Consider the following 137,126-nt stretch of genomic DNA (forward strand, 5'->3'; position numbering starts at 1 on the left):
GCCACTTAAAAGGCGGCTCCCCACGCGTCCCCGACACGGAGCTATCCCGCGCCAAAGCAGCTGCCGCCGCCCACGGCCCCCACCCACGTCACCCACGGCCCAGCGGCCGCACGGGAGGCCATGTGCTCATCGTCACCCCACAGACCTGGCACGTCCCTCCCGTGGGGCCTCCTGGGGCCACACTCCCACGAACCATGTGTGTGCGTGCGCTGGTTCTTCACGCCACACCACGGCAGCCAGTGGGGGAGGGGGAGGGGGCCTCAGTGACCCCGTGGCCGAGGCGGCGCCTCCAGGAGGCAATCCAAGCTGGCGGGGAACGGGGTCGCTCAGGGACTGGTCGCTGAGTGCCGGGCCCCACCGAGAAGCCGCACAAGCCGCTCGGGAGGGTCCCGCATGGGTTCGGGGGCGGCCCGCGGACCTTCGCCACAGGGATGCTGGCCGTGTCCTCGCCGGGGCACAGCGCGCACCGCCCAGCGTGGTGCGCAGGGACCTCGGCGACCAGCAGCAGCAGCGCCCCGGCCCTCTGAGAACACACAGGTCGTTTTCCAGGTCCAGGAAGGACGTGCCCCGTCCTGTAAACACACACGGCTGCACGGGGGCCCTGGCATCGGGACCCCCGAGATGCGCAGGCATGGGACACTCTGCAGCTTGACAAGAGGCAGCCTGCAATTGGCTCCGCAACCAAGAGTTTCTTAAAAAGACAAAAATAATGCCCTCTCCTCCCGCCTTCACTAAAGGACGTCTCATGGCCCAGTCAGGAAGGACGTAGCTCCAGAGTGAAAGCCCACCCTGCGAGTTGAACGGACTTGACTTCCTCAGGTTCTGGGCCCATGTCCTCACGCCTGGGACCCACACGGAGCCCGCGGTGCCAGGCCTGCACTGTGGGCCCGCAGCCCCCGCTGCCCGAGGGGCACACGGTCAAGCATGACCTGCGAGGCCACGGGCTCCTACCGTGCCATCCTCAGTCACCTCGCGTACACGGCTTCTGAGAGGAGAGGGACAGCAGCCGCAGGAGGGCAGGTCGCGTGCCACAGCCGCTGCTCAGGGACAAAGCGCTTCCCAGGTGTCCCGGGCGCCCCGCACCGGCGCCTGCGCGAAGCGCCCTTCGGAAGGGCCAGGTCACGGGAGAGGGAAACAAGCTCAGAGCAGCGGCGCTCGGGCTGGACGGCAGAAGCACATGGCGCATCAGGAAACGGCCAGTCGCCCTTTCTTTCCAGAAGCACCTGTTTAACAAGTGCGTGTTGACTAAACCTTAGCAAGTATCAAAACAGAACATCAAAAACTAAAGCATCGCTGCCTTAATCTCTTTTCTGGAACAAAGCAGGGCACAAATAAATAAATAAATATGTCAATAAATAAGACGAAAGGCACAAACACGTGACATGGGCAGGCAGTGGAACGAACACCCCCCGCCCCCCCAGGAAGCCAAAGCTGAATGCCCAGCGTCATCGGCGCGGCCTCCCAGCCCGGCCCGCCTGTCCCCGGCCGCAGAGGGCCCGTGCACAGGACGGTGTTCAGTGGCTAGCAGATGCCCGGAGTGGAGACTGTCAGGACACGCCTGGGACCAGGCTGGCTGGAGGGACACTCAGGCCCCTATCCCATCGGTCCCCGGCCCCTCCCTGGGGAAGGCCCTGGGCCCAGCCACAGCTCCGTCCATGTGGGACTCGGGGGCCGGGGCATGAGCGTGCTCTCATGACGCGCTCTGAGGGAAGGGGCTCCTGCTCCTGCTCTTGGCCTGTCCTTGCCCGCAAGGAGACGGACGCTTTGGTCAAGTGCCTCTCAAAACACTGCCTCCAGGCAGCTGCGTTTGTTTGCGTTCGGCAGCTGCGAGGTCCCCCATAGGCTGGGCCTCCGCGTTGCAGGGATCCTGCAGGAAGCGCTCAGAGCTGGACGAGCACAGGGAGTCCCTGTCGCCTGCCAAGGGTGGGCTGAGCCCCAGCCCCCGTGCCACCTGGGGGTTGCACCGCACGGTGGGCCCCTGGGTTGGCGGCATTCCTGGGGGCTGCTTTTCAGAGGCCCAAGGACAAAGCCACCTTCCCCCAGGGCGGGGAGGGGGAGGCACATCCTCGTCCTCCACAGGCCGTGGCGAAAGCGCCCCGCAGACAGGCATGGTGCGCACATCACCCTGCACTGGGGAGGACCAGGCCGACGGGGAGCAGGAAGGGGACCCAGAACTGGAAAAGCTCCACAGGTGAACAGCGCCCGCCCCCGGAAGGAAACGAGCCTTCCTCACCCAGTGCCGCCGACGTGAAGCCTGCCCAGGGGCCCTGTCCACCCCTGGACACTCCAACTTCCCTACGACCCTTGCCAACACCCTCCCTGCGCCGCCCGCCCCTCCCCCACCCAGCCGCAGCCTGGTTTCCGCGCTGGTCCCCCAGGAACACACCTAAGCCCCGGCCCTGGCTGAAGCCCCTGCAGCCACCTGCCCGGCCACAGGGAACAGCCTCCATCAGCACACACCACCCGCAGGCCCGCCCCTCTCAGGGGACCACCCTGACTTCAGCAGGTCCAGACCAGCGCTCAGCCACCCAGGCTCCCCGTCCCTCAGGGGCGACACAGAGCCGGACCTCGGGCCCCAGCCGGTTACAGTGCCAGGCCTGCGGTGCCTGCATCCCCTCTGAAGCAAGGAGGGCTCCCCTCCGGCGCCACGCAGGGCAGCCTGGCTCTCCCGCTCGGAGCCCAGCCGCCGCACGGGCGGCAGGCATAGAGCCCTACCCTTGGGCCTCGGAAGAGCAGGACCAGACGCTGCCTGTCTGGTGGGTAAAACACATAACGATGTTAGTAATTAAATAAACCCACGTCATCAGTGCAATTGTTACAGACTGTGTTTCCCTTCCTACAGAAAATCAACCACAGACTTGACATCCGCCCATCTCTAAACCCTTCTAAAGGCCAGAGTCACCACGGAGCCACAGCATGGCTCCGAGGCCCCAAGTGACCAGCCGTGGCTTCCCTGGGAACAGCCGCACCTGGCGGGGCAGCCACCCACCTGGCCGTGTGGCCCAGGTGCGAGGCAGCCCTGCCGCAGCCCCAGGTGTCTGAGGGCAGCCGCCCGGCTCGGCCCCGGCCCCCGGCCCCCGGCCCCCGGCTGGCAGGCGGGGGAGACCGGTGCTCACTGCCATCCTCGTTCTCAGGCTCCAGGAGCAACTGCACAGCATCAGGCCCAGAAAAGATGCGAGCAACCACGACCACGAGGGTTTGCCCGCTGGGCACGGGCAAGTGACAGCTGGGCGCGTGGTGCCCCTGCGTGTGCAGGGACGGGCCTCCTCTGCTGAGCGGGCAGTGGACGCTGCTGGGCGGCCCTCGGCCCAGGTGCAGGCGAGGTGGCCGGGCCTCCCATGGCCACTCGGCGTCTGCGAGCTCCCCACAGCGAGGCGGCGGAGAGCGCGGGACCGGCCGGCACGACGCCGCGCACCGTCTGGTAGCGGAGCAGCCGCAGCCCTGGGCGCCTGGAGAGGCGCCTTCCGACCGCGAACACACACAGGTGCTGATGTCGCAATAACATGGCCAACCCGTGTGGCCAGGGACCCACCCCTGACCAGAGACCGCAGGACCGTCCACCCCCGGGGGAGGGCGCTGGCCTGGCGAGGAGGCAGAGCGCACGTGACAGAAGTCACGCGTCCACCCCCAGCGCACAGGAAAAACCAGCAAGTTTGTGAAATGTATTTCTATACTCCTCACTTTTTTACCCAAAACTTCCTTTTCACTTGGTATTCGAAGGATGAATCAAACAATCAGATTGAGAAGTAAAAACACAAACAGACGCACAGCTCTGGCAAGTGCTGGAGGCTCCGCCCACACCTGCACGCCGGCCGAGCCACTCACTCACAGGCGACCGTGAAACCCAGGACAGACACTGAGGAATGACAAGCCGGGTCCCACGTGCACCCCCGGGGGGGGCTCCTGAGGGGTGGCAACGCAGAGCCCCGGCCGCCAACCCCGCTGGAGCCCGGCGAGGCCCGTGGGCGCCGGGAGGGGCTGGCGGGCAGGACGCGGGCTGACGGCGCCACGACGGGCCACCCGGCCGCTACTCATGCAACAGGAACTTCTTGACAGGGTCCGGCAGCGGCAGCGCTGGGATCAGGTGCAGTCGGTGTTTGCCGAGAGCTCTCCTCACAGCCACGCGGCAAAGGTTCAGCAGAGCCCTGGGGACACCTGGGCGCGTGGGAGGAAAGGGGGAGACGGAGGCAGGGGTTAGTTCCTTTCCTCACGCTGAAGACCCAAGGCCACTGTGACCGACGGGCACCACAGCGCGGGGGCGCGCGGCCAGCTCCCCAGCTTCAGCACTGGAGGGTCAGACCAGCCTCGCCACGTCCCTGCCTTGTGCAGCGGGTGTGGACACAGGTGGCCTAACCCTGGCGGGCCGGCCCCCGCCGCCCCCCGCCACCCACCACCCAGGCCTCCGAGACGCCCCAGGCAGCACGTGCTAATGGCAACAACAGATCCAGCAACTAAGTTCTGGGAGAAGGGCCATGTGCCGTCCAATCGGACGCCCTCAGGACACGGGGCACGGGCCAGGCAGAGGGCACAGGCCTGCGCAGGCTGCTCAGCGTAGATGCCTGCGTCACAGAGGGCGCCTCTGCCACAACCCGACCCCCCCAGCTACAGCCTCTAACCTCTCTGTTTAATCACTAGCAAAACCTTTATGTGCAAGCGAGCAAACTGTGGACTCACCCTAACAGAAATCAGGCTTGCCCCACAATCCCAGCCCAAAGAAAGGGACGGGAGGACCCTGGGAGATGGGCTTGCAATCCGTGTACAGCAAACAGTTAAAAACCAAACGGAAGTGAAAGAATTTGGGGCCACAAAGCAGGGAAAAGGGGCAAAGAGCCTCTAACTTCAACAATTTTGAGAACATGTACTTTTGCCCTGGCTCGTGCAGCTCAGTGGATTGAGCGCCAGCCTGCGAACCACCAAGTCGTAGGTTCGGTTCCGGGTTGGGGTACAAGCCTGGGTTGCGGGCCAGGTCCCCAGTAGGGGGCATGCAAGAGGCAACCACACATTGATGTTTCTTTCCCTCTCTTTCTCTCTCCCTCCCCCTCTCTAAAAATGAAATAAATAAGTAAAATCTTTTTTTAAGAAAAGCATGTGCACTTTTATAGATTTCCTGGTATCAACTGTTAGTATGTAAGGATTTTAGAAGACGAGGCCAGTCCAGAAGACCGTTCCGGAAAGCCCCTAGCCCTAACCCTAACCCTAACTGCAGGTTCTAACCAGGTGCCTGGCCCGAGGGCTCTTTAAATCGCTACAGCTTGGTTCTCCCAACCGCCCGGGCAGAGCGCAGGCCGGAGCCGGCCCGGCCCTTACTTCTCGCCTCTTTGAAGAGCTGCAGGGCCTCCAGGTCCACCTTCCTCCGGCCCCGGGCCTCGGGGCCCAGGGGCTCCCACTTCACCAGGTTCAGGTCGGCGCCGAAGTCTATGAGCAGACTGACGAAGGCCGCCTCGCAGCCGTGCCGCAGCACGGCGTCCATGACGCAGCCGGGTGAGCCCCGGGGGAAGCCCTGCGTGTTGACGGGCCCGTTGCAGTTGAAGTCGGGGTTGGCCCCCGCCTGCAGCAGCAGCCTGAAGCACTGCAGGTTGTGGTAGGCCGCGCTGATGTACAAGGGGCAGACCACCAGGGAGGTGAGGCGCCGGGAAAAGGGGGGCCGGATGTCCGGAATCACGTGGTGGTTGATGTCAACGTCTGCCCCGTACCTACAGGGGGACACGGGACAATCAGACCTCGGGGCGCCTACAGGTTCCCGCAGCACCCCGAGGAGACGGCCCGAGCTCCGTGAGCACTGGGCGCGCCGGGGCCCCCGTGCAGCGCGGCAGCCTCGCTCCGGCCAGCAAGCGAGCAGCAGTCAGGGACCTGCGACCCACGGGCAAGACCTTCCAGATCTTTAAAGATGCGACAATCCCACGGCCACTTAGACTATGAAAAGAAGGAAACTTCCAACTTTGTCTCATGAGATCGCCAAACCAGTAATCCCAAAACCTGATAAAGGCCACAGCGCAAAGAAAAACGACCAACTAATTTCACTTCTGAGTATCAACTTAGTCTTCACTAAGATGTTAGCAAAGAGAAAGCAAAGCCATTAGGAAAGTACGTGCCCTGGCCTCGAGGCGGCCGCTGCACGGACGGAGTTGTTCCAACCTCAGAAGCCCTGAGAACGTCACCCATCGCACGCGGGGAGCTGGGGACAAGCCGCCACCGTCTCTGCGGGCGGAGACAAAAGCATGTGACGGAACTCGGTACCGACGCCCCTTTAAAAGCACTCAGCAAAACAGCAGGTGACGGCATCTCCCAACATGATGAAAAACAGGTCCGTGCCTGGCAGTCTCGCCAGGGACCCACCGGCTGTCCCGCAGCCACCTGGGTGACACGCCCCCACCCTCGGCCGCCACTTTTAAAGGCGTTTTAAATAAAGGTGTTAGTGCAATGAGACGGGAGACAGCCATCGGCCAACAGCAAGAGCAAAAACCTCCCATTTCCGGAGGCCGTGACCGTGTCAGGAAATGCCTAAATAACGAAGGAAAACACAACCAAGAAGCCAAGCGCGGTTTGCCGAAGTCACAGCAAATCGGCGCCTCCCTCTCTATAAACGAAAGCGAGTGGCTCCCCGCAGCCACACCTGACACACCTTGAGCACCCCACTAACTGGCAATATAACGAAGTGCGATCGGCTCCGTGGGCGAGAGGGGAGGCCGCGAGTCTAACGTGGCTGCCGCAGAACTCTGACGAGGGACGGAGGACACACGGGGCGGCAAAGGGCCGCCCTGCGGAGCAGCTCCTCTCTGGAGAGGGGAAAGGAGAACCTCAGAGCGCAGCCCTGGCGGGCCCCGCGGCAACCGGGAAATCACTGCCACCACTGGCGGCCAGAGGGGCACCGAGACCACGGGCACCCGACTGTGGCTGCCAGCCCCCCCCCCCAGGCTCTGTCATCGCAACGTCCTCAGAATCGGGAAGCGGGGTCTGTAGGCAGCGACGAGGGGCAGGGGATGCAGCGCCGGCTCCCACGCCTCCCCCAAACGGCCGGCCCGCCGTCACGGCTCCCAGTCGCGCTGGGTCCCCGTGGTCCCGCGTGTCCCCATGGAGCTGGCAGTGCCCCTCTGGGCAGCACAGGCATGTGGGAGGCCGGCCCTCCAACCTGTGTGCGCACAGACCGCCAGTCCCCGCAGACGCCACCGTGTGGCACCGTCGGACACTACCGACGCCAACATCACCCCCTTGCGACGCGTCCTGGGACGGGGGAGACTTTCCAAATCACACCCCACTCCAAGCAGACACATACTCCATTTCCCGGGCTCAGCCAACTGAGGAAGGGAGACCTGGCCTTCAAGCACTGGTATTCTTTTCCCTCATTCTTAGGGGTCCGTCTTCCAAAATGTCTGTAATTTTGGGCAATACGACAGCCCCGCATCCACTCATAAAAATGCACTGGATGAGATCCAGTTCATTCTAATCCTTAAGAGTTTCCAAAACACCGCCCCCTGGCCCGCCTGCCTTTAATATCACTGGCAAGGAACCCCGGGGACAGCTCAGTAAACCAATGAGATTTTGCACATAGAGGAACACCACTCCTTACCTTTCTCTAAAAACCTCAGCAACACGTATCAAGAGAATTTATAAGAAACAAAATGGAGGTTTACTTGCAGATCCAATAGTTAAAAATGTAGAAGGAAAATAGAGAAGACCTCTGCTCGACGTGAGTGAGGCCTCCACACTGCGCGCGCGCCCGCAGCGCCGCAGCAGAATGACCACGGGGCCCTGCGAGGGCCGGCAGGCGGGGGCGGGGCGGGCCAGGCGGTCTCCCCGCACCGTCCACCCAGGAAGCGGCCACATCACCCCGCCCCCTCTCCCAGTCAGTCACCTGACCCTTCAGGAGAGCCGACACCTCCGCCAGCCCGCACAGTGCGTGCTCCTGGGCCCCCACAGTGTCCCCCGCTGCAGGGAGGGCACTCTTCTCCAGAACGGCGCCGCCGGCACCCCGGACAGGCCGGCCTGCCTCAGTGCAGAGCAGCTGTGCACCACCAACTGACTGAAATGCCCGAAGGGGTTTCTGGGACCAGTGAAATCTCAGTGACCCTACTCAGAGTCACTTCCAAGTTAACAATGACTTACCTTTCCCAGAGGGCAGAGATGTGGGGCTTAGGTTGTCAGGCCAGAAACCTTGATGTTGTCACCCTCTAACATGACAACCACATCGCCCCATTCACCCTCCCAGAAGCCAACTTCACAGCCCTGTAGTACACAAAACCTTCTGATGGGATAAATCTAGTCTCAGGACCTAATTTCAAAACCATGTTTTGTGCCAGGCAAGGGGGTGTCAGGTCCCTGCCCCTCAAAGCAGCCACGGCAGCCTGTCACCACGGGACCCCTGCCTAGACCCTCAACACCGAGGACCAGCCCCCTACACTGCACTCTGCCCCCCGCCCCCCACCCCGAAGGGCCACCTCCTGAGCCAGGGAGGGAGACAGGCACCTTGGGCAGACAGAGGCCACTGGAGATGTGGACAACAGAAATGTCACCTGGCTCCCGCAAGGGGGAAGGTCACCATAAGTCCAATTAAAGGAAGACCACAAACTACCCCAAACACTAGGGAGGGAAGCAAAGAAAGCACAGACCTGGGACAGACATAAAATAAGGGCAGAATTCAGAAGCAGGAGCAGAGCTACAGCGAAGTGAACTGTATGAAGAAAAACAAAGCGTCCCAGAAGCCAGGCAAGAGGGGTGGGCGCCGGAGACCTGCCTCGACCCCGGAGGATCCCAGCCTGCGGCCCTCAGCGCCAGGCAAGGAACCTCCCAGGAAACCGATCCAAAAAACCCATTTGTTTTGATAAGGAGCATGACCAATAAGCAAGGACTTCTATGAGCTAAATTAGTATCAAAATATAGAAAACAAAAACTGCTAGAAATACCAGGGGAAACACAAATCACAGCAGTGATTAGAGACTAACAGAGTCTCTGAATTTTGGGCAGATCCGATGGTTAAAAATGTAAAACAAGAATAACTTAATTGAGGCCACCACACTGTACCACGCAAACAAAACACCCATGGTCGCATCATCTGTGACAACTGTCCACAGCGACAGAAACCAGATGGGTTATACTGTCTGGACACAATACAATAAAATTAAATAAAACTTTCTCCTCCGTCCTAAAAGAACAAAGAGGAAATCAGCTTTACCTATTTAAAAATCAGGAAAAAACTTAGTGGCTATGGCCAAAGCTAAAGGCAAAGGTAAAGTAATAACCCTGAATATTTACATTGTTCATCAAGAAAAAATGAATAAGCACTCCACTCAAAAGTTCTAGCAAAAATAAAGTTAAGGAAAATATTTTTAAAATAGAGAAAAAATGACATTTAACCAGTAAAAAAAATTGAAAAATGAAAAAGCTAAGCAGCAGCTCTTTTAAAAGACTAACAAAGTACACAAATCCTCTGACCAGTCTAATGTGAGAGAGAAAAAGCAAATGCAGAAAACGAGGAGCAAGGCCCTGGCTGCAGGCCCCCACGACACGGCACACCCCCAGGGAGGCCACACCCCCAGGGAGGCCGCCCAGGACCACGGCCCCGCCCCTGCCATGGCCCCGCCCCGGACCCGCCCCCAGGGCCGCGGGCACCGACCTGATGAGGGCCTGCAGGATGTCGGCCCTGCCCACCCGAGAGGCGTGGTAGACCGGGGTGCTGCGGTGGTGCCGGCTGCCGTTGGGGTCGGCGCCGGCCTCCAGGAGGATCCGGGCGCTCTCCAGGTGCCCGTTCACCACGGCCACGTACAGGGCCGTCTGTCCCTTCACATCCACCAGGTCCACCTCGGCCCCCTTCCGGATCAGGAAGTCCACGCAGTGGCCGTGGCCCGCGGTGGCCGCGATGCGCAGCGGGGTGCAGGGCAGCCAGCCGCAGCACCAGACCGACTTCTCATTGATGCGGCTACGAGAGAGCACAGGGCGGCGGGCGGTGAGGGGCGGCGCGGGGCGGCGACCGGGCCCCTGCCTGCCCGGCGGGACCCGGAGACGAGCGGGGCCAGCTGGTCACCCGTGCTTCGGCCGCGCTCCCGTGGGCGCTCTGCTGCGTGCACGGGCTCACCCTGCCAGCCGGGGCAGGGCGGCAACGAAGAGCCCCTTCTACAGAGAAGAAACCCGCCCAGGCCAGTGTGACTCCTGGAGTGAGCGCTGGCCTGCGCCCCGCAGTTCGACTCCCAGTCAGGGCGCGGGCCTGGGTGGTGGGCCAGGCCCCCAGCTGGGGCGCGCCACACGCGCCTGATAGACAGGCTCTCATACCTCAGGGTCTCTCCCCAGAGCTGGGATGAGGGGCGAGGCTGCCTGGGTGGGCGGGGCAGCACAGAGTGGGGTCCAGCCCGCGGCCCCGGCCCCCGCCCCCAGCCCCCGCCCCCGGCCCCAGCCCCAATCCCCCGGCCCCAGCTCTCGCCCCCCCACCGCCCCTGTCGGCAGCTGCCGCCCATGCTCCAGGCCTCAGTACCCTCCCTGGGGCTGGGTGACCACCGTGGTCCCCTAGCCGGACACAACACAAATGACCGCCTGCGGGAGTCAGCAAGGCTGCACGGGGCCCACACTCCTGGCCAACGGCAGCAGAAGGACGCTGACCAAGCTCGGCCTTCATCAGAGGTGACAATCGGACCAGGACTCCCTGTCAAGACACGCCATGGCCGACAAGCCACCAGCCGCGGCTCGGCTCTCCCAGGGATCCCAAAGCAGCTCTCAGCCGAGCGTGGGTACCCAGGCCCCGGAAGCGGTGGCCCAGGAACATGCAGCGGGCCCGGGGTCCCCCTGCGGCCAGGAACCAGCCTCCACCGGCCAAGGAGGCCAAGGGACGCCCAAGGACTCGTCACCGAAGGAACACACAGCAACGCTATCGTCAAGAAACAGGAGACTGGCCCCAGCCAGCGTCATCGCGCAGAACAAAAAGCTGACAGTTCGACTCCCGGGCAGGGCACAGGCCCGGGTTGCACTTCAGTCCTCAGTCAAGACGCAGGCAAGAGGCAACTGATCGGTGTTCCTCTCCCTCTTCCTTCCTCCCTTCCCCTATAAAAATAAAATATTAAAAACTAAAAAAGAAAAATAAAAAAAGAAACAGGAGATTCACTCTGCCTAAGTATTAAAAGAAGAAATAAAGTATTTGGAAAAGCACTATAAAAATCCAGGGTCTAAGACCTAGCTGAACTGTTTTATTCTGCTGACTTTATTCTACTGCTACATCAGCAAATTCAATGTTCCCTTGGGGCTTGCATCAGTCACAGTAAGCGTTCGTGTGTAATCCACCTGCTGTCTCCATGTGACAATCCTTTGCAGACGTGCAGAGCTTCATTTTTAATCCTGATTCTGCTGTAAAGGAAGAGAGCTAAGACAGTACAAGGAGAAGGAGAAAGCAGCCCCCTTCCGCAGTGTCAGAAACACCTCTCGGGAGCGACCCCCCGGGGACAGGAGACGTCCACACACAGGCCTTCCTTCTCCCAACCTGCTGCCCGCCCAGCCCTGATGGGGACCAGGATGACGGGACAGAGGGCCCAGAGAAAAAGTGGGGTGCAGGCCTGGGGGCGGAGCTTCAAACTTAGCGGGGGGTCCAGTCTCCGGCACACGCACCGCCAGAAAGCCCCCTCAAGAGAAGACTCTGAGCTCTCCCAGCGCCCCAGGTGCGGAGAAGGGACCGCCAGGCGTCGCTGCTGGGAGGAAGGCCTGGAGCGGCTCTGGAAGGGCCGCGGGGCTGGGCAGGGCAACCGGCGGGGCACTGGCCACAAAGGGGGCGGGACACTGAGCCCCAGCACCCACACGCGGCACGACGGACAGCTGTCCCCAGGCCTTGGAGGCCGATAACTGGGGACCTGAGAAGCCAGACAAGAGTATACCAGGAATGATGTCACATGTAGTCCACCCAGCGGTCGGGACCCCAGGAACCACAAGGAGAAAGTAAACAGGGAAGCCAAATTCACCTACACAGCTTAGGGCATAGAGCCACAAGAGCCGTTCAAGGGGCAGGGCAGCCAGCTACTGAAGAAGGTGACAGGCCCACCTCAGCACCACCGTGGGCGCGGACACCCAGAGAGACCAGAAGCCGCCCGAAAAGATAAAGGTCCAGTGACAGGGCTGGACCTGAACTCGGGCCTCCCTGCCCACACCTCCGGCCGTGGCCTACACAACTGACCGCGCTCCCTCGGCTCCCTCGTGCCCTGTCCTCTAAACCGGAAAGCCTCCGGTCTCCACGGCAGGCTGGGCAGCAGCCCCCCACTCCAGGGCGGGGAGCAGCCCCGGGCGGCAGCGCTCACCTGCGGTAGCTCTCCTCCTGCAGCAGGCTCCGGAGGGTCTGCAGGTCCCCCACGTAGGCGGCGTCGTGGAGCCTGGTGTCCTCGCAGTGCTCCAGCGGGTGGTCGCAGAACTGCTCCCGCAGCCACTCCTTCAGGTTGGGACCTGCGCTGGAGAGAGGGGCTCCTGTCTGCTCCGGGCAGCCTCTCCCCCCACCCAGAAGGGGGCGCCAGCGGCAGTGACCCCTCCACTCAATGAGAAACTGCTCCCATGCTCCAGAAACTTCGAGAGCCCAGAAAAACACAGGCAGCTTCCCGTCTCAAAAGCAGCCCATTCCCAACACCAGACCCGACAATTTTAGAAACATTGGTGGGATGGGGCACCGTGAGCCAGACCCACTTATAGAGATCCTAAATAAAACGAGTTTTTAGGAGGAAAGATGGGGGCCCCGGACTGCCTGGACTCACAGGGGACCAAGCCCAGGGGGAAGCCCGCCCCTCTCAGGCACCCTTCCGCGTAGGAGCCACAAGCACAGCCAACAGCGGGGACCAGGCCCTTGGCCCCCCGGGGCCGGCAGCCCATTGGCGGAGGTGAGCCGCAGGCCGCTGCGCAGGCAGCAGGGGCTGGCCAACGCGCAGGCCGCCCTCAGACCTGGCGTCAAGGACCCCGCGGTCGCCACCCCGCCGTTTCACCCATGAAGAAGTTCGAGGAGGGGTGGGCAAGACTGAGAGCGTGGCGGCTGCAGACAGATAAGTGGGAGCCATGACATCTGCCAAGTTCTCCTCTGGGCCTCACGTCTCCCCGCCACCTGGACCAGCGTGGGGCAGCCTTCCTTCCCCGGCTCCCGCTCCAGACGCAAGGACAACTGCAAGCTTGCGTTTTGCTGATCAGCTTCTCCAATGACAACATATTACCCCCCGTGGCACTTAAGTATTAAGTGAAGATCCCTGTGGCCCTTCCACTCCAAGGCCTGCAACCCACAAAGCAGTGCCGGGCAGACACAGAGAGCCTGCAGGTGGGCGGCGCCCAACCTTCCTCCACGAGCTGCCTCTCCTGACTGAGAAGCAGGTCTCCGTCCTCTTTTCCGGCTGAACCTCTTGCTCCACCCCTCCCTCACGGGAGGCAACGTTTCCGGCCCCCAAGGTCCTGGCTGTCCCTGGCGTTAAAGCTAATGCCAGCCGAAGGCCAGGAAGCAAGGGGCTTCGTCTGACTTGTTCACTGGGGTGTCCCAGGTCCGGCCAATTCTGGGTTCTCAGTGAACGTCTTTTGGAGGGAGGGACGGAGGGTTGCAAAGTAGTACCTGGCCGGGTCTTCGAGTCAACATTGTACCTTAAATCAGGGCGCACTTAAGAGTAACAAGCTTCTTGGTTTATTAGTCAGGACCAATAAGCTCTTTGACGGGGCACCTCTCCAAAGACACCCAGGAGCCCTAAGGTCTGAGGCCCAAACAGCGGTTGATACACACGGCAAACTCAGACCACAAGGAAGGGGATCCCGCTGCAGGTTCAGAGGAAACGAGGCTCGGTCCCCGCATACCCACAGGTGCGCAGCAGGGACACTGCAGAGTAAGACCCTACGACTCCCAGCTACGTCGGGTGTTGGGCGTGAGCCCTTCCAGGCCCCTAAACAAAGCGCTAGGGCCGCCGCCGCCGCGGCGGGAGCCGGCCGGCCGTGCTGTGTCACTGACAGCGCTACCGCCGTCCGCGCGGGGCAGGTGGAGAAGGGGCCCTGCGCGCCCGCAGAGCCGGAAGGCAGCCCGTGTGCTCTGTTTACAGTCGGGTCCCAACAGGCCGGCAGTTGAAACGCAGGTTCCCTAGGAACGGAAGTCGGCGCGAGGGCTGTTACGCGGACCCGAGGAGCCGGGCCCCGGACGGGCCGCAGCGGGCCAGCCCTCGCCCCCCGCGCCCGAGCGGCGGCGCGCACGTTACCTGCGGGCCCCGGTCCGGCCCGCCCGTCGGGGCCGCCGCCCTCCGCCATGGGCACTTCGGCCTCCGCGCCCCAGCGACCGGAACCAGCGCGGCAGCGACCACTTCCGGCGCCGCGGCAGGTGGGTCGCGCCGGGGGAGCGACTTCCGGGGAGCGCGCCCCTCCCGCTCGGGCGTCTGCAGCGCCGCGCGGGGCTCCGGGGCCCCCGTCCCGCCTCGCTGCCTGACGGGAGCGCGAGCGAGCGCCGGGGCAGGAGCGCGATCGGTGCCGGGCGCCGAGCCTCAGCACTGAAGCGGCTGGGGCGGAGCCGCACTCGCCAGCCCTAGGAGCCCCGGTTGGCCAGACCCGCCCCCCCCGCCCCCCCCCCCGCCTCCGCCCCCGCCCCCGCGGAGAGGCCTTAGCCCCCTGCCTGGGGGCGTGGCCTCCTGCTGGGAGGGCGTGGGCGGGGCCGTGGGAGAGTCGGGGGCCGGGGATCAGCCGGGCCTCGGCCGAGGGCTGGGCCCTCCGGCAGTGCTGGTTCGGGGCGGCCTGCTCCGCGGCGGCGGCGCGGCTCCACGCATCCGCGCTCAGCCGTGGGCTCGGAGCAGCCCCAAGAGCGTGGACGCCAAGGGCTGTGTTGGCCGGGTACCGCCGAGCGGGCTTCTTCAATGGGGTACTCGATGGACGCTTCCCCCAGATTCCTTGCACGAACTGCTGTCAAACCACACGTACTGCGTTGGTGCTTAAGCAGGGGTTCCCTTGGCTCCTCCCACGCCTCCCACCTGCAAACCAGACCGAGTGCCCGGTTTCTGCAGGAGGAGGAGCCGAAGGCCCCGGTGGGCAGGGAGAGTGCACAGGGCAGGTGAAGGGCCGCCCTGGGTTTAAGGGGTGAAGTGGGAGAAGCAGCGGGGGGACTGACGAGTGTGAGGCCGGACCCCCAACAACTGTGCGTGTGACCCGCTGGTCCTTCCGCGGTGCACTAACAAGCCCAGGCTGGAGTAAAGGGAGCCACAGGGACGGGAACCGGCGTCCCTGTGCTGGGCGGGCCCCAGCAGGCCCTGCCAGGTGTGGGCTGGGGCTTCGTGCCTCGCTGTTTGGACGTGATAACAGCAGAGAGCACTCTTGGCTCTAGGCCCAGGGTGACGCCTGCGGTCCCGCCCTGCATGGAGCAGGGCAACCCAGCCCTCTGGCCCACACCAGAGCAGCAGAGCACGCGCAGAAACACCTGAGAGCTTTGAAAACAGGAGAGCCTGGCTCTGGCGGGGCGGCTCAGTTGGTTGGAGCATCGCCCCGTACTCCGAAAGACTGGGGGTTAGATTCCCTGTCAGGGCACACGCCTAGGTTGCAACTTCGATCCCTGGTCCAGGGTATGTGGCAGGCAACCAAGTGATGTTGCTGTCACAACAATGTCTCTCTCTCCCCCTCCCCTCCCATTGATAAAAGCGTATTCTCCAGCTCCCAAGTGTCCAACAGAGGATGAATAAACATGCAGTCCATGCACACAGGGAATATTACTCAGCCTTGAAAAGGAAAGCGCTTCTGACACCTGCTACAACATGGACAAACCTTAAGGACATTGTGCTGCGTGAAATAAGCCAGTCACAGAAGGGCAAATGCTACAGGGGTCCCTGACATAGTTCACAGAAGGGTGGGTGCCTGGGGCTGGGAGGGAATGAGGATTTTTTTTTAAGATTTTATTTTTTTATTTTTAGAGAGAGGGGAGGGAAGAAGAAAGAGAGGGAGAGAAATATGGATGTGCCTGACAAACGATCAGTGGGTTGCCTCTCACACGCCCCCAACTAGGGACCTGGCCCCACAACCCAGGCCTGTGCCCTGTCTGGGAATCGAACCGGCGACCTTTCGGTTCACCAGCCGGCACTCAGTTCCCTGAGCTGCACCGGCCAGGGCGAGGCATTGCTTCTTGAACCGGTTCAGGACGGGAAGATCATCAAGTTCCGGAGTTGAGTGGCACTACATTGTGAATGTACTTAACACTGCAGAATCGTGCCCTTTAAAAAGGGAAGACAGTATAGTTTATTACGTCTGTGTCACAACAATAGAAAAAGGGCGGCCAGGCCCCGCTGTACCCCTCCCCCAGCGGTCCTGGTGCTGGTGGCCTGGGGTGTGGCCTGGGCCTGGACGCGGAGGGTTTTGAGGCCCCTGGGTGACTGTCACATGCAGCCAGGCTGGGAACCCGCCATCCTGGCTGCAGCCGCGCAGCCCCTCCATCAGCGCCTTTGCTCAGGGGGCTCCGCGGCCTGACCCTGGGGCAACCCTCGGGATCCTGCCTCTTGGGGAAGGCCCCGAGGCCCCAGTGAGTCCATGACATCCCCTCCCCCTCTTCCTATGCGCGCACTGGGCTCAGGGCCGTGTCCTCAACACCAGCAGGTGCTGGAAGGGGCACTAACCCCACCCCATTTTCCAGGACCCTGAGGTCAGGGGGCTCCATGCCGTGCCCAGAACCCACAGTGGCCGAGATGGGACTCAAGCCCTGGGGGGGCCCAGCCCTGCGGCGTCTCTCCCTAAACCTTGCCTTCTACCCAGGGCTCTGCTTCCCCTGGGTCCTTTAAGCCCAAAACACCCACCACCAAAGGGCTGCCCAGGGAATGCTGCCGATCACGTGACCTGCGGCCCACAGGAATGAGCCCCAGCCATCACAGCCGTGGGCACAGCCTGGACAGACACAGGGCGAGGGCCACCTCGGGCAAAGTGGGGGCTGCCTCTGCCCCCCTCCACACCCCAGCAGCCTCCGCGCGTTTGCCCAGCCCCCTCCATCACGTCCTCCCACCCCGAAATCACTGCCCCCTCCCCAGGCACCCTGTTGCCATCTGACAGCGCCAGCCTCTTCCATAGCAGCCCACTCATCTGTGCCCCCAAAACAGAATGCCCAGCACCCCCTGACGACCCCGCCTTGGAGCCTAACCCAGGCGTTCTGGAGCACAGCTTGGTATAAAGTGTTCGTAATCCTTCATTAGAAATTCCTCTTCTGAGCGTTCACTTTAAGAAACCGTCTGCTGTATGAGAGATTTAGCTACAGTGATGCTCTTCAAACATAATTTTTATAGCAAAAATGTTCAGCAGCCACTTTCTAGCCCAGAAGGTCTGGGAAGGGGGTCTGGGAAGGGCCCCTCTGCAGGGCGGGAAGCAGGCGGGTGTCCGGCCCCTGGCGCCTGCGTCTCGGGCCGCTCCTCTTTGGGAGGCCTCTCCTTTTCCCCACCCCGCTCCTCTTCCACCCTTGGCCTCTGAGGAGGAAGAGGGGGTGAGGGGTGGGGGGAGCGGCAATTTCGGGTTCACCCCTGGCAGGCCGTGCGTCAGGGGCGGCCTGCGCTCCAGCTTGTGCCGTGGAAACGTTTCAAACAGCCCGGCCTCCCTCGGAGCCTCAGCAGGGAGCTGGTACCAGCAGGCGTGTCCGCTCAAGAAAGGGGCGGCCGCAGCCCAGGGTCCCGACCTTCTGGCTGAGGGACCTGGACAAGGAGCAAGCCCTCCAGGCCTCCATCCCCTGCCCATGAAGTGGGACCAGTAACAGCTGCCTCGCTGGGCTGTTGAGAAGACACAACAGCCCACGGAAGGAGCCAAGCGCTTCCCGACATGAGAACCTCAGGGCAAAATGGGCATCAGCGCCCTGTCCGCTCGGGGCCAAGACAGCGTCCCTCTGCTGAGTGGGGCCGCCAGAAGCTACCCACGGGCCGGACCACGCCTCCCACACCGCATCCCCGCCGCCCCGCTGAGAGAGAGGCAGCGATGGAAGCCAGAGCAGGCAGGAAGCCGGAGGGGAGCCTCCCGCACACCGGCCGCCCAGCCAGAGCCAGGCCGACGTGCGGCCCGAGTGGCCGACCTGCTGCGCCGCCGAGGATGGCCCTGGCACGCGGGCACCCCCTGAGTGTGTCCCGCGGGTATCGGGGCCACAAGGCCCGCGAGACCTGTGCAGGCACCTACTGTGCGCTGTGTCTGGGGAATGGGGCCGGGGGGCGGGTATTCGGACTCTGGGGAGGGAGACGCCTCAACCCGGGTCCCTGGTTGCCATCTGTACCTCACAGCGGAAGGCACAGACTCCTAGAGAAGGACTCCCACCTCAGGGGGACCAACTGCCACACTGCACCCTGGACCGAGGGGGCTCCAGGACGTGGGACTCCCGGGGTTAAACCCTGCGTGGGTGGGCACGCTGCCCCACCCCTGGGGTTGGCCCCACAGGCCTGCCTCGACCCCGCCCTTCACCACCAGGTGAAACTCTCCTGCCAGTTAACTGCCTCAGCCTCTGTCACTCAGGCTGACAACTCCTGCAGGGTCCTGGGCTGCCCTGTGTCCCTGAGCCAGGCGTCGGGTCCTTAAACCCGCAGCCCGGCCTCCCCCGCCCCCATCGCTCCCAGCGCCCCATTCGAGAGCCCGCGTCTGCACACGAGGGACCCGCTCAGACACCCCAGCCGCCCCCTCACCGGTGCCCCGCCTCCGCCCCCCGCCCCCCGCTGGGTGCCCAGGCCCCTCCAGCACCAGCCTCAGGCAGGTGGCCTGTCACCCTGACGTACTGCCAGGGGCTGTCCCGCCCTATCTGCCCCAGCAGACGCGCCCCTTCCTGGAAAGACGGATCTGGGCGCACAGATAGTTTGGTTCTATCCCCGGCACCGTCAGCACTTGTTTTGAACAAATGAGCCAAGTCACTCAGCGGCCCCACATGCAGGCGCTGGGACTGGTCCAGGGTGCAGGTGGCCAAGGGCCCTGTGAGGGGGCATGAGGGTCCCCAAACAGACACGTCTCCTTCCTACGCTCCGCAGGCGTATGCAGGGGGCCTGTCCCCGTCTCCCTCTGCCTCTCACCGTCTCCCTCCCTCCCTCCCGGGCACCCTGCCTCCTGCCTTCTGTCCTCCTCTCTCAGCTCGTCTCCGCGTCTCCTCTGCTCGTCCCTGTGCGCGGCCGCCCCCCTCAGCTCCCACCCCTGTGACCGGCCACAGGTGACTCCAGCCTGGCCCCCGGTGGCCATCAGCTCCTACAGCCACCTCCACCGTGAGTCTCTTGGTTCACGATCTGGAGACAGAGGGCTGGCCGGCCGGTCGCCCGCGCTCGGCCTCCTCCGGCTCCGGGGCTGCGTTCCGCCCGGGCTCCGGGGCTGCACGGGAGGCGTTCCGTCGTGTTCGGCCGCAGTGCCTCGCGGGCCCTGCGTTTTCCCAGGACCCTCGCCCAGCTCACAGATCAGCCTCGCTGAAGGCACAGGTGAGGATTAGCTTTCCTGAACCACCAAGTTTTTCAAAATCACGGTGTGTACCGGCAGCCCAGGCGAGGCTGCGGGCCGGGCTCCACAGCAATAAGGCAGCTGTCACAAGAAGGTGCGCCACATGGTTTTCTTTTGCTTCCTGGTGCATATAAAACTTACGTGTACACAATACCGTAGTCTGTTAAGTGTGCAAGGGCATTTCGTCTAAAACACAACGGACACACCTTCGTGAAGGAGGCATGAGTGCCCGGGAAGCCCGGCAGGGCTGAAATCCAGCCTGAAAACCCAGCAGGAGTTGGTGACGCCGTCTGGGGCCCAGAATCTGCAGGGCCGGCGCCGTCCCCTTGGGGCTGGCCGCTGCGTCCTCACAGCCTCGCCGAAAGCAGGCCTGCCCGGCTGCGAAGGACAAGGGCCTCAGTGAAAGCTGCCGGACGGCAGGCACCAGTCCCGCCGACACCACCGCCCCGCGGCTGCGCCCAGGCCGCGTGCGACCAAGTGAGCGGTGCCGTGACCTCGCCACGGGGCGGGGGGGCGGGGGAGTGAAGTCAAGCCACCCCGCCCCCCGCAGAGACGTCTGCAGAACCGGGCGGGCCAGGACGGGTGGTCGTCGGGCACGGCTGGGTCCAGGAGCCCCAGGGGCCCCTGGCCTCCTCCACCCCCAGGCTGGCCGTCCTCCGTGCGGCCGCCGCCATGACGGTGACCTCCGTGTGGCTCGCCGCGGGCCCCCGGCTCCCGGCTCAGCAGCTGCAGGGCCGGCCGCCTCTCTGCCCAACCACAGGTCGCCCCCAGGAAGTACTCCGACAGCCCAGCTGGGACCGTGCCCGCCTCAGGCGCCGGGACCGCCACCGGGGCCTGCGGGCGGGAGGGTCCCGGGAGAATGGGCAGAGGAGAACAGGGGGAAGGTGGGAGGAGGCATCGCAGCCACACGGCCCCACCGAGCCCTGCTGCCCAGGAGCACGTGGCTTTGGGCACAATTTTTTTTTCAGAAATTAATTTTGCTGGTTTGAAGACGAGCTGAATTTACTTTTTTATCTTCTGAAAGGTCATAAGCCAGAAAGCACCTGGCCTTCTGCCTTGGCTGGAGGCTGCAACGGTGGCCTTTACCCCGGGCGCACAGTGCCACCTCCCTGCGGTTCCCTGAAGCAGAGGTCGCCCTGGGGTCAGGCCCAGGCCCCGAGGAAAGGCTGCTCCTGCGTCCACAAGCTAACGGACGCCTGGGGTTACGCTTAGTAAAGATCATTGTTACCAGCAGTGAACAAAGCCAGCCTTCATTCCTTTATTTGGTGGCCCATTTGCTGGAGCACTTAAGAGGCGCCCAGGCCAACATACACATCGAGTGGTTTTAATTACATCCTGTGAATTTATTTTTCCAGGGAGAACTATGTCTTGGGGAAATGTCCATAAAAGCGAGGCTAGCAGCAGCGCGAGGCTGCGCTTCCTGGAGGAAGTCTGTTTCGTGTACTCCCAGCTCGAGCACACCTTTTACAAAGACAGGGGTCCCCCGCGGTGGCGATGACGCTGTGCTGGCCCCGGGGCAGGGCGGCAGGGCGGCAGGGCAGGCAGCCCCTCCCCACAACAGACAGGCCGCGTGAGGGCGGGGAGCCCCACAGGCCACCACCGGGCGACCTTCGGGGAGCGGGCAGGGGAGTCCCCGCTGCCGGCTGCGTCGCGGGTCCCTGGGAACAATTTTGCAGGGTCCGTTTTAGAAAGAAAGGGCCGCAGACAGGGCCGAGGTACCAGGAGCAATAAGCAGAGGTTGCTAAGCATGCAAGTAAATCGGGACACGGCTTGGCTGCCTCAACAACACTAAAAGCTTTAATTCATGAGCTAAGAACCAGGATAAAACTAAACACCAGATAATAAAGCGTATTAGTAGGGTTTGTATTATTGAAAGAAAACTAAAGATCTGGATAAATCTCAGACTTTGTGAACCGTCCGTAATGCATCATTTCCAAGCTAGACAAATCTTTAAAAATAAAGAATAAGAAATAATAGGATACAATGTTTTCTTTTTTCCAAAACAAGGCCCCAAAAAAGTGACTCCGAGAAAAACAAACAGTGGGGGGAACCAGGTCCCTCAGGAAGACAGTCTAATAAATCCTAAGGGAATAAACTCCCCAAGTCAAAACAAAGACTGAACGTTTACAAGACACAATTAAAATATAAGAACTCAGAGAGATTTAAAGGCAAAGAATGAAAACAGATCAAGGAGAAATCGACGAATCTTCACAGGGCGGAAGACTTGACCTCCCCCCACCCCCCGGCCCCCCACTAAGCGCCGCGTCCCACGGAGAAAGTGTCCAGGAGGACAGGGGCCCGCGAGGCCGAGGGCAGGCGCGTCCTGGGCATCCGTGCTGCCCAAGGATCGGGAAGTCCGACGGTGACCAAGTGAGGCGAGAACGGGGGCGGGGGGGGGCGCGGGGGGGGGCACTGGACCCCTGTGCACGGCCGGAACGGGAAACGGCCCGGCCGCCGTGGAAGGCGGCCCGGCGGCACATCCCAAAGAACAGAGAGTGGGCCGCACGCAGCGACCTGCACGCCACGTTCCCCGGGGCCCGCGGGGAGTGCAACCAGCCCGTGAGCAGCACGCATGGGCGGCTGAAGGGACCCACACACGTGGCCCACAGGCGCGGGGCAGCATGGCTCCGGCCCGAAAAGAATAGGTTCTGACCTCCGCCACACGGGCCGCACCTGCGGCGCCGGGCTGAACCAAGCCCGTCCCAGAGGGACGAACGCGGGGTGGGGGGTCCCCGTCGGGAGGGACCCCCCAGCAGCCAGGCTCCTTGAGACAGGGAGTGGAATGGCGGTGGCTGGAGCTGGCGGGGGGCGGGGGGGTGTTTTATGGGGACAGAGGTTCAGTTTGGGAAGAATGGAAACGCGCTAGGGATGGCGGCGACGTTTGCGCAGCAACATGAAGGCGCTCAGCGCCCCGTGAAGGTGGTTAAAATGGTAAACTTCCCATTGTGTATTTTACCACAATAAAAAAGGAGGGACGTGATGACATGTCAAAATGTTGTTCATTAAGCCCCCAAAAGTGGCAAATTGTAAAACAAAACACAACAGAAAACCATTGTATGGACCTTTCACGCAATGGACAACGTGCCGGCCCACAGTCAGAGGTGGCGGAAGCGGACACATGAAATGGGCCAAGGCAGCAGCCGTTCTGGGACGAGAAGATGCTGGCGACCGAAGCCAAGGAAGGGACTCCGTCTGCGCCCTGCAGGCCCCTGTTGGAGTCACGGCTAGAGAACAGGGCAGATACGTGGGCTTCTGTGTCTGCTGCGTGTGCATAGAAATAGACAAGCTTATGGAAAAAGTCTTTAAGATGAGAACACGGACACACACCCACGAGCGGCACGGGAATCAGGACTGACTCTTGGAAGAGGCCGTTGCAAGTCACGCTTACTCCCTTTTTGGTTCACTTCTCTAACTGGACAGAACTGTAAGCCAGAAGCTGCGATGATGGTCACCGAGCAGAGGCAGCAGTCGCCTGCGGACGGAGGAGAGGGACCCACCGGCCCCACCCCCACCGTTGGATCCGCTCCGCCAGGACCGGCCACAGGGCACCGGGTGGTCAGGGAGGGACAGCAGACACTCGCCTCCGCCCCGCTGGGGCTGGGGCGCCGCCCCCAAGGGCGGGGGAGAGGGGGCAGCCGGCTCAGGCCCCGGAGGGAGGCGGCCAGTCCTGCGGCCTGCGTGGCCCCGCCCCGCCCCTCCCTCCCCAAGGCTGCGGGCTCCGCCGGCGCAGACCCTCCCCGCCCAGCCCCTCAGCGCCTGGCGCTGCTAAGTGGAGGGGGACTGGCCATTTCTGAAGCCTCTCATGTGCCTGCTCCAGAAAACAGAGCCTCAAGGGGCTGCTCTGCGGGGAAGCGGGGCAGGTGTAGCCACTTGGAAAGCGATCAGAAGCCCCATCCCGGGCACCCGCCCCGCCCCGACCAGCACACCTGCCCCTGCAGGGGCCTGGGGGCTCCGGGGAACCTCCGCGCTGCTGCTGAGGAAGGAGGTGATCTTAGACGGGGGACGCACCCCCAGCAACAACCCTGACAGCACCTCCTCCCTGGGCCGGGGGAGGCGGGTTATGAATGTTCACAACGACACAATACATAACAGACTTTGAAAACATTAGCGATAGAAAGGTGTGCAGCCCACAATTCCCCAACGATGAAACATAAAGTGCTCTTTTCTGTCAATGGCACCTAGGCAGCCGAGTCTCCCAGGCTTCTGCTGAGCCCGGCTGACCACGTGCATCCGCAGCCAACCCCCATTCCCGCCTGCCCCCCATGTCGGGTGACCCGGTTAACCCTTCATTTGCTTTGACAGGTAAGAGCGGAGCGGGAGCCATGGGGACCTCACTTGCTTGGCAACGGCCGCGAGCGACCTCTTTGCTGGCTGAGGGGCGGTTGTGAATCCTGGGAGGAAGTCCTGCCGCTTTCTGCGCTATTCACGGCGGACCAGCTGCCGACAGAACCAGCTTTCGGTTCCTGCTCCTCCTGGCGGCGGTCGCTCTGTGACATCTCCCGGCTCCCAGGGTGGGCACGCTCCCACCGGGGCGGAAATGAGGAACCGGCGCCCCGCCAGGAGGGACCGTGCGGGGGCACAAAGGGTGTCCACCTCAGATGCAGGATGCCGATAACCTCGGGGCACACGTAACAGTGAAATGTGATTTTAAAAAAATTCAGTGAGGGGGTCCTGGCATCCACTCCGTATAACACAGTGGCTTGAAAAATTCCTGGAAGTTGAAGTCGCTGGTCTGAGCAGCTGGGGCCGGAAGCCCCCAAGAGCCGCTGTCTGGGTCCAGCGGGGGCTGGGGAACAGGCGTGGACTTGCTGCGCCCCACAGGGTGGGCTCAGCCAGGCTCCTCCAGGGGGCGATGGTGCGGGGACCCGCAAGCACCGTCCCACGCGCTCAGGGACTGCTTTGCTCTTTATGAATTGTGACCTTGTTCGTCGGTGGGGGGTCCAGGAATTTCACTCTAATCCCACAAATGGCTGTTTTGGCAGGTGTGGCAGGAGGCGTGCAGTTTTACGGGCGACCGGAGCGGCTCTGGCTGGGGCGCCGCGCTGCCAGTGCCAAGCCCGCGCGCAGCTTCCCCGGCGAGCTCAGGGCCTCAAGCCCCTGGTTTAGGCGTTTTTATTGGAAAGTTCTATTTTTAATGCATCCTGGTGTTTGCACTGAAACTGCCCCAAAGACGCCTTCCTTCGGAGACCCTGGGCCCTGGAAACGGAAAACCCGCCGGAAGGACACGGCCCGGCCCGCTCTGCCGCCGGGCCCAGGCGGGGAGCACTGGGAGGCCACCTTCGCGGGGGGTCCAGCCCAGGGGCCGGACGCCGTGAGTCCCTGTGACCAAGCCAGGCTGCGCGGTGGCCTGCAACACCTGTACCTCTGTGCAGAACGTGTTAAAAATTGTGCTTCACAACTGCACTGATAGAAAGGCAAATATATGGATACTACATACGAAAACCTTTACTTTGACCTAAAGGTTTACTTTTTTTTTAAGGGTTTTATTTATTTTTAGAGAGGAGGGAGGGAGGGAAAAAGGGAGGGGAACATCGCTGTGTGGCTGCCTCTCTTGCACCCCCTGCTGGGGACCTGGCGGTGCAACCCAGGCAGGTGCCCTGACTGGGAATCGAACCAGCGACCCTTTGGTTTGCAGGCTGGCGCTCAGTCCACTGGGCCACACCAGCCAGGGGTGCTTTTTCCTTCTAAGAATTAACACTTTCATGAGCCCCAAAGTGCCCTGGGCGCTGACAGTGTGCCCACCGAGGGGAGGGGGCGGCGGGGTGTTGGAGACAGCGGAGCAAGTGGGGTGGGGTGCAGCTCTGGGGCAGTGGACTGGTGCGACCCTCGTAGGGGCAGGCAGCCCCCGTGGGACCCCACCAGCATCCCCAGAAGCGGGCGGCCAGCCTCGGCCTGCTCTCCTGCAGCAGGGAGCTCGCGCGCCACCAGGCCAACCGCGCGCCCTGGCCTCCCCTGTCTCAGCAGAGGCCCAGCGCCAGAGTCTCACGTCCCCGTATGTCTCGCCCACAGCCGGTCCCGGGCCACAGAGGCAGGTCCCCCCCCCGCCTCCGCCCACCTGTGCGTGAGGACGGTGGTCCCGTCCCGGCTCCAGCTGTCTCTTCTGTCAGCAAACTAGTCCCGTTTGCCATCTTGAGAAGCACTCCCAAAACCACTGAACAGCTTACACCACGGCCTCAACCGCTGTGGGAGCTATTCATCTTCACTTCTGAGAACGTGGGCCTGTGGGCGCGTAACACACAGTTCAGGGCTCACGACTAGCAGCCAACACTTGCACTCGCGGCCGCTCTTTTTTGCACTCTGCCCACTGCAGATCCTGAGGCTTAAACAGTCAGGCAAGAGGCTAGGCCTCCTGCCCCAAGTCCCAGGCTAATAAATGAGCCCTGCACATGCTGAGGGCCGGGCCCCCGATCGGCGGGGGTTCACAGGCAGGTGGCGCCCTCCTGCCAGGACTCCCAAGGGCCCTGCCCCGCTCCCCGTGGGAACACGATTAAATGCTGTTTTTTCTGTGTGGGTGCCTCACACACCTCTCCTCTGCCATTCAAGGGGCTGTTATTTTCATTCATTGTAAGTCCTTTGTCTCTTTTTTAGAGATGTTGCAAATATTTCAGTGTGTCACTCACTTGTTCGCCTTTGCTTGGTTATGTAGAAATTTGTTCATTTTCCTAAAGTGGAACGTTCATCTTTTTCATCCACAACTTCTGAAAATCATCTTTTTCAGGAAGTTCTTCGCCCCAAGATGACTGAGCACCTACCACGCTCCCCCCGGGTGCTCCATGCCACACGCTCCACTGCCTTGCAAAACAGAGCCGCTGTCTGTCGCCTGTGTGTGGGCAGCGTGTCGCAGCGGCAGCAACGGGGGTGCCCCGGGCTGAGGGGCGGCCTGTGGCACAGGGGACCCCTCGGGGGGGCGCGCCCTCTGACGTCGCTCAGGGACAAGCCCTGGGTCTCCCTGAGATTCCTGGACTTCTTCTGAACCCCATTTTCTCACCTACAGACAGACCTGCTTGGTTTAAACTGGTAATTAAAATCTGGAACTCAGCTCTAAATAAGGACTTTTAAAGTTTTATAGTTTAAAAAGCCCTTTAAATTTCTTTTCTCCTGCTGCATTAAAAAAGAAGTCCTTTCCAACCCGCCTTTATGAAAACACACAAGTAAGAGGGGACCGTTCCAGCGCCCGCTCCCGCTTAGGGCAGCGCTTCTAGAAACTCCACTTCCCAAGACCTGTTAGGAACACACAAAGCCTTCCCATTAAGAGCATCAGAGAACGGAGGTAAACTCAGAGCCCACCTCGGCGGCGGCTCGGCTCCCGGGCGGCGGCGTGGGGTCGGGCTCCCTGGGAGGCTGCATAAACGAGGTGGTCTGCTCTCTGGGCCTCCGGGTGTGGGCGGAAGGTTCGGGAGCCTGGAGCCCAGGCCCCGCTGCTGCATGGAATTTCTTCCCTGACGGGTGGGCACACCTGGGCTCGGACCCTGTGCACGGGCCTCGTTTGCAGCCGAGTCTCGTGGAAGCTCAGGCAAACTGCTCATCCTAAGCCCGGAACCACTGATATCAAGTGTTTATTCAAACACTGGTGAAGGTCACGCCAAAAAATTGACTTGAGAGAGAGATTGGGGCGGGGGGGGCAGAGAGAGAGAGAGGGCGAGCATCGAGTTGTTGTTCCCCTGCTTCCGCCTTCACTGGTTGATTCCTGTATGCGCCCGACCGGGGACCAAACCCACGCGGCCCTCGCCCGAGCGCCCAGCCGGCCGGCCGGGCCACGCTCCTCTCCCGCGGGAGCAGCGTCACCCAGACCAGCCTCTCCGGGTCAGGGCCGCTCTGACGAGCAACCAGCGACGCTGCAGGGGCGCGGGCGGCACACCGAGCAGAACGCCAGGGCCCCCAAGTCCCGGCCCGCACTGAGGGCCCCTGAGTGACAGCATCGCTCTACACAGACTCCAATCACCATTGTTTTAAAGCTGCTCACTAAAAAGGAAAAGAAAAATACCAAAGTAGAAAGTTGGATTTTTTTAGCCTTGAATTATCTGTTCCAAAGGTTTACACGTTTCCTGCGAATATAAATTAGCGTCAGCTCAACTTTTAAACTACAATTTCTGACGACTCCAGTCCTTCCTGAAAACTTAGAAACCAAACTAGAGAAAACATTTAATAATCCCATTTGTGTCTTTTATCAAAATAACGAGTAGCCTAGATGCGATTCATGGGCAATCATACTCAGAAACTTCCACAACTTCACGGATGGCCTTGTGGTTTGACAAATGCTTCTCTGTCTCAGAAAACGTCCATTTATATGGAAAAGGGACAAGTGTTGGAATAGGAAAGGAGAGATAAATTTCCCTGAACTTCCTTCGGCAGAAAACAAAATGCACATTCAAAAATAAAAAAATCCAAATGCTTACACGCTTTTCCCAGGTGTGACTGCACTGCACAACCCATACGCTTATAGGAAAAATATGTGATTATTTTTAATGATTTATGTATAAAAGAAAAAAAATAAATTTTATGATACAATTTGACAGACTACTTCATACAAAGTTTTACCCACATACAAAGTATATAATTTTTTGCAACACAAAATTTCTAGTCACATATACAAGCCCCTAGAAGACAGGCAAACCAACCGGAGGCGAGCGGGGCGGCGGGGCCCTGGCCAGGCCGCTCGGTTCAGCAGGAAGCAGACGACGGCACGTGCAGGACCACGGAGCTAAACCGCCTCCCCTCTCCAACCAGGGGTTTCGTATAATCTGATCAAGCAGAATTTTAGAGAGGAGAAGACCGATGCTTCTGAACAGGAGATCTTGGTAACTGATCTTGAACTTACTCAGCTTACAAAATCATACAACTACCTCAGTGAAAGAATTATTTTGGAAATCACACTAAGAAAAACTAAGCTGCGCTGTGGGTGCTAACCCCCAGCGAACAATCCCCTCCGGCAACAATGTATATAAGTACACGGCCGCAGCGACCTCGGAGCTCCTTGGTTTACGGAATAAATATGTTCTCTAGAAACGACAGCGTCAGGAACAGTAAGTGTGTCTCCGAACAATGAAACCTTTATATACAAACCTGAAGACGTAAGTATATACAGTATTACATGTACGTGAAAAACTAAGTACAAGCCCTGTTTAAAAAAAAAAAAACCTTTGTTGTAAAAAGGAATTTCCTCCCCAAAATGGTAACATCCCAAAACGTTGCGAATCGGCGCCTCCTTGTGGGCCATCCTTTCTGGGTCCCCGGGGCCACCTGTCCCTCGGCAGCGGCACAGGTGGCCGGCGGGGAAGCAGCAGACGGACGTCGAGCGAAGTGAGGACAGCCGGGGGCGGGCGCACGTGTACCCCGGGTCGGGGGCCACACTGAACTTCCTAAATGTATCAACTTCAGGGTTAGAAACACAAGCCAAAGACAACAGGGACCAGTAGGACAATTACGTGAAGAAGTATACACAATTATAAAGAAATTAAAAACAAGTTCCCCGTGTACCTTTCTAAAAATACAGGCTGAAGTGATCCCTTTTCAAGTGCAAATGAACTAAAAACAGAATCTACCCCCGTTCGGGCCCTGTTCTATTTGCAAAGCGCCTCCAAAGCGCACCCTCTGGCGCGGTGCCACCTCCGAGTCCGCGCCAGCCCAAGAAACAGCTCCGCGACAGTGGCCGCCTTCGCAGGCCGCGCGCTCACAGCCAGGGAACTCTGGAAGGGAAGTGGAGGCAACAGGCTCCTGCAGACGCAGGGAACAGGCTGCAAGGAGACCCCACACAGGCGTTCGGAAGAGCTATTTATAACCAGCGCGGACTCCCCGAGGAAGGCAGAAAACACGCGCGTGTCATACACTGAACGTGCCTGCAGTCCTAACGCTCAGAAAGTTAGCTGGATGACTGTGTTAACTGTTCATTTTCTTTGCAGACTCATAGTTACACAGCGATGTGGTTCTAGCTGCCCCTTCGTTTTCAGACTCTGACTCGCTGAACACGCGGAGGCTTCACCTTCTCGAACCCCCATCGAGGCCGTGCACCATCTTCTGGATCCTCTCTTCGTTCCTCAGGACGGCGGCCTTCACGGCGCAGATCCTGTCCTGCTGGTCCCTGATCAGCTGCTCCAGCTCCGCCAGCTCCGCCCGCAGGGGTTCCACGGCGCAGTCAGTGATGCTGGGGGGTGGGGGGGGAAGGCAGCGCCGTGAGGTCCTGCCTCGCTCGAGACCTGCGGCTGCTTCCTCCTCAACTTTATCACTTTTATCGTACTCTACCGGCTGTGTGTGCGATCACAGCTGTCCCCACGTTTTCGCCCTTCGCCCCCTGCCCCGACCCCAGCCCCTCAGGCCCTCCCTCCTCGCTGTGGGCATCTGTGGGCATCCAGCCCTCGTGCTTCCTGACCCAGGGCTCATCTCACCCAAAGAGAAAGGGCGAAAACATAAACGTACACAGTAACGACACAAAAGGCAAACGCCTCGCGTCCAGGTAAAATCTCCTGATCGTCTCAGCCCCCGCCACAACCCAAAGTGAGGCTGAACCTGAGATGTATACAAGGGAGCCAATATCCCGTACAGTCCTTAAATCTCAGGTGTCACCACGAGCCCTGGGGACAGCAGGCAGCCGAGCAGCAAGGCCCAGCGACGCTCAGAAGCGCCACGTGGACGCCCGGCACGCTTCCACCTTCCTCAGAGGAGGAACCCCACCCTCCAGGACCGGCTTCCGGGGGCCCCCACTGTGGGCCCTCACCAACGGGTCAGACCCAGGGATGCCCACAAGCCCCGGGGCAAGCCAGTGCACGGCGGCCTTTCCCTTCAGGGGTTTGAGCTCATGAATACACAGCAAACAAGAGCGACAGTCTCCAACTCCCCTGCCGTAAAGCAGAACCCGGAGTTTTAGGAAGAAATGTCTGGGATGATGGTTTTTAACACTTTAAATTGAAATATAACAAGCGCCGGCCTGTTATAGGCCTTCCCTCTTTGGGGACGCTCCGGGGACCGCACTCCGCTTTCCCCTGTTGGCGCTAAAGAGAGAAATCCCAAGGGGGGTCTTGCTTTTCCAAAACAAGGCAAAAAGCAAAGACGGCAGCGCCCGCCCAGGGCGCCCCACTCAGCCCCACGGCATCAGCCTCCGTGCGCCCGCGAGTGAGATGGGTCCTCGGGTGCAAGGGCCGCCTGCGAGGGCTGTGGCGGGGGGGGGGGGGGGGGGGGGGGGGTGCTGTTAAGCCTAGCGTCACCCAGCGAACAAGCGACCCAATCGGGGTGAACGAAGCAGACCCCGTGCGGGCGCTTAACTTGCCCCAGCCCAGCACCGGGCCATTCGCACGCAGGGACCGGGTCCTGGGAGCTGCCGCAGCGGCTGTCTGGGTTCTGCCGGCGGCACAGGCTGCCTCAGCCGGCGCCGGGCGGACAAGCCGGAGAGTCCTGCGGGCACGGCCGCGAAGCGGGCTGTCTAACCACGCCGCCGCCGCTCCTACTGGGCGTGCGCATCATTCAAGCCTCGCGTCTTACCTGGTGGGAGCTGCCAGGTTCTTAGAATCGGGGAACGCCCAGGACCCTGCCCATAGAAATTACTGATACAATACTTGCCGCTTCACCCTGGTGGTGTGGCCTGGCTGGAGCGTCATCCGGTGGACCCCGGAGAGGGCCCTGCAGACCTGGGGGCTCCTCGGCCCCGCGCTGGCCGCCTGGCCCCGCCCCCAACCCACAGCCCCGCCCCACCCCCACGGCCTCAGCCCCGCCCCTGCCGGCCTTGACCCTGCCCCAGGCCCCACCTCTGCTCGAGCTGCAGGGCCCGGGCGTGCTGCCGGCTCTCGCTGCGCCACAGCTGCAGCTCGCTCTGCATGGCATCCACGTCCTCCTGCAGGTAGTCCATGATCTTGCCCAGGGGAAGCGCACTCTTGCACAGTGTCTGGATGGACGCGCGGAGCTTCTCTATCTCCTTGGAGACAATGTCCTTCTCCTTCTTCCAGGCCGACTCGAAGACCAGCGACTTCTCCTGCAGGGGCGGGGAGATGGGCAGGGGACCTCAGTCCCAAGGCAGGAGGGCGCCCGGGGGCAGGGCCGGGAAGGGTCCCCACTTCCCAAAGGGCGCAGGGGTCTCTCATTGCCGTCCTGGTGCAGAAGCGCAGGAAGGGGCCCGACCCTGCACTCAGGGCGCCACCTTCCCCTCAGAAGACGCCGAACCCGGTTCGCCAGGCGAGAGGGGATCAGGCCGCGAGGGGGCAAACGGGAAACCGGGAGGGCGCACGGGGATGGCGGCTGCGTACTGCCTGCAGAAGGGAGAGTCTCGCAGGAGGACGCAGGCGAGGCCACGGCTGCCGAAACGTTCCGAAAAAGGAGAGGAAGGCCGGAGAAGTCCCTCTGCCCCTTTCGGGACCTACGACGCAGCTGCAGTCACGACGGCAGTGCGGCCCACAGACCGACGCGCCAGGGCGGAGAGTCCACAAACAGGTCCCCGCAAGAAGGCCACCCGACTGTGCACAAAGCACCAACCCATTCGATTAAGGAAACACGGCCTTCCAAGACCTGGCGCCAGGCCTGCAGGGCAGACGGAGGGACGGGTGAACCGTGGGGGCCTCGGGTTAGGCAAAAATCGGCCCGTGGCAGGCGGCGGGTGGACACAATATGCAGGACTAAAATCCCTTCGCGCAGAGGCCGGGAGAAAGGCTCTGGGGCCACGGCCTGGGGCAGAGTTTGACTCGAGAGAAAAGCACAGGAAAACTGACACCGTGAGCTCTGGAAACTAACACTGTCGCTATGCAAGAGACCCTGCGAGAGGGTGAAAGGCACGTTAGCGAGCGAGAGAACGCACCTGCAAACCAGGCATCTGACAAACGACTGATGTCTAGAATATAGAAATTCTCAAAGCCTACGAGCCAAAAAGCAAACTATCCAATTAGAAAATGGTCAGAAGGCGTGAAGAGACATTTGGCCAGAGGGGCTGCGCGGGCGGCAGACAAGCCCGTGAAAGGGGGCGCGGCATCGTCAGGACCAGGAAAGGGCGAGGTCGAGCCGCGCCTGTCAGAGTGGCCGCGTGCGGAGCGGTGCCGCGGCCCGGCCAGGGAGACAGGGTGGGGGGCCGAGAAAGGGCCCCCCACGTGGCTGGCAGGGAGGGGCCGGGCAGCTGCGCTGGCGACAGCCTGGCCGTTTGCTGGAAAACGCAGCAGGCGGCCCGCGCGGGGCCTTCATCCTGGAGAAAGGGAGGTCCTTTCTCCCGCGCACGCGCACGTGCAGAGGCCACCTCACAGCGGCCCTGATGCCTGGCCAGGTACGGAGTGGACAGCCCGCACCATGGACACGCCCCCCCCCCGCATCGGGGGGCAGGCGGGCGGACGCGCGGGGCACGGACGGTGGGCTTCAGGAAGCCGCACAGTCCTCTGACCCGTCTCTGCTTCACACACAGCGCACACGGCGCCACCAGCAGCTCCCAGGACAAGGTAACTGCTACCTACCCCGGGTCACAGGCTTCTCTCGCGCCCGGTAGAAGTCGACACTCTCCACCACACCCACCACACAGGAACCAGTCATTTGAAATAGTCTTAATTTTTGAAAACAGAAGACCAAAAACTAATGGAAGTGTAAGTTACACGACCCGGGACAGGGGGTCCTGTGGGAAACGGGCGCGTGGTCGGGACACGGGCTCTCGGTCACAAAGCTCGTGACAACCCATCGCACCGCCGCCGGCCTGGCCGGCCCGGGGAGCCCGACCGGCCCGCGCTACCCCAGTTTCCTCCCAATACCGGAGCCACCACAGAGACCCTGCAGCTCAGGTTAACCGGGTGACAGAGAACAAGCAGCCCAGTGCCTGGCACACGGCGCCCCCGCCACGCTAACCAACACCACCTGTGTGACCGCAGCGGGCGACGCCGCAGGGCCTTCCCGCAGGTGGAGCCAGCGAGCTGTCCCGGTGCACGGAGGCGGCGACAACGAGGCAAATCCCCCCACTCCACCCCCGCCACCAGCTGAGAAAGGCCCTCCGCTGCGGGGCGTGTTTCCGCGTGGTCCACACCGACCGCAAGTCGACCCCGGCCTCAGAGAGACAAGTCCCGCCACCAGAAAACTGTTACCTTCCTGGCTGGCAGGCCCCTCCCCCACCGCCACTCGGGAACGCGAGCAGCCCACAGCCACCGGCAGACCCCAAAGCTGTTTCCTGAGAGGCAATCCTGGGCGGCGAGGCCCGCCGTGCGCCATGCAGGCCTGGAGCGGCACCCTGTCTGATGGCGGGGCGGGGGGAGGCAGCCGTGCCACAGGGCCACGAGTCCACACTCGGCCGCTGTCTGCCGCGCGGGGGCTGGCTGTGCACTCAGCCGGATCCACAGGAGGCCTCGGGCCCGGCGTCCTGGCACGTGCGCTTCAGAGAGAGACTTTCCAAGACGTTCAGTGAACAGTCACTTCAGGCCTTACCATCAGCTCTTTTGCAGGCACAGAAAAGCACGCGAAGCATGAATGGGCTGTTTAACAAAACGACGGAGCGACTACCACAGGCTGGGGACCCCAAGGCCGGGGCCGCCACCGCGCTGCCCGCCGGGCAACCCGGTCCCGGACGGGCACCCCGGCTCCGCTGGCTGCCGCCCGCCCGCCGTTCCCGCTCGCCCGGGACGAAGGCCTCACATGGCCCCAGCGGTGCGCCTCGGTCCCTCGGCTCTCCGAGCGTTCGAGAACCGGCGGGCGGTCGGGAGCGCGCAGTGCGCTCGCTCGTTTGCCTCGCCGAAGGGCACCTCCTTCAGACTCGGCCACAGTCGCGTCACCCCCTCCCCCCAGCCAATGCACACACGGGTCAGCCTTGGTCCGGGGCTCTCACCTGACACACGTCCCAGGGCACCCGGGCAGGGACGGCCCCTGGAGGGCACTGCGGGGTCAAAGGGCATGCTCGCCTCCGCCCTGGGCCTCGACGCCAGCGGACGCCGAGGGTGATTCAGGAGGCAGCAGCTCACGCGCGCGCACGTGAGAGCACACCCCGTCCCCGGGCCTCTACAACGCGATGGGTGCGGGTCAGGCCGCCTGCTCGTGAAGCCCCTGCAGACAGAAGCCCGCATGCACGGGGGGCTCCTGGAACGCGGGCGCGAGGACCGCACCGTGCACGGGGCGGCCATTCGGGCCCGGGCCGGGACGACATCCAACCTCCGCAACCGACCTCTGCAACCTCTTGGACAAGATAGCTTTGTGCCTCAGTTTCCCCGCCTGGAAAATGGGGGAAATGCCTGCCTCATAGGTCACTGGGAGGGTTAAATACAGTGGCGTAGGCAGGTCCTAGTCGTAAGACGCGCCCTGCGGAAGCCGGCTGTCCTTGGAATCGCTACATCGTGCACCGGCAAGAACGCCGACCACAGCGCCCCTCCTGCGGGAGGAGGGCAGACGGCGCCGCCGCTGAGGGAAGGCCGGGGCCTGTCTTGGAATTCGGGGGGTGGGCGTAGGGACGTGGGCACGGGGCTGGGGTCACTGCGGCCGATGCAAAGGCCGGCGCACAGCACAGAAGATGAGAGTCAGTCCGCCCTCTCTCACTGGCCTGAGAAACGGACACAATCTAACAACCACCTTACCACTTCGAGAGCTGTGGGACCTGACGCTGAGCGGCTGGCAGCAGGGCGATGCAGGGCTCACGTTCCCAGCCGAAGCACTCCCTTCTCTACCCAAAATAATTAAGTAAGTTAAGAATGTGACATTACTGGCCTAACACTGTTTTTTTCAAACATTTTTATGAAGGGCCACTCTCCTATATTTATCTTCCAGATGAATTTTAGAATATTCCCTGCCAAGTTCCAAAACCTCCACTGAATAGTTATTAGAATTACATTAAATTTATAAGTTAATTTCAGAGAAATGACATCTCTACAATACCGAGTTTCCCATCCAGGAACACAATGCCTTGATTCTTCCCAGACCATTTATGTTTCTCGGTAAAATTCCTTGGCTTCTCGATCCAGGTACCAAAAGTGTCCTGTCAGAGGCACGCAGGCCGTGGGCAGCCACGCGTGCGTCCCCAGCCCCGCAGGGAGGCCCCGCCCACCGCCGACTGTGCGGTTACTGCTCACTGTCCTGCACCTCCTTCCTAGCAGGTGTGACTTCTGGGGCCGATCTGCCTGACAGATTGTTCATCGTCTTCGCCCACGGTGCCCCCTCGGGGATGAAACCTCATTTCTGCCGGCACTGGCGACGGCCACTAGTCCCGTCCCTGTGACTGCTGGGGGCCCCTGTGCCGCCCACCGCGACACCGGGCAGACGTGGCGCACGCCGTTCCGAGCGCCTGCCGTCCCCAGCGCGCAAGGCACAGCCCCCGGACGGACGCTGCGCTGCACTCGGGCCTCTTCGTAAGAGACGACACCCCCGCTGGTGGCTTTATTTGGTTCAAGAATAACGTTTTGGTTAAATGTAAGCTAAGCGAGCCACGGTTAGCGGGTGCTCCAGCTACCGTAAATTTTTTTTTTAACTGAAACAATCATCCCTTTACTAGATGTAGCCACACAAGTGAGGAAGAAACGGGCCATAGGAGGAATCGGGCGAGGAGGCTACGCGCATCTGATGATGAAGTCTTCAGTCCAAGGCTGTGTTCTGCTTCACTATTAATTACATAACAGAATATGTGTTCTAGTAATTCCTAAGCATGACTTTTGTCCTTCCAGAATAAACAGAGTAAAATGAAGGAAATTTTTAAACACTTGGAGATACCAGTGAAAAGAAAAACAAAGCTGCAAAAGAGAAGACCAACCAAGCCAAAAGTTGGTGGTTTGAAAAAACTTATTTAAAAAAAGAAGAAAAAGCACAAATAAGTAGTATACTTAATAAAAAGAGAACAAAACTATAGAGCCAATGTTTAAAAGAATTCTATCAAGACAATACACTTGAAAATTTTTAAAGAAATTGATAATACTGACTCAAGAACAGAAAGCCTAAATGCTCCCATGATTAACACAAAACTAAGAGCAGCAGCTTAAGTTTTCTCCACAAAGGAAACGCGGCGCCCGACGTCGGCAGGCGCGTCCCGCCCCTCCACGCAGACACGGCAGCGCCCGCGCCACAGTCCGTGCCAGGGAAGAGAGCAGAACGCTCTCGTGCATTTTTTTTTAACATAAATGCTTTGTCACTGTCAGAAACTTTTTAAAAACTTCATTTTCGAGAGAGAGAGGAAAGGAGAGAGAGAGAGAGAGGAACATCTCTGTGCTGCCCCTCCCGTTCGTGCACTCACTGGCTGATGCCTGTCCGTGGCCAGACCAGGGATCGAACCTGCACCCTTGGCCTATGGGGAGGGCACTCAGATCAGGCAACACCGCCCCCCCTGCCCCCCCACCAGGGACTCCCACTCATTCCTAGCCTGGTGCTCAGACAAGACCGGGATCACAGGAAGAAAACCATGGGCCCCTCTCACCCAGGAATGTAGATGGGAAAAGACTAATTAGCAACTAGACGCTAACAGTGGATGGGTAAAAAGATAATCTACCATCACAATGCTGGTTTTATCCCAGGGACAGAAGAAGAGTTTAATATTAGAAAAGCTATGCATGTCACTTAGCGAATTAAATGTAAGCAAAGCACGTCACGCTTCGCAGAGACAGCACGCTGAAGCCCCCGCCCACTCAAGACCAGCCCCGCGGAGGGAAGCGAGCGTCCTCCATCTCTGCATTACGAGGACTGTCCCAGAGGCACCAGCGAAAAGTAGCCGGGGAAGGGGCGTCGCGCAGTCAGCCAGTGCAAGGGGACCGTAGGGCAGAGAGGAGGCCGTGAGGGGCGGCTCGGGGCAAGGGCGCCGCCTGGGGGCGAGCCCAGCTCTGCGGCCGCTCCCCAGCCCCAGGACCTCAGACAAGCCCCTCCACCGCCTTCGTCCTGCCGGCGGCTCGCTATGAGCCAGTCGGTGCCAGACACTAGTACAGCACAGAAGCAAAAGAATCTACACACACATTTTCAAAACGACCAGTGTGTCGATGAGGCCAGTTGTAAATTCCTACCTACGGGCAGCAAACAATTAGAAGTTTAAAACACACAGCGTTCACAAGAGCAGAATAGCTCTAGGGAGCCCAGGCGCGATGTAACTGAGGCCGTGAGCAGCCTCCACGGAGATCGCACGGCTCAGGGAGGCACCTCCCAGAAGGCCGGGGGCGAACGTGCCCACCTGGCCGCGCCGGCCCCCGCGGGCCCGCAGTGAGCAGGCACCCTGCATGCCAGGTGCTGAGGGGGCCGGGCCCCACCCTGCCCCGCCCCATCCCCAGACCCCGGCAGAAGCTGGAGCTGCGGAGAGAGAGCAGGCGGAGAGAGAGCAGGTGGGGTCGCGGGGACGGCCCAAGCCCGCGGTCCAGCCAAGGACTGGGACTTCGTACAGCCCGTGCGCCAGAACAGCTTTTACATCCTTAAGTAGCTAAAACAATATGTAACGGAAGGCGCATCTCAGCACCCACAAGTCAAGCTTGACCGGAACCCAGGGACACATCCCTCGTCTTGCCGCCCACAGGGCACCGCGGAGAACAGGGCCAGAGCGCCCGCGTGCGCTGCCAGGAAGACCGGCCCGGCCCGGCCCGGCCCGGCCCGGCCCTTCCGAGAGGCCAGGTGGCCCCGCGGAGAGGACCGGAAGCAGCTCCGCCCCGACGGTGGCGGCAGTGGGAGGGGAGCGCTGGGTGGGCATCCGGGAAACATCGCCGCGCCCGGCACAGGCCAGCGGGCGCCAGGTGTGGAGGGCCTTCGCCGCCCACACCAGCTCAAGCTTCTTAGGAAGAGCCTCACCCCGGCCGCTGGGGCTCGGCTGGCGAGGTGCCGCAGCCTTTTCCCGCGGCCGCTCCCCAGCCAGCAGCGCTTTCTCCACGCGCTTCGCCCCTTTGGGCCAGTCAGTCTGGCCAACCTCACCCTCGAATCTAGTTCTTACCCGCTGACTCTCACCCTGTGGCTGACGGGACGTGGGCCCTCACACACCCATCAGTGTGTCGGTCAGTCCACGTAAGCAGCGGGGTCTGCACAGCTCTGGGACTGAGCGCGCCCCCCACCTCCACCCCACCCCCACCCCAGCCCCCACAGGCCAGGCTGCCGCAGCGAATAAGACCGAAGACACTGGTCTGTGCAGAGCACACACACGGCGCTGGCGGCGTTACGGCCAAAATGACCGATCAGACGAAAGTGGCTAAAATCTAAGAGTGATAAATACAACATACGAACTTTAAGTTGAAGTTTTGAGTAAAAATAAGATGTTCATTTTCACGTTATCATTCACTGAGTAAATGTATTAAACAGAAGATGACCGCTCAGCTTGGAAGTGTTCATAAGGCTATAGCTAATTGCATATTTATAATCCGATTGCAAGTCATATGTATTTTTTTTTTAGCTAAAAGTACTCTGATATTCTATCCGTATCATGGCTTTGTCTACACAAACCACCTGTTTACTCACAACTATCTTCACAAACTTTACATACATGTAACGATTTGATGGTTTCCAAACCTGTGCTGTAATATATCCACAGCACAGACATACAAATATTTTTATGTGAAATTGTTGGTAATTTGGTGGTGACAATTTTATAGGCAAAACTTTAAAACCCCAGCTTGTGTGTACTGGAAAATACTGCATTACTTAGGAACATCAAACTATTACTGTGTTTCCTAAAAAAAAAATAATAAATAACAACAATTTTTTAGTATTAAAATCAGCCAGTGGTTCCCAGTTCAGTTCTCATAGCATCACTAGTGAAGAAGTATCATAGCATTTGTTCCTTTTATTTCTACACAAGGATCACAAACCAAAAACACTTTTGTCAGGTGCAGAATTCAGCAGAGTAAGAGTTCTGAATTGTATTTTTCCAACAGGGTTAAGGTATTTGTGTTGAAACTGCTCCATCTAGCTATCAAAATAAGAAGTAATTAGAAGATTGATTTAAAAATCCACAAAATAAAAGAGAGCGAGACTGAAATCCCTGACTTTCATAAGAATTTAGCTACTATTCGCTACATGCTGATCATTCTAATTAAAACGTTAACATGTTGGTGAGACAATCTCTCCATCGCGGACAGTCCCCCGCCTAGCCAGACAGACGCTTCCGGAAAACAGCCGCCCACCGCCTCCAGCGACGCCCTTCCTGAGGCTTCCGGGGAGAAGGGCGCGAGGCAGGGGTCAGCACAAAGGGAAATACTCAGAGTCCACTTGAAGGTACAGAATTTAAGCAAAAAGAGCAAGTCTCTGAAATTGACATTACACCAAAACAGACAGGACGTGGAAAAGAGCAGAAAGAAGAGAAGGAAGAAGGAGGCAGAGGATCAGAGAGAGGACGCTCCTCACCGCCCCTGGCGGAGAGCACACCGCTCGCCTTGGAGCTGCTGCTCTGAAGCATCTTCACCTACAACGTTTAAAAAGCAAGTATTTTTAAAACATAAGAAACACCAATAAAAGCGCTTTTCTGGTTGTTTTTTAAAAACTTCATAAATCTGAAGGAAAAAAAAGGTTGGCATGAATTATCCTACCATTAACAAAGTTTAACATTTCCTCTTGAAAAGAGAACAAGTCAGTCAGGATAATAAAAAAAACGCTCAGAGCAGTCTGATCCACATATTTATTCTATAATGTATTATTCAACCCATTAGTACAGTAAGAAGTGGCTTTTCTTCCAATGCAACTTCAAAGACCGGCTGGAGAGATGCCCAGATTACAAACATGCACTTCCTTAGCCTTAGAAACAAGGCTCCTCCAGAGGAAGAAAGGAGGACCAGGACCAAGCGCCCAGGGCACACTACGACTTAGGCGACGGGCAGAAGGAGCATCCACTCTTCGAATTTTTAAGTGGGATACAGAGAAGATAAGCCGCTAACGTTAAAATTAGCTTGCGCACATCAGCAGTAACAGGCAGGCACGGTCCCGCAGCATGGGGTGCGTCACCGCGCTGGCCTACGGCAGCGGTCATGCGCGCGGCCGCCCCGGGCCCCGGTACTCAACGCCGAGTACTGAGCCCAAATGCTCAGTATCACACAGGCCACGTTCTCTGACCGTGCGATTATTTTACGTATTGTCAATAAAAAGCCTTTAAAAACCCTTGTCTTTGAAAACTAAGCAACAGACTCCTAAATAGCCCACATGTTTAAAAGAAATAGCAAAGGACTTCATATTAAAATTCAAGAAATTTTAATATTTAATAATTTATCATTCAAGGAATTTCGAATTTAAGGACAAAGCACGCTTAAAGAGAAAGTATAGCTTAAATATGTTAATTTTTAAAATGATAGACTTAAAATAAATGAGCTAAGCTTTACAAAAGAAGCTAGAAAAAGTAAACACCTAAAGAAATTAAAAGGAAAAATAGAGTAAAAATCAGTAAAATGTAAACAACACAAAAGTGAATGTCTACAAAACCAAAAGTTGATTCCCTCCTAGAGGGTGCCTATTTCAGTACTTTTTAAAAAGTCTCATCAAGGAGGAAAAAAATGACATTTCTGGAAGGAAAGGAAAACTGTAACTATAGTACCTTTTTAAAATCATAAAGTAGACTTCAAACATCTACACACCATGACCTAAAATGTGAATGAAAGGGACCGTTCCCGAGAGAGACGCGGTGGAGAGGCGGCCGCCAGCCTGCTTCTGCCCCCTGAGGCCTCGCGCCGCCGAGGGCAGGCCACACGCATGCGGCCCAGAAACCCTCGTGCCCAGCCAGGCAGGCAGCCTCCCCCACCCCCGCACAGGCCTCGCCGATGCTGCCATTTCCTGAGCTCGCCAGGCGGCGGGAAAACCTGGCAAGTCTCAGTCTGTGCTCCTGGGACCAGACTGCCCGCCAAGCCAGCGAGGCCTGGGGTGAAGACTTCGCCTCCAGTCCCTGGGGGACAGACCTGAGGCTGCGCAGCTCCCAGCAGGCAGCCTCAGAGGGGAGGGTGGGCCCTGCCTCGCCCCCTGCTGGCTGGGGGGGGCCTGGGAGTGAAGGGGATCCGCCAGGCGTTGGGGTCCCCACCGCTCCAGGCTGGGACACACGAGCTACAGCATCTGCCACATGGAGGCCACTACTGTTCTAGATCTTTCCTTCCCTCACAGGTAAACTTACCCCTCACTGACTCAAATATTAATTACCAAAAGAAACCCAGAAACAGGACAGCACAGGCAGAAGGGTGGCTTTGGGAGGTACAGCCGGCCAGCAACACCGGACGGCCAGTGTGGACGGAGGGATCAGGAGCCGGCAGGACATGCGCAGTAAAACCGCCACAAGTCACGAAGGCTGAGGACGTGCGGGACGGGGACCTTCCCATAAAGTACTGGGAGGCCAAAGAGTCTGTTTAGTTTTTTTCCGTAAAATAAAAGGCACATGTTTCATTTTTACTACTAACTTTATTGATTTGGATATTTTGAGTAGGTCAAGTATTTCCCACAGGGTAGAATGTTGATTGTTTTCAATTAATGTCTCGATTGGGTCACTATCAACTGGTCTACCTGACCGTGGAGCATCGTCCAGCAAGAAATCCCCAGCCTGAAACTTCGCAAACCACTTCTGACACATTTTATCAGTCACAGCACCTTCTCCAACACTGCACAGATCTTTTTTATTGCGTTTCAGTTGCATTTGTACCTTTCTTGAAATAATAAAAGCACAATATGCCGAAAATGTTGTGTACTTTCTTCCACCTTCAGTATTAAAATGGCTGCACAAAAATTCACCAACTTTGCTAAGTTTTTTTAAATGCACGCTGATATGACAGCTGTCACAATACAATCTAACAAAATTGTTTCAAAGGGAGTTAAAGACAACTAGGCACTATGAGAGCCGTCTTATGGGAATAACACCAAACGAACTTTCAGGCCAACCCAACGAAATGGTGGAACCGCACAGGAAAACCGTTTGAGGTTTCCTAACACGGTGAACACACACTGACCGCGTGGCCCAGCAGCGCCCCCGGCAGGCGCTCACCACAGCGCGGCGGTGTCGCCCCCCAGGCTGGCCCGGCCGCCCGCTGCAGCGGGTAGAGCCCCAGACACAGCGCGCCCAGCGGCTCCTGCCTAGGGAGCGGGCGACCACGCTGCCGTCGCCCCACCACGGGCTGCTACTCGGCGGCACAAAGGGACGCACCGGGATCGGCGCTGCAGCTCAGAGACATCACCAAGTAACCGGAGCGAAGAGCCCCCAGACCAGAAAGCAGCGCCTCCACCCGGCTGCGTTCACCTGCAGCTCTAGGAAACGCACCCCGAAGGGCGGTGCCCTGCAGCGGGTGAGGGGCCCGGAGGGCGGGGGCGGGGTGGAGGGTGCAGGCCACTGTCGCGGGTGACGGGCGCGACCCTGCCTTGACCGTGGCTGGCACGCGTGTGTGCTCAGACTTTCACCCACAGGGAGGGCAAACGGCGGCGGCTGCCGTGAGGAGCACCAGGCAGCCGCTGGGGCAGGCGTCACCTGTGACAGCCCCAGGCTGGGTCCTGCTGGGATATGGCCGCACACTTGCGGCTGCTACCCGCGCTGGCGGCCGCCCGGAGACTGCCCGGCTCGGGCCCGACACGCCGCCGCCCAGCCCTCGACAGAGAGCCCCTACCGCCCGCGGCTCGAAGGCCGCGGGCTCGCGTCTGCCAGAAGCCATGAAAGGCGCCCACAGAGGCATGGCGTGTACGGCGAAAGGCTGAAGAAACTGAATGTCCATCAGTAAAGGAATAACCAACTGGTCATCGATTACAATGAACAAATAGATCTGCAGGCATCAAAACCAGGCCGTCTCAGGAACAAACGCTGCCGGAAGAGAGGGCCAATGGCCACAGGGTAGCGCGGAGTCTCCCGGAGCAGCGCCAGACGTGCAGCTGCAGGGCACAGGGGCACAGGCGTGCCGCCGGGGGAGGGGGCCGGCGCGAGGGCAGGAAGGCCTTCAACTCTTCCTGTACATTTTCGGTTTTTGTATTAAAAAAAAATCGAGGATTTCTAGAAGACCAGCAAGCTAGCCATGACCCTGGTGAGCATCAACGCACTGAAGAGCGCGGCGCAGGCCGCCCTGGCCCCGCAGGCCGCCCTGGCCCCGCCTCCCGCCGCAGCCCCGCCCAGAAGCACTCACCAGAGGCTTCTTTCCAGGGCAAGCGCCTGCCTCCCCTTTAATCTGCCAAAGCCATGGGGCCTGCTGCTCTGAAACCACTCTTGAGAGGAACTCTGAAGCACGGCCTGGTGTGCTCTGCATAGAAATCAGAGCTACAAAACTGAAACCAACCGAAGCTTCAAAGGTCACCCACGGAAACGGCCTGGAGGCACCGCCTCCCGCCTCAGGGCACAGCCAGGACAGCCCGGCCCTGGGCCTGTGAGGAGGACCCCCACATGACAGGCAGGTGAAAATTCCCCAGCACCAGCCTCCGGCAGCAGAGCCAGCAGCGGGCCAAGGGGCACCTCGGGCGGCAGGGTCCCATCAGTGTGGGAAGGGCTCCCCCTAACGCGCATTCTCGGCACGATCCTCCTCTCGGCTGCCTCAGGCCAGGCTGCAGGGCATACTAGGCCATTTGAGGCTGAATGATCTACAGCAGATAACCGTTAAATGAACGTATGTTATAAAACGTGGGGACTGTTGGCTGCTGTAAAACTATCCAAGAAACACCTTTCTGTTCAAAAACACCCCACCATATTTATGTCTACTTTTTACACCACTGCCACAGAAACCCAGCCGGGACACTGAGGCGCACCCCCTGGCCTGCGGTGGCCACCGCAGGGTCAGGTGCCCAGGGGCAGGCACGGGTAGGAGGTCGGTCCGATAAAATCCCTCCACACACCTGAGAGAGACACTGCCGGGAGGCCAGTGGCCCAGGGCCCCGCGGGCGAGAGCCAGGCGAACGCCCCCAATCCCGCAGCCAGCCAGGGCCGGGCACCTCCGCAGGCGGGCATGCGGGGCGAGCGGGGCACCGCCGAGTCGTGCAGAGCAGGCCCCCGGCCCAGCCTGCTGAGCCCCTAACGGGGCTCCTGCCCCCCAGGGACAGGGCTGATACGGGAAAGTGACATCGCACCACAAGAGCCTGGAAGGGTCTGTCCTCCCAACGGGGGGGCGGGGGGGGGTGCTTTTAAATATAAGAACCGATGCCACGATCGCAACACCGGAAAGGCGCTGCTGATTGGCTACAGTGAGCGCGTGAACAGAGCACGTGAACAGAGCGCGCGACGTGCCGCCGGCGGCAGCCGCTCACCCTCACCTTCTCTCCAGGCCCGGCTGGCAGCTGCAGCTTCTCGTAATCTTTCTTGGTCTCCAAAATTTTAGTGACAAGTCCTCCTGTGGAAAGGCAGTGGCCTATGTTCAGGTTGTCCTCTGCCCTTTGGAGGAGTTCTGTTCCAAATCGGGCGGGCAGGTGGGGAGAGGGCTCAGTCCTGGCTCTTCCCCCCCCCCCCCCGCCCCAACGCTGGAGGCAGCGTCCGACGCCCTTCGGCTGCCAGGAGGGAGCCTACGGGAGTCGGGGCCGCCGCTGGCGCTGGCGCTGCTCTACAGTTTCATGGAGGTTCAAAGAAATAGGCTCCTCGAAAGGTAAAAAAAAACTCCTCGGAAATAAAACAGATATTCTACTTCCAAAAATTAAGAAAAAATGTAGATGAGCATTCAAAACAATTACAGATACGGTAACTGTGAACTGCTTCTAAGAAGCCTGCAAGAACAGGCACTTCCTCTGCGTCAGGGCGAGACGCGTTAAAGCAAGGCGGCCGGGGAGGGGCGGGGGTGAGCCGGCAGCAGGCCCAGCCTGCGACCCAGGACCCCCGCGACGCGCGCAGCCCCACGGCACCAATAGGGCCCCTGCAACAGAGCCCACAGCTGACCCCCAGGTTCCCCAAGGGCAGGGGCAGCGTCATCGGCCACGGGACGGAAAGCCCCGCCCGCAGAGGGGCCATGCTGCGGTGTGGCCTCCCAGCCCGGCAGGCACACGCAGCCGACGCCCAGGACTCACCATGCTTCTCATCCTCTTCCGGCTCCACCGCTTGCGCCTGTGCAGGAAAAGGAGGAGAAAACAGGGGACCCGGGTTTGCCGAGTCCTCAAAACTCTGCCTGTGGGGATCTAGGCAGAGGAGTGACGAGATTAAACAGGGCAGAAAACTAACTGAAAAATCAGAGGAAAGGTCATCTCCGCGCAGCTACACGTGCGCGCAAGGGCAATCCCCCGCCGGCCGCTGACACTGACCCCTTCGCGCTCCGACGCTGTGGCCAGCGGGGGCTCGGCCTCCACCACGAACTGGTCGTCCTCATCGTCGGACGCCTGGGCGTCTACGATCACGCTGGACACGGTCTTCCCGCTCCCGGTCCTGGACAAAGGGAGTCAGCTTAAGTCACAGCGGCTGCCTCAGTGACATTTCCAGCCACCCCGGGCATCTGGACTGCGTGAGGGCCGTGTACCGGCGGCGGCGTCAGAACACCTCACAGCAGGCAGGGGTGGAGGGCGGGCAGGCCCAGGCCCCTGGGGCCTCCCGGGGGCCCCGCCCTCTGCCAGCCCCGGGGTGTGCAGCCCCGCCCCCCACACTTGCAGGCAGGCACGCGCGTCCCGCCCCGCCCCGTCCACCTGCCATCCTGACCTGCCACCTCCCCTGGCCGCCCCCCAGCAAGGCCTCGCTGCCACCGGAGCCCCTCACGTGAAGGCTCCCTTCCCAGCCCCCCGGCTTCAGGCCACAGTGGCCAGGGTGGCCCCTCTGGCTCTCTGCTCCTCAGCGTCACTTGGGAACGGCAGCTGCCTCGGGGCCCTTCCGCTGGCTCCTGGTCGCTGCTCTGACCCACGCGCCTGCCCAGCACGCCCACCGCCACACCCGCTGCCCGCAGGCCCTGCCACTGTTGCGGCCGCTGGCCCGCGCGCTGGCCCTCCCAGCCGGTGCTCTCCCGGCCTCCAACAGGCACCTGTGGGGGCTGCCTGCCGACCGTCACCCCCGCAGACCAAGCCAGCGTCTTCGGTGTGGGTCTGGGCCCTGCCCCCACCACCCCGAACCTCGGCCACAGCCCCTTTGCCCTCACCTCCTCCCCGCCCACCTCGTGCCGTTGGCTTCCCGGACACCCGTCACTCCCCTGCCCTGCTGTCACCCCGGCAACACACGCATGCGCACGCACACGCACATACGCTACACGCCGTGAGCTGCTCCCTTGACTCAGCACAGCGGTCGAGGTCCGGAGGGGGCCCGGGCCCCTGGGCAGGAGCTCTGCACCCACCCCGGCCCACCACGCGGCCCGCAGGCCCGCCTCCGCGGGACCGGCCGCACCTCACCCTCATCCCTCACACCCTGCGCCCCCACCGTGGCCCCATCCCGCCCTCCCAGCCCCTGCCTCCCCCACGGGCCTCCCTCCTCTGCAGACCCTCGCCAGCCCCGGCCCCTCCTGCCTCCTGAGGGTCCCACCTGCCTGCTCCCTGGGTGGGGGGACACAATTGCTCTCTGTGGGTGGCAGCACCCCTGGCCCCAACCCCCCCCAACTACATGCCAAGAACCTTCCCTCCACCTCCTTCCAGTCATGACGCTCTACCTCCACACGTGGCCCCCAATTCGGGGGGCGTGGGTGGCCCCCAGATGAAAACCCCTGTACCAGCAGGTCACCAACCCCTCTCGCGGGGACCGGCGTCGCCCCCCCCAACTCCTGCACCTCCCGCCAGGCCGACTCCCGGCCCAGGAGGAGCAGCAGGAAGCCCAGAGAGTGCGCCCCGCCGGAGTCTCCCCTGCGGGGCTGCGCTCACGCCCGGTCGGGGGCGCTGTTCCCACGCCCCCAGCCCGCTCCTGCCGCATCTCCGAGTCCGCGCCCACTGGGCCACCCGTCACCCCAAGAGTGTGCTTGTTCTCTCGTCTCAAAGTCAAGAGCTGGTGACTCCCCTCGCCACGCCCTCCTTCCCTTTGCTTCTCTCTGTGCCTTTGCAGCAAGCCTGAGGAAGCGTCTCCCCTCGCGGCCGCCAAGTCCAGCCTCCAGCCCCAGCCGGAAGCGCCGGCCGGCCTGGGCCCACGGGCAGGTCTGCCAACCTGCGGAAGCCCTGGCTTGGCTGGTTAGGACCTGCTCACGACGTTCGGTTCTCACTTTCTGGGAAACTAGCCTTTACATCTTTTTTCCGATTTTCCCCTCGTTGGTTCTGCGCTTCGAAAACCCCTTATCTAGAGGTCAGGGCCGGCACTCTAGCCTCCTCCCCACCTACGTTAAAGGTTCGCTGCACGCACACCTGCGCGCTCCCTCCCGGACCCAGAACGCGAGGCTCCAGGGGAGGGTCTCCCCCGGTTCTTCTGCCTCTCAGCAGCGAGTGCTCCCAGCACCAGCCACCCCCACCCGTCCAGCACGTGCACGGCCCCCATTCCCCGGGGTCCCACCGCCGGGAGAAGCCCCCGCCCCTCCGGTCGGAGCCGCCTCACCTGTCAGCCGCCAGCACCTCGGCGCTGTCCTGCCGCTTCACCCGGGGGGGCGCCGGCCTGGCGCTCCCGGGCCGAGGGAGCCTCCTGGAGCAGACAGCGGGGAAGCAAAACGGGGCCGTGAGCACGTCCGCCGCCCCCCAGCGGACCAGGAGGCCCCGGCCAGCTCGGCGTTGACAGGCAGGCCGCGCCGCCCGCTGGTGTGCACGGGCTCCGCAGCACTGGCGACGTTCCGTCGCCCGAAAGAGCACCCATCCTGGGGCCCTCCATTTCCGTTCATTTTAAGGTACCAAATAACACTCTCAGCAACTGAAACGTGACACAATTTACCATAATCACGAATTCCCCCAGATTTCTAAAACGTCCCCCGTGTAGGCAGCTGTCACGCAGGCGAAGGACGACCCACATGGACTCCACCTCCCTTGCACAAAGGCTCCGTCAGCATTAAGCTGAAGCGCTACACACACCACGGCGGGGACGGAGCGGGGTGCGTGTCAGTGCGGGGAGCGGGGGGAGAGCACAAACCTGGTGTCGGGCGGGAGGTCCGGGGGGCCCTCGGGGATCTCGGGCACCTGGGGCTTGTCCTGACCAGTGGGTCCCGCTTCTCCTTCTGAAGGGACGGCACCCGAGCCAGCAGTGTGCAAAGGAAAGAACATGAACAACTGGTGCACATCGGAGAAGGCGGTAACCGCTGACCTGCAAGGGCAAAGGCGCTTCCCTCGCCTGCCACTCCCTGGCGCCCCGGGGGGGACGGAGCCTGGTGGACGCACAGAGGGGGCGCCCCGGACCGGTGCACCTTCTGAAGAAAGAACCCGAAAGGCGGCGCTCGAGCCAGCAATTCCACTTAAAGGAAATGCAGCCGGAAGGGAGGCGTGGCCACGCGGAGGGCCCTTGCGCCCAGGCTCCCAGGCCAGCCCGGCCACGGCAGCAGGGGGGCAGGGAGCCAGGGCGTCGTCAGGCGCGAGGCCCCGTGCGCTGCGGCACCACCACGCTCAGGTGTAAGGACAGGGTCCAGCCCGGGTCTAGTCCCCGCATGCGCACACACAGGCGCCAGGCGCGGTCACTGAACCTGTGGGCAGTGGGGCTGCCCGTGCTGTGCCCTTTCTTCTTTGTATTTTTCTGCATTTTAAAAATGTCCTACTTTGGGTATATACCATGTTATATTTATAAACTGGACAAAGGTTCTTCATGTGGAAAAAAAAGGTTTACTCAGTAAATAATAAGTTCAAGCTATTAAGGTACGCCACTAAAGTGAAAGAGCTTTAAACTTTAGGAAATAGTGACAATCCACCAAAATCGGAATACTGAAAATATGCTTTATTCTCTGGGGAAAAAACCTGAACCGTATTCGACACATAAAGTGTGTAAATTAAATCTCAAAGTGGCGTGGTGAGGGCGTGCCTCACGGAGCCAGCGTGGCGCACACGCCCCAGGGAGCGCGCGCACCTCCCTACCCTCGCGGACGGAAGGCCGGAAGGCCGGAAGGCCGGAAGGCCGCTCCTTACCTGCGTCGCTCGGGGAGTCACCTGAAAAAGACAGAGCGCGCGCATCAGAAGCTCCGTTGGCGCCGCGCCGCAGCCCGCAGCCCGGGAAACGAGGGGGTTGGGCCGGCAGGGAGCGGAAGGGCAGCAATGGGACCCTGAGGGGAGACCGCCCCCCTCCAGGCTGCTCCTCTGGGTTCCGATCTCACTGTTGTGTTCTCAAAGGACAGAAGGGCAAAGAAAACCGCGACTCGTACGATGTCAGCACATAAACACAGGAAACAGGGGCCTGAAGGAAGCGTGTCAGAGCCGAGGAGGCAGCACGGACGCTGGCGGAGCCAGGAAGGCGCGGCCACTCCGAAGGGCCGGCATCGGCAGCTGCGACCACGGCGAGGGAACCGCCGGCCTGCGGGGACTCCCGCTGAGACCGAACCGCCACCCTTGCGTAGCTCTCAGCGGAGCGAGGAGACACCAGGCCCCGCCCGGCCGGCCTCTGCACTGGTCACCAGCGTCCCTTTCCAAGCGCGGCTTTCGGGGGCGGCAGAGGCAGCTGAGCGGAAGCGGGGCGGGGGTGGGGCGTTTAACCGCAGGTGGGTCACCCTCTCGCGCGGACACTTTTGCAAAACAGCGGAAGGGCGTGCGCCCGCGGTCCGTCGCCCACAGGAGGACGTCGGGCTCTGCGCTGACCGCGCACACCCAGCAGGGAGCCACGTGAGCCCCACAGGCGCCCACCCACAGGGGACAGGCCTGGCGCCCGCAGGCCCGGCACTTGGGGGCGGTGGTTGGCAGGCGCCTGGACGGGGTGGCGCCAGGTGGTGCCGGCGTGAGAATGTGCACAGGGCAGCTCCGGCCCCAGGCCGGGGACAGGCCGGTGGGGCTTCGGCTCCAGCCTGGGCCGGAGGGCGGCGGCAGCGGCAGACCCGGCGACAGCAGCCCTCCGGGCAGGGCAGCAGCCGGGGCAGGTGCTGGGAGACACGCACGTGGCGCTGCTGTGTGACCCAAGGCCGGGGCTCCAGGCCCTGTCTCCCCTGTGAACTCCCCTGTGAACGGCCAGAACTCGTGCTGGCCGCGTTGGGGACAGGCTGCGGGCTCACAGGGAGCGCGGACAGGGTGCTGAGGGGCGGGGACGCGGGGTCCGGCGGCCGACGCCGGAGGCTGAGGGTGCACAGCGGCTCTGACCCTTACGGGGGTCCCCGACCCTTCGCGCCCCCACACTGAGCCCCTCCTCACGGTCGCTCTGGCCCTGCCGCTCCGGACCTGCTGCTCCCCTGCCCCAGGGCCGAGGCCAGGCCGTGGCAGGCCCTTCCCCTGCCTTCGCCCCACGCTGTTCTCCCGTCCCAGGGACGGTACCGCGGCCGGGCTCCCCTGCCAGACGTCCCTGTGGTCCCGCTGTCTCCTCAGAGCGCGGGCTGTGTCTGCCCAGACATCTGGGCACCTCTAGAACCTGCCTCTGCCCATCGGTCCCTAGTCTGGGCCACTTCCTGCCTGACTACTGGCCAAGCCCCGAAAAGTCACCGATCTAAAAGTGACAAAGCCACCCCTGAAAACATCACAGCTCCCTGATGCTAAACTCCCCTCATAGCCACGATGCCCCTGCCCCCAGCTGGCCCTCCGCACATCCACGGCTCCCCGCGGCTGGCCCTTCCTGGGCCCGACGGCTGTCCCTGACCGGGCGGCGAAGCCCCTCCCCCTCACACGCCCTCCACGCCCGGTGCAGGCCGCCACTCTCAGCCGGACTTGAGCGCACCGACGCGCCCCCGCCGCGGTGCCTGGTACCCCGGGCCTCCAGCAAGCACTTCCTGTTCGATGGACAAACAGCAGCCTCGTCTGGCCACGCCGCTGCCGCCCGCGCCCGCACCCCAGGCCGGCCCAGCGGCCACCCGGCACAGCCCCGGCCCTGGGCACCACACGGGAGGAGGCCCTGGCACCCCCAGCCTCTCAGGAGCTCCAGGCCTCAGAAGACAAAAGCTGAATGTGTGTGTTACCACAACTTCTTAAAAAATGCTGAGAAAACTAAGCTGAAAGCAGACACTAACCAGGTACAGCCTGAGACACTGAAAGAGCTGACAGACACACAAATCCTGGCCACGGCAGCAGGGACCGCCGCTCGTCCTGGACCCCCCACCCCGGCCGGGGCCCTGCCCCTCTGCCCCCTCAGAGGGGAGCCCGGGACACGGGGCGGGCGGGCGCTGTCCGGCTGTGACCACAGTGGCCCTCCCTCCGTGATGTAAGAGGCGGAAGCGAGCCAGTGGCCGCGCCCAGGCCTGGCACACAAGGACGGGGACAGGACTCACTCATCACAGACCGAGGGGAGCCTGTGGCCCTGGTGGGACCCCAGGAAGGGAGCCGCCCACAGACAGGGCTCCGCCGGGGGGCTCGGTCCCCCCGCCCGCCCCCAGAAAGGAGGGAAAGGGCAGCCCTACCTTTCCGCGTCGCCGCCGGTTCTGGCTCAGGGCGGTCCCGCCACAGGCCGGCTGAGCTGCCCTCTGCGACACTGGCTGGGTGAGCGTTGGCTTCAGTCGGTCCTGACATAAAACAGTTTGAAATGGGCGGTTAAAGTGGTGCCCTGCGGGCCGGTGGCTTTGTTAACACGGACCCCCGCTGGCGGCCCGCAGTTTACAGCAGCGCCCCAAAGGCAGCCTTTGAGAACACGCTCCCACACGGTCCCCCGAGTGGCTCTGGGGCCCGAAGGGAGGGGCGCTGGCTGCCAGGCGGTGGCCGGCGCCCCCGCAGCCACTGCAGACCGGCCGCGCCTCCCACTGCCGCAGCCGGTCCGGGGGCCGGGGAGCTGCCGGCCGCAGCGATTTCAGGGAGGCGAAGGGAAGGAGCGCGTGTTTGGCACCCGCACAGGCCCGGTCCCCTCGACGGCTCCCAAGTACTTGTTTACCGGTTACTGACTGATGTGCCAGGTTTATGAAATTAGGGGGGGGAGTCAAACACGTGAGAAACATTTCTCCTGTGAAAAACAAAAGGGGTCAGACCTTGAACCGTGCAGGACCCTGGGCCGGACGCGGCCCCTCCCTGAAGGACCCCAATGTCTAGGAAGAATCTGGGAGGCAAAAATAGAGTCAGAAAAGTGTTCCCTTTCCGGAAACACATCTGATCGTGTCTCAAAGGGATTCAGAGAAATAGTTCCTATCCACCTGTCATTAACTGTCCAAGAACTGCTTTACTGTATGTAAGAGAAATAAACAAAGTAGAGGACACATAATTGTCTAAGGAAACGGCTTTCAGTCTTTAAAAATGGTGGCAACTGAATGATCTGATTCCAGCACTCAGTTATTTCTTATACCCTCGAGGGGGCGGCCAAGGAATCAATATGGAATATTAAGCTCTAAGTGAACACATCTAACAAAAAATTCAGTTGGCCGCTATAGATGATCAAGTTTAGAAGAAAACGCCCCAATGATCTTCAGTTCTGTTTTCTCTGAAAGTGTCAAATATTTCCTACACCCTACGAAACCCCTAGCACAGTAAGCACATTACAAAAAGGATTATCTTCATTCTATAGCTCACGGAGACCAAGGACGCTCTGCACAGCTTCATCTCTTGAAGTTCTCGCTGTGTTCCTGCGCCAGCTTTACTGAGCTGCAAGTTCACACACACAGGAAGGACAGAGAAACAGACCGTAACTTCACTAATAATACAGCCAAGTCTTTTGCCAAGTAATTGCTCAAAGAAATAACAGACTCATAAAAAATTAAAATTACTACAAACTGGCAAAAAAGCAAACTAGCACCATCTGCTGTCTGAACTACCGGCAGCCAAGCAACCTCCCCGGTCAGACGCGCATGTCAAGGCCCCCGCGCCCTGACGCCCACTGCGGGCCGCGCTGCACAGCGCAGGGGGCGGCCTGCCCAGGGCCAGCCTGTGCCTGGTCAGCCCCCGGGCCGGACAGACCGCCCGCCGCCGGCCGCCGGCCGCCTGCCACGCTGCCAGGGCCCAGTGCCGCCTGCAGCGGCAGGGCTGCAGACCGTAAGTGCAGACGTGACCGAACGCCCAGCGTCTAACCCGAGGATCCGCCTGGCCCGGCCCCAGCCCAGTGAGCGGCCTCTGTCAGCATCACGCGGGGGACGCAGAGATGCGCAGGGCGCCCCGGCAGGGCGCCGGGGCGAGGGCACGGGGCGCCTGCCCAGGGCGAGGGGGAGCAGGCGCTCTGCCCAGGTCTGCGCGGGCCTTCCGGTCGGTCTGACAGAAGTGGGGGTGGGCACTGGGGTGTCACACGTTAAATGACACCACAAGGAAATGGCGAGGCACGTCCGAAGGCGGAGCGCCCTACGAGGCAAGCCACCTTGTCTCTCCTGAAGCGAACGTGCGGGACAGAGGGGCCGGGGCGCAGAGAGAGCCCGAGCGCCGTTCCAACTTCAAAGTGGCTGAGGCGGCAAAAACAACAATAAAAACGCAGTGTATTAATCTTACCTGGACCCTGGTTTTAAAAACCTAAGACCTTTTCTGAAACAACCAGAATATAGCCTGGGTTTTTCAGGTGTACAGAGTTTAGATGGGAACAAGAATTTTGTGGGCCGCAACAATTTTGTGGCTCTGCAGGAGAATGTCTTTTTTGTTTTTTAAGCTGCATTCTAGGTATTTGGAGGGAAGCAGTTAGAGGCAGAGTGTTAAGGGGTTTTTTTGTTTTTTGTTTTTTTGTTTTGTTTTGTTTTGGTGGGAGCTGGTTGAATTGTCTTTATTAACCAACGGGATATCCAAGGCCACTACCGGGAGGAGAGGTAGGGGCAGGGAGGGAACAGGGCTCCTTGCCGCTCACGTTACATAGAGATGCAAGCAAGTGGGTGTGGAGGGTGACGGCTCCCTGCTCCCTCCCTCCGCCAGGGAAGGGCAGAGGCTAGAAGAGATGGAGGTTGTGGAGGGGGAGATGCTTTGGCTGGCGGGGTCCCCCTTCCATTCCCTGGGACTTGGGGGGAGGGGAATCATTAAAGTGCTTTCAGAAAACGAGGAAATGGTCCCTGCCCCTGGAGTGGCTGGTGACCCCCCCCTAGGGCCCAGTGACACCCCCCCCAGGGTCTGGTACATTCAAGGGGGGAGCTGGCTCCCCTGACGTGCAAATAAAGGGGCCCAGGGCCCTGCCCAGTCCACACCAGTGGGGTACGGGGTCCGCGCCCCAAACGCTCTCCTCTTTAGTGGAGAAAAGGGGGGATGGGGCTAGGCCCACTCAATTCCTGTTAAGGGGAAGCTGTGCCTCTCCCCAGAAGATGGGACAGGCACAGTTTTGGGGAAAGAACACAGCCCCGAAGTGGCGTGAGCCGCGCTCTGAGCCACAGGCGCACAGCTTTTAAACAGCAGGGCCAAGTCAACTCCAGCTCGCGAAACGGGTACCTCCCCTCCAGCCGAGGTTACAGTGTTTTTCTCCCTTCAGTGTCGCTCAAGGATTCACACTCCGGAAGAACTCAGTTCGGCATCACAGAAGGCAACCGTGGCCGGTGCTTCACTGAGACTCACCTACTGTGCCATTCCTAAGTCACGCCTCTCGCTGCCCCGCGCCAGCGGCACGGTCGCGGTCCAGGCCACGCTGCTGCCCGCCCGGCGGCCGAGCTCCGCCGGGTCAGCGGTCAATCGCAGGAACAAGGCAGGCGGCCAAGGCGCTGGCGCGTACACCCCGTGCCCGGCCTCCTCCAGGCGGCTCCCGGGGCTCTTACGGAGCTCACGGTGGGGGTAGTCACGCCGCCTTTCAGGGGAGCGACGCGGCTCACTGTTCCCACGGCCCCTTCTTCACAATGAGCCCTGGCCGGTGGCTCCATTGGTTGGAACGGTGTCCCTACACACTGGTTCCAGGTTCAATTCCCAATCGGGGCGCACGGGGGTGGGGGCACTGATCAGTGTTCCCCACATCGACGTCTCTCTTTCTCTCTCTCCCCCTCCCTCTCTCTCTCAAATCAACAAATATATTCTCGAGAGGATTAAAAACACCACACAATGAAAATATGCCCTAAACTTTGTTATGCCGCACAATTATCAAACAAATGAATTTTAAATGCACTCACTCACTCAAAAGTGACTAGTTCCATTATAATGCGCTATTTAACGACAGGCAAGCCCTGGCCGGGTGGCTCAGTGGACTGGGCGCCGGCCTGCGAACCACAGGGTCGCTGGTCGATCCCGGTCAGGGCGCCTGCCTGGGTTGCGGGCCAGGTCCCCAGTCTGGGGCACGTGCGAGAGGCAACAGGTTCGTGTATCTCTCACATACTGGTGTTTCTCTCCCTCTCATTCTACCTTCCTTCCCTCCTCTCCAAAAATAAACAAAACCTTTAAAAAACAAAAGAATAGGCAAACGTTACATTCTTAAGCAGAACATTTCTGGGTTCTGAGGGCTGCAGGACAGCTCGACACACTAACACGCGTGTCCCACGAGCCCGACACTCATGCTCCAGCGAAGGCAGGGCCTGTCCCTCGAGCTGAGCACAGCGTCCCAGGCCTCCCGCCCCTGCTGGTGCTGGGCCCTCCCCCGGATGCGCCCACGTCCGCACGCCAGTGCCAGGGGCTGCGCCCGCTGTGCTGGGTGAGGATCCACGCGGGGCCGGTGCCCAGCTCGCAGGCAGGAGGCAGAACGGAGTCAGCAGTCCCCGAGGCTGGGCACCGCTGACGGTCAGGCCTCACAAGCTCGCCAGCAAGCACAGGCGCAGGCATCCCGAGCTACTAGAAGAGAAAAGCAGGCCACGCGGCTGTCGGCTCAGAAAGCCCCAAAGTCCTCCAGGAGACCCGCGGGTGAACACAAGGCTGGATTTAAGGAACGGCTACAACAATCAATAAGCTTCTAACTCCAATCACTAAGAAACGATGCTCAGCATGAAGATTCCATTTCCAAAAAGCTAAAAACAAAACAACCAATAGCATCAACCTTGTCTGACAGACAGGCGCACGCACGCATCTCGGGGGGAAGGAGGTACCCGGGCTTCCCAAAATAACGGCAGCCTAAGCGCAGCGCAAATCCAGGCTAGTCCAGGGCAGTCCGGTCCCTGTGTCTGTGGGGTGCAGGCTTCTTCAACTCTTCGAGTGGTTTTTAAATATGCCTGAAGAGCTGCCAAATAAAATGGCTGGAAGTTTTCTTTTAAGAGCAGTGATAAGAAACCAGCAGTAAAACAGAAAGCAGTGGAAGTTAAAGCAAACCAGCCCACCACGCCCAGGCTATGGAAGGCGCACCTGGGACCACAGAGCAGGAGAGACCGTCGAGGAAGAACCTCTGCAGGAGAGCCTGCAGCGCTGCAGCTATTTTGAGGAAAGTAGGTAGAATCCAGAGCCTCACTTTCCACATGAATTAAAATAAGAGACAACTAAAACAATTAAATATAAAAATGTATGACAAAACACAAAATCATCATCTCTCAAACCTGGGAACAAACTACAAAAAAACAAACAAAAACAAAAAAAATGACTGTCAGCTTCCAATGCATAAAAATCGAACACTAAGGCAAGTCAGAAAGCAAACATCGTTAATCGGAATGGAGTGAAAAACGTAAAACACAAACGCTTTTGCGAGGCCTGGCGGACGCCCTCAGTGGACAGGGGCCCTGCACACCGGGACGGAGGCCCCCAGGAGAGAACGGAGGGCTCGGGCGCAGGGGAGCGCGGAGGCACAGCGAGGGGGGTCGGAACGGCGGCAGCCTCCCTGCAGGCCCCCCGGGCGGGGGCGGGGCAGAGGGCCCTGCAGGTCCTCGCAGCGCAAGCGCTGGTGCCAGCGCGGACACTCCCGGGGACCCACGCCACCGAGAGAGGCAGGTTCGTCAGAGCGCTGTGTGTCATTGGAACTTACCACCAAGTCTCGCTTCTAAATGGAAAATTCGCGGGATCACGCTCTTGCCACACTTTAACTTTCGCAACTCAGGGAAAGGGTGACCTTTCAGAAACCCTGCTGCTCAGCACAACCCTGCCCTGCCTGGGCCTCCCCAGCCCTTCGCGGCCCGGGCTGCCTCGGGCTGCCTCCCTCCCACGCCGTCTGTCCCACCGGGTCTGTCGGGGGGCGGGCCCCGGCGCTGGCGTGGCCCCGGCGACAACCCTGCGCAGAAACCAGCTGTCCCGGGGCAGGAGGCGCTGTGTCTGCCCTGCACCAGGCCTGCTCTCAGCCTCCTAGACAACAGGCCAGTCCCCGAGACGCGGACGACCGGTGCGTATTTCTAGATAACTGAGATACGATCGCATCTTTCAGGCTGCAACGCAGGTCCCCAGCGAGAGGCGCCACTGCCCGGGTGCCCTGAGCTCACACATGTAGGTGCCCGTGTGCATGTGTGCGTGTGTGCAAGAGCCACGCAGCTTCATCACTTTCACAGCCTCTGTTCACCCCCTGGTGGCGGATCTGGTTTTGGGCCGCACAAGCGTTTTTCTACTCGATACTGTGAGGAAGGCAAAGGAAAGAGCTCCCGCTTGTAGCTGCCCATGTGGCAAACGTGGCCGTACCTTCCACTGAGGCTTTGGAGCGCCGTCTGGAGGTCTTTGTGGTCACAGACCTGGACGCTCTAGGGGAGAGCTCCGCCTTAGGGAAAAGAGAATGAAAAGAATTAATTGATGCGCTATCAGAGCAGATTCAGGATCCGAGCGCCACTGGAGGAAGAACAGGAAACAGAAGGGGCGACGCACACTCTTGGTGAGAACGCCGCCGACGAGGTGCGAGCGAGCCCGAGGCCGGAGGGCCGAAGGTCAGCTGACCCCACCGTCTCTCCGTGGAGAGCTCCATCTTTGGGCACGGCGGGAAGAGCTCAGCGACCTGCCCAGCACACTTGGCTCGACCTCGGTCACTACACAGGTAACCGTGCAGCGGTGAGCGCCAGTCAGAGAACACAGCTCACCCCGCCACCCGCCCTGGCAGCTCCGCCCGGCCACCTCCCTCGGGCCAGGATGGCCTCCACCCCGCGCCTCGTTCCTCTGCCCTGCGGCTACCTGGATGCCTCCCCGAAATGCAGGTTGCGTCCTGAGAGCTGGGGTGAGCCTAAGCGCCCTAGGGCGGCCCACGTGGAGAAGCTGAGGCGCTGCCTCAACCACCCCCCTACCACTGCCGCCCCCGCAACCACCGGAGACGCCGCAGGGCCCCTCCCAGGCCAGGCAGAGCTTGCAGGGGCTGCTCCGGGGGCCTCCCTCCCCATCTGCCCCGTGACTTAATCCTCACCCAGACTCACCCCAGTCGCCACCTCCCCGTCTCCCCAGTGACCACCCTGTCCCTGGACACCACGCATCCCACTTGCTAAGAGAAGCTGAGGAGACCCGAGGGCCCACCACAGGGAACCGGAGGGCAGCACGCGCCCGCGAGCGGCCAGGAGTAAGGCCCTCGGACGCCCACTGGACGGCCAGGCCAGGCGACGAGCGCCCTCCGGCAGCAACCGCGACCACGCCCCCCGCCGCGGCCTGGGAGGGGCCCCGCCCAGCAGGCACCCCTTCAGCGCAGCCACTGGCTCGAGTCTCTTAGAGTCACTTTCAAAGCTCACCTCTGTTTCCGCTTTGGAGTCTTTAAAAGGTCCATCTGACGACTTTTTAGACACCTCCCTGGAGCTTGATGACTATAAAAAAAATTTTTTTTTGCTTGTCTTCAAATTCTAGAATTATCCAAATCTGCTACATCTAAAAAGCCACTAGATGCAAGCTGTTTCTTACGGACCGACCGCGAGATGCCCACCCCCGCGTCCCAGTCCAGAGCGGGCTCCCGGGGGCCGTGGGCTGCCCGGACCCCCCAGGGCCTCCTCGAGCACATCCTCCAGGGGCAGGGCAGGGGCACGGGACAGGGACAGGCGTGAGCCCTCGGAGGCAGCGCCTCTCGGGACACTGGGGCCCTGCGGGGCAGGGCCGCCCGGACGCCAGGCCACACCGCTCGGGACGTGCCGGCGCGGCCCGGGGACTCTGACGACCGGGGCGGGAGAACCACAGAGACCCAGCGCCCGCTGCTCTGGGAGCGGGTCCCCCCCAGAGGCACTGGCTCTTTCTCCAAAGGCTCCCGGCGCTGCGGCGGGACCGCACTCTTGGGACAAGTGACAGGGGGCTGTGAGCGCCACCTTGCGCCCAGAACCCGTTCCCCGAGCGACAGGTGTCGCTGCCGGAGGCGCCCGCCCTCCGCCCCACAGTCAACGTCCTCGCCGCGCCGTCCCGCAGCAGGGGCCCCGGGCACCTGGCTGCCCCCTCGGGGAGACGGCACCGCGCCCCCAGACGGCCTGCTCCCTCACCCCAACACGGGCGCCCCTCTGCTGACGTCTCAGAGCGTGTCCACACCACCAGGTCCCCTTTTCTTCACAGACCCCGAGGGTGGCCGGGACCTCCTCATCCGTGCGGACAGGAGCCAGCGGAGGCGGCGGAGGGCCCCGCCTCCCCACGCCGCGGTCCCGCCCGGGGGGCGGAGCAGGTGTGCACGCGCCTCTGGCTCTGGGGGCCCAACTCAGAGCAGGTGCACAGCCCCTGCACCTGGGCCCACACACCCGGGCACTGAGCCGTCACCCTCGCTGGGCTCCTGCAGAGCCCACAGCCCCGCGCAAAACCGCCCTGGAGATCTGTCTCCCCATCCAGGCGCCCATCGCGGCAGCGGCGCGGGCAGCAGGCAGCGCCCAGCCTGGCGGGAGCGCGGGCCCCAGGGCTGAGAAGGCGCCCTCCCCGGATGCCAGGCGCCCCGCGACACGTGACAGAGCTCGCCAGCACCTCAGGGACATCAGATCGGGGAGAGCACAGCTTCCCAGACTCTGCGGGGGAGGCAATGTCTGCGGGGCCGACTCCTGCGGAATCTGGTTCTCGTGACATCTGCCGAAGGGCACGGGACCTCAGGCTGGGGGGGACCCCAAGGCCCCCAAACCACAAACTCAGTCACAGTCCAAACCCAGTATGCGGCTCCCAGGGCACTGCAGGGCCCTCCCATCGGCCACTGGGCCCCGGGCAGCACCGAGGCCATGCCACGCGCTGGGGCCGCTGCAGAAGGCGCAGCTTGGGCCTCGCGCCACCGCCCACACTGAGCTGGTGCCAGTCCAGCCCTCGGGTCCCTCCTCGGTAGGTAGCGGCTGGAGGCCAGCAGGCCCCCACAACCTCCTTCCCAGGACACTTGACGGTCACCAGCTGTCCCCACAAGAAGAGGCAGCTGGAACATCAGCCCTGACAGGACACCTGCACCACCCACAGGGAGCCCAAAGTGACTCGCACGCTTAGAACACACTGGAACCGGATGAATGTCTTGTTCAGCCCTGAGTTTACCCGAACACTTGGTTACACAAGCGCTGCGGCAACGAGGGCTCGTGGGCGCCCCGCCCATGCCCGCCGACCGCGGGGCCCCGTGCCCTTGCCGAGGGCGCACAGGCCCACCCCCGTAGCCGTGCACCCAGCGCCTGCGCACTCGGCTCCCGCACGGCGCTGTCTGTGCGAGTGGAGAAAACACGCCCCCACGCACACCCCACGGCCCAGAGCGAATCGGAGTCCCGGGGAAAACGCCGCACCCCCGCCCAGGTGCTGCTGGGAACCCGAGCCCGCCATCGTTTTACGCTGGGATCGCAGAGACCGCTCTCCCACCACACTCAAAGGAAAACCCGCTTTCCTGATGACGCTCTATGCGAGACAAAAATCACTCTGCGGACCAGCCCACACCCTAAGGTCGAGGCTCGCGGGCTCGGAGAGGACTCACCTTCTTCTCCGGCTGATCCTGCTCTCGGCTCTTCTCCCTGCCGGGGTCCCGGGCATGCTCCCCGTTTTTCACCCTCCGCCTGTCCCTGTCCCTGTCCCTGTCCCTGCCCTTGTCTCGCTCGCGCTCTTTCTCCCGGTCCTTCCACCGCTCCTTTTCTTTTCCTCCCTCGCTCCTCCTCTCTCGCTCGCGGTCCCAATCCTTGTCCCGGTCCTTGTTGCCTCTCTCTCTGTCCCTGTCGAGCCTGGCCCGGGTCCTGGTCCTCTCTCTCTCCCCTTCGCGGCCCTTGTCTCTCTCAGGGTCTTTATGTCGATCACGGTCAGTCTCCCTGATCTTCTCCTTGTCCCTTTCCTTGTCCCTTGGTTTGCTTTCTTCTTTCAGTTCTTTCTGCTTTCGATCTCTGCTTGTACTTCTCTCGTTTATTTCAGAATTTCCTCTACCCTGAAAAAAGTCACATAAGGAGATCACTTACAAACACCGTTGCCTGAACTGCAAAAAGACTCACTGTCCCGCGTTCCAGGGCCCCGCCCTGCAGTCACCTCTTTATCTTTGGGGGCCCCGGGCCCCTCTTCCCTCGCGTTCCTGTTGTCCGACTCGTGAGGCTTAGACGGCAGCGGGGCCCTTCCCTGCACGTCCCCCTTCTCTCCGGCCAGCACTCTCTTCACCGCGTCGTCACTGGGCAGCTTGTCGTCCCGGCGGGAGGAGGTGAAATGCAGGGTGAAAACGGGATTAGACGGGTGACAGACACCAACAGCCACGTTCAGAGGCCGCTCACAGCCCAGGTTCTTTGTCCCTCAGTGAGACGCGCAGGGTAAGGCCCTGGGGGCAGTGCCTGCTGGGCCTGCTCAGCACCTGCTCCGCGTGGGGACGGTAGAGCCTGCCCACGCCCAGCACGTCCCGCGTGGGGACGTGGCTGCTCGAGGACGACTCCACGAACGCCTCCAGCTGTGACAAGGTCACAGAGAGCCAGCATGAAAGGGCCCGAAGGGAAGATGGCACTCGCTCCCAGAGATGAGAGAAGCCAGGCAGTCGCGAGCGCCGCCCACCCGGAGCCTGAGCGCAGCCCCAGCAGGAATCCACGCCAGGCCTCACGCTCGCCCACTCTCCACGGGGAGGCGCCGAGGGACCCCGGGCTGGGGACACGCTGCACACGAGGGGACGTGGCCAAAGGCAACAGCTGCACGGCCGTGGGCTACGGGGACACGATGGGACACTCAAGTCAGCCTGGGAGGAGGGAAGGCCAGGGGTCCCACACTGCTGCCAGTGGAAGCCGGGAGGAGGGCGCCCGACCAGGGCAGGACACCGGCGGGCACAGGCGCGGCAGACAAGCGAGAACTAGAGGACTGGGCGCAGCGGCAGGTCTCGAGGGGCCTTGCCGGCCCCATCACAGAGCTGTCTGTGCATCCCCGCCCCCACCCAAGGCGACGACAAGCCTCAAAGGAACGACGGGAGTTGATCTGCTTTTTAGAAAGAGGAGCAACACGAAGGAAGTGGGGTGGAGGCTGGGGACAGAGCCCCTCACCCGGCAACATCAGCTTCTGGGCCTCTGCCCGGCGAGCCGGACGCAGACCGGAAAGGCCGCTGTCAGGAACACCAAAGGCGAGCCCCAGCCCACAACCCACCAGGTACGCGAAGGGCTTTGTCAGCTACGCCCCAGATAAAGGTCGAGCTCCGCTCCCCTGGGGCCGCCCGGCGCCCACAAAGGCCGGTCCTGGGGACAGCCTTCTCCAACGTCCCGGCAGACAGGGGCCAGGCTGGAGCCAACCGGAGAGGCCGCGACTCTGCCCCTGGAGAGGACCCAGCAAGCGTCAGACCCAGTCCCCGCCCGACTGGGAGAGGGCCCCTCTGAAGGCAGCACAGCTCTGCAAACGACTGTGGGCGGGGCGGAGAGGAGGGAGGGTGATGGGGGGGCAAGAGGCGGGGAGGGTGGGAGGGAGCGGGAGAGGGAAACCCCGGAGGTCAGGCAGGCAGGCAGAGAACAGGGGTGTCCATGAGCCCCAAAGAGGAAGAGCAGCCCCTCCACCCGCCCCCCGCCCCCAGTCAGAAATGCCCCAAAAGGAGGCCCAACAGGAGGGACACAGGCCTGGGCACGCGGCCTCTGCCACCGGCCCCGAAGCCGAGGGCCGCCGAGTCCCAATGTCACACTGTGTGCCTGTGGGACTTGGCACCTGTCTCCTCTCGCTCCGTGGTTCCAAGAGAAGCGGCATTAGATTCAACACGCGGCGCCCAGCACACAGCACCCCGCCGCCCGCCCCGCCGCCCGCGCCATGCTACCTTGCTCAGGCAGCACCTGCCGATCCGCTGCAGCAGCTCGTTGGTGCTCTCGGGCTCCCGGCCGGCCACGATCCGGGCGGGCTTCGCCGACAGCGGCTCTCCGGAAACTATCACCACCACGTCTATGGCCTTCTGCAGGAAGCTGATCTTCGCGTCTTTGTCCTGAAAAGTTTCCAGTTAAAATGTAGATAAGGAAATACTTCAAAAAAGTTTACTTCGCATGTTCAATAGACATGGTTCCTGTTTGCCTAAAAAGCTATTTTTAAATGTCAAATTTATAAATACTGGCCCTATGTAACAAAACAAAAACAGTTCATTAAAGCCTTTAACGTTAGTGGATGGGCCAGCACGGACCTTGCTGCACCATCCGATTTCGCAGTGCATGAAACCAGCACGGATGCAGCCACCGAACATGAGAAAATGAGAGTGTGTACGGCACCTCAGGAATTACTGGACCTCGCAGCCCAACCACGGCCAGCACAGGAGGGTCACGCCCGCCCCCGGCTTACGGAAGCCCCGCCCCCGCAGGCGAGGCGCCCGCCTACCTTCACGTGATCCGACTTCATCTCAGCGTCCGTGTACAGGCCCTTCATGAAGCCGGTCACGCGAATCACCTTCGAAAGGGAAAGCAAAGCCACATCGGCGCCCGCGCCACAGCCGCCATCGGCCTCCCCCGCTACGCCCACGCCCCGCCCCGGACCGAGCCCGTCGGCGCCGGGATCGCATTCCGGCGCTCACTCAACGGAGGCACGTCTCCCACGTGCGAGGCCTGGCACCAGGCAGAAGCCAGCCTGGCTGCGGCACAGGTAACATGACAGGGACTTGCAGGGCGGCAAGGGCACGGGGGCCAGCACCCACCCCACACACGGGAGGGGCGAGGCGGGTCAGGGACCGCCCGGGAGAAACCAGATCTGGACGGCTGCCAGAGGCTCAGGAGGAGGGGAGCAGGGAGGGCGCGGAGGAGGCGGCGCTGCCAGGCCACACGGGCAGTCCTGGGGGGTCCGGCCGAGAGGGTCCTGTGCAGGGGTCACCAGGCACCCGGGACAGGAGGAGCTGAGACCAGAGTCAGGCGGGGCCTGGCCCGGGCGGCCTTCGGAGCCACTCAGGAACAGGACTGAGCATCGGACCCCAAGGAGCCCTGAGAGCTTCGGAAGCGGGGAATTAAAAAACAAAAAAAGCAGGGGACAGCATCTTATAAGATCACTCAGGCCCAGTGGCGGGAACGGCTTCCAGAAAGTAAAGGAACTTCCCAGCCTGGGTCTGTAACTGCACGGGAGGTCCTTCTCCCTCACTGGCTGCCCACGTCCCGGGACACAGCCCCGCGCCGCGTTGCCTCCGCTCTCCCCTCAGCCGCCCCCCGCGCCAGCCCGTGCCTCCCAGCCTGTGCCTCTGGGGGGACTCTGGGTTCCCCCGGACCAGCGTTTTCCAAAATACGGCAGGTTCCTGTAAAATCAACACAATAGGTAACAGCAGCATTTTTTTAATGAAACAAAAAAAATATATCAGACAGCACTGTCTGTAGAAGGGGCGAGTGTATCCATGTGTGCGTGTCCCAGGTGGATGTAAAGTGTATTTATTCCTGGAAGACACAGTGTAGAAAACCAGTCCCACATTAACATCAAGTGCTTCTCGGAGACCCAGCCGCAGCCGCTATCAGTAACATTTTCGCTTCTCATCAAACCACGGAAGCGCTGCACAACTGTTTTTCCTGAGAAGACAGGTGGAACGTTAACACCATCCTGCACCTTGTATTCCTGGAACCTTATCATTTCCTCTCTTTTGAGGTTTCCCAATTCGCTGGCAGTTAAAATTGTGAACAATAATTTTAAATGACAAGAGACATACACATCACGAGATCAAGGCTTTGACCTACAAAAGAAGCAAAGTCAGGCTCACTGTGTCTAAAGCACAAAGATGGTGATTTAAATACAACACCCGGGGGCCGTAGCGACTGTCCATACGAGGCTACACCTGTTATCTGAAAACGCTTTCCTGCAGGTCTGTCCAGCGGCCCCGCGACCCACAGGAGGCAGCACGTGCCCGCCTCCCTCCCTGACAGGCTGACGAGCAAGAAGCGTGCGAGGCTGTCCTCCGCGGCTCCCGTGCCGGTGGCCGATTGTGCCCTCCCGGGTGAGAGGGGGCCACCTGCCCGCTCCACAGGACGGAGGTGAAGCGGCACCGGGCTGAGCCGCCCCCCACTCGCTCCCCGCTCGCAGTCCAGGGCGGCAGGAGGAGCGGGCGGGTTCCCATCAGGCTCTAGGAGTCACTTGGGCTTTAAGACAGAGGCACATGTTACAAACCAACCCCTCCGAGGCGGGCAGAGCACGGCTCGTGGAAGGGCTGGACACCCGGCCTGCGGCAGAGAGTGGGAAACGGCGCCGCAGGACCCACACGGGGCGGGACTGGGAGCCGCGGGAAGCCCTCACGGTCAAGCTGCGTCCTCACTCCACAGAGCACGCCCCAGCACAGCTTCCCAGGTGCCCCGTGGAGCTGGCCGCCGCCCCGAGTTACCAGGAGTCTTAACAGATCCCAGGTAACAGTCAGTGTTTGTGAACACCTTCCGCGTACCTCACCTGGTGCAGCCCAGGTAGGATGTGCCGACAAACAAGTTACAGTCTCCTCACTCAGCAGTTCACCTTCCGCCCAGGAAGGGTGACAACCAGCCTCAACCAAGGCAGGCGGTGCCATCTGCCAGCAAACGCCAGCCTGCGCTCTCATTGGTCCCCCTTCCAGGCCCCCTGCCACCACTCAGTGAATTCACCCACAGGTATTCGTTAAACATCCAATATGTGGTGACCACTTGCGGAGCCCTGTGGAGGGGAACCCGGGGGGAAGTTGTTAGTAAAAAAGAATAATTTCCTTCTCCCAGGACTTCTGAGTGCCTCCACGTACTAGGCACTGAAGAAAAATTACCACGGCAACAGCTCAGGCAGGTAGAGGGAAGACGTGGATGTGCTCTAACAGACACATGGGCAGGCTGGAAAGAGAGGGTGCTCCCTGAGGGGCCCGGGCTCCCAGGAAGCGGAGGCGGAGAGCGGTGGCCCGGAGCGAGGGATGACAAGGGCAGAGCAAGGGTGAAGGCGAGGCACTCCGCGCAGACACACTGCGGGGTTGGGCCCGTGGTAGTCCCTCGGGCGGCAGGACAGCCGAAGACGGGGCTCCGCGGGCGGGGGCTCAGGGACAGGGGCAGGGCACAGCCACCCGTGGCCCGACCCTGACGCCAGCCCTCGTTCCGGGCCCCAGCCAAAGACTCCTACCTCGACCCCGGGGCCCAGACCTCGACCACGGCCCGCACCCGACCCCCGATCTCCGAGGCCGGGCCCCGGGCCCCGGACCCCCGAGCTGGCCCACACCCGGGTCCCAGCCCCCGACTCCCAACGAGGCCCCGGCCCTCACCGCGACCCGCACTGGCCCCGACCCGCACTCCAGTCCCGGCAGGGGCCCACCTCCGTGATGATGTCGTGCAGGTAGCGGAACGGGGGCTTGCTCAGCAGCTTCTCCGTCAGTGGCGGCCTCCGAATCACCTTCCCCAGGGCCTCCTGCGTCCGCTTCACCACCGCCGCGTTCATGGCGGCGCCCCCGCCGGCCCGCGGAGCCTAAGCCCAGCGCCCCCGCCGCTCCCGCCCCGCCGCCGCCGCTCGCTCTGGCCCGTAGGCGCCGCTCCTGTTTCCATCCCACAGTGCACCGGAGTCCGCCAGCGCGCGTGCGCGGGGCCGCGACGCTCGGTCGCCAGGGCAGCGCGGCCTTGGCAACGGACGCGCCGCGGCGCCCTGCCCCTGCCCCGGCTGCGCGCGCACGCTGGGCGAGGGTCTGCTGTGGGGTGCGCCTGCCGCCGATTGAGAGGGCCGCGCCCTCTCCCTGGGGCCTCCCGACCTCCCCGGGGAGCAGGTGCTCGCCCCGGGTTAGAGGTGCCGCCCGAGGACTGCTTAGCAGCGACACAGCTCCCAAGATCTGTGTGCCTGTTTCACGGATTCCAAGGGGACTGGACTAAGCTCAAAAACACGGGATAGAAAGTGCCGGATCCTGCCTGTTACTTAATACGGTTTCTTGCGCAAGTACAGTCGCCGTTTCCTCTGAGACTACGTTTCGGTTCCCACCAAGCAGGGACAGTATGTGCCAGCCTCCCCAACGCCCAGGGTGGTGAGGGCCGAGCCGCGCGCCCGCGCTCGGTCACTAGGGCGAAGCCACGCCCCCGGTGTTGGGCCAAGCGCCCGCGGTTCTGCCCCACCTGTCTCTTCCATCCACCTGTCTCCAGTCCACCTGCGCAGGCTCACTGCAGAGACCCTTCTAGCAATCTGGACGCTGTAGCTCTTCTAATGGATACCTTCTCTAACAACTCTAACTTACACTCCCTTTTGCCATTTTCAATGCCATTCGTTCCTTGTGGAAATCCACATGTTCATCGGGTATCGTGCCCCTCCGGCCTGAAGATCTTCCTGTACTATTTCTTTTAGCTCAGGGCACCTGGCAATGAATGCTCTCACCTTCTGTTTGTCTGAAAGTCTCTATTGCACCTTCACATTTGAAAGATAGTTTCACTGACTGTAGAATTCTGGGTTATTTTTTTTTCTTCCTGTGCTTTAAAGGTTTTACTGTACTGGCTTCTAGATCACAGAGTTTCTGAAGAGAAGTCTTTTGTCATTCTTATCTTCGTTCTGTCCCTTGTGTGTCAGGCTGCCTTCAGGACGCTGTTTCGATCATTGGTTTTCGTAAGTTTGCCCCCGATGTATCTAGGTGTGAAGTGGTGGGGGGGAGGGGGTACTTAAAATTCATATTTGATTGTTAGCGACGTACAGTGAAATTCACCCACATTAAGTGTGCAGGCTGATGCGTTTTGGTAAGTACCTACGATTGTTAACAGCACCGCAGCGTCCCTGCACGCTTAGCCTTCCTGCTCATCTGCCTCTGCTCCCCGACTCCAGCCGCAGGCAACCGCTGACCTGGCTTCTGTTACCCTAATTTTGACTCTTCCAGAGTTTCATATGAATGGAATCATATAGAACATAATTGTTTGTGTTTAAGTCTTCAGCTTACAATGTTTCTGAGATTCACCCACATTGCTACATATACTTGTATTAGTATGTCATTCCTTTTGGGGGCGGAGTAGTACTCCATCATACCATTGGCTTATTCGTTCACCAGGTGGTGGACATTCGGGTTGCTTTCAGGTTTTTTTGTTGTTGTTATTTATGAATATCACTACTAGACCATTCACATACCAGTCTGTGTGTGAGCATACGTCTTCATTTCTCTTGAATAAATACCCAGGCGTGGGGCTGCTGGATTGCGTGGTCAGAATGGGTTTAGTCTTACGAGACACCGCACACTGTTTTGGAAGTGGCTGCACCACTCGTCACTCTGACCAGCCGTGTCTGGGATTTCCGGTGGCCTCATATCCCCCAACACCTGCGACGTCAGTCTTTTCCCTTTGGGCATTCTGGGGGGAGTGTAATGGTTATCTTATTCTGGTTTTATTTTGCATTTCTCTAGTGGTTAATGATTTTGAGCATCCTTTCACATATTTACTGGACATTCATATCTTTTTGGTGAAGCTAGCTCACAAAGCGTCATCCGGGCACTTCCTCGCCGCCCACTGCAGTCCACGGACCCTGGGAGCATCGCTCTCCTGCTGCGAGCTGCAGCGGGACTGTGCGCACTTTGGTCACCTAGGGCGAGGCCAGGGGGACAGCCGGGGCGCGTCTCCCTTTAGCCTGGACAGCCTCACTGCTTTCCACATCCCGCCGTGCAGGTGGCTCGGCTGTAGGAGACTTTACGGAGAGGCAAGGAGGAGCCCAAGAGAATGACCGTCCGTGAGGAAAGGACTGACAGCACTCCCCTCTGGAACTGTCCCACGGTCCCTGGGGATTGACGCCCACGGAGGCCCCTCCTGTTGTTAACACCGCTCCCCCCCCCCTTAGCCAAAGCACCTCCTCCCTCTGGGCCTTTCCAGATAGTTCCCAGTCTGGGTCCTCCAGATCACACCCAGGGCCGGGGCGGGACAGCCAACTGTGACATCTGGTACTCTGACCCCTTGGAACAGTCCAGGGTGATGACTGACACCGTGGACCAGGCTCCTTCCAGGTCTCCCAGATTCCTGTTATGTCCTTATTGTTCACACGCTTGTCTTTGTCACATATGTGTCCTGCTTCCCAAAAACAAACATGCACTCTGAAACAGCTCATGAAACCCCGTAAAGAAGAATAAATACGGGGTCCTTTTTTTAATTACAAAAACTTTTATTACAAAATCATGAGCGTGTCATTCTGTAACAGAACAGCATCACGCTCAAGCGCGCCCTGTGACATTCTAGGTGAGACGGTCAAAGGGAAACTGTGCGTGATCACACGCACCCGTATGATCACGCTCCCACCCGCACTCAGGCAGCCCGCCCTTCCGCCGCACCCTGTGGTTTCCCCGCTGCCAGGCCACCTCCGAACACGCTCGCCCCCCTGAGAGGAACACTCCCCGCCCACCACCCGACCGCACCCCAGGCCCCCGGAAGGCCTTTTAAAAGGGGGACCAGAGGGGGACCGCGTGCTTCCCTGGGGCAAGGCCCCCGTTCAGGGAGGCTGGCCCGAAGCTCTGCGGCGACTGATCCCCAAGCCGAGGCTGCAGGGCCCCGCTCTCCAGGGGCCGGGGGGATGGGGGACGGCGTCCTCACAGGGCGGCCGGGCGGAGCCCTCGGAGGGCACGCCGCTGTCCGGGGGCCACGCACTGGCCCAGGCGTCCCCCGTCCCCGGTCTGTTGGCCACGGCCTGGCTAGGGACCCAGAGGCCGCGGTGAGGAGAGCCCACCTCTGGGTTCTGAACGCTGACGGGGGCGCAGCCCAAGCAGGGGCTGGAGGGTGCACTCAGGGAGGTCGCTGACCCTCACCTCTGGCCCCAAGAGCCCTGCCTTCTCAACACAGCCCCCGCCCCAGACCGGCGACAGCCCAGGGCTGCGGGAGCAGCAGGACCAGCAACGGGCTTGTATGCAAGCCACGGGGAAGGCGGGTGTGTGGCCACGGAGCGCCCTCTGGCCCCTGAGGCTCCAGTGAGGACCCCGGCCTGTGCCACACGGACGGAAGGCCGAGTCCAGCTTCCCCACAGCTGGCAGAGCGCAGGGGGCCGTCTCGGCCGGCAGAGGCCCGAGGGCTCCGGCCTGCCACGCTCTGGGGGTTCTCGAGGCCATGAAAGAGGGTCTGAGAGGATCTGGGGACAGGGAGCAGAGCTGTCTGGCCCCACTGAGGGCCTGTCTGGGGGAGGCAGCCTTGGGGAGGACATGCGTCCCTCGAGGTTACAGCTTTAACTCTGCCCTGGGCCAGTGCACACCCTGGGCTCCGGCGGGCGCTCCAGTGCCCCAGAAAGCAGAGCTGACAATGCAGGTGAGGGTTTTCTGCTCTGGGGGAGGGGCCTGGAGCCCGGGCCCCGGGGGGTGGGGGCACAGGGTGGGGGGGGCCGGGGGCCAGCCTGGGGCCTCCAGTCCTGGGCTCTGGCGCGGGGGTGGGGCCTGGACGCTGCCGCCCGAGCTACCCTGAGCTCCTCAGAGTCCTGAAAGGATGAAAGGAAAAGGCAGAAAACAGAAAAAAAAGTCATTCATAAAAAAAAAAGATAATTGGTTAAATAACTGTAGAAAATCACAGCAAAGAAACTTGTTTGAAACATAGAAGGCTGGCAGGGGAGGCTTTTGAAGTGGGCAGTTTCTGAATGAATAGAGGAGGTGACCATGACCGTGACTCACCCCAGGAGAGGGAGCGCCACAAAGCCGGGCGGCCCCCGGGCCGGCCTGCCTGCCGCGCCTGGGAGGGAAACGCTCCGGGCACAAAGGCCTGGGGGGGCTGGCTCGGCCCGACTCAGAGCCCGTCCTCCGTGAAGAGCCGGGATGTGGGTCAGCCCGTGGGAGGGCTGGGGTGGCCGGCGCCGAGCAGGGAAGGGGCCCAGGGCCTGGGTTCAGCCTCGCCAGCCCTGGATCCAAGGCTGGACTCCCTGACCGGCTCACAGGGGCAAGGAACGGCGTGTGAGCCCAGCCGGTCAAGTGCCTTGTTGAGCGTGGCCTCATCTAAGCTGGGAGGCAGCTGACCCCTTTCTGTGAGACCTGAGGGCCTTTCTAGAAGGCCATGTCCCGTCCTCTTCAAGTGAGCCTGGAGAAGGAGAAGACGAAGCCTCGGGTCCCTGTAGCTGAATAAGATAAACAGGAAGCCCCAGGTCCTTACAGCCTGGATCTTCGGCGTGACGCCCGTCTCGGCTCACCCGTGGCATCCTCAGAAACAGACCGCACCGGACTCTCCCGCCGGTGTCGTTCCTGCCTTCGAGGTCCTCTCTAAAGTAATTTTTTATTCATGCCTTTTGTTTTCTGCCCCCTCCCGCAGCCCAAACACCCCTAGAGAGTGAGCCGCGGGAGACAGAGGCCTGGCTGACTTGCTCACCCTGCACCCCGCACCTTCCGTGTTGTACGCGCGTACGCGGGCGCTCCCTGGCTCCTTGCCGGACGCTGACTAGATGATGCCCTCGTCAAAGCTGCCCTTTCCGCCGGGTTCTGAATAACACGGTTGGCTTACATCACAACTTTAAATTGAAACAAATCAAACTGTAGCATTATGGGGACAAAACGATCCCAGTGGTGGTAGCTATCTGGGCGCGTGTGTGAGCGAGTGCGCGAGCGTGGCTGTAAGCGCGGGAGCGTGAGTAGGTGCGTGTCCAGGTTTCGGAGATGATCTGGGAGTCAGGATGACAGGAGGTTTCTTCTGCATATTCATACCTCATTGTCTCTTAGATTTATTTCTCAAGAGAAACTTTCAAGTCAGAGACAAAAGCGGAAAGGTGAGTTGTCAGAGGAGACCCCCGCTTAGCGAAAACCAGGGTATGGATGCGCTGCTGGTGGCCACGCCCCGGGCGCCCAGGCGCAGCCCATTGCGCTATCACGGCCTCGGCCAGGTCACCGAGACGCCTGCAGCTTACCTGGGGCTGCGGCCAGCTCCCCGAAGGAGCAGCCGGGGAGCAGCCTCGAGCGTGACCTTTGCCTGCCACTAGCGTGGGACATTGGTCAATGCTGGCCTTTTCAGCCCTCAGCTATTTCACCAGGAAAGTGAGGCATTTGAACTAAGCTTAGATGTCTCTTCCAAGAACCATTGCCCGTGGCAAGCGCCCAGAGCAACTCCCCGCAGAAGCGCCAGGGCCAACCGCTCCCCCTCCCCCTGCCCTCTCCCCCCCCCCCACCGCCCTCACACCCAGCTTTCCCAGCTCAGACGAGGGGCCCTTCACTCCTGAAAACGGGGACAGCACAATTGCGTGAGGCTTCCTCCCTGCGTCCACAGCAGCTGTTTCCTGAAGGCGGGGCGAGAATCAGCTCCCGCTGGGGTCCCAGCGAGCCCTCCCAGGCCTGCTTGCTCCTGGCCCAGGTTAACACTGCCCTTGGTGAAGGTAAACGAGGACAAGCCATACCGGGGGATTTGGAGCTTTCTGCCCAAGTCAGTGTCAACAGGCGCGCCGACGGGCGGGCGAGAGCGGAAAGATGCCCACCTGGGCAGGTGCCAAGCCCTCTGAGCCTCAGCTTGGCCTGTCCCACCCACCGTGGGCACCAGCCCACCGTAAGCCCAGCCCCCCGCGGGCAGCACTGCCAGCTTCCGGCACGCCGACGGGCAGAGAGGAGTTGAAGACGCAGCTCCCTTTGAAATTACGCAAACACTGAGTTCTGCCGGAGGGGCCGGGGTGGGGGGGCTGCGTGTAAAAGGTCAGGGGATTAAGAAATACGAATTGACAGTTATAAAATAGTCACGGGGCTGTAAAGGGCAGCACAGGGAATACAGTTGACACTATTTAATAACCACACATGGTGCCAGACGGGCACCGGACGTGTCGGGGAGGTCCCTTCGTAAGGCATATGAGCGTCTGGCCACTGTGCTGTGCACCTGAAACTAATACAGGTATGTCAACTATAAATGAAATATTTTTTTTAAAATCTGAGTTCTGCCCTGGCTGGTGTGGCTCAGTGGACTGAGTACCGGCCTGTGAGCCAAAGGGTTGCTGGTTCGATTCCCACTCAGGGCACAGGCCTGGGATCCGGGCCAGGTCCCCAGTAGGGGGCGCACAACAGGCAACCACACATTGATGTTTTTCTCCCTCTCTTTCTCCCTCCCTTCCCCCCTCTAAAAAGTTAATTAATTTTAATTAATTAATTTTTTAAAAAATCTGAGTTCTCCCGCCCAAACTATCCCCACCTGCCACCCCCACAGCCCTGTGTTTAGCACCCACTGACTCGCGGGTCCCTCTTCAAGGGGGTGCTCGGGGCAGCCTGCGTGGGAAGACTGAGGCGGGGCCCCATCTAAGAGGATTGCTCTCGGGAGTGCCCTGAGGAAGCAGCACCTAGCCGGAGACTTGGGGGGCTGAATCCCCACCACTGGTGTAAAGGGGAGAGCTGAGCCCACCTGCTGAAACTGCTGAAATGAGACAACCACAGAAACGCCCCCAGCGGTGAGGTGGGGCGGGCGTCCAGCAGGGGGCGCTCCCGCCAGTCCCGTGGCCTGTTGGGGCAGGGCTGCAGGCCTGCAATGAGCCCTGGGGTGGGGGGTCCTTGGAGTCCTCAGCTGCACCTGCTGCTCAGGCCTCCCTGCCCCCTCCTGCCTGCTTCGCCCCCTATGGGGGCTTCTCCGCAGAGCTCCCTCTGCGCCTCTGAAGCCCCGCAAAGAGACTACCTGGCAAAACGGGGCACATGAAAATCAGCCTGAAGAGACAAGAGCCACGGTTTTGTGATAACACCGTACAAAGACAACAAGCACCCCGTCCGCAGGAAGGACAAGGGAGCACGAGCGAAAACCAGGCAGGCGGCAGGAGGCAAGGCCGCGTCGCCAGGGGTGGGCCAGGGGACGGCCCCGCACTGACCGGGCCGCCGGCCTCTCTGGACCCCGAGCGTGGGGGCAGCGCCCGCCCCAGGAGGGCGGCTGACCAAGCAGTGTCAGCAGCGTTCGCTCTTTCTTGTCTCAGCAGCGGCCCTCTCGTCGCCTTGTGATGAGCACTGGGGGCGTCCACACGCTGCTCTTCGCCCCCTCCCCCACCTCGTGCGATTTTCGCTCGTACAATGTCCACTGGATTTGAAGGCGAGTGCATCAGGGGAGGGAGCAGTGCATCATGTTCACAAGGCGGTAAACAGGCATGTTTGGGGGGATCAGAGACCAGCCCGATAGGCAAAGGGAAAGGAAAAGGGGGGGGCTGGGGAGGGGAGGGAGGACAGGCACCTCGGGGTCTGCCCGGCATCATGACCCCCAGGGTGTGGCCTGAGGAAGGGGCTGGGAGGTCGGGCTGCTGGGACAAGCGGGTGTGGGAGTTGAAGGCCCCTCCGAAGGTGCCAGCCCCGGGCGCTCTCTGGTTGGTTTTTACTTTTTATCTTATTTAAAAATACATGTTGTGTATACTGTGCAGGACAGTGGCTTGGGTATCATAATTCACATAGCCAACTTTACAGTTTATATGAAAGGCTATTTGAAAAGTCTGATCACATTTCCTAACACTGCCATTTGTTTTGGTCTGGGGAGGTCAGATGTCACATTGGGACCCCGTGCCGCCAGACACAGAGCGGCAGCTGTGTGACGGGAGAGTCGGGAAGGGGCCAGTGAGGAGCCCTGGGGCAGGTACACAGTCCAGCCTGGGGCCACGGCAACGGCAGGGAGAGAGCGAGGCTGAGGGTGCCCGAGAGACGGAGGGAAGGGCACGAGGTTTGGGAGACTGTGTGCAGGGGCCGGGGCCTCTGGGAATCCCCCTCCTCCATTCAGTGGGGTGTGAAGGGTGACTGTTCCCTGCGTCACGGAATGTAAGAACCGACAAGCGTGGGGCCCCGGCTGCCCATGTGCCAGGTGCCATGCAAAGCACACTTCGTTGCTCATTAAGTCCTCAGAACAACCTCCAAAACAACTCAGCGACAAAAAACAGCTCCACTCCAAACAAAAGTGGCCAAAGGACTTGATCAGACATTTCTCCCAAGATATGCAAGTGGGCAACTGGCATGTGGAAAGAGGCTCGGTCCATCCATCACTAGGGAAATGCGAATCAAAACTGCAACGAGCTGATGCCGCGTGCTCAGTAGGATGGCTGCTGTCGACAAAAACGAAAACAAAAACAAAAACGAAAACAAAAACAAAAACAAACCAGCAAGTAATACATGTTCACAAAGATGTGGAGAAGCTCACACTTTTCCGCACCGCCGGTGGGCGTGTAAAATGGTGCAGCCGCTGTGGAAAACAGTACGGTAGTTCCTCAAAAAATTGAAAATAGGACTAGCATATGATCTAGCAATTCCCCGTGTCGAAGGGCAGATGATGAGTAAACAACGCATGGGCCATGCACGCAGTGGGACAGCACTCAGCCTTGCGAAGGGAGGAGCTTCCGACGCCTGCTGAGACATGGGCGAGCCTTGAGGACGCTGTGCTGCGTGAAATAAGCCACACACGGCAGGACAAGCACCGTCTGATTCCACTCCTATAAGGGGCCTAAAGTAGTCACACTCATGAAGACAGAGACTGAGAGAGGAAGAAATAGGGTGTCATTTAATAGGTACAATTTCTCGGTTTTACCAGAGGAAAAAAGTTCTGGAGTTTGCAGCACAACAGTGTGAATGTACTTATCATTACGGAACCGTATACTTAAAAACGGTTAAGCATAGCTAGGCCTTGCCCTGGCTGGTGTGGCTCAGTGGATTGAGTGTCCGCCTACGAACCAAAGGGTGGGCCGGTTTGATTCCCAGTCAGAGCACATGCCTGGGTTATGGGCTGGGTCCCCAGTAGGGGGCGTGCAAGAGGCAACCACACATTGAAAAAGAAAAAAAACAAAATTAAGCCCTGGCCAGGTGGCTCAGTTGGTTGGAACAACGTCCTGTACACAAAACAGGTTGCGGGGCACATACAGAGGCATCCGACAGACAACATTTTTGCACATCAGTGTTTCTCTCTATCTCCCTGTCCCTTACTTTCTACAATCAATAAGCATATCCTCAGGTGGGTGAGGATTTAAAAAAAAAAATAGTTAAGATGGTCAACTTTATGTTATGTGTATTTTACCACAATTTAAACCTTTAAACTTTTTTTTAAAAAACACCCCCCCGGGGCGGTCTCTCTGCTACCCTGACTTTCTGGAAAAGAACCCCGAGCCTCCAGCCTGTGCCCGGGTGCCAGGGCCGGCCCCCGCCGCGCTGGGCTGGGCTATCGGCACCACGCCCCGGCGCGCCGGCTCCTGACCGGCTGGAACCTCGCCCTTGGATTGCCCCAAAAGAGGGAGAACACACCCGCTTCTGGGTCCTCACTGAGACGGAGGTCAGGCACGGTGTGTTTCTTTGGAAAGGCAGTATCTGGCTGACAATTAGACCTTAGCCCTGTCCATTCCCTTTGTTCCATCTATTTGATGGATTTCGTGTTATGCCCGACAACTATCATGAATTTAGGACAAGTGATCGGAGGCACAGTGCCCACACCTGGGAGAAAGCCCGGCTGCGCTGAGTGAGGCCCGCCACACCCCCCGCCCTCAGCCACCTGCTGCAGGAGTGCAGGGGGCCAGGTGTTCAGGCCATTGTTTTCATTGTAAGAGCAATGACATTCACCTCGCCGGGACTTGGTAGGCTCTCGTCACATGCCGCATGTCCTTGGCTCGCCTTGCCACCAAGCTCCCGTACGAACGCGGGGCTCAGCCGTGTGCAGGCGCCGGCACGGAGCCCGCATGCCCCCCACCCCCAGATGGAGGCCCTCACGGCTGGCCCGAGCCCCAGTCACCAGCCTGGGTCACGTGCTCAGGGTACTTGCATTGTCCAGTGTTGACTTTGTGTCTGAAGAGAGGTTTAAATTATGACAGAGAAAAAGGAATTTTCCAGAAAGGGGAGAGGCGGCAGCCATGGCCGCGCTTCCTTCCCACCCGCTAGGCGCCCCCCGCTTCTCTCTGCAGACGGATTTCAGGCCTCCATACAAACCGAACAAAGGCCTCCCTGGCTACGAGAAGGTGGTGACTGAAAATGGGTCAGTCTTTTGATGCCAGTGAAAGATGCTGGCCCCTGCTGATAGGAATACCACACACACCACACACACACACACACACACACACACACGGCCCTGAAGCTGGTGCCCCAGAGCCGCCAGGGACAGAGGCGGCTCTTCCCGGTGTCACGCCGCCTTGGCCTGGGCACCGGCCAAAGGCCTGGAGGGACGATTCCCAGTTTTAGAAGCTCCACCTGCAACCTGCGGTGCACTCCTTGCTTGGCTGGTCGAGAGTGTCTTAGAGAATAGTTCATCTCTGCGGGTACGGGAACGTGGCCTGAAATCTTGGTGACCTGAATAGCGAGGGGGAGGGAAGAGAAGTGGAGATAAAAGAGGGAGAAAGAAGTCCTTCAACAGGGTGAGGGGAAGCTCATCCTTGGAGAAAAAGAGAAAATAATTCTTATCTCAAGTGCGTTCCAAAAGGGTTTGGCGAGCACTCCTAACCCCAGAACCCAGGGCGGGGAGAACTTAGCCTCCAAGAACAGAAACGCCCCCCTTCGCTGTCCCAGGCCTGGATGCCCCCAAAGGGGCCGGGAAGGGGCTGCTGGATGATGCGTTCTGAGGTTCAGAAGAACTCTGGCGTCCTGAGCGGCGAGGACAGCGACGCGGGCAGGAGTGGAAGCTGGGGACCAGAGAGGGCAGCAAGGGTGCACAGTGTCCCCGCCTCAAGCACAGGCAGAACCTGAGCGCTGGGGGCAGGTGCAGACTTTCCGCATCAGGTGATCTCCAGGACACTCACTTATCAGCCGCACCCAGGGCTGGCTGACGTCATTACTTCCAGCTCCGAGTCCCCCCCCCCCCGCCCCGTGTGTACTGAAGTGCAAGAGCTGGGCAGCCCCACGCTCAAGCCCGGCGCCTGTGGGTGTCTGAGGAGGAAGGGGCTGCGAAGTGACCAGAGGCTCGCTGCAGCCTCGCGGGGCGTGGTGCCCAGAGCTGTGAGCCGGGGCGGAGGAGGGGAGGGGAGCCCACGCGCCTACGCCAGGGCACACGGGGCACAGCCACCCACGGCCCCGGCTGGCCAGCAGAGGCCTGGCACCAGCGCCCTGCCTCCGCGGCCCGAAACCCCCCTCGGGAGGGATGCGTGGGCTGCAAGCAAATCTCCTTAAGAAGCACTCTGCGCTTTAGTCCATGTGAAACAGAGAGAGCACAGGACTCAGCACAGACAAGACAGGAAGGCCTCACGCAGAGCGGGGCAGGCAAGGGAGGACAATACTTTCGCTCCCTCCGCAGACAGCAGTGTCTCCCTCTGGTGACCCCTCCGGGTGCCGTCCGTCTGCAGGACGGGTTGGGTGGCTGTTCACAGAGGGGACACCCCCCGGGGCCCGGGGTCTGCTCGTCCTTCGCCCCAGGGCCGGGCCTGCCTCCTTTGGCTCCGCAGGTGTATCCAAGCGCGTCCTTGCGGGTTTGACCTCCGGTGGCATCGGTGGCTGTCCTGACGTGACTCTCACCCCCAAGTCCCCGCCGTGCGCTCCCCGCCGAGGGCTCACGGCGCCTCCTGCAGCCATTTGTTTGTTTCCCTCAGGGTCATGCCTGCATCACGTCTGTCGCATCATTTTTGTGGTTTGTTTATTGTTCTATCATCGGACTTTTGCTCTGTTGACCACTTGTTTATAATTTCTGAGAAACGTACGCTGGGTAGATCTCCCGTGGCTGCGTGTGCAAAAGGGCACGCAACCCCTATTTATCTAATTATCAAAGACAAACACTGGAAAAGGAATAGGAATCGAATAAAAATGTAACAGCGTCGCAACGTGAAGAATTCAGCACTTTTGATTTCCGCTGCTCTCGTCCCAGTTCCCCGCCTCTGTTAACACAGCCTGGTTTTCAACCGACACTAAACATCATGTTCGAAATTAATTTTCTTTTATATTTAGTAGATTATAACATTTAAAACTATGTTTTTCTACCAAGGTTTATTATAATGTATAAAAACAGATTATATAGAATTTATGATTTAAATTTCAAATTATATAATATATAAAACATATAAATATTGTACATTTATATAATATATAAATTATAAATCTATAATTTATTATGTATATGATTACATACATAATTTATATTATGTATAATTTAAGTATACATAATTATAATATTATATATTATATAATATATGATATATGTATACTTAATATGTATACTATTATACATAACAAGTATGCATAACATTATGTATAATTTAAGTATAAATAATTATAATTTATACATTATAATATAAATTAATATATAACATTAATTACATAATTGTATATAATTGTAATATTGATTACAGAATGTGCGATGTATAATAAATACTATAGAATAGATCAAGAAAATATAATGTCACCCATACTCCACAACAACAAGAGCCACTATTTCAAGTCCAACAAGAACAACACCGACCTACAGTCGACGCCTCATGCAAGAAGCCAGGGGTCTCAATAACCTTGAGACCAACCTTTACGATGAATACTGAGATTATTTGGTAACAATGGCCCCTTTCTAAAGTTTCCAAATAGAGTTTGGAAAAATCATCTTCTGGGTGGAGGACTGAGGGGCACCCGCTTCCCCGTGAACTGAGCAGCCCGAGACTCTCCTGACACGGAAACGCGCGCCGCGGCCGCGCGGGGCTGGGCCCCCGGGGGAGGAGGCCAGCCTGGGCCTCTTCTCTTCGTGCCTTTGATCTTGGCATTGCCACTTTCATAAGAACGGTAGCTCGCAATCGTTCCCGGGGGGCGTGTTTACACCACAGAAATTGGCAAAAGCTATGCATCCTGTTTCCCCTTGTTGAACTTTTACAAACACACAATTAGCGTCATCTCGGGAAATGAGCAGAAGCAGTTCCCGGTGTCTTTGACGAAACACTGAGTTCTAAACCGCAGACGAACGCCCCACGCCCGTGAATTCCCCCCAGCCCCCTGTCTAGCTTCACGGTCGCCCCTGCAACACTCCAAAGACCCCCTGTCGCGTGCCCCTCGGACCTGCTGGCCCACGTCCGCCAGGCCTGCAGCCCCTCTGGTGGGCAGGCTCGTTCTGACCAGAGCAGGCTCTCGTCCCCTGCTCCAGCTGCACTGAGACACGGCCCTCCTTCTGGGCCTGGGGGGAAGGGGCGCTGCGGGCAGGCCCTGAGGTCGACAAGCGCCATTTGGCCCGGGGAGGCATCCAGCGAGGTCGGCCTGTGCCCTGGCGAGGGGCACGGGGTTCCTCTGCCAACTAGGTGGCTCCCGAGAACTTGGCCCTCGGAAAGCTTCAGCTCACCTACCCGGCTGCCGCATCCGCGGCCCAGGGTCATTCCCTGCGAGACTCGGCCTTGGCACGGGTCCCCTCTGCAGCCCTGAGGTCGGGGCGCAGGCCGACGTGCCGCCCGTCTGCTGGGGGGCGGGCATGGGGGGGCGCGGCTCGCCGTGCGGGTCTGCGGACGGCCTCTCGTTTGCTCTTTTCCAGGCCTCCACCGCTCCTCCAGGACTAATGTTGTGACCACTGCCCCTCCGCTGGATGGGGCCCCACTTCATCCCCCAGTGCCTCGCTCTCCGCCTGCACCCCGTCATGATTGAGCACCGGCCACAGCTTCAGCGACAGGCATGGCACTGCCTGACCGGGGGTGGCCAGGCAGTAAAGAACTTGGGCCTGGTGGGCCCCATGTGATCTCCAGTATATTCATGGGCCTTTTTTCCTTCCCTTTCCCTTTCGAGATGTAAAAACCATTCTTAGTTCAAAGGCCATAGAAAAACAAGCCACGTCTGGGTCCCACTTGTCACAACCCCGCTTCCCATGGGCAGCAGGGCCCCCGGGACTCCGGGCAGGCGGCGGGGAGACGGCTCCTGAGCGCCACGCCCCAGATCCGCTCTCAGTGTCTGAGCCTCGGGCAAAGGGTCTGAGGGCGGCAGGCGGTCGGACACCCTTCCAGGAGGGGCAACCCCGGGGCAGTGGGAATGGGGAGAACGCACCAGACGAGGCCTTCCTGTGCCGGCCACTGCCCCCCGGTGAGACAGCCCCGGCGTTCAGCAGCGTCCTGAGACTTCTCTGGATGGGCTGCCTGGGAACCGGGCCTTGGACTTTTGCCCACCAGCGGGCAAAGGGCGAGGACTGGTCGGCTGGCTCTGTCCTGCCTCCTGCCTCCCGCCTCCCACGGAGCAGGAACCGGAAGAACCCAATGGCGTTTGTGCCCATGACAGGCACCTGGGCTCTGAAGTCCAGCAAGCCCGGGGCTGTCTGGGGTGCCTCTGCGTTGGGCACGTGTGGCCCTGGGAAGGAGCAGCGGGGACGGGGCCTCACTCTGCTGGTCTCAAGGATCCACGCAGGGCAAAGGGGCAGGCGCCGGGGACCAGCCACGGAGAGAGGGCCCTGAGCCACAGGGGCTCCCTCCAGAGTCCCCCCGTTATTTCCAGGGCCTGGCGCGCCAGCTCTCCAACTGCATCTCCTGGGTCCTTCAGGGTGGACCACAGAGGTGACGGTGACAGGCGTGACCTCCCAGGAGCTGCCGGCCTAGGCTTCTGCCGGCCCCCACTTTTCCCAGTCTTCCTCCACCCTCCCCCACGCGCCATCCTCCCGGTCCCCTCCGACTGTCCCTGCCCTACTGTTGCCACCGGCCTTTGGTCATGCTGCTTGGTCTCCCAGCCTCCCGGCGGAGGGCTCGGCAGGCCGCCGCTTTCGTTTTCCGTGCCCTTTGTCCCCGAGCCAGAGCCACTCAGTTTGGGAGGGGGGCAGGGCTCCCCTGTCTTTGCTCCCCTCTCCTGCCTCAGGCAGAGATGGGGGGCTGTTGCCGCCCAGGAGGGCCTCCAGCCTGGAGGGGCAAAGCCAAGGGCCTCGCCGCCTTGGGGGGCCCCGCGGACGCTGAGTCAGTGCCTCCTGGGGACATGGTCAGGTCTCGCTGGATTCCCGCAAGCTCTCTCAGGGTGCCCGGAGCCTCAGTGGGGTGTCCTGGTTCACGCTCAAGGTCTCGGGGAACTCCCCGGGGGTGGCTATGACAAATTCCCTTGAGCGCCTCCCTGGGACGGGAGCAGGAATGCCAGCCGGCCCGGACTGGTGGCCGCGCGGTCAGGGCCCCGGGCCAGCCCGCGCCTGCCCTCAGCTTTGCTCAGCAGCCTGGTGTCGCCCCTCCGCGTGCGGACGGCGCTCAGGCTCTCTGAGCGTCCGGGGCGGGGATGGCGATGGCGGCAACAGCCCGGGCAGCTCACCGCTCCTCCGAGCACCCCTGCTGCCCGCACGCCCACCTTCACGTAGTCCGCCCCCCTCCTCAGGCGACATGGGGGTGCAGCAGCTTCCTAGCACCGTGGGGGCAGGGGCTCGATTTCCCCTTCTCCTCCTCCTCCTCAGGACAACGTCTGCTGAGGGAGCGTGGGGGCGGGGCGGGGGAGCCGGGCACACAGCAGCTCTTCCCCCGGCCCCCCATCTCTCCCACAGCTGGGGCGCCGTGCCCCCAGGCTCCTGCCGCCGCAGTTACCTGGGCCCCTGCTTCTGTGATCAGCCAGGTAGCCTGTCCCCACCCCCAGAGGGGGCGCCTCCCACCCGACAGAGGTCCAGGCCAACCCCTTTGTCTGGGCTCCCAAAAAGCTTTGGTCTGGGGACAAGTGGCGTTTGTCCACATTGGGCTCCGAGAAGCCCATGAGCAAGAACCAGGACGGCAGGTACCGTGGGGAGGCCCAGGGCAGAGGTTGCGGGAGGGAAAACAGACACGGAGACTCAGGCAGACGCAGGAGAGGCGCTGTGAGCCCGGGGCGCTCGCGTGGGCGAGTGGGGTGTCGAGGGCGGCCATCCCCACCTCCCACCGGGGAGCCTTTGTGATTCCGGCCAGCCATGCACAGCACAGAGGGAGACTTTGGCAGCAGGGAGGGGAATGTTCCAGAAGAGAGGCATTGGAGTTTGGACTCTGGTCACCTTATTCCCAGGCCCCGCGGGGGCGGGGAGGTGAGCGCGGCCACAAGATCACTCTGCAGACAAAGGCTGCCTTTCCTCTGGGACAGGGGCCAAGCCCCATGCGATTCCTCACTGCCCTGTGCCCCCGAGGGTGTCTTTAACAAAGGGGCCAGGGGGCCTGGGCCTAGGCCACGCGGAGCTGTGAGGACTCAATAAGAGAACTCACGGGAAGCGCTGGGCACGGTGTCTAGTAAGCACGTGCTATGTCACGCTCGTCCGGGGCGAGGGGCGCCCTGAGGTCCACGCTCAGCCCTGAACCCCGGCTTCTTGAAGAGTCAGACACCCCGGCAGGGGGCTTGCTGGCTCCCAGTCCCTGACACTGCCCAGGACGTCCAGGGTGGAGGGGTGCCAGCTGGGAGCCCCCCGAGCCCCAGCCTCAGCACTGCAGGCAGAACGAAGCCGAGGCGACAGCTTCGGGGACACACACCAGGCAGAGGGTGACCGGACAACAGGTCCTGGAGGGGCCTCCCCAGTCCAGGTGCACGGCCCCAAAGCCGAGCTGGGTGACAGTGCCAGGGAGGAGAGATCATTCTGACCTCTGAAGAGTCACCTCACACAGCGGTGTCACCTCAGACGGGGCCGGGGCGGGGGGCGGGGGGGCCTTGCAGGCAAGCTGCCTTTCCTCGCCCGCCAGCAGAGTGAGGGCAGGGGTGGCCGAAGCCGCCCGAGGCCGGAGAAGCCGCCCCGCAGCGTCCGGCCCTGAGGCCTGCAGGGCTCTGGCCCCAGCTGTGCCTACCCACCACCCGCATCCCTCACCAAGGGGTGCAGCTCTCAACTCAGTTAAGTCCTTGATTTTTCATTTAATGGCCTCAATACCAGGAAGCTTAATCCTTTCTCAAGTGACACAATAGCAAACAGTTTTTTGGCTTCAGTTAAAATCATGCCTGTTACTTGGAAAACTGATAATAAACCAGTTAAGTACACATTTAACCACTGGATTCCTATAGCAATAAAGAGGAAACTGACAACATATACAAGGCAGAGACTTGAGCACTAATTTTTAATTCATTTTTTGGATACAATAATGAAGGAAACAAGTCTATACCGAGTGCTGTATACTAGAGACAAAGCTGTGTGATTTCATTTATTTGCAGATCTGCAAAAAAATAGGTTAGATTTATTTGGGGGAAATATTTTAAAATAATAATTGGATTAAAAAGCCCACGGCACCATCATAGGATTTTATCAAAAGGCTCTTGGCAAACCGTCCCAGAAAGAAGACTCTGTCCACGAAGGGCAGCCATAGGGAACCGAACAGCGGAGGCCAACATCCACCTCACGGTGAGCCTTAGAGCACTTCCCCCTCAGGTGGGGAGCAGAGCGAGGGGCTCCACGATCACCACCTCTGCTCCACACGGCACCGAAGGCCCCAGCCTGAGCCATCGCGCTGCGACTCCAGGATGCCTCTCGCAAAGGGATAGCGTGGGGATGGCCAAGCCGCACAGTGCGGAGACGCGCCCAGCGCCGGGGCAGAGCGGCTTCTCCAGGGCGAGGGCAGGGTGGGGGCAGGGCAGGGGCCGGGGCGACGCAGCAGCGGCTCACGGTTGGTGCAGGCGCCCACGGCCTCCTGGGGAAGACCTAAGGCCACACGTGACACCCACGTGTCGCCTCAAAACAAAGAACAGCCTTCCCTGTATCTATACTTAATTTAAAAAACAAAAAACCCTCATCAGCTGGCGGCCTGCCCTGCAAAGATGTCTTCTCCACGCTGGTCCACGGACCACCTCACGACAGACGCCCCAGCTCTCCGGGCACTGCCTGCTTCAGAGCCTTCCCGACCACAGAGGACAGGTGGGCCTTGTCTCACCAGTGTCTGCAGCCCCAGGACACAGCTGCCCATGCCTGTGGGCCCGTGCCCCCCTCCGCCCCCCGCCAAGGGTGTCCCTGCCAGGAGCTGCCACGGTCCCCAGCGTACAGCAGCTGTGCACCAGCACCAGGCACGAGGGGCACAGTCAGGCATTCTCGTCTCCAACGTGCCTGGACTCAGGAAGGGGGCTCTGGGGCTGGAGGACCAAAAAGATTGGCAGTGTCCCCTCCATCCCGCACAGGGGACAGGCTGGCCCCGCTCTGTTTGCAGATGTCATTCTCTTCCTAGGCCCTGTCCTCTGCCCCACCAGCTCGTGCGCCTGCTGGCTGACCCACAAACCATGTGGCCACGAGAAGAGGAGGCCGCGGTCAGCACAATGCGTGCCATGCAGCAGTCGCCCGGCAAACAGCTGCGCGAGCAACTGAGAGCGCCAGCGAGCGGCCCGGCCAGGGTGCAGAGGCCCAGGTGCGGAGGGGCCCTGCCGGCAGGGCCCGGCAGGGGCGGGAATCGACCAGGGCCTGGGTCAGCGCAGCCTCTGGCTGGAAGGCACGGCGAAGGCTGAGACCGGAGGCCTGCCGCTTCCAGGACAGCATTCCACAGGCAGCCGGGAACCGGTTCACCACCCCGCCCCCAGGCTTCCCTCCCTCCAGCCTGCCTCCCCGGTGCCAACAGCAAGTTGTCTGGCCAAGGCCTCTGTGCAAGAGGTGACAGCTAATCCCAGCACATTAGCAGGTCAGTGTAGGCTGACCAGGAAAGGACTCGCCCCACCTGCAACCTGAATGCCCAACACACACTCACCCTCACTTACTGCCTCGTTGGCTGAGAGCGGCATGCGTAGGCTGGGCCTGGCCCTGGGGGTTTGCACCCCTCAGGGCTCCTCTGTTGGAGCCGGAGTGCAGGCCTCTGCCCGGGTCTGTCCTGTGTTCCCGGGACTCACACCCCACCTGAGGGGGAGCTGCCTCTGCACCTGCCTCACCACGCCTATGCCACAAACTGCTGACCAGCAAAGAAAGGATCTGACGAGATGCATGCTTGCACCCCCCCCCCAAAAAAAACCCAGGTATCAACACATATGCGTGCAATGAATGAAAGTTTCCAACAACAAGAACAAAGAAACCAGCTGTGAGACACTGAACATAAATTAGATTCTGAAGAGTTCTGGAAGCCCATGACATTCAATTTCTAAAATAACTGTTTCACTCTTTTTATTATCAAACTAGAAAAGGCTAAGTTTGGGGAGGGGAGGGGACTTTGGGCTGCAGCCTGAACAGGGAGCAAGGCCAGGGAGAGTTGAGCAGCAGGAGAATCCCTGGGTCTGGGTGAGCTGTCTGTTTCCACTTGTTTCCAGAACAATGGAGCTCACCATTGACGTCAATGTACGTGAAGAAACAAAGGGACCTGTGGGTGTGTCCCCGCAGCCGGGGCTGGCAGGGCTTGGGGTGTGAGAGCGTGTGTGAGGGAACAGGGCGGGGAGTGTGTCCTGGCGTCCGTGCCTGAGAAGCAGGAGGAGGGGACCGGCACACAGTGGAGGGCGAGCCGCACAGCAGGCCTCCCGCGGCCAATGCGGGAAGACTTGCCCCGATGAACTTGGCATTTGCCCTAGTTTGCCTCTGCGCCTGACCAAGTTGCACACACTTCTCAAGAAGAGGGAGGGACGTGGTAAGAATTCCTGAATGTGGCTTTGGCTGCAGGCTCCCGAATCTTGATCGTCCTTCCCTCGGATCCCGGGTCCCCAGGAGAGGCTGGGAAGGAGCCTGAGGTCTGCGCAGGGAGAAGCTGCTGACCTCACCCCTGGGACGGCGAGTGCCCCCAGCCCTGCAGAGCCCTGAGAGCCTCTCCTCTCCCACCAGACCCTGCACTTCTCCAGAGCCTGCTGCAGCCCAGCCGCCTCGGAGCCTGCATGAGCATCACGTCCTACGCACACACAGTCTCAGCCCTCCACCAGGTCAGTCCTGACACTTTGCAGGGGTGTCCAACCTTTTAGCATCTCTGGGTCACACTGGAAGAAGGAGAAAGAGAAGAAGGAGAAAAGTTGCCGTCTTGGGCCACACGTTACATACACAAACACTAATGAAAACTCATGAACAAAAAAGAAAAGTTGTAAGTCAGTTTACGATTTTGTGTTGGGCTGCATTCACTGCCATCCTGGACCGCATGCAGCCCGCGGGCCGCGGGTTGGACACTCCTGCTACACAGAAGGCTGGGGGCTTAACATGCCCCAAACAGTATTTACGGAAAGAACAAACGGCCTCAGCCATTTGGTTCTCCAGGGACCAGGCTCTGCGTCTCTGTGGCTTGCACCTTCCTTCTGAAAGTCTTCCTTTCTCACTCACGCTCCTGGGAGCCTCAGGGGATAAGTCCAGGCCTGGTTACTTTTACCACCGCCACGCCCAATTCAGTATTTGATTAAGTTCTCTTTCCAAGAGAAGGTCCGTTCTCCTTAATGACGTGGGTCGGGGCAGGGACATCATTCATTTCCTACCTACGCATCTCGTAGTACAAGTGATCCTATTTCCTGAACCAAAAACGGAGACACACGGTCTAAAAAATAAGAAAGGCCCCTCGGAAGCTGACAGTCCGGGGAGATTTGGGACAAATGTCAGCCTTGCCGGCCGGGGTGGGCGTGCCCCGGGAGCTCCGGCGGGGCCGCCGGGTGTCGGTCCCCGGGGCCGCTCAGCGCCTAGTGGCGAATGAATGAGAGTGAGTAAATGAATGTGCAACGTGAATGAAAGATGTCCTCGGGGAGTTGCCTGCGGCCTTGGCCGCCGCGGACGCGCCTCTGGCCTGTCGCCGAAAGCGGCAGCCTCCCAGGTCCTGGGCTTCAGCGGGGGTGCGTCTGCCGGGCCGGCAAGACCGAGGTGCGTAGGAGCCGGCCCCGTCCCCCGCCCTGCGGTGGTACGCGCCACTCCGCGCTCCCCGAGGGCGCCGACGCGGGCTGTCTTGAATGGAAGACGCCGAGGCCGGAAGTGGAAGGGACCACTTGGGAGGACGAGGAGGGGGGCACGAGCACGCCTGGTCTTCATTGAGGAACCGACGCGGGGAACATGGAGTTCCATGTGCGTCTTATGTAAAGAGAGCGACAGGCGCCGCAGCCAATGAACGCACGACATTCGCAGGCCCGGCCTCCCGGTATGCAAATGAAGCGGTATCGCGGCCAATGGAGGGCGTCGGGGGCGGGCGCCGCGCGCGGTCACGTTTTCCACTATGTGACAGCGGCGAGTCAGCGACAGCGGCGGCGGCGGCGGCGGCGGCGGGCTGCGCTGGGGACGACGCGCTGCTCTCGGCGGCTGCGACAGCGGGCGCGGGGTCAGCGGACAGACGCGCGGGCCGACGAGCGGACAGGCGAGGTCGCGGCTGCACGGTGAGTGCGTGGCGAGCAGGATCGGCGCCGGGCTGGGGCGGTCAGTCGTGCCGCCGCCGCCGGCTTGCTGGTTACGTAACCGCCGCCGGCAGGCGCGGCCCCGGGCGGGTCAGGGGTCCGGGCGGACGAGCTCCGGGCGAGGGCTGCGGCGCCGCCAGCCCCCGGAGGCGCGATCTCGGAGATTCCTGGGCCACTGGAACCCCTGTCGGCTTGAAACCGGCCTGGGGGCGCAGGGGGCAGGGTATGTTATCCCGTTTCGCAGAGCAGGAAACTGAGGTTCAGAGAGCTGAGGGAAGCCATCTCAGGTCACAGAGCGCCTGTGGCCGCCAAAGCGGCCCGTGCTTCTCCAGATGACTTTCTCTCATGACCCCTCCCTCGTCCAGTGGAGAGAGGGCAGGGAAAGGTCAAGGCAGCCAAGGATCGCTGCGACTGCCCCTGGGAACCTGGGGAGCCCCGTGGGGAACTGGCTTCTTGCTCGGAGGCCAGGGAGCCACTTACCCCGCTGGGGAAGGGTCACGGGAGGCCGCTGGTCTCAGAGCCCTGCCTGGACGGTCCGTGGGACCCCTGGAGTGGGTGAGCAGAGGACAAGACGGCCTAGCAGCGCTGGGGGCAGGAAGGCCCCACTCATGCGCCCCTGTGCCCATGCCGGACTCCCGTTTTCATCCTCTCTCCCCGGGTTGGGTGGAAGGGGGGTCCCACTCAGCAGTACAGCTACCACACCATTCTCCGGGCGTGCCCTTTGGCTGCCAAGTCCTGGCCATAGGCAGGGGCAGGTGGCAGCCTGTTAAACTCTTCCGGAAGGCCACGGTAAGGGATGACAGCCCCGTTGCCATGGTTTCTGTAACCCACGCAAATAGACCAGTTTGGGAAGCTGATTCATACCCGAAGAACAACGGAGTCAGAAGGTACCCCGGAAATCATCCAGGGTAACCCCTGGGATTGGTGGATGAGGCCACTGAGGCCCAGACACCTGCTGGGCACACATCGTGGCCGGGCCGGGCCGGGCCCGAGCTCGGGGTGCTGCAGGGTCTTCCCTGCGTCCTGAGGGCATTGATCTGGTTTGGGGGGAGCGGTGGAGGTTCTCTGAAGGCCTGAAATTGGGTGCTGACTCCTGAGTGGGCTGGAGTTTGGGGTCAGGGGCCTCGGTCCCCCAAATGCTATGAACCCCAGCGTCATGGCAGAAGCCCCCGTGAGTACCTGTCACCTGCCCCGTTGGACACAGCAGGGCCACTGCCTCTTCCCTGGCTGCAAACCGGAGGCCCCTGCCCCCACCCCAGGGTTCCTGGTCCCAGGCTGGGTTTGACCGAGGATGCGGTGGGACTCTCCACCTGAGCCTTTCATTGGCCCCTGGGTTTTTAAGCGCAAGGCTCATCACTTTTTACAAGGTGCGTGGGCAAGATGGGAAAGGGACTCCTTTGTGGGTGGGAAGCTACGTGATCGGCCAACACAGGGACGGAGCCGTGGGTGTTCGCAGTTACCTGTCACCGTCATCTTGGTGTGATTCACTGGTCCAGAGCTAACGCGGCGCCGGCTCTCTGTGGAGGCCGGTGCTGGATGGGGTGGGGAAGGCCTGGCGCGGCCAGCGGCCGCTGTGGGTGACTCAGCCCCGCTCCGGGCCTCGGTTCCCCTATCTGTGAGGAGGGCTCCGGGGGAGCCATCTTTGAGGTCTGTTTCAGTTACTGGGTTTTTGGGTTCCTGTCACCCTAGGGGTGACGTCCTTCCCAGGCACCTACACGGATTTCTGACATGCTCCTCCTTGCCTTCAGGCCACATAAGGTTGCTCTGTACGGAGTGTGCCCTGGGAGGCTAGAAGGAAATAGAAAAGTTTCTTTTCATTTGTACGATTTCTCAGGTACACACTGAACTTTCAGAGAAATCTGGTCTCTGTTTTTAAATTATGATGTAACTTCACTGGTCCTCAGCAAACCGCAGGCTGCCGTGTCACTGAGTGGCTAGCAGGACCTCTCCGCATTGAGTCAAAAAAAGAGAGTGACGATGAAAACTATGTCTTCAGCAAACCTCCCTGGAAGCACATAATCCCAGAGCTGTGCAGAAGCCCCGTGCCCCTCCCTAGCGGGTGCTGCCCACCTGCACCCCCCCCCCCCCGCGGGGGACCTGATGTCCTGACAGGGGCCTCTGTCAACTCTTTGTGCTCCTTCTGGCACATCTGTAACAAGTTTGTTACTGCACTTCCAAGTCTACTGCAAATCGGAAGCAGTACGTGAGCAGGTGAGCAGTCGCTGGTCAAGGGCAGGGGTCATGGCCACTGGCCATTCTGAAGGCAGAGTGGGCTCCAGCCTGGGAGGCCTGGAGGGTCCCCAGTGCCTTTCCTGCAGGGACAGAGGGGAATAAGGACAGCTCTGCGTGCACAGGCCCCAGGGTAGCTCATTCCCCGAGGGCTGCAGTGGCGATTATCATGGTTTCAAATCAGTGCTGCCCCGCAGGAGCCGCAGGAGTCGCCAGGCAGGGCTTGGAGGGCTGGAGGAGCCGAGCGCGGCGGGTGCCTCTCCCCAGCCGCCTCCCCTCCATATTTGGACGCCGCAGTCACATTTTCCTCCGTTGCCCAGCTGTTGCCATGGAGAGCACGGTGTTTGTTGAGCAGGACAAACATTTTCTTCAGATTACAGCAGGCTGGCCTCAGGGACTTGGCTCCGACCGGGAAGGAGCGAGCGGGTTATAAATCTGCGGTTGTAAAACACCGCCGGCTTGCGGCCGCGCGCTCGGCTCGGAGATCCTGTTACGTAAAGTGCCGGGCGGGCGGTGGCAGCCAGGCTGTGAGAAGCCCAGCTGGTGGGGACCAGGGCTGGTGGTGGCTCAGAGGGTCATCGGGGGCTGGGGGCTGGGAACACGGGCGCTCAATTTGTGGACATACATCGAGCCGTGACCTTGTGATCTGGGACTTTTCTGCATGTACTTAACACTTCTGTTTCAAAAAGTTGATCACCTTCAGTGATGGAACTCAGGCTGAGTGCCACAAGGAAATGGACTCCTCCGTGGGCACAAGGCCCCTGAGCCAGGGCAGCCTCTACCCGCCCTGGGGGCAGCCACGGCAGATGGGATGGGGCCCAGGCTGTGCTACTGTTCTTTTTTTCTATTTATTATGGAAACTCTGAATGTGTGTGATAGTAGAGAGGACAGTGTAAGGAACCCCCACGAAGCCATCAGCCAGCGTCAGAGTTTCAGCTCTTGGCCCCCTCCCTCCAGCCCATCTCCCCGCCCCCCCATGATTGGGCAGCCCGGCCCAGACGATGACCTAACTGCCGACGGCACTTTGCAAGCAGCCCTCTGTCCAGCAGGTGCGACCCTTGCTGCCGGAGGTGTGGAGGGGTGACTGGAGTCCAGGGCCCGAGATGAGCGCCGTCCCTCGGGTCTGTCTGTTCCCCAGGGTGGAGCCAGTGTGTGGACGTCTGGGAACGGGTAGCAGAGGGGCCTCGAGGGGCCTGCGTGCAGGCTTGTGCCGGAGGGGCAGCCCGGCTCTCCTGGTGGCCACTTTCTGCCCGCTGTCATTTTCTCCCTGGGTCCCTGGCCCCCTGGCCCCTGAGCACCGCTCCTGGCAGCGGGGGCAGTGGGACCCAGGGTTCCCGAGGCCACCCAGGGCCCAGCAGCGCTGGCACGGGCAGATGCTCTGTAAACGCCTGCAGAAGGCAGGAGGCAAAGTCTGCTTCGATGGGCACTCTGGTTTTGCCGACTTGGCAGCAGGAAATCGATCCATGAGAGCTGCCGGTGCTGAGTGGCACTTTTCTGGAATAACGAAGTCTGGGGTAACTTGGTGTGGTACAGCTGTTTCACATTTCTGCCATGCTTGCTGACCCTCTGTGCAAAAAGATGGTCTTCTACCTAAGGCAGCCTTGTAACTCCCACTCCGTGAGCCCTGTGCAGACAGGCTGCCAGGGGCTGGGGCGTGAAAGCCGGGAGCCCCGCGAGGAGCTAAGCCAAGCTCCTGGGCACAGTGACAGCCGCGGGGTGCCTGCCCCCTGCCCGAGGGCGGCAGTGTGCCTGGGCAGCCGCTGCGCCGAGCCCTTTCCAGGCCAGCCGGGGTCAGCTCTCCTGGCGACGAAACACCTCCTTTTAAAACAAATGACATCTGTTACCGTGTCTTCCCTGCCGTGGTTGGCGGCGATGCTGAACGCTGGCCTCCAGTGACACTGATTGCGTCCCAGACACCGTGCATGGCCCTGTCATTTTGACACCCCCGCCTCCCCTGCCCCGGCAGCTGCTGGGAGGCAGGTGCTGCTGTGGCCCCATCCGACAGATGAGGAGGCAGGCATGGGAGGCTCAGGAACGTGCTCCAGCCCCCACGGTCGGGAAGCAGGGGTGGCGCTGAGGCCCCCACCATCAGGGGCTGCTCACGTAGCCACTCAGCCTTCATACTTCGCTCAGCAGGAAGGGCCGGCTGCGTGTCTGGGGGCTGCAGGGTGACATGGGAGGCGTCCAGGAAGCTGGGGGGCCGCCCCATGGAGGAGGGCCGCCCCCTGAGAGGCCTTGCCTCCTCCTGGCCCCACCCTGCAGCCCTGCCGAAGTGCGGGCCGGGTCTTGCCCAGCAGCCTCCGCCGTTCCCCATCTCCACAGAATGAAGCCAGGGCCCTGGCCCTGACCTCAGGTCACCCTCCCCTCGCCTTGCCCGCTCTGCTCCGTACCGGGCCGTCTTCTTCAAACGCGCTGCCACAGGACCTTTGTGCTGGCCATCCTGCCTCGAATGTTCTTCCGCTAGCATCCAGCTGGCCCTCACTGTCCAGTCAGTCTTAGCTGAGGGGCTTTCAAAGCAAAGCCAGACAGAGGGTCACACTTCCCTGGGAGGCATCGTCCCAGGCAGGGACTGCGAGGGAAGGAGAAGCGAGGAGGAAAAGGTGGGGGGGGGGGGAGAGAGAGAGAGAGAGAGAGACACACACACACACACACACACACACGCACACGCACACACGCACGCGCGCGCACCCTAGTGGCAAGGCCCTGCTTCACAGGCGCCCAGCAGGTCTCCTGGCCCCCGGGGACCTCAGCAGTAGGACCATCCAGAAAAGGGAGGAGAGGAGGATGGAGCCTCCGGCCAGGTCCCGGTCCCGGTCTCGGGACGGTGGGGCGGCGGGGGGGCAGGGGGGAGGGATGGAGGAGGACGGATCCACCAGCCCTCCCCCTCGGGCAAAGGTCACGTGTGATGTAATTGCCCTCAGGCCCAGCATCCTCGCAGGTCCTTTGGCAGCAGCTGGCGAAATGAGGACCCGCCCCACGGTGGGGCACTTCGTCCAAGGCCACACATGGTGGCAGAGCCGGAGACGCCAGGCAGCCTGCGGTGTGAAGCCAGAGGACCCTGCGGGGCTGTGCCCGGCAGTGGCTGGGGGGCGGGGAGCAAGGGGCTGCAGGCCTGGGGGAGTGAGGCCGAGGGGGTCAGAGTCCGCCCCTCACAGAGGGGCTCAGGTGAGAGGTCAGATGCCCCCTGCCGCCTACACATGGGCCTGGCTGCCCTCTAACACTGCCCCCTAACACTTCACACCTGCGGCTTCCCGCCCCTGCCCCCGCCGGCTGTGCTCCTTCCTCCTCAGCACTGTGTTGTCTCCTGCACACACGCCAGTGGTAGCCCTTCCCCCCGCCCCCGCCCCCACGAGACCTCCTGGAGGGCAGGAGGGCTCGGCCTTGCGCCCTGTGTGGTGCCGCCCTCAGTGCTGCCCGTGGTAAGAGTGAGCTGGCCCCGCCAGGCCGTGTCTAGACTCCGTGGGAGCCCGTGTGCACGTAGCCCGCCCCCACGTGGGGCCGGTGCGCACTGCTCCGGCCGGGCTTGTGTGCGGCCCAGCATTTCCCCCCAGCAGCGCGCCGTCCCTGTCTTTTTAACGGGTGCAGAGTGTGCCCCCGAGCCGCCCTCCGGCTGGTCTGTCTGCCACAGCCCAGGGTCCAGCAGGGAGCCACTCAAAGCTCCAACCGGGAGCGTGGACGGGTCAGGCAGCGTCGGTGCGGTGAGGAGAGGACCCAGGTGGGCACGGGTGCGGGGGGCGGAGGCTGTGCTGCTTGTGAGGGTGCACGGGCACAGGGGGGAGCAGCTAGAGTTGGGGCAGGCCATGGCGGGCAAGGGGGGCAGCTGGGGAGAGCAGGCACCGCTCAGTGCCTGTGGGAGGTGCGGCCAGCGCCCGGTGGCAGGGCCAGTTTGGAGGCTGAGGCTGACGGCGGAGGCCTGGGTAGCGCACGGACGGCCCGCGGGCTGATTCCCTAGGGCTGTTGTAGGTGCAGGTCCTTCTTGTGGAAGTGGCTCGTTCTCAGTCTTGTTCTCTATCTTGTCCCAGAGAAGTACTTTCACCCTCCCACTGAACTGGTTAGAACGTCCATGAAATGTGTAAAAAGACCAATAGCACCTGCATGTTTTGTCCCTGCCTTTCACCGGGACGTGGCGTCTTAGCTTCTCTGTGCTTCAGGGAACTGATAGGTGGCCGGCGGACACCCTGGTGAGCAGGTGTCTGGTGTCTGTTTTATCTGCATCGCCGCCCTTTGACAGTGACCTTCCCACTCAGAGCTCCGGGCAGGCTCGGCCTCCTGGAGGCGTGGCCGCTGCCCACGCTGCCTGGCTTCCCGGCCTGGGAGAGGACCTGACTGTTCTTGCTGTGTGGGTGCAGGGGCATTTGCTTTTCCACTGAGAACACCCTTTGTGATCAGACGCGGGGCCCCCTTCCCGCCGTTCTGCCTGCGCTCCCGGGGGCCTGTGACGGGCGGGGCCGACCTGCCCTCAGCCGGACAGCTTCCCCCACGCATCTTCCAGCCTGGTCTCCACTTCCCTGTTGTGGCGTCTTTTTCAGAAAAGGAAAAAGCAAGGCGTTCTCGTTGGCCTCCCAGGCAGGGAAGGCATCGTCTCCAGCACTGGCCCCGAACACGAGCGCCCTTGTCTTCCGTTCTTGTGTGACGTTTCCTTCCCAGCCTGTGGCTTTAGCGCGCCCTCCGTTGCCCGCTCGCCTGACCCCCCCTTTGCTTGGCTGTCCCTTGTGGCCCCGGCGGGTGCCCTTGCCCTCCCGTTGCCCCCGGCCCCAGGGCCGCCCAGGAGCGTGTCTGTCTGGCGTTGGCCCCTGTCTGTTTGTCTGTTTGTGAACGAGACAAGGTCTAACCAGACTGGCTGTTCTCCAGAAAGTGACGTGGTTGGTCTCTCCATGAGTCCCGTCTTCAGGGACAGGTGGGCCGAGACCCAGGGCCGTGACCTGCTGTGTGGCCTCGGGAGAGCCCCTCCCTGTTTCCTCACCTGTACTGTGGGACAGAGAAGGGGATCCTCTCCGTGTGAGGGGTGCTGGCTGTGGAACGGAACGGACTGTGTCGGGCCCTTGGCGTCGCGTCTGTGGCGCCAGTAGAACCTGTGCCCGGCCGGCGTCCGCTCTGTTTCCTCGCGCACGTGGAAGCTGCAGGACACGTTCTGCCTGCTCGGAGCCCAAGGCCGGCCTTTGGAGGCTGTGTCGGCGGCCCCCTCGCCCTCGGACTCCCTGACCTCTGGGCTCAGGAGGAGAGAGGTGGGTCCACGCCCCGCCACAGGAGGCCGGGTGCCAGCAGCTCCTCTCGCCCCGCGCCCGGTGCCCCTCCAGGCCGCGCAGCGTTTGTGGCTTGCCTGACCCTGACCGCACTTCCTCGGCCGGGCGGGGGCTCTCCCCAGCGCTCCCTGGTGGGAGCAGGTGTCTGCTTCCTGCCGGACCGAGGGCGGTGCCTCCTGGGTCCTCCTTTCTCCCTGCGGCACCTTGGGCTTCAGTCAGACCCCTGCCACCGCTGTGTCCCTCTTCCAGAATTAGCATGAGCGCCTTTTGGCTGATCTGGCTCAAACTTCGACCCCCTCCACCCACCCACCCCGAAAGCACCAAAGTTCAAGTTTCTGTTCAGCACAGCACCAGGTATCTGTCCAAATGCCAACTGAGTTACATCGGTCTGGTGCTTACAATGCTCCAGTGGCTCCTAGTTGCTGCCCGTTTTAGATGGATAAAGTGTAAACTCCCCGCTGACCTCCCTCGCCTCTGCACCCCACCCCCTCTGCACCCCACTCCAACCCACCTGAGTCAAGTGCTAGACGTGGCATCGCCTGGAACCGTGTGCTTCCCGCCCACACTGGCCTCGTCACAGGGGGATGCCTGCTCTCCACAGCCTCCCCCGTCCCCAAAGCCTCCCCTGCCCGCAGTCCGGCTTCAGGGCCTCCTGTGACGGGTGATGACCAAATTTCTGAACCTGGCTGCTCCCCCTATGCTCTGGGGAGATCCCAGACAACCTGCAAGGTCCCAAGCCTGCCAGCCATTCAGTGGGAGTGTGTACACTTCCCGTAGTTCCCTCGTGCTGGGCGGCGACCAACGCTCTTGTCACCTCCTGACGAGGCCATCGGCCACTCGGGGTCAGGGGCCGGGGCTGCCTGATTCAGTGCCGTCCTAGTTGATGGCAGGCGGGAGCCCAGTGACCGAGAGCGAATGAGAAAACCCCGCTGTGCCCGTGAGTGGCTGGCGACTGCCTGCTCTCTTGGCAAAACGGGGGAGGCCCTCGCCGGGCAGCACGCCGTCTGGCTGACGACACCTCACTCATTCATTCGCCAGCTTCCTTCAGGGCCGACATGAACGGGTTTGCGGGATTCGCCCCCGGCCCCAGCAGCCCCTCCAAGGAGCCCACGGCCCCGGGGGCGCCGCCCCAGGAGGACGTGGACATGAGCAGCGGCTCGAGCGGAAACGAGGCCGCCCACGAGAACTGCTCCACAGGGCGGGACTCGCAGGGCAGCGACTGCGACGACAGCAGCAAGGAGCTGCGGATGCTGGTGGAGCCGCCCGACGCCCAGGACAGGTAGGGCCGTGCCGCGCCGGCCCCGCGAGCCCGCGGGCCTCCTTTCGGCTGCAGCCCGATGGCTTTGCCATCTGCCAGCCGTGAGGATCGACTTTTGCCCCAGGTGTTTTGAAAACCTCGTTAACTTAGAATAACTAACGAGCACCTGGGGCGGCCCTTCCCCACCACGCCGCCTCTGCCAGTGCAGGTGGTCCGGTCGCCCGGCCGTCAGTTGCGGGTGTGACGAGGTCCTCGGAGGCGGCGTGTCAGGCAGCCCCGCCAGCGGGGACTTGCTCCTCTCGCCTTGGGTCTCCGAAGGGCTTCTGGTCCTGTTTGACCTTGACTTTGTGCTTCTTTTTTTTTAATTATTCTTTTTTTTTTTTTAAGATTTTATTTATTTATTTTTAGAGAGAAGGGCAGGGAAGGAGAGGGAGAGAAACATCCATGTGTGGTTGCCTCTCGCACGCCCACTACTGGGGACCTGGCCCCAACCCAGGCCTGTGCCCTGACTGGGAATTGAATCAGTAACCTTTTGGTTTGCAGGCTGGTGCTCCATCCACTGAGCCACACCAGCCAGGGTTTAGCCTTGTGTTTCTTATTACACTGTGATCCAGCCTGTTACGCTGGTTGCGGGGGGAGACGCAGACGCAACAGTCTCTGAGTTCTGCCATCTTTTGTGTCCTTGTAGTCCGGATGCCTTTAGCCTGATGCTGGCAAAGTCGGAACACAACCCATCCACCAGCGGCTGCAGGTGAGACCCGTTAGAACGCGCCTGACCGGGAGTCTTTGGGGAAACCTGGAGACCTGTCATTGGAGCTTGGGTTCTGGGGGTGATGTGGCTTGTTTACGCTTCTGCTCGGACCTGCTAGTCTGTGTTGGGGACCCAGCAGGCCCCTTCAGACACCGCGGTCCCCGAGGGCTGCCCAGAGCCCCCATGTTGCTCTGGGTCTGCCACCCCCCAGTTCCGCCCCAGCAGACCTTGTCCATGTCTGAGGCATGTTCACCGGAACTTCCTTACCCTGTTGAGATACCTGTGACAAATGTATCCTTAGTTCCCTATCCAGACATTGTCACACCCTCCTGGAACAAGAGCCAGCTCTCGGTCCTGGGCACAGGCCATCAGCAGACACCTGGAGAATGTCGTTCTCTCGGTGCCTCCTGCTCTGCACGGGTCCGCCCCCCTCTGCAGGTGCCGTCTGCCCTGCCCCGGGCTCTGCTCCGCAAGTTCGAAGGCCCTTCTATGCATCCCGTCCCCTCTTGGGGGCCTTCCTGGGCTCACTGCTCACGCCCACGCCCCAGCAAGCCGCTGCTGTCCCCTGTGCTCAGCATCATGTAGTCCTTTTCCAGCTGAGACAGACAAGGAAGGCCCAGTCCAGCCGCTCGTCCGCTCAGCCAGGCGGGGCTTGACCTGCAAGCCTCGCTGGGCGCGGCCCGGCCGTGGGGCAGAAGAGCCAGCTGGAGGATGTCTTGACTTGACGCTTGGGTTAAAGCAGTGGTTCTCCACCAGGGACGAGTCCTCTCCGGCAAGAGACATGACAATGTCTAGGGACACTTTTGGTTGTCACAACTGGTGAGGGTGCTGCTGGCCCCCAGTAGGTGCTAACCTGAAAATAAAAGGCCAGAGCACGAGGCAGTGGGCGTTTATTTGAGAGTCAAAAGAACAGCTGTTCAGGATGCCCCGATGCAGGCAAAGCGCTAGCCAGTGTTGGGTTAGGAGGCAAGGGCCAGGGGTGTTTATGGGAAGGGGCAGGGGCGTCACATCAGCAGAAGGCGGCGTTTCTCTCCTGAGCAGATAAGGTAACACAGTGACGCGAACTGTAAACAGTGTTTCCAGCGTCCAGCCTGGGAGCTACACTGTCGCTCTTTGCGGCCTTTGTAACCAGTGCTTTGGGACACAGGCTGCCAGTTTCGGCGCTCCAGAGGCTTGACGGCCAGGAGTGCAGGGCAGTTCTGTGGCCATGGCAGCTCCGACTCCATGTGCAAGCGGCTCCGCTCGTATTATTGTCATTTGGCTGAGGCCAGCGGTGCCACCGCCCGCCTTGCAGGGCACTGCCAGGAACTGTCCTGGCACCCAGGACCGAGGGCCCTGGGCCTGGCTGAGAAACTGGACCAGGCGCCTTTCTTCAGAGAAGGGCCAGGAAGCGAACGTCTGACGGCCTTTCTTTCCCCCCACAGCAGTGAGCAGTCTGCCAAGGCCGACACGCACAAAGAGCTGATCAAAACGCTCAAGGAGCTGAAGGTCCACCTGCCCGCTGACAAGAAGGCCAAGGGGAAAGCCAGCACGCTGGCGACTTTAAAATATGCCCTGAGGAGTGTGAAGCAGGTGAAAGGTACGTCTGCTTCGGGTGTCTGTTCCAACCTGAAGACACAGCCTCACCCCCCACCGCCCCAAGTTAGGGCTTGGGCCGCGCTGGCTCTCCCTGACACGGAGGGAGGAAGTCAGGAGTCCGGTGAAGCTGTCCCGATTGGAAGCCTCTACCCACCGGAAGTTTTCCGCTGGACTAGATTTGTAGAGGAAAAGAACGAAGCAGGTAGAAAGCCAGCTGATAGAAGAAGCCTGTTTACGAGGTAGCGCTTTGGTGCTCTGGGTCGGGTCATGGTGAGGCAAGGACAATGCTGCCGCGTCCCCCCAGGCTCTGGCCAAGCTACTGGCCCGGACGGCCTGGCAACAGGAGCAGCTCGGAACGGAACTAAAGCAGAACACCCCCAGCAGATGGCTGAGGACTCGCCCGCCGTGGAAAGATAGCACGAGGGGTTCCCGGGTGAGGGCGGGCACAACTCGTCTGGGAAGGACCGCGCCTCAGCGCTGCCCCGTGCGGGGCCTCGGGCTGCCCGTCCCTTGCCCACCTGGGACCGTGGGAGCTGCCGTGGTGGCAGTCCTGGGGCCAGGAGGCAGGCGGGCCCACGCCTGCTTCCGCCACAGGTGCACGCGCAGTAGCAGGCCTCTGCCGCCCACCCTCCCCCCACCTGTAGGCATGTCTGGGTTTTATCATTAGCTTTGAGTGCCCGTCAGTGCACCGAGGACGCGTTGCAGAAGCCTCCTCCACAGGGCCCAGGAGCAAATGCTGCCAGTGCCCGAACCTGTGCCTGCCGAGATCAAACACTTCACATGTCTGTCAGCTGAGCCCCTAAGCATCCCCCTTCACCGGGTGCTGCCCCTGGACAGCTGCCCGTCCTGGGCCTCAGGTCCCCACGGCGCCCCTGGCCCCAGGCTGGGACCCCACGCTCAGGGCTGTCTTAGGATGGTCCAGCCGTAGAAGGCGGTCCAGAGGCCTGCTGCTGAGCCTGGGGCGGGGACCCGGGAGGTTCTGGAGCTGTCCTCGTGCCACAGAGAGCCAGCCGAAGACAGGGGCAGTGCACACGTGTGAGGCCCTGGTCTCCCAGCCGCGGGCGCTGCGGGGACCCTGCTCCCTGCAATGGAAACCGCCAGCCCCTGCACATGGAGGGACTTCTGAGCTCCATGACCCTCTGTGACGAGCCAGCTGAGTCCAAAGGAACGTCAGCACCTTGGTGGGCAGACGCGGGAGCCCGCCTGACGCTACCCCCTTTACCCTCATGTATATGCTTCAGGCGTGTGCCCGGGTCCTGGGGACAGCGCACATCAGAAACGTGTGTGAGAGTAGCTGAGGTGAAAGTGGCACAGTGGCTTTACTCTGTTAGCGTCAGCTACTGTCCCTGCAGCCAGGGCAAAGTCTGTCACTAATAATGAGGCGACAAAGCCACACTTCAAAGTGTTCGCATTGTCTAACGCCTGGACGGCTTTCGTGGAGGGGGCTCGTCTGTGAGGTCTGGCTGGGATGGGGTGTGAGGCGTGGCAGGCGGTCGTGTGCCGGTTCACATGGCCTCCTGGGGGGCCGTCTTCAGCCCTGTGGCTGTGGCCGTGTCCCCAGCGCCATGCCGGGCGTTCAGAAAGAGTGACCCTTGTCTTTAGGGTCTGTCCTGAACATGCTGTTCCACGGGTCGTTCCTCGGGCCGGTGTCCTGAGCAGTCGCTCTGTCTGCATGGGTGTCCGGCCAAGGCCGCCCGGGAGGCAGAGCAGGGGGCTGCCGCAGCCGCTCTGCAGGGAACTGGAGACCTAGTTCCAGGGCCGACGACCTTGTGGGGGACAGTGAGCGCTGGGTGGAACTCGGTGGCCACGTGGTTTAAGATGCTGTGTGCTTACCGTGTGAGAACTCTGTCCCTGGAGGCTTTCCGACTCCCAGGGCAGAGCCCCGGTTCCTGCGTGTTCTGCCCGTGCCATTCTCCGTGCCCTGCGCCCTCGGTGTGCGGGACGCAGGGCTCCCAGCCCGCCTGCCACCAGGCAGCGGCGGGAGTCAGGAACTGTGCGTGGTCTCTCCCGCAGCCAACGAGGAGTACTACCAGCTGCTCATGGCCAGCGAGAAGCACTCGTGCGGCGCGGACGTGCCCTCCTATACCCTCGAGGAGATCCAGAGTGTCACCTCCGAGTTCATCATGAAGAACGCGGTGAGTGCACCGCGGGGCATTTGCCTTCAGCCAAACCCCCGCCCGCTGCACGCCTGGCAGGCGGTTCGACGGCAGCAGAGGGTGGCGTCTCGGGAAGCGAGTTCAGACCTTAAAGAAAAGAATGTAAAGTCCGTGGTTCAGAGTAGAGTCCTGTCTCAGACGCCTCTGAGACACTGCCCCCTCCTGGCCACTCCACCCCGTGCCTCCCGCAGGGGAGGACAAGCTTGCCTGGACGGAGCACCTTGCCCCTGCAGGCTGAGGATGCCCCAGGGGCCTTTGGTCACCGTTTAGGGCTTCGTGGGTGGTGCCCTGAGATTGGAACTCGGCTTCGTGAGACTGCGAAGCTCACGTGTTGTCGAGTGGCTCATAAAGGAGGGGCCTGTGGAGGTCTGTGGAGGGGACGCGGGTCAGCTGTGCCCTGCACCCCCAGGTCTCAGGGAGCAGAGAGCAGGGCAGGCGACCGGGCCCCGGCACCGTCCCACCGCCTCCCTCCAGCACCCCGCCCCCACAGCCCTCAGCTCAAGGGGCACGGAGCCCCCAGCAGCCCAGGGGAGGGACATGCCAGCCCAGGGGACAGAGGAAGAGGGGTGCGAGGCCCTTCCCCTCCAGTCAGCCGAGCCCAGGCACCGGGGCCCATGCCCAAGGGTCCCGAGTGGGCGGCCCCGGGAGTCGGCTCCCCTGGGTTCCTTGGGGCGGTGGAACCCGATGTGGTTCTTCAGACACCGCCCTGTTTGGACCCCACTGTGGGGAGGGAAGTAGAATTATTCTGGTCGGGGCTGGGGACGGGCCCAGAGGCCCCCAACCCTCCACACTGCCCACCCGTCACCTGCCCGGAGTCTGTGCCCCTCCCGTCGGCCCCCTCACCCGTACCTGTGCTCCCTTCCAGGACATGTTCGCTGCGGCCGTGTCCCTGGTCACCGGGAAGGTCCTGTACATCTCCGACCAGGTGGCCTCCATCTTCCACTGCCGGAGGGACGCCTTCCGTGACGCCAAGTTCGTGGAGTTCCTGGCGCCCCACGACGTCAGCGTGTTCCACAGCTCCACCACACCGTACAAGCTTCCGCCCTGGAGCGTCTGCAGTGGGGCAGGTGCGGGCCGCAGGGTGGCCCGGGGGGGCCGGGGTCCGCCGGCCACCTCTCCCCTGCCGGAGGCCAGCGCCGCTGCATGGCCGCCCTCTGTCCCAGGCGAGAGGTCCAGAGGTGTTTGTCTGGAGTCGGCCTGCAGAGAGAAGTAGCGTTTTCACAGAATCAGAGAGGGAAGCACGCCACAGAGGCTCCTGAGCCACGGGGCCTCCGGAAATGAGGGGGCCCTGCGCAGCGGGAGCGTGGCCGACCGGGTGGGCCTGGGGCGCCGGCGGGGGCTCCCGCCGGTGGCCGTGCCTGCCGTGTCCTCTCCAGTGGGACTGAGTCTGGGGGCCTCGGACGCATCCCCAGGACCAGTGTGGGTCCCGCCCAGAGTAATCGGGCGGGACTGAGTGGCCAGACGAGACTCAAGACTCGGCAGAAACGTGGCTGGGGGTCCTGGCAGCCGGGACCGCAGGAGAGCAGCCCCCCGGCCCGGACCCTCCCGGCAGCCCCTCCAGCTGCAGGGACCGGGGGGCCGGCAGGAGGCCCCCAGTGAAGTGTCCGTCCTGCAGCACTGCCCGCCTGCACCTGCGGGGCTCGGGCTGCAGAGCGGAGGTCACACAAGGAGCAGGAGCTGCAAGGGCCCAGAGGGGCACCCGGCAGACAGAGGAGGACGGGCCCTCGGCCAAGCTGGGGTTCGGTCACCGACAGCCCGAGACGGCTGCCCGCCCCGCCCGCACCCTCTCCGCCTCGTCGCGCAGGCCCCGGCCCCGCCCTGCCTCCGCCGCAGCTGGACAGCGGCCCCTTGCTGACCGCAGGCACCCGGGCCCAGAAGCACAGCTGGCTCCGGGCTTGACTCACGGACAGGGGACACTGGCTCTGGCTCCAGATGTAGAGCCGCCCCCGAGCCCCTAGGACGCTGCCCGAGGACCGCCGGTCAGACGGCGGAGCACGCGGGGCCGGTCACTGCGCGGGAGGGACTCCCGGCGGGAGCAGGCTGGCCCAGTCCCTGAGGGGCGTGGCAGGTTTTTGCCTGAATAAAAAAGAAGGATCCGTTGGCTCCTCAAAGGCCGTTCCCAGCCGGCCGCTGTGGGCTGCGTTCCCTCGTTTTGGTGCAGCAGAGGGGGCTTGGCTGAGAGGCGGGCGTCCGGACGCCCTTTGTTACGGAAATGCTGGCCCCGTCTGTGCCGGGGCCCTGCCACTGACCCCCTGCTCCGACTGGGCGCGTTCCCACAGAAGTTACCAGGGGGACTGATGCGGCTTGAGATGCTGGGAGCCGTGTCTGTCAGAATTGAAGGTCCCCCAAGCAGTTCGGTCGCGGTGTTTATGGCCTTACATGCAAAAGCCCTGCCCATCGGCCAGTGTGTCTGGCAGAGTTACATTTTCCGTTGGTGTGTCTGTAGCAGAGTTTGTGCTGTTCCCAAAGCGTGGGACACCTGCTGCCAGCTGCAGTGCGCACCACGCTCGTGAAGTGAGCCTTCGTTTTAGCCAGCGCTGGGGTAGACGCTCCCCAGGCCGGCCCCGCCCCCTGCACTGGCGTCGCCCCTCAGCGCTGAGTCTGCGGCCGGCTTGGGTCCAGGAGACCACAGGGCGCCGTCCGCGCTTAGAGGGGTCATCGGGTGGTGACTTGGGGATCTCTCTTCCAGATTCCTTCACTCAAGAATGCATGGAGGAGAAATCTTTCTTCTGCCGCGTCAGGTAGGCCTGGCTTCCTAAGCTGGAAGCAGCACAGCCATTTCATCCTGACCCCCTGGTGGGACGTGGAGGCGGCCCAGGCGGCCCCCCCCATGTCCCTGCCTCGCTGGAGGCAGGCGGGGCTGCGAGCCTGCCTCTGGGACCGGGCCGCGCAGCACGCGTCGCTGGGAGCTGGGCGGCAGTGCAGGCAGGGCCACGGGCTAAGGCAGCGTGGCCGACACCAGAGGGATCTGGTCCTATCTTCACGGAGCTCCTCATGGAGCCGGGACACTGGCCAGAGGGCCTCGCCCAGGGAGACGTCGGCCCCGGGGTCCCCGAGGACCCCGAGAGTGTGTGCAGGCGTGGGTCTGCGTGGGCCTTTTTTGAAAAAGAGCATTTTCCCAGGGACAGCGCAAGGGCTTCTCAGCGGGCTTTTGGCCTGAATCCAGGCCCCCCACTGAGCGCCCACTGCCGTGTCGGGGCCCCTCCCAGACAGCGGGGCCTCCAAAGGCGAAGCATGGTGGCCCCGCCTCCGCCTCCGTTAGAGCAGCGCCCCTTCCCCCATTGAAATGCAAGCGGCCCCAGAGACGCTGCAAAGCCTGCTCACTGCTCACTGCTGGGCTGGCGCCCCTGCCACTTGGCTTTGAATGTCACCAGAACCCTGAGGGAGGGACAGAGGAGCCGGGGGTGGGGGTGGGGAGGGGGTACGGACCCGGGCCGAGGGCAGCCTTCCGGCTCCGTCCATGGGCGTCTGCTCCACCGGGAAGGGGTTGCTGAGAGGTGACAGCCAGCTGCGGAGGAGGGGGCCCGCGTAAGGGACCGTCCCTCCGGCCCTCACGCCAGCCTCTAACGGCGTCCTCCCCTCCAGCGTCGGGAAGAGCCACGAGACCGAGGTCCGCTACCACCCGTTCCGCATGACACCTTACCTGGTCCAGGTGCCGGAGCAGCAGGGCGCCGAGAGCCAGCTGTGCTGCGTGCTGCTGGCCGAGAGGGTGCACTCGGGCTACGAAGGTGACGGCGGGTCCCCAGTCCTCTGTCCCTCCCACGGGTCAGGCCCTGGTCTGCGAGTGGGGCTGCCGCCCGGCTTCCCCCTGCCCCGTGCAGAGTCTCCTGCCCCTGGAGGCTCAGCACATGCACTTGTGCCACCCCCCTCCTGGGGCCCTGCCCCGCGCCCCCCCTCCCCTGCACAGCCACAGGGTCTGCGCGCCGGCAGCCGTCACCCGGGCCCAGGCCGTCACTGTGACCGTGGGCGTCCTCCGCACCCCGCACCGCCCCGGCCGCCGCCTCCTGTCCGCATAGTGCGGTCTGGCGCCCAAGTCTCTCCCACACGTGTGCCCCCCCGGACCCCAGCCCCAGGCCCACTGACACCAGGGACGCCAGCCCCACTCAGGGCGCGAACCGCCCCTGCTGGGCCGCCCCACCCGTACCCGTCTGCCGGCTCCCGCCGATGGCGGCCCTGGCCCCGAGCCTTCCCCTGCTGTACCTGCTCCTTGTGCCCCCACCCCCACCCCATCTCTGCCCATAGCAACCCAGCCACCGCGGCAGGTGGGCTGGTCTCGCCGGGTGTCCTTCCCCGGTCCTGCTGGCTCCTCAGGCCGCCTCTGCCCCCTAAACCCAGATCTGGGTTCTTCAAGGCACTTTGCCGCACTGACCCCGCCCTCCCAGAGCCCTCGCAATAGGCTTACGACAGGTCTCCTGCTGGCCCAGCCCCGGCCAGGGGCCAGAGTCCCCGGACAGCAGCCCCCAGGGCCCAGGCCTTCGGCTCGCTGTGCCCGTGACCCTCTCTCAGCGGGTGGCTGTGCCTCTTGTACAAAGGCGGTCTTCAAGCAGTAGGAACGTTCTAGGTCTGTGGCGTCTTTCAGCTATTCGACAGGTTCCTGCGCGTGGAACGTCACCTTCCAAGTGTTCCCTAAAGGGTTAGAGTGTCACTTGGGTTTCCGCAGGTCACTCCCCCAAGCGACCAGAGTCTCCTTCATGAAGGAAGCGTTTGGAATTGAGTGTTTTGCCCATGAGTTTGGAAGTTGAGAAAAGTTCTGGATACACGAACTCCTCTCTGCACGTTACCTTTGCCCACCTCGGGGACTGTGAAGTCCCGATACGGTGACGTTTGCTGAGAAGATTGAGTCCAAATGCTTAACTCAGTTTTAAAAAAGATTTTGTTCAGTTCATCTTGTTGGATCTTGAAAAGCGTGGCTGGCGGCAGCCCGGCAGCCGGAGTCCCGGGGAAGCCAGTGCGTCGGCGGTCGGTGTACAGCTCAGCGCACAGGCCGCCTGGCCTCCCGACGGGCTGGTCCGCGGGGGCAGGGCAGCCGGCCGGGGGCCTCTGGCTGCGGCTGAGCCCACTTGCCCTCTGTTTGGCCCCCGTCACTCAGAAGCCAGGGGGTTTCTAGGAGTTGTCGTGTAATTGCGTTGCGTGTGCATGTCTCAGGATGAGACATTTGAACAAAATTCTATTCTTTCAGCCCCTAGAATTCCTCCGGAAAAGAGAATTTTTACGACCACACATACACCCAATTGTTTGTTCCAGGACGTGGACGAAAGGTAAGCCCCGTGGTGCTGTCCCTGCTGCCCACGCGCTTCGCGCGCCTGTCTCAGAAGCCGCGCTGCGTCCTCAGGCCCGCGGGCCCCTCACGAGGCCCTCAGTGCCCCGCGCTGTCTTAGTAGCCACCTCAGGACTGAGGAGGCTCAGTGAACCAGCACGGTTTCGATGTCGAAGGCGCTGAGCTGAGCCGAGCCTGCGTGTTGCTTGTGGATCCGCGGCCACGCCCGAGCCTGTCCAGGCAGCGCTGAGAGCCCCCGAGGCGCGGGCCTGCCAAAGGGACGCTCGCCCAGGAGCTGCGTTCAGACTCATTTCAGTGTCGGACAGAGCCAAACCCTGGTGCAGGCGGGGCCGGACGCCGGACATGCCGGGAACGGCTGCCCACGCGGGCGTCGGCCGGGGTGCCTCAGCCGCCCGAGTGTGGGCGCCTGACAGGGGTTCTGGGCTCGTTGGCCTGCGTGGGCCCTGCCTCCCCGGCTCCCCTCGCACAGACACAGGGGGGCAGAAAACGCCCCAGGCTCCGGCTGCAGTGGGGGCGGGGTGCACTCAGGTGATACCCGGGAAGCAGGAAGCAGACTGAGCGGCACCAGCAAGCCGAGCTCCCCGAAACAGGCCACGGTCGCCTCCACAGACACTGTTGGGAGTCAGGCCCTCCCCACTGCCCACCCCTGGGCGCAGGCCGCGGGGCCTCCTGGGGAAGGTCTGCTCTCAGGCCGCCAAGGCCCAGCAGCCTCCAGCTCCGGGCTGCTCAGGTGCTTGCTGCTGACCACCTGGGGCGGGCGGGGGCGGGGACGGAAAGCTCCGGGCCCACAGTCCGCACAGCTGACCTCGGTGCTGCCTCCTTCCCTTCGCCGTTCCTCCCCCTCCCAGTTTTCCTCCTTTTCCTCCTCCCCCACTTCCTCTTCTTCCTCCCCCTCTTATGCCTCCCCCTTCCTTCCTCTTCCCTTTCTTCCTCCTCTGCTACCCCCGCCCTCCCTGCCGGGCCTGGAGCTGGGAGAACACCAGGAACATTCTGTACATCCGGCCAAAGGAAAACACGAGGCCTGAGAGAATTCCGTACCCCGGGGGGCAGGGGGAGGGCTCGTTCTAACCCTCAAAAGAGAATGGCCTTCCACGTGAGCAGAAGAGTTTGGAAAACATCTGTGTGGGCCCAAGAACACTGGCTCGGAAGAAGGCCGAGCTGTCCCTTCAAGGAGGGAGAGCGGCTGAGCTGGCAGAGGGCGCTGGACAATAGTGGGGACAGGACCCCGTGGAGGCAGGAGGGCTCTGCAGAAGCTGGACATAAACATTTCTCAGAAAAGAAGCTAACAGCTCCCGTGAGACCAGTGGGCCCAGAGGGCAGGTGTCAGGCCAGAATGGCGCACCCAGGGAGCCACAGTACGTGAGACTAGAGCGGGAGGCCCTCCTGAGCCGGCGAAGGCGTGCAGACGGGTCGCCAGGGGCAGGGGAAGCCTGTCAAAAGCAAAACCGCACCAGGCCGCTCCTGGCCAAACTTGCAAAACCAAGAAAGAGAGGGGTCCAAAAAGAAGGAAAAGAAAGCACTTTTATGACCAGTCCCCTCAGGAAGGAGACACAGCCGAGGCCCTCAGCGTGTGCAGGGCGGGACCTCGCAGGGCGTTGGTTTGTCCTCCAGGCCCGCAGGGGGGCGTCATCTTTCCCTGACCGGCTGGGCGGCAGGCCGCTCCCCGTTAGCCCACGTCCCAGCACCGATCCTTGGGGACCCGCGCCCTGCCTCTGTCCCGGGGACGGACAGCCATTCCGGGGGTGGCCTGCTGCCTGTTTGGAGGCGGCACCGTGGCCGCGTCCCCGTGCGCTGCCGCAGCGATGACCTCCGTGCGCGCTTGCCTTGCAGGGCCGTCCCCCTCCTGGGCCACCTACCTCAGGACCTGATCGAGACCCCCGTGCTTCTGCAGCTGCACCCCAGCGACAGGCCCTTGATGCTCACCATCCACAAAAAAAGTAGGTCCCCTTCTCCTGGTCCCTCCTGAAGGCTCCGCCGAAAGCCGGCGCGTGCCCGGGCGCCCTGAGCCCGGCGCCCGGGGGAGACGGGTCGGACCGGCTTGCGGCCCGCGGAGGCGGGCACCCCACACCTGCCCCGGGCCTGGCACTGTCCACGGGGTCCTTTGTGGTCCACGGCCTTGCTCTCACTGTTGGTGTCCCCGGCGGTTGGGGGAGGGGCACAGGGGCCGCTGGGGCAGGGAGCGAGTGGCCAGGCCGGGGCAGCAGGCGCTGCAGGTGCCCCCAGGCCCAGGCCTCACAGGCCCAGGCGCTGCTTGGAGGAGCCCGTGAAGCTGGCAGAGCCCTCGCCCGGAGGTGGGCGACGCGGCCGGAAACCACCCTCTGTTGCGACCAAAAGCAAAACGGGAGCTTGAGAGCCGCCTCTCGGAGCAGGGGCTGGCAGCGCGTGCCTTTGCTGCGGCTGCGCACTCGGGCCACCCGGACTGTCCCCTCCCGCAAGCCGGGCTGCTGCCCGCCCCGAACACGGTCTCCTCTCCCAGTTGTGCAGGCCGGCGGACAGCCCTTCGACTACTCGCCCCTGCGGTTCCGCGCCCGGAACGGGGAGTACGTCACGCTGGACAGCAGCTGGTCCAGCTTCATCAACCCCTGGAGCAGGAAGATCTCCTTCATCATCGGGCGGCACAGGGTCAGAGTGTGAGTGCCCCCGGGGCGGCCCCGGCTCCCCAGATTCAGGCACAGCTGGGAGTTGCGGGGGGGCAGCCAGGGCTCTGCGGGGAGGAAGCGGGGCCCCGCGGGAAGTGCGGCGCGGCCCGACTGACCACCGACGTCACACAGGGGCCCTTTGAACGAGGACGTGTTCGCTCAGCCGTGCACGGAGGAGCAGCCGCTGCACCCGGGCACTCAGGAGCTCACGGAGCAGATCCACCGGCTGCTGCTGCAGGTGGGCGTCCGGCTGCTGCAGGGTGGCGGCCCCTCCTGGTGGGCGGCCACGTGATGCCCTGAGTCCTGGGGTCCCGTCCCTGCCCCCCACTCCACCCTGCACCCTGAGGCCTGTCATCTCTCCCTGGGTGCAGCCGCTGGGTGATGTCCATGCTGGGCCCGGACAGTGAGCGCACCTGCCGCCCCCTCAACCCCAGCCTCGTACTCTGGGGGTGTCTGTCCCTGGCCTGTGGTCCTGAGCTGGCGGCAAAGGACACACCCAGACCCTTGCTCCCCAGCTCAGCCCCCAAGTCCTGGGCCCTGACCCCAGGTGTGACCTCCCACGTGTCACTGAATGGAAGTCACTCCAGCCTGGGACGCTGCACTGGTACTGGGAGGGACTTGAGAACAGCTGCCCCCATCCTCGGGGACATGGTGCTCACGAACAGTTAGTGCGGCCACCATGGCCCTGTGGCCCAGCAGCTGCCTGCTTCCTGGTCAGCAGACTGTGGGAAACAAATGCTTCAGGCTCGGTTTCTAACACCCCAGAAGGAACCGAGATCGGCCTGTCCCATGTGAGCGGGGAGGGAGGAGGATGAAGTCCCTCCTAGTGGGGTCGCCCCACAAGCTGGGATCCGGGGGCTCTGGTGCTGCAGAGGGAGGCCGAGAGCCCAGTGCGGCCTGACCCTGGGTGCCAACATGGTGCCACCTGGTCCTCGCGCAGCACCCCGGGCGGGTCGTGGCCTCCCTGTGAACCTGGCCGCGGGAGGGCAGCCCCAGGTGCCGGCCGTGCCGCCCGCCCTGACCAAGGCCCCATCCGCTCTCCCCGCAGCCTGTGCCCCACAGCGGTTCCAGCGGCTACGGGAGCCTGGGCAGCAACGGGTCCCACGAGCACCTCATGAGCCAGACCTCCTCCAGCGACAGCAACGGCCACGAGGACGCGCGCCGGCGAAGAGCCGTGGGTCCCTCCCCGTCCCCGTCCCTGTGCCCATGCCCGTGCCGTCCCTGCCCCCGGGCCCGTCCCCAAGAACCCATCTGTGGTGCACGAGCGAGTCCCAGCGCGTTGAAACAGCGCCCGCTGGTCGCTCTGGCGGCCTCAGGCGGCTCATTGTGGCCTCTGCTCCCGGGACTCGCTTCACCTCCCCGTGAGAGCTGAGGCAGCTGACACTGTGGCTCAGGTGCTGGGTGAGACGCACGTAAAGCAGGCAAATCAAGGAAAAGGGAAGCTTTCACAGTGGAAGGGAGGGAGGGAACGCAGCGTCCACACGCCCCTCCCTTCTGTGTTAAAAGGAGCCCTCTCCCCGAGAGCGCCCTCGCGGCCGGGCCGAAGTGCTGGCTGGTGTCTGATGGAAAATAATGTGTTTGCTTTGTTTTTCTTCAAGGAAATTTCCAAAAATGGTAACAAGGTCAAAACCAAAAGTCATTATTCTGATGAATCTGGAGAACAGAAGGGAAAATCTGCCACAGGTAAAACAATTACTTGTTTCCTTAGCAAGGCTGTCCTCTGGCAAGGTTTCCGCCGGCGCTGTGGGGGGCGGGAGCTCCCCTTTTAAATCGCTGCAGGTCCCCGCCCCATCCTGTCCTGCGGGCAGCAGGGCCCGCTCCTTTCCCTGCGCTCCGTTCCCTGCGCAGCCGGCGGGGCCCGGAGCGTCCGCAGAGGTGAGCCCATGCTCACGCCGCGCCCGGGCCCTGCCAGCCGTCTCGCAGACACCCAGAGCCGACCCTGCCTGCGTGGAAAGTGCCCGCTGCGCTCCTGGGCCACCTTCTCGGGGACGGTGCCCACCAGCATGGGGTGGGGGGTTGCCGCCCACCCCACCGCCGTTTGCTCCTGTCTTCCCACGGCACACCTGCACGCCCTCACGTGTGGGCTTCTGCCCAGGCACGCATGCGCAGGCACATGCCTGCGCCCCGGCAGCTGCCCTGCCTGGTGGACCCTCGCGCACCCTTTGTGCTGAGGCCACGCCCCTTCCAGGAGGCCTCTCCTGGGATCCTGGGGCCAGTGCTCCCCCCTGCCCAGGGTGCTTAGCCTTTGGGGTGCCAGGAGTGCACTTCTGCCTTCGTGCTGGGTGCTGAGGGCACTAACGGGCGGCCACGGCCCTGCCCTCGGGGCCCCCTGGAACAGCGTGCGGGCGCCAGGCCAGGGCAGGGAGAGGAGGGCCTCCGCAGGCCACCCCGGAGGCCGTGGGGACTGCCATCGCCGCCGGGCCAGGTTGGGGTGGAACTGGCGGGCCCCCCGAGAGGCAGGGGCACCAACTGACTGTAAAGCCCCCTGAGTTTCAAGAGTTCAAGTAAGGACTGGCCTCTCCCACTCCCCTGGCCCCGGAGACAGCCTGGACCAAGTGCCGACAAGCCCCGGCCCGTCAGCCGTGGCCTCAGGGCCCTCCTCAGGCGGCACAGTGGCTCCCGCCGCCGGGTTTCGGTGTCTGTGATGCGCGGTCTGAGCCCCCAGCCTGACCTTTAGGTAGAAATACATGGAGTGGTTTCTTTGGGGAAAACAAGTGTTAACTGAAAGCACTGCTGCCACTCTTTCAGACGTGCGAAATGGTTCCCCTGCTCAGGGCACAGCCTTCCGGGACGCGGAGAAGGCCAGCTCAGGTGCCAGCCCGCCCAAGGCCGCCTTCCCCGAGGAGCTGGCCTGCAGGAGCCAGCCGGCCGGCTCCTACCAGCAGATCAGCTGCCTGGACAGCGTCATCAGGTGCGGGCGCCTCCCGCCGCCCCCTCGGAGGCCACCGCCCTCCCGGCTCGGCCCGTGATGTGACGCTGCCTGTGACCCTCCCCGCAGGTACCTGGAGAGCTGCAGTGAGGCCACCACCCTGAAGAGGAAGTGTGAGTCCCCAGGGAACGCGTCCACGCAGAAGGCCAGTGACAAGCGGAAGGCCACCGGCAGCCCCGGGCCGCCCCCTGCAGGTATCGTGTTTGGGGGTTGGATGTGTTGTGACTCACTTGGACCCCCAAGGTGAGAGCCCCCTTCTTCCCTCCTACTGGCTCAGTGGCTTCAGGGACACAGTAGGTGGCTCTAGGCTCTTCTTAAAATGACCGAAGTGCTAAAATGTCAGCAACCAGCTTACCAGCTGGAAGTGATGGCGGTTCTGGACTCTGAGAACCTGGGGGCCTCCCAGGTGGTCATTTCTGGCAGGCCTGCTTCCACGGTGTCTGAGCATTAGCTCAGGTCAGACTAAGTCTCAGGCTGCTCGGAGGCGTGCATGTCCCTGGCGGTCCTCGCCAGACTCAGATATCGGGTGACCGGGGCGGAAGCATGTGCGGCTGCACAGTCACGCTGAGGGGCAGGCTGTGCGCTGCCCGCAGGGGGCCCCCCACAGGCCTTCGAGGGGCTGGGCTCCCAGCAGTGGCCCTGGCCCGAGCCCCCGCTGCCCGGCCAAGCCACCGCCCCTCCCAGACGCCCCAGGACGGGAGCGCCGAGCTGTTCCTGCCGCCGCAGGCTTTCCTCTTCCCCTCTTTCCCTGGTGACAAAGCACCTGCGGACCGCTCGCCACGGGCCGGACGCGCACAGACCGTACGGTCGCCGCAGTGCTGACCCGGCAGTTTGCCGCGTTCCTCTGCAGGGGCTCCGTTTTCACTGCATCTGTGCTCCCTCCACGCTCTCTTGCAGAGGCAGCGGTGGCCCCCAGGGTGAACAGGCACGCGGACGTCAGCGCGCACTTGCCCTCGCTGACCCTGCCGGGCAAGGCGGAGAGCGTGGTGTCCCTCACCAGCCAGTGCAGCTACAGCAGCACCATCGTGCACGTGGGCGACAAGAAGCCGCAGCCTGAGCTCGGTACGCCGCCTGGCCCTTGGGTGGTGTGGGGAGCCGTCCGGTTTTCACAGTGAAATGGGACGCTTTGGCTGCCACCTTAGGTTTTTTTTTCCCTTGAGGCAAGCGCAGGGAAACCTAGTGCAGCTCAGGAAGGGGGACCCAGGAAGCGCAGGGCAGGGCGGGGCCCACCTGTCCTGGGCCCGGTGTGCTCTGGCGCCACCTGCTGGCCGTTGTCTGCTCAGGTGTAAATACGTGCAGGGCTGTGGTGGTGCTGGGCCCCGGCCTCCCCCACTGAGCAGGGTCCCCAACTCTCCCTGTGTTGGGCGCCGGACCCAGAGAGCCCTGGGGACTTGTGTCCCCTTCCCCGCTTGCCTTGCTGGGCCTAGCCTCCCCCTTCAGGGTCCCCGCTTCCCCGTGTGAGGGCAGGAAGGAGCCGGACAGGTCTGCGCAGCGGCTCCGCCCGGGTGCCCCGCAGTGAGGTCCTGAGTTTGCTTTGCCTGGAAGAGGCAGCCGACAAGGAAGAGGGTGCACGTCGTCGTCAGTGCCCAGCCACCGGCCAGGACAGTCGTTGCACCCACCTGCCCCGTCCCAGCTGTGCCCCCAGATCCAGGTGACCCCGCTGTCACACCGCGGCCCTGGAGGGGGGTGCCCCAGCCTCAGCCTGTTGTGCTCCAAGAGCCGAGGACGTCAGAGGCCGGCGCCAGCGCCCCGGGCGGGGGCTGTGGCTGTCGCTGCTGCTTGCCTCCTGCCGGGACTCTGCGCCGCGGGCGCCGCCCCATGGGGGCTGGGGGCGTCGTGCAGGAGCTCGTTGTCGGGGGTCTCAGCCTGGGGTTCGTCAGCTGCTCTCAAACGCACAGGCCCTTGCTGACGCGCGGTCTGCATCCCCTCCCCCAGAGATGGCGGAAGACCCCGCGAGTGGGCCCGAGTCCCTGGACTGCCTGGCGGGCCCTGCCGCCCCCTGCGGCCTCGGCCCGGAGAAGGAGCCCTTCAGGAGGCTGGGCCTCACCAAGGAGGTGCTGGCCGCCCACACGCAGAAGGAGGAGCAGAACTTCCTGCTCAAGTTCAAGGAGACAAGGAAACTCAACGTTCTCCAGTCGCGCTGCCATTACTACTTGCACGAAAGGTCCAGGGGGCAGGCGAGCGACAGAGGTAGGTGGTGGTACCTGAATTAAATGTGAAGTAAAAAAAAAATCATTCTCAGCAGTGCCGAGTGCAGTGCGGCTTTCAAGGTGTGGCGTGTCCCCGGTTCAGGACGCCTGAGTTTGTTGGACAGCTGTGGGGACTTTGCTGGAGATGCTGTTTCCAGGGACCGATCTCCAGGCTGCCATCTCACGGTCCCAAGGGAACGGCGCTTTAAATAGCGGCAACCGGTGCCGGCAGGCGAGCCCTGTGGGGTGCGCAGAGGGCGGCTGCAGTGCCCCCTCCCCAGACGCTTCCTGCCAGGGCGGCTGTGCGGGGCAGGGGACCCCGGCCCACGGGCCACCCAGACAGAGCTCCCAGAGGTGCAGGCAGGCCCCAGCTAACATGCCGCGAAGACAGTGAGCATGGCACCGCGAGGGTGTTTGGTGCCGGTCCCAAGGAAGGAGGGAGCCCGGGCTGACTCGGTGCTGGGCTGCAGCCCCCAGAGCCACGCAGAGCTGGTGGGGGCGCGAGGCGGCCCCTTAGGTGGAGAGCCGCCGGGTGGGTGACGGGCAAGGGACGAGAGCGCCTAGACCAGCTTCTGTGCCCCTTTTCTGGTCCGCGAGCCTGGCTCCCAACCCCCAACCACCCTCGCAGGCCTCGTGGACAGACGGGGCTGATCAGAGGCACCCCCTATTCTCTGGACTCCCAGGGCCGCAGGTCAGGGCTGGTGAGCCCGGGACACACAGCACAGGACCTGGCTCCGCTGGGTCTCGGGGCAGACGCCGCGAAGCGAGCGTCCGCCCAGTGAGAGAGGCCGGCGCCCTCCTACTCCTGGGCCCGGGGCTGCTGCCCGGCCCAAGGGCACCTCTGAGGGAATCACAAAAGGGCGTCACCCCAGCCCGGGGCGGACCCACCCAGTGGACCTGGCCTGATGCAGAGTCCCAGCGCCTTGCCCGCTTGGGCGCGGACTGCCCAGACCCTGGCTGCTGTCCCAGGAGCCCAGGGCCCTGGCCACCGGTGCCACCAGGGGACAGACCTCTCACGGGAAGGACACCTGCCAGAGAGTCTGAGTCACAACGCCGCCACCCTCTCAGCAGCTTGCCCCTGGCTGGCCCACGCGCCTTCAGCCTGTAGCGAAGGCGAGGAGCCCCCGGCACAGGTGGCAGGTGCGCCCCCTGCCTGCCCCGGGAGCCCCGAGTCCTCTGGGTGCGGTGAGGGGAGACCCTCTCCTGGGGCCCACCCTATCGCCCACCCTCCCAGGCTCGGCAGGGCCTCCGCCCCTGCCGATAGTATCCGGGTGCTGGCCCAGGCTGGGGAGGCGTGGGGACGTGCCCAGAGTCCCTTCGGGTACCGGGTGAGGCCTGCCAGCCTCCTAAAGAAGGCTCATCTCAGCCACTTGTCATCGGAGAGGCAGACTTCGGTTCTAAGGGCCAGTCCCCACTGTGCCCCTCGAAGCGGCCCTGGGGTGGAGGCAGCACAGGCTCCATCCAACGGGCGGGACAGGGAGCAGCTCTGTGGGGACCCGCAGTGGGAAGCTCGTAAAATTGACCGATGGGCTTCGATGGCCTCAGGTTCCACAAGCCAGTGTTGGGGGACAGCATAGAATTGCCAGCTTTTTAACTTTCTTTGGACAAACAAGACATCTTTGATATCACTTATCACCACCGTTATTTAGTAAAAAAAAAAAAAAAAAGGCATTTTAACTGCAGAAGAAAGTAAGTTGTGATTTTGCAATTAACAGTGATCCTTTAAATTGATTGAATCAGATTTCCTAAAGCCTGATTCAATCAACCAGGTAACATTTTGCCTTGATTTTTCTCCTAGCACTGAGGGTCAGGGCGACCGTATGGTGTACCTGATGGTCCCCAGGCTGACGTTTGGGGATGTGGGACTGTTGAACTAGTAGGTGCTTTCAAGCGTTTGAGGTTGCCTGAGTCTCTGAGAACTGACGGAGTAGGAACCGTGTAAACATTTACATTTTCAACGCTGCCTGTTTTTCCGTCACTGCAGCTGCTCCTGGGCTGAGAAACACGTCTGGAATAGACTCATCATGGAAAAAAACCGGGAAGAACAGAAAGCTGAAGTCCAAACGGGCCAAGCCACGGGACTCCTCCGAGAGCACGGGGTCCGGGGGGCCCGCGCCCCACCGGCCCCCGCTGGTGGGCCTGAACGCCACAGCCTGGTCGCCGTCGGACACGTCCCAGTCCAGCTGCCCCGCGATGCCCTTCCCCAGCGCCGTGCCAGCCTACTCCCTGCCCGTGTTCCCAGCGCCCGGGATTGTGCCAGCGGCGCCAGGGGCGGTGGCGGCGGCACCTCTGGAGCCCCACGCCAGCTTCGCGGTGCCCACCATGCCCACGGACACCCCGCACGAGTTTGCGGTCCAGCCACCGCCGTTCGCTGCCCCCCTGGCCCCGGTCATGGCCTTGGTGATACCCAGCTACCCGTTCGCCCCCGTGGCGCCGAGCCTGCCGCCGGCCTTCCTCCCCAGCCAGATGGTCCCTGCCTCGCATCCCGAGCTCCCTGGTCGGACCTCGCCGCACAAGCAGCCCTGCGCCTGTCCTCGGGCAGAGCGGGGGCCCCCGGTGTCACGCGTGGCCACCCCGGCCACTCCGCCGTCGGCCACCGGGCCCTCGGGCCGGGCCTCCCCGCCCCTCTTCCAGTCGCGCGGCAGCTCCCCTCTGCAGCTCAACCTGCTGCAGCTGGAGGAGGCCCCCGAGGGCAGTGCCGGGGCCGCGGGGGCCGCGCCGGACTGCAAGCCGGGCACGTCCTGGGACTGGCCGCCAGCGGCACCGCCGACCGTGAGGATTCCCTGCTGCTCCTTCTCCACCGCAGGCGGGCCCACAGCCGTCACGGTAGGTCTTTGTCTCAGACGTGCGTGTTCTGTCCACGGAGGGCCCCACGGGGCTTTCCAGTTTGACCAAATACCTGATCAGTGTTTCCCAGTTAAAGGGCCCTGTCAGAGCGGACTGGGGTGGGGGGGCTCTGGCTGGCAGGGGAGCCGGACGAAGGAAGGTCGGCTGTCTGATGGCAACTGCGAGGTCCGGGGGGCCCGGACGACTGGGTGACTCGTCACGGGCCTCGAGGTTTTGCACGAAAGCCATGGGCACAAAGCTCAGTCGGGCTAAATGCCAGCACTCAGCTCCTTGGAGGTCAGGGTGGGGGCAGGGGTCCTCACGGGACACGGCGGGGGCTCTGAAAGCAGGCCGGCCGCTGTCCTCCCGCGCGCCCAGGGCCCCGGCATGGCGCTGCTGCTCTGTTCGTGGGACTCTAGTGTCCTGTGGGCTTCGCGCGCTGACCGCCCAGCTGGGCGGCGCCTGAGCTGCTGCACGGAAGGCGTGGGCGTGCCCCCTGCCTGTGCCCCTGGAGAGCGCGGGCCCAGGAAACAGAGCTGGCCTCCCAGTGTGTCGGCCACTCTCCCTACTCGCTTTTCTGGGGTCAGGCCTTACAGGCCCAGTTCCAAGTCCAGAGGGTCAGGGGGCTCCCGGGGCCGGGGAGCCAGGGCCCTGCCACCGAGGAGCAGCTCGGGTACGTGGTGGTGTGTCCTGCCCCCACGTCTGCTGCGCTGGAGGAACAGGCCTGAGCCCCCCTCCCCAGGGACCCAAGAGTCACCGTCTCCCAAATGCAGCTGAAGGGGGTGGCCTCTCGCTGCAGTCCACTGCCCATGGCCGGTCCGCGCGGCCAGAGGGAGGTCTGAGGAGGGCGCCCACGCCGCCCTGAGCACCCCATGCAGGCGGCCGCCCCGGATCTGGGTGCTGACGGGTCCCGCTTGGCATCTCCCCTGTCCCTGAAGCGCGAGGAGCCCCCGGACGCCCAGAACAGCGACGCCCTCTCCACGTCCAGCGACCTGATCGACCTCCTGCTGCGCGAGGACCTCTGCTCCGCCGAAGGGTCGGCCCCGTCGAGGAGCGGGGCCTCCGCCGCCTCCGACTCCCTGGGCTCCAGCTCGCTGGGCTGCGGCGCCTCCGGGAGCGGGACAGGTCTGTGGATGGCCTGGGAGCCAGCGTGGGGGGGCGGGGGCCTGTTCAGGCTGCTGGGGTCCTGGCTCGTTTGGGAGACTCCCCCGCGGGGCCCTGGGCAGCCCCTGCTTCTCCCGCACAGTGGGGCCCGGCTGGTGGCCCCGCGGGAGGCGCAGGCAGGCCCTCAGGCCCCCGCGGCGCTCAGAGCCCACAGCGGTTCGCACGGGCAGGCAGGCGGTGCTCCGTCTGGGCAGCGGGGGCGGGGCCTCCCCAGTCGAGCCCTCCCTCTCGCCTGCTCGCATCCGTGTAGGGCCACGCGGGCCTCGTGCCCTGGTGCGCCAGGGGGGCCGGTCAGAGCTCCCCGTCCTGAGTCACTTCCCCTGGGTGAGCCCCGGGTCTGGGTCGTGCACTTTGCCCACCGGACAGTTCAGCGTGGCCCAGACCCGCTGCACTGGCACGTGCCCTCCCCGCACTCCAGGGCCCCATCATTTCGAATGCGCGCCTGCCCCTCCTGCCCTCGCTGGCCTTGCCACTCCCCCCGCTCCCCCCCACCCCGCCAGGGTCTCTGGGACACGCTCGGGCCGGTGGCCTCCGCTAACGGAGCCCAAACCCACTTCTCTGTGGCCTGGCTCGGTGAGGGGCTAAGCACCAGCGAAGGGGCCGTCGCCTCTGCCTGGCTCTGCCAGGGCTGCTCCGGCCGCCCCAGGAGAGGCGCCTCCACAGCGCTGGCTGGTGTCCCATGTTCTTGGCCCAGGCAGTCTGAGCACTGGTGGGGCAGGGGGACCCCGGCGGCACAGGCGCCTGCCTCCAGACAAGCCTCTCGGCCCCCTAAGCCGGCCCATGTCCCTCACCCGCCCCGCGCAGTCAAGCGTGGCGTTCGAGGTCCGACCTGCCACCCTGTGTGTTTAAAGGCAGCAGTAACACGAGCCACACCAGCAAGTATTTTGGAAGCATTGACTCCTCGGAGGACAGCCGCAAAGCCAAGGCTCAGGCCGAGGCGGAGGAGCGCGAGCACTTCATCAAGGGAGCCCTCCGGGACCCTGTCTGGCTGCTGCTGGCCGACGCGGACGACGGCGTCATGATGACGTACCAGCTGCCCTCCCGGTAGCCGCCTGGCCTTTCTCGGGGGGGGGGGTGCGGTGAAGGAGCCCCCCCACAAGACACCGGGTGCGGGGGGTGGACGGCGGGCGTCCCCCTGAGAGCCCCGCGGAGGGAGCCAGTGCCGCGGGCGGGGAGCCCGTGCCCTCTGATGGCCCCTTGGGCCCGCAGAGCCCTGCAGCGCGACCTGCCACGGCCGCGAGGGAGGCAGGCTCCTGGCGACCCACCCCAGGGGCCGCACGCGGCGTTGGCGAAGCGTGTGTGCCGGCCTCATCCCTCCAGCTCTCTTGCCCCGTGGCCCGGGGCGGGGGGGTGTATGGGGGGCGTGTCTTGGAGACGCAGAAAGCAGGGGCCGAGGTGGGCAGCCAGCCAGGGCCACGGGCTGCTCGGCGGTGAATGCGGTCTGTGTCCCAGCTGTGACTCCCTGTCAGGCTGCTCCAAGAACAGGCAGCGTCTCTGCCCCTGCGGAGTGCCGCCCCGAGGCGGGACAGCCAGGCCTCTGGGCTGGGCGGGGTGGGGGCAGTGGACCAGCGTGGGCAGGAGGCAAGGGAAGGTCGTGTCCCCACCGCCTCATGGTAGGCACCTTCCAGGCTCATCGCCCTGTGCAGAACCAGCATCTGCGGACGCCCAGCTCCCGTGTGTTACTTAAAACAGAAGTAAAATCGTGACTTGCGTTGTCATTTTCGTAGAATAACCACGGTTATGACTAGGGATGTTCAGTTACCTTAAACAGGTGACCTTTTTTAAATGAGAAGAAAATTTGCATAAAACAAAATCACCTAAATTCCATTATTAATGCTGAAAGAAAGGGAGAGTGCACTTTAAAAAGAGAAAACGGGCAACCCTAAGCCGTCCGCAAGCTCACCGCTTCTCCCCATGCTGGCAGGAGCCTGGAGGCCGTCCTGAAGGCGGACAGAGAGAAGCTGCAGCTGCTGCAGAGGCTGCAGCCCCGCTTCACCGAGGGGCAGAAGCAGGAGCTGCAGGAGGTGCACCCGTGGGTGCGGGTGGGCGGCCTGCCCGAGGCCGTGGACGTGGCGGTAAGCTCGCCCGCCCGCCTTCCTCTCTGCCAGCGCCCGCCGGGCTGTGTGGGCGCCCCCAGCGCTCTGCTTTCGGCTGGTCCGTGAATTAACGCTCCCCAGTGAAAGCTTTGTTGAGAAAGCGAAAGGGGTGCCCCAGCGCTGCCGGCTGCCCCAGAGCGCTGCTTCCCTCGCTCCCCAAAAGGCCGTCTGAACGTCTGACCTCGTGTGTGTGCTAAAGTCAGAATTTTTCTTTCCTTCAGTTCTATTTTCTATTAAAAAAAGAACACTTCCACCACCGTAAACCCTCAACATCCATGCAGACGTTCAGTAACAGTAGCAACGTCGAGTTCCCGCTCTTCCTGCCTGCCCCTCCCCAGCTGTCCCTTCTGCCTCTGTTCCTTCCTGAGGCGCCAAGGTGGCGGGTTCGCCCCGGCCAGGGCGTGTACGAGACGCAACCAGTGAATGCATCAATTCGTGGAGCAACACGTTGATGTCTCGCTCCCTCCCTCCTTCCCTCCCTCCCTCTCAAATCCATTTTAAAAAATGTTTTGAACACCTGCCTGCAGCCCGGCCGGGCCCCCACTCCCATCGCTCCTGTCGGGCCCCAGTGTCCCCCAGCCTCCGAAGCGCTGCCATTCCTGTCCCTGCCCGTCCTGCACAGCCCGACCTCGGCAGCGGCAGGGATGAGTCCCTCCCCGGAGAGCCTTCCGGCCTCATTACGTTGTTGAGATCCCACCTCACAGAGGAGGAAACCAAGGCTGGTCACTGAGCTCCAGGTCCCGCGGGCAGAGGGAGGCGGAGCTGGGAATGGAGGCGGAGCCTGTGCAAAGCCACCGCTCCCCAGGGGAGGCGGGCATGGGGGCCTCAGGGAGCAGGGTGGCCGCCTCCCACCGCAGGGGGGTCCCTCGGCGGAGGGGCGCCCTCCTCCAGTGGCCCCACGGCTCCCACCCCGTCCCCTGTACGTCACGCAGTGTGAACGGCAATTCTGTAATGAAGATCTCATTTTTGTTACTGACTTCACGTTCTTTTCTGTTCAGGAATGTGTTTACTGTGAAAACAAGGGACAGGACAACTTTTGCATGCCGTACGAGGAAGACAGTCCTGCCCTGGCGCTCAGCGAAGCCACAGACCCCCAAGAAAAGGAACACGGACCCGCCCTGAGCCACAGAAACGAGGGGCAGACGTAACCCCCGCGCCCCGGCCCGCCCGACAGCCGGCGGTCTGCAGCCCAGGCCAGTGGAAGGGAACGGCTTCGCACCGGTTCCTAAGGAGATGGACAGACATATTTTTGTTGTTGTTCGTTTTAGAGGAAAAAAAACCCAAAAACCAGTGTTTTGAAGAGGTGACTTAAAACTGTGGAGGGTGGGAGGGGTTTGGAGAGACATACATTTGCATATTTAAAAATAAATGTGGACTTTGGGGGACGGGGAAGAGGTTTTGCTGTGAAACGACCCAAGAAAGACTGAACCCACCTTCGCGAGGGCCGGGAGGTCCACCGAGCACTCGCAGGGGTCCTTGGACCGCGCTGAGCCTCCGGGTGGCGCCGCGCCTTCCGGCTGAGGGCCCCAGCCTTCGGGCCCTCCCGGGGGTGCGTGTGCGGGTCAAATCCCATGCTCTCTCGGGGGCTGCTTTTCATGTAAAGTATCATCTAGTCACACTAGATGTTTTTAAAACATACCAAGTGGAAATGACAGCCCCTCCTAATTTGCGTTCCAAGTGTTTCGCATTCAATGGTGTGAAGCAAGCCGGCAGCTTTGGCTTCAGGTACCGTCGTGGCGGACGTGTGGGGTGGACAGCGCTGCAGCGCCCGCTCTGGACTGAAGCCCCGTCGTTTGTGTGACCAAGTCCCGTGGGCTAACACGCACCAGGCCCCCCGGGTGTTTTCTCCATCGTTCTCGGGTCCTTTTCCGACCGCGGCCAACATGGACATCAAATAGGTCGTCGTCATCTCTTCGTGGTGACTCCCGTCTGCAAGCCAGGCTTTGATCGCTGCATTCGGGACCCACCTGTATTCTGCAGTTGACACGCCCCAGACACGGCTCCGGCCCTGGCAGAGCAGCCGCTGACGCAGTGAGCCCGCGGGGGCGGCGGCCGCGTTGCCCTGGCCCTGGGAGCTTGCCCCTCCCCCGCAGCCTGGGCTGGGGCCCGGCCCCCCACCCCCCATCTTCTCCCCGTCTCACCTCACTCGGTGCAGCTGCCAGTCCTGCAGTGACATCCCCCAGGGTCTCTGGCACTTTCGGGCCGTGGGGACCCTTGGGGAAGAGTGAGGCCAGTCTGCCCGACTGTTTGCAGAACCTCACGTTGCGCCAAATATCCCAAAGATTGTTTGGAAAAAATGGTATTGGTCCCGGAATGAAAGAGATGTACCCACCGATGAGACGATTAATTTAAAACTGCACTGAGTCTGTAGAAACTGAAAAGGCAGCAGGTTTCCCCGGCTCTTGGGTGGGAAGGGCCTGCCAGAGCCGTGAAGCCGCCTTTCACCCGGGTGGCTCTCCTGCCAAACCGTCCTGCTCCTGACTTTTTTATAAACTCAAGCCCAAAACGCTGTTTAGCCTTTTTTCACAAAGTGATAGCGCCTTCAGGTGCCACGTCCAGGGTGCAGTCCTGCCCATGCGTGGGGACGAGGCGCTACCAACCGCTTCCTGCCTCCGAGGTCAGGTCTACCAGGTGACGTGTGTTCCGCCAACACAAACTGCCAGAACCTTCTCTGCCGTTACGAACGTTTACCGCCAGCGTCGCTTCGTCATTTAACGCGCGCTCACCGACCGTTCACTGCACAGCTTCCGCGTGCCCAGAAGCCAACCCTAGGAGCGTTTTGTGAAATTGTTTACACGGCACCATGTATCAAGTCTTTCCTTCATGTGTGTGCGTACACGGGTGTTCTGAAAACGTGTTCTTGATTTTAAACTGAGCCTTCTTTTTAATATGTTCCTAAAAGGATATGTAAATAAGCTCCCGGAGTCTGTGTGCGGCGCGTCAGCCTTGCCGGACAAGCGGTTTGTTTGTGTGCAAATGAAGCTCTCCACCCAGTGCAATATGTTGTTTGACCGCTTGTGTCTTTTTATGACTTTTTTGCCTTTTAGAAAATTGGTAAATAAAGCAAGTATATTTTTATTTTTATTTGTATGTGTCTCTAAAATAACACAGAGGGCGCCCTGGCTGGTGGGGCTCAGTGGACTGAGCGCCGGCCTGCAAACCAAAAGGTTGCCAGTTCGATTCCCAGTCAGCGCACAGGCCTGGGCTGTGGGCCAGGTCCCCAGTAGGGGGCCCGCGAGAGGCGACCACACACGGATGTTTCCCTCCCTTTCTCCCTCCCTGACCCTCTGTCTAAAAATACATAAAATCTTTAAAAGATAAAAGAGGGACAGCTGAACAGAGATCAGATTATCAGAAGGCTTTATTAAAAAAAGAACTTGAGAGATTCTGCGTCAGGGACTCTCGTGTCACCAAGGCCCCCACGTGGCCCCCACGTGGCCCCCGGTGCAGCGAGCTTCCTGCTGCGCGCCCGCCGCCCCTCCCTGTCTGAGCTCCTCTTCCCACAGCCCCTGCCTGGGGACAGTCTCGGCAATAGATCTAAGCCCGCGATGGAGTTCTCCCAGCGTTTGCACCAGCAGGTGGGGTGGGGGGGGGTGGGGGGCCCTGCTCGGCCCCTGGGGCCCCCGTCTGCTCTGGGGGACCCCAGGCCCCCGCTGGGTGCTGGCCGCGTGGGCGGGCGGGAGGACGGCGGGGCCGGGGGGCCTCCTGTCTCTGTCAGAGGTGACCAGGCAGCACCGCGCCATCGCCCCGGACCCCACCCGCCCAGTCCTTCCTTCTGCCGTGACAGAACCTGACGGAGCCCGGCCAAGATGGGAGAGGACCGTGGCGGGTACCATGGGGGGGGCGGGCGGAGCAGGACGATGAACGGGGCCTGGACTTGAGGCCCAGCCCTCCAAAAACAGCTCCCTGAGCAGAAGGGAGGCCTGCATCTGCCTCCCGGCCCGGCTACCAAAATGCGAAGGCATAGGGACAGGGAGTCAAAGGCCAGTCCTCCAAGTGAGCGCAGGCGGCTTCAGTGGCCAGACATGGCTGATTCGCTGGCCTTCTGGGTGCCTCTGGGGACTCATGACTGCAATTTTATTTACCCTATAACCCCAGGAGCACAAACTAAAAGGAGCTTCCAAGAGTGCCCTGGGCTGATTGCCCACAAGGGACCTAGACCCACAGGCTGCTCACTGCCTTTGTCCCCCGGGGATTTGTGGCCTGCCACCGCAGCCAGAGCTGCCGCCGCTGTCTGGTCCCCCTGTGGCCACCGCAGCCCTGCCCAGCCTCTGCTGGCCTCTGTTCCTGGATCCGAGGAGATCAAGGGCCCACGTGCTCAGGAAGTCTGTGTGCAGGCAACCTCTGAAGGTGGGAGCAGCCCAAGGGGCAGATGGCAGGGAGTGGCTCCGCTCAGAGAGGCCATGTGAAGGAGGGCGTGAGGGCTCGGCGGCCCCAAGAGGGAGTAGTCTGGAAGGGAAAGGCCAAGCCAGCGACCCAGCGGGGCCACTGAGGGAAACTGAGGCTGACTTCGAAGGTGGAGCCTTGGGCAACTTCCAGGCCAGCCAGACTGACACGCCTGCTCTCCCCTTGTGTCTTCCCCCAAGGGCGCTCGGTCGCTGAGCCACATCCCAGCACTTAACTTCTTCTTTCACCTCTAGACCGCATTTCCGAGTCCCCTGCCCTGTGCCAGGTAGGGCTCTCAGGTCCCAGCCTGCCCTCCATTCTGTCCCCTTCTCTGATACCTGTCACCTGTCCTTTGTTTTTACAGCCAGCTGTACATCTTGTCACGGAACCCTAAGCAAGCCTCCGTCACCTTGTCTACCAATCAAGTCTAAGTGTCGAAACCCTACAAACAGCTGTGGCCGTGAGAGACGTGGCCACTGCGTGGATTAATGTGCTACGGCCACATTACTCTTCTTGGGCTCCTTTTTGTTTTTCCTGGAGTTCCCTGTTGCCTTCCGTTTTTTGTTTGCACCGCCTGCCTTCTCACGCGCCCTCCAGCCCCCACACCCAGGGCCCCATTCAACCAGGCGTTCTGCTGGCCTTTTCCCTGGGGCTCCCCCAGTGTCCAGACCGTCCTGGGCCCATGTGAGCCGTGTCACGCAGTGAGCACTGTGAAACACACGCTGGGCCCTGTCCAAACAACATAATGGCTAACGAGGGGCGTATGAAGCAGAGCATGCAAGAGATCACTGAGTTTATTTTTCCGTTTCTCCCAGGAGTAAAAACTTAACTGTAGTCGCCTGTGTGTGGAAGGGGTGCATCTCCTTTCCTGGCATAATGTGTAAATGGCAAAGAAGAGTCAAGTTTCAGGCCAGCTTAGGGCCCACCCTCCCATCGGTGCCCCCAGTAGGCATGGGGGATGGAAGGGAGTTGGTTCTCCGAGCAACCAGCAAGGGGCAGGAGGAAGAGAGCCGAGTTTCCTGGCTTGTCGGGGAGGCTGAGGACAGGGGTGGGTGACGGAAGGACTAGGCTCATTCCCGGGTGGGCGGTGCTGGCCTGGGGAAGTCACAGGGGCCTGCCCACGAAGAAGCCCCCAAGGGGCAGCTCAGGGGCAGGTGAGACTCAGCACAGGGGCTCCCAGGTGGTCCCAGAAGTCAGGGAGGTGACTTGCAGAACCTTCAGGCCTCTCGCTGAGCGGGCCCTGCCTGTGGAGGTCCCTCCGGTGGGGAGCCCAAAGTGAAACAGCCACCTGGGAGCCTGCCAGACGGCTCTGGCAGGACAGCCGGGCGGCCCCCTGCCCACCCAGGGCTCCTGCAAGACCAGGTGGATGGGGTCCTAGATCAGACTGCCCCTCTGACCAGGGATGGAGGCCAGCTGACCAGGCCCTGACGATCCTGATCCTGAGTGAGCAGTGGGTGCTGGGTGCCGTGCAGCGAACAGGGAGGAAACAGCCACGGAGGTGGCTGGCTGGAGGCAGCAGAGCGTTCCAGGCCGAGGGCACCTTGGCATTCCGGCCCTTGCGGGCGGGATAGAATGGGCAGTAAGCCAGTGGGCCAGAGGACAGGCCCGGGGCCCCAGGGCGCTGCCCCAGGGCGCGGCTCCACAGCCCACACCCCCCACCCACGGGAGGCCAGGCTGGCAGATGGGCGCCCGCGGCGGGGGTGGCGGCCGTCTGGCGGACACAGGCGCGCCCACTGTCCGCCCACGGGACAAAGGCGTCAGAGACAAAAGAGCGGCCAACACCTGTCTCTCTTGGCGCGGCCGCCGCTTTTCTCCTCCGAAGCGGCTGCAGCTGCCAACTGTCACGGGCATCAAGTTACGGGGTCCAGACGGCGGCCTCCCGGAGCCTGGCGGGTGGGGGGCTGGGGCATACAGGGAGCAGAAGGGGGACGCGGCGGGCGACACGAAGGGGACTGGAAGGAGGGGGGCCAGGGCGAACCAACAAGGGTGGGGAGCAGGGAAAGACAGGGGACGGAGGAGTGGGACTGGGGAAGGGCGTGGAGCTAAGGGGCGGTCAAAGCGGGGCCGCATGAGCGACGTGCGTCGGGGGAGGTGGAGGCTGAGGGCAGTGAAGGGGATGAAGACCCAGGAAAGGCCAGGCAGCTGTAGGGGGTGGCATGCGGAGGAGGGAAGGACGCGCGGGGTGGGCGCCCGGCCAGAGAAGGGGGCCTGGAGGAGCAGCGCAGCGGCGGGCCCGCGCACCCCGCCCCGCTCGGATTCCCGCGCAGGGAGAGCGCTGCGGACGGGGGTGCGGGGTCCGGTCACCCAAGTCTGCAAAACACGGAAGGGGGCGACGGGCCCGGTCCCTCCCCCGTTGCCCCGTGAGCTCCCCCACCTGCCCGGGGCCACGCCAGTCCAGACCCGGGGTCCCATCCAGTCTGGAGACCGCGGACTTGACCGGCTTTGCCCCGCTCGGTTCAGGACCCTGGTCGCCGGCACACAGAGCTCCTCTGGGGAGGCATCTGGTGAACCCAAATGGGAATGGACCAGTGGATGGGCTCCTGTTCGCCCGCACAGCTGACCTGGGGGCTTTGCTCAGGGCGTGGAGGGAACCCAGCGCGCCCCAAGCTGCCGCTCCCGAGGTCACCGCCCCCTCGGGTGCCGCCCCTGCGGGGGTCGCGCGGAGGCCGGGCTGGGGTCCACGCCCGCTGGCCACGCCCCGCCAGCTGCCGGACGACGCCAGCAGCGGGGCTGGACAAAGCGCGCCACTTCGATTGGCTGCGGTGCGCCTCCGGCCACCGGCTCCTGGCGCACGCGGCCAATCGGCGCATTGAGATGCAAATAAGGCCCTATAAAAGGGGCGGGGCCCGGGGCGGGCGGAAGACGCGAGAGCTCGAGGCCGGTGGCAGTCGGGGCTTAGGCGTGGCGAGGGGCGCGGGCGCTGAGTGCGCTCGCGACGCTCCGGGCGGTGCGGATCATGGCTCCGCCCCCGGCGCCTGGCGCCCGTGGATGGCACAGTGCTGGCCGGGAGAACGACGACGGCTGGGACGCGCGGGTGAACCGCAAGGTGCGGGCCGGGGCCGTGGGCGTGCGGGCGGCGGGGGGCAGCGCGGCGCTGGGGCTTAGTGGCCGGCTTCCCGCAGGCCCGGAAGCCCCTGGTGGAGAAGAAGCGGCGCGCGCGGATCAACGAGAGCCTGCAGGAGCTGCGGCTGCTGCTGGCGGGCACCGAGGTGAGGCGCGCGGGTGGCCGCCTAGGGACCGCCGAGCGGGCGGGCGGGGGTCGCGGCGCTGCCCGCCCTCACCGCCTCTCCCCTCCCGGCGCCCCCGCCGGCGCAGGTGCAGGCCAAGCTGGAGAACGCCGAGGTGCTGGAGCTGACGGTGCGGCGCGTGCAGGGCGCGCTGCGGGGCCGGGCGCGCGGTGAGTGGCTGCAGGACACGCGGGCTGGAGCGCGGGGCGCGTTCGCCCACCTGCCCCTGGCAGGGGCATAAGATTTCTCGGTCCGGCGCCCCTGTGCTGTCGGCAGCGAGAGGTCATCACGGAGCAGGGCGCGCCCCAGCGTCTTCTGGGTGAGCCAGGTCACCGCGGGCTGGGTGGGTCGGGACACGGCTCTCTCCCTTCCATCCCTGGGCGCAGGGCTGGAACAGCTGCAGGCGGAAGCCAGTGAACGCTTCGCCGCCGGCTACATCCAGTGCATGCATGAGGTGCACACGTTCGTGTCCACGTGCCAGGCCATAGACGCCACCGTCGCCGCCGAGCTCCTCAACCACCTGCTGGAGTCCATGCCACTGCGCGAGGGCAGCAGCTTCCGCGATCTGCTGGGGGGCGCTCTGGCCGGGCCCCCGGGAGCCCCTAGGCGAAGCAGCTGGCTCACAGGAGGGGCCCCGGGATCCCCGCTCCCCAGCCCCCCACCCCCTGGGGACGATCTGTGCTCTGACCTCGAGGAGGCGCCGGAGGCAGAACTGAGCCGAGCACCTGCTGAGGGGCTGGACTTGGTGCCCGCGGCCCTGGGCGGCCTTACCACCGCCCACATAGCCCAGAGCATCTGGAGGCCTTGGTGACAAACGCCGGCCAGCCTGAGGCCTGCAGGGGTGGGCCCAGCCTTCCCACCTCTAGCCCCCCCTCCCCGGGCCCGGATGAGTGGGGGCCGGGTCCTGCATGCTCGCCCTCCCAGGGGAAGGCTGGTAGGGCGCCCGGTGGCCAGCCCAGCCAGGCCCCTGGCCCTTTTCTTCAGGGAGTACCTTGTATGGACCTCGTGCCCCACCTCCGGGGGGTTGGAGGGAGGGCACTACAGGCAGGAGGAAGAACGTTCCAGAGCTGCCAGGGCTCTCCGGGGTTCGCCTGCCCCAGCCTTTTCAGCCACTGTGTGGATCTCGGGGCAGAGGGGACCGGGGTGGCACTGAGCCTCTCCTCGGTGAAGGGCACTAGTGTCGGGGCAGAGGGAGACCTCAGCCCCTGGCAGCCCAGGCCTGAGTGGCAGCTTGAACTTGCCCCTTCGGAGGGACGCAGAGCTGCCCAGAGTTGCTGGAGCGAAGCAGGGCTCTCCGTGCGCCGCGCACTTAGCACACGAGTTTGTCTGTTAGGTTGCCATCACGTGTCCCAGTTCTAGTAAATAAAGGATTTTGGAGAGTTAGTTTCCTTTCTGAAGTATGACTGAATGATGTGGTGTCGTTAATGTGTCAGATACGGAAATACTAAACTAGGTGTGCTTTTCCTGTCTTCAGTGCTTGCCCTTGTCAGCAAAGCGGCAGTGCACACAGGACACCCTGCCTCCCAGCGGACAGCGCGCCCCTGCCCGAGCGCCGGCCGCTCCAGGTGGCTTCCCCTGCAGGTCCTCAGGCCCCGGGCGTGTGTGGCCCGGAGGTGGATGTCGCCGCCGGGTGTATATGCCTGCAGAGTAACCAAGCAACAGGGGAGCAGTGTGTCCCGGACCGCTCTCTGGTTCATGGGCCCCCAGGAACAAACGAATGCCTCATCACGAGCCCCGTGGTTCGGAAGTTTCTTTCAAACATTTGTGTTAGGCTCCACGAGTGTGATGTCGCCCCACTTGTGTTGTCACTTTCCCTGACTGAGAGGGAGCTGCCACCATTGCCAGTGACGTTGGTGACCCCATGCATGGCTTGCAATGAAGGGACCATGGCCACAGGCTGCTTGGGCTAGAGGTCATGCTGTGTCCGGAGGCCAGAACGCTTGGAAGGAGGGCGGCAGGTCGGCAGCTGGCTGGGTCGGGCCTGCCGCTGGCACGCGGTCAGTAGACAGCGGTCGCCGCCACCGGCAGCCCCGCCCCTCATCTGCCTCAGGACGCCAAAGCAGCTCGTTTCCACTTTGGGTTGGCATTGCCCAGGCCGGGGACGAGCGGTGACCATTTAGGGTTGATACCTGGGTCTCCTATCTCATGGTGAACCCTTGCTTCCCGAACAACTTTCCTAGCAGCTCTCTTATAAAAGGCCGCTCCGGCGCTGACTCCCGGGGCGTTTCCCGGCGGCTCCCCTGTGACTCGGGCTCCAGCCCCAGGCAGCAAACGCAGCTTGATTTCAGTGACGGGATGGGCTGTTGAGCGGACAGGGCAGGTGCATGAAACGTGGCTTGGGAGGGTGGGAAGGTCACTCTGGGGGTTATTTTCATTGCCCCACATAGACAGACATAGGATGTGTCCATGGGGACACACAGGAAGAGCAGGTCCACCTGTGAGACCGCTGTCCCCTGTAGCTCCCAGCAGCAAGCAAAAGCCACTGAGGTGAGCTCTGATGCCACTGGAGAGCATCAGCCAGGGGCCCTTCCCTCTCCTCTCCGCACCGGTCACATCCTCCACTGTGCCCGTCCTCTTCGGCCGCCGGAACCTGCCGCGGACTTGGCGGTTTAGAGCACCACCGCGTATCTGTTACCTGGCAGTGCCATTGCCGAAGTCCGAGGCCGGGTTTCCTCGGCTAACACCGAGGCAGCCAAAAGGCCGGCACCCCTTCTGGAGGACTGAGGGCGAACCTACTTTGTGCTGCCTCCGAGGGCCCACACTTGTCGGCCGGTGCCCCCCGCCCCACCTTCAGAGCCAGCGACATTGCATCTCCGCGACCTTCTGTAGTCGCACCTCCTTCTGACCCTTTCCCTTCTACTTTCAAGACCCCTGGTGATTCCACTGAGCCCACCGGTCTAGTCCAGGATACCCTTCCTATCTGGAGGTCCCGAATCCTTAATCAGATTTGCAAAGCCTCCTGCCCTGTAAGGTAACCTGCACAGGTTCTGGGAGCGAGGGCGTGCACGTCCTCGGGGGGCCGCTATCCTGCCAACCCTGCTGCCTTCACCTTGTCCCCCACCCCACGCCCGCATCCGGCCTCCCAGGTGATGCCCCGGGGCGCCAGCCTGGTTTCAGTCCCCTCTGACCTCTCAGTGACTGTAGTCTCTTCACTGTAAATCTCACCTCTCACTGGGTCATTCCCACCGTCCTACAAACAAGCTGTAATACCTCCGTCTGGAAAAAGGGGAGCTAAGGCCTCCCCTGCCCCGACGTGCCCTGTTAGCCTCTGCCTCCTTTCTCTGCTCTAAAGCAAAGTTCCTCCTACATTCACGGTCTCCACTTTCGCGCCTCCCACCCGGCTTCCTTCCTCTCCAATCAAGCTGTTGTTCCCACCCCTCCGCTGAAAGAGGCCTGTCGAGACCTCCAGACACATCCCTGTTTCCAAATCCAGAGGTCCGGTCCCTAAGTTTCAGCACAGTCAACCTTCCAGCGAGGCACTCTGCACAGTCGTTGCTCCCTCCCTCCTGAGGCCCACTGCTCAGCTGGGCCCACCTCGCTGGCCTTTACTAGATGGCCCTCCCCTGCCTCCCACTGAAGGCCGGCCGGCTCCTCCGAGGCCGCCGCGTGTCAGCCCCTCCCCGCCGCTGCCCAGGAACCCCCTCCGGCCCAGTTGGCTGTTTCCTCCGGGTGCCCTCGGTCCCGGGCCCATCTCCATCCTTGTTGGCTTCCGTCTATCCTGTGCACTCAGTGTCTCCAATTCACAAAGCAGGGGTTGGGGGTGGGGGAAGCGGGGGGGAAGCACGACTGATTTTCACCCCTCAAACGCCCTGTTACTGTCCCCGTCGCTGCCACTTTCCGGCACCCAATTAGTTAGGCAAACAAATTCAGAAGTCACCCTCGATTTCTTGCATTTTCTGTCGTCCCACTTCCACTCAATCAGGTCCATGAGTTCTAGCTGTCCATCTGGGACATCCTTCCCGCCGACCGAATCGAGACAACCTCGTCTCGTCCTTAACCTGACTTGGGCAGCGGAACTAACTCGCCTCCCACTTCCCCGCGGAGGGCCAGTCCGCGGCCTTCGAGGTTCTGCCTGACCTCGGTCCCCCAGCTCTGCTCTAGCTAGGCTCCGGCCTTTCCCAGCGACCCGACAGCGGGGATCCGTCTAGGGTCGCTCAGCGCCGCGAACCTGCCTGTGGACCCCCGAGAGCCTGCAGTGCGGCAGGCGGAGGGTTTTAGGAAGCGCGGTGAGAAACTACAAAGCCGCACGAGTCCCGAGCGGACAACGCCTGAAGCTTGGAGCAGCTCAGCGCTTAGCAGTGCAGAAGCTGTGACCACGCCCCAGCGCCGTGGCCACGCCCCCGCACTGTGGCCATGCCCCCGCGCCGTGGGCACGCCCCCTGACGTCGACGCCCGGCTTAAGGCCATCCGCGGGGCCTCCTGGGAGTTGTAGTTCCCACCGTTCTACTTCCCTTTGTCAGAGGCCGCTGCAGGCCAAGCCGGAACTGCGGTTCCCAGAAGTCTCCCTGGGCCGGAAGCCACTCTTTCCTCCGCTGCGAGCTCGGTGGCAATGGTGGCAACCGAGTTCAAGGGCGGCTCTCTGACGGCCGCCCGCCTCCCCGGCCCCAGCCATCGTGAACTGCGTTCTCCCCAACATCCCCGGCACCGGGGGAGTATGCTATACAGGTGTCCGTGCCCAACAGCTCGTTTTGCGCGTGAGGAGACGAAGGCGAGAGGGCGTCCTGGCCGCGGGGCGGATCTGTGCCGGCTGCAGCCCAGGGCCGCTCGGACGGGCCCACCGCCGGACCGGTGCTACCGACCGCGGGTTACACGCGTCCTGCACGTCGGGGAATTAAAAGCTCCCCAGACGATTCGAAAGCCAACAGCGGCTGATATCCAGGAAGGAGGGAGGGTCTTAAGGGAATAAAATATAAGTTTCCTAGTATATATTTTTCTGGCTAAAAGTTTCAGAAAATGATTAAATAGGATTTGTGAGCCCAGGGCGGTGTGGCTCAGTTGGTTGAATCGATCTATAAAACAGGGTTCGATTACGGGTCAGGGCACACGCCTGGGTTGCGGGTTTGGTCCTCGTCAAGGCTCGTACCAGACCTATGATATTTATCTCCCTACCTTCCCCTCTCTCTTAAAAAAAGAATCGCGAGCGTGTCCTTGGATGAGGATAAAAAGATAATAAAGTAAATAAAACAAAAATACATGTCATTTGTGAAAAGTGCAATACTATATTCACACTAAATTTTGTAAAATTTACAAAATACACAAATTACAAAAATGTACAAAATACAAAAATTTTGTATTGCTCACTTAATGCCTGAGATGGGGGTCCAGGAAAGTAAGGAACCCAGAGGTCTGGACCAGGGTCTGTGGGTGGGCTGTGGAGGGGGGACATCGCTGCACAGGTGAGACCATAAAGAGCCTCAAGCATGGCAAGGAATTTGGATTTTATTCTAATTAAACAGGAAGCAATTGAAGGACTTAAAGCAGGGGAGGCAATAGCCCGAGTTATGTTTTTAAAATATCCCTCATTTTTCTGGAAAATCAATTGTAAGAGGACAAGAATCTAACAGAGGAGGCAGTCCCATTTGGGAAGAAAACACGGAGGCTGGTATGGGATCACAGTGGCAAAAAGGGACGTGGAGGAGGTTTGGAGGTAAACCAGGCAACACCTGCTGAATTGGATCTCTAGGAGTGTAACGGGTGTGGAACGAGGTTGAGAGCGGGATGTAGGCTGAGAGGCCCCAGCGCTCCCCACAAGCCTACTTGGGGGCTGGGAAAAGCAGCAGCACAGGGATTGAGGATTATTTTGCATAGCAATAACAGCAGGTTAACTCCCTCGTGCGCCCCGCAGGGGAGAGCGCCCCGACTACACAGGTGGCTGGGAGGTGGCTTCCCAGTTACAGCGCATGCGCAAGAACTTGGGGCTCGTTCGTTCCTCTCCTGGGGCCACGCCTGCCAGGACTAACTATGGCAGCGGATAAAGACAGTGAACAAGGGAGTGCTGGCAGGTGTAGCCGACGGTGGGAGGAGTCGGAAATGGAGGCTCCAGGGAGGCGGGTCCAGGCTGGGATTTAAACAAAAAGGCGGGTCGTCACGTGGGACGGGAGACCATGCGGGGACTCTTGCGGGACCTTGCGGGTCAATATGGGGTGAGAGCACTCTGGCCGGCTGGCCACAGGAAAGTGTCACCTGGTTTTGGATTAAGAACTGGAGACTGAGATTGAGGCGACACAGTGGATGGTGCTGGGAACCGGGGGAGATCTGCCCGGCCGAGCGCAAGTTACAGGGAGGAACCGGGAGAGCTGCGAACTTCTGTTTCCCTTCTGGAAGGAGGTCGGTACTTGTGCCTGGCGCGCTCTGAGACTGGCCTAACTGGACAAAGGGGAGAGGGCAGGACTGTATGTTTGCGGGTGTGTCTTCGTTTCTACAGGGAGTGGGATTTAACGGCGGCATTCCAAACCTGTACAACTTTTAATTAAATAGTTCCTTGTTACAAAACGCTGGCATTGAGAGCCACAGTTCCCACCCGCAGCGGGCAAAGGAGAACCAAGAGACTGCGGGATTCCCCAGGCTCTGAGAATCTCCCTGCGCCCCTTGTGAGGGTATGGGCCGCTTAATCGCCCGGAAGGGTGAAAGGAAACGGAACGGGAAAGGGATCGGAGCGGTAAAGCTGTTCGGTTGAAAATTTGTTTCTGAGCACTCTTTTGGGACAATGGACTTGCAGTTGTGGACAATAGCTTGGGGTATACGCGGCTTTCACGTGGCCTGTATTTTCCTTGTCATGGGTTTTTGCCTGTCCTCCCGGAGCTACAAGAGCAGTTCCGAGCTGGCCCCTGAGGGGAGCCCGCTGGGTAGAACTCTGGAGGACTGGGGGACTTACTGCTGGAATTCGACGACCAAGGGTCCCCTGTCTAAGCAGGCACCGATTTATTATCGTAAGATGGTTTGGCCTACGGATGTTTTGAACGGTGAGAAAAGGTGGCGCCTGGATGGTTCCCTGAGTCAGGCATCATCAAGCAATTGAAACAGTAGTGCAGACAGGGCCAGACTGGGGGGGACCCGGCTGCCTCCGTGCATGTAGACCGCTGCCTAACAGCATTTTGCCGGAGACAGAGACACAGACTCCTGTGACGGTGAAGGGAGAAAAGGGGGTCTCAAAACCCCTCCCTGACAGTAGAACACGGGAAGAGGGCAGTGAGGAGGAGATGAACCTCCTCAGTGCTCTGAACTCAGGGGCTAGAGCCTCCTGGGGCGGAGGGCCCCCCCCCCCCCCGCCCCCGCACAGCCCCCCCCCCCGGGAACTGCCCCTGAAGTGGAGACTGCTGAGCCACCTGCTCCGCTCCCCCCCCCCCCACTGAGGAATGTGTCTCACTGCCCCGCACCCATCAGGGCGCCCCCTATAACCAGGGGCCTCCAAAGGTGTAGCCAGCCGATGCCCTTTGAGGCGATATCCTGCAAGCGGAGGAAATGGAGAAGGCCAGCCTGCTGGCTACTCTTGGGCCCATACTCCGATCTCCACTTCGGACTCACTGAATTGGACGAGTTCCCACCCCTCCTATCAGGATCATCCTCAGAGAATGACAGATCTGGTCGCCTCCATTTTCGCCGCTCACCACCCGCCCTGGGCAGACGCACAGGCTCTCCTCGGTATTTTGCTAACTGCAGATGAGAGGCGGCTGGTTCTAAGGAGGGCTGAGCAAGAGGCCCCGCGCCTCCGCGAGGAGGATGGCCAAGGGCGCCCCGACCCAGCCCGAGCAGTTCCTCGGGTGGACCCGTACCGGGACCTGAATCCTAGGGGGCGCCTTGCTGCTTTGCGATGTTGCAGAAGGTGCGTGTTGGACCAGCTTAGAAAAGCAGTGCCCAAGCCCAGGAGCCTGGATTTGATGCAGACTCTGCAGCGGAGGCCGGATGAGGATCTTTCCAAATTTTTGCAGAGGACCTGCCAGGCTTATTGGAAATACACTGATGCTGACCCAGAGGCACCAGAAAATGTGAGAACGATAAACATGATTTTTATTGGGCAGAGCGCCCCAGATATCAGAAGCAAACTCCGGCGTGTAGATGGGGTGCTGGGAATGAGCCCCTCACAGCTGGTGGACATAGCATTTAAAGTCTACAGTGCCCGGGGAGCAGGGCAGGCAAAACGGGCCTTGGTGGTTTTAGGCATAGCGCCCCCCCCCCCAGCCCCACACCCCAGACCAAAAGAAGAGGCAGGACCCTAAAGCAAAGAAAGGAGACTGGTTAGGTGCCCGCCACTGTGCCTGTTGCCAGGGGCTCCCAAAGAGAGGCGGAAAGGCCCAATAGGCATCAGTCCATGTACCTGTTGCAAGGAGGCGGGTCATTGGAGGAGTGCCCGCCCGAATCACAAAAGGGAAGTGGGGGTGAGACTCCAGGCCAAGCGAGGTTAAAACGGAGAACGGAGAAGGGCGGCTGATCGCGGATGCGGAGCCCCGGGCTCCGTTGGACGGCCGCGACCTATCACCATTTCCCCACGGGAGCCCCGGGTCCAGGCGACTGGGGAATAAGCCGACTGATTTCCTTGTAGATAAGGGAGCTACGCACTCGGTGTTGAACACCAAATGAACGGGCAAAGTTCGAATGAAGTAACGGTGACTGAGGTGACTGGCCAGCTACTAAAACAGACATCCCTGCGACCTCTGGAATGCCAGCCTGGGGGTCAGAAGCTTCTACCTAGTTTTCTCGACTTGCCAGATTGTCCCATTCCACGGCTGGGCCCAGATTTGCTTTGTAAACTGCAGGCACAAGTAACCTTTTCCCGCAGGAGACAGCAGCTGTGCGTGCAGGTCCCGCTGGCACGTGCCCTCCGGCTCGTTCCTGACCTGTCCGGAGGCCCCGGAGGGGAACCCCTCCCCCCGACACCTGCGAACAGGTGGATGGAACTGTTGGGGCTGATGGGACGCCAGGTACAGCAGGCAACACGCAACCCGTAAAGGTAAATGTAACAGAAGGGGCGCGGGTCCCACAACAGAAGCAGCGTCTCCTCGGGAAGGAGGCTTTAGAGGGGACCCAGCCATGCCAGTCACCCCTCAGCACCCCCAGTCAGCCGGTGAGAAGGCCACACTCTGACGGACATTGGTTCGTACAGCATCTCAGGGCCGTCGGCGGCATTGTTTGGGACATTCGCCCTTCCGTGCCTGACCCTTACACCCTGTGGACCACGGTGCCTGGGGGTACCAA

At 61.8% G+C, this 137,126-nt stretch overlaps 4 protein-coding genes across 6 annotated transcripts; 2 read left to right on the plus strand and 2 right to left on the minus strand.

Annotated features, from left to right (window-relative positions):
- Positions 1 to 2,379: 2,379 nt before the first annotated feature.
- ASB1 (ankyrin repeat and SOCS box containing 1) lies at positions 2,380 to 14,275 on the minus strand. 3 transcript variants are annotated; one of them, XM_054570906.1, is made up of 6 exons: positions 14,169 to 14,275; positions 12,264 to 12,405; positions 11,263 to 11,322; positions 9,611 to 9,913; positions 5,308 to 5,693; positions 2,380 to 4,155 (listed from the first exon to the last, which is right to left on the minus strand). In XM_054570906.1, exons 1-6 carry the CDS (start codon positions 14,215 to 14,217, stop codon positions 4,028 to 4,030), a joined length of 1,068 nt encoding a protein of 355 aa, XP_054426881.1. In that variant the 5' UTR covers positions 14,218 to 14,275; the 3' UTR covers positions 2,380 to 4,027. The 3 variants fall into 3 exon arrangements, with proteins under 3 accessions (XP_054426881.1, XP_054426872.1, XP_054426889.1); XM_054570897.1 differs by having other exon boundaries at positions 11,263 to 11,325; XM_054570914.1 differs by lacking the exon at positions 11,263 to 11,322.
- Positions 14,276 to 27,911: 13,636 nt separating this feature from the next.
- On the minus strand, positions 27,912 to 66,521 carry TRAF3IP1 (TRAF3 interacting protein 1). The gene is made up of 16 exons (XM_054570929.1): positions 66,361 to 66,521; positions 63,460 to 63,528; positions 62,915 to 63,076; positions 61,180 to 61,323; positions 60,644 to 61,081; positions 58,482 to 58,553; positions 57,460 to 57,535; positions 51,477 to 51,578; positions 49,078 to 49,098; positions 48,098 to 48,182; positions 47,576 to 47,659; positions 45,391 to 45,511; positions 45,160 to 45,196; positions 44,419 to 44,495; positions 31,104 to 31,327; positions 27,912 to 29,509 (listed from the first exon to the last, which is right to left on the minus strand). Exons 1-16 carry the CDS (start codon positions 66,481 to 66,483, stop codon positions 29,344 to 29,346), a joined length of 2,001 nt encoding a protein of 666 aa, XP_054426904.1. The 5' UTR covers positions 66,484 to 66,521; the 3' UTR covers positions 27,912 to 29,343.
- Positions 66,522 to 87,837: 21,316 nt separating this feature from the next.
- Positions 87,838 to 121,657, plus strand: PER2 (period circadian regulator 2). Its single transcript, XM_054570945.1, has 23 exons — positions 87,838 to 87,967; positions 96,496 to 96,736; positions 97,404 to 97,466; positions 98,891 to 99,045; positions 101,058 to 101,179; positions 102,066 to 102,267; positions 103,890 to 103,941; positions 104,786 to 104,928; positions 106,380 to 106,458; positions 108,309 to 108,415; positions 108,955 to 109,108; positions 109,250 to 109,355; positions 110,166 to 110,291; positions 110,716 to 110,800; positions 111,866 to 112,028; positions 112,116 to 112,240; positions 112,944 to 113,108; positions 113,982 to 114,236; positions 116,220 to 117,061; positions 118,000 to 118,186; positions 119,077 to 119,269; positions 120,150 to 120,300; positions 121,320 to 121,657. Exons 2-23 carry the CDS (start codon positions 96,513 to 96,515, stop codon positions 121,467 to 121,469), a joined length of 3,849 nt encoding a protein of 1,282 aa, XP_054426920.1. The 5' UTR covers positions 87,838 to 87,967; positions 96,496 to 96,512; the 3' UTR covers positions 121,470 to 121,657.
- A 6,006-nt stretch (positions 121,658 to 127,663) lies between these two features.
- HES6 (hes family bHLH transcription factor 6) lies at positions 127,664 to 128,972 on the plus strand. Its single transcript, XM_054570370.1, has 4 exons — positions 127,664 to 127,753; positions 127,830 to 127,916; positions 128,023 to 128,162; positions 128,316 to 128,972. The coding sequence occupies exons 1-4, from the start codon at positions 127,664 to 127,666 to the stop codon at positions 128,743 to 128,745; spliced, it is 747 nt and encodes a 248-aa protein (XP_054426345.1). The 3' UTR covers positions 128,746 to 128,972.
- The last annotated feature ends 8,154 nt before the right edge of the window (positions 128,973 to 137,126 follow it).

The sequence above is a fragment of the Pteronotus mesoamericanus genome, unplaced genomic scaffold (assembly GCF_021234165.1).
Source record: "Pteronotus mesoamericanus isolate MK-2021 breed Mesoamerican mustached bat unplaced genomic scaffold, CSHL_Meso_final contig_1018, whole genome shotgun sequence".
Classification (NCBI taxonomy): Eukaryota; Metazoa; Chordata; class Mammalia; order Chiroptera; family Mormoopidae; genus Pteronotus; species Pteronotus mesoamericanus.

Excerpts from the sequence above, each read along its gene's own strand:
- ASB1 (XM_054570897.1), bottom strand. The coding sequence starts at position 14,217 with ATGGCGGAGGGCGGCGGCCCCGACGGGCGGGCCGGACCGGGGCCCGCA. Across the intron at positions 9,914-11,262 it reads TTGTCACATGGAGACAGCAG|CCGCATCAATGAGAAGTCGG; the intron begins GTGGATTACACA and ends GCTCTCTCGTAG. Across the intron at positions 5,694-9,610 it reads ATCCTGCAGGCCCTCATCAG|GTACGGGGCAGACGTTGACA; the intron begins GTCGGTGCCCGC and ends GTCCCCCTGTAG.
- TRAF3IP1 (XM_054570929.1), bottom strand. The coding sequence starts at position 66,483 with ATGAACGCGGCGGTGGTGAAGCGGACGCAGGAGGCCCTGGGGAAGGTG. Across the intron at positions 63,077-63,459 it reads TGAAGTCGGATCACGTGAAG|GACAAAGACGCGAAGATCAG; the intron begins GTAGGCGGGCGC and ends GAAACTTTTCAG. Across the intron at positions 61,324-62,914 it reads GCAGGTGCTGCCTGAGCAAG|CTGCCCAGTGACGACGCGGT; the intron begins GTAGCATGGCGC and ends CGGGACGACAAG.
- PER2 (XM_054570945.1), top strand. The coding sequence starts at position 96,513 with ATGAACGGGTTTGCGGGATTCGCCCCCGGCCCCAGCAGCCCCTCCAAG. Across the intron at positions 110,801-111,865 it reads GAAGGGAAAATCTGCCACAG|ACGTGCGAAATGGTTCCCCT; the intron begins GTAAAACAATTA and ends CCACTCTTTCAG. Across the intron at positions 112,241-112,943 it reads CCCCGGGCCGCCCCCTGCAG|AGGCAGCGGTGGCCCCCAGG; the intron begins GTATCGTGTTTG and ends GCTCTCTTGCAG.
- HES6 (XM_054570370.1), top strand. The coding sequence starts at position 127,664 with ATGGCTCCGCCCCCGGCGCCTGGCGCCCGTGGATGGCACAGTGCTGGC. Across the intron at positions 127,917-128,022 it reads TGCTGCTGGCGGGCACCGAG|GTGCAGGCCAAGCTGGAGAA; the intron begins GTGAGGCGCGCG and ends CCGCCGGCGCAG. Across the intron at positions 128,163-128,315 it reads GCGTTCGCCCACCTGCCCCT|CGCAGGGCTGGAACAGCTGC; the intron begins GGCAGGGGCATA and ends TCCATCCCTGGG.